This window comes from Mobula birostris, chromosome 15 (assembly GCF_030028105.1).
Source record: "Mobula birostris isolate sMobBir1 chromosome 15, sMobBir1.hap1, whole genome shotgun sequence".
Classification (NCBI taxonomy): domain Eukaryota; kingdom Metazoa; phylum Chordata; class Chondrichthyes; order Myliobatiformes; family Myliobatidae; genus Mobula; species Mobula birostris.
The window spans coordinates 66068938-66213116 of NC_092384.1; the positions used below are offsets into that span (position 1 = coordinate 66068938).

General features: G+C 42.6%; 3 protein-coding genes across 7 annotated transcripts in view; 1 reads left to right on the top strand and 2 right to left on the bottom strand.

The window, feature by feature from the left end:
• Positions 1-10158, bottom strand: part of atmin (ATM interactor) — a 27693-nt gene extending 17535 nt beyond the window's left edge. For both annotated transcript variants that reach the window (XM_072279940.1, XM_072279939.1), the window contains exons 1-2: positions 9895-10158; positions 2775-2903 (exon numbers count right to left, since the gene is read on the bottom strand). In XM_072279940.1, the coding sequence (XP_072136041.1) occupies positions 2775-2903; positions 9895-10152 (387 nt within the window). In that variant the 5' untranslated portion in view covers positions 10153-10158. The remainder of the gene's footprint in view (positions 1-2774; positions 2904-9894) is intronic.
• A 2223-nt stretch (positions 10159-12381) lies between these two features.
• On the bottom strand, positions 12382-34666 carry cenpn (centromere protein N). 4 transcript variants are annotated; one of them, XM_072279943.1, is made up of 12 exons: positions 34122-34191; positions 31268-31350; positions 30803-30979; positions 28083-28128; positions 27206-27262; positions 27024-27103; positions 24692-24862; positions 20732-20833; positions 19745-19802; positions 18956-19074; positions 15747-15873; positions 12382-15231 (listed from the first exon to the last, which is right to left on the bottom strand). In XM_072279943.1, the coding sequence occupies exons 3-12, from the start codon at positions 30968-30970 to the stop codon at positions 15119-15121; spliced, it is 1041 nt and encodes a 346-aa protein (XP_072136044.1). In that variant the 5' UTR covers positions 30971-30979; positions 31268-31350; positions 34122-34191; the 3' UTR covers positions 12382-15118. The 4 variants fall into 4 exon arrangements, with proteins under 4 accessions (XP_072136044.1, XP_072136045.1, XP_072136042.1 ...); XM_072279944.1 differs by having other exon boundaries at positions 31268-31347; positions 34122-34162; XM_072279941.1 differs by lacking the exons at positions 31268-31350; positions 34122-34191 and adding an exon at positions 34589-34666.
• A 1946-nt stretch (positions 34667-36612) lies between these two features.
• cmc2 (C-x(9)-C motif containing 2) lies at positions 36613-53277 on the top strand. Its single transcript, XM_072279196.1, has 4 exons — positions 36613-36657; positions 42096-42244; positions 47985-48056; positions 50544-53277. Exons 2-4 carry the CDS (start codon positions 42164-42166, stop codon positions 50616-50618), a joined length of 228 nt encoding a protein of 75 aa, XP_072135297.1. The 5' UTR covers positions 36613-36657; positions 42096-42163; the 3' UTR covers positions 50619-53277.
• The last annotated feature ends 90902 nt before the right edge of the window (positions 53278-144179 follow it).

The following is a 144179-nucleotide window of genomic DNA, read 5'->3' on the forward strand; positions in this document are numbered from 1 at the left end:
GAGTGAAGAATTTGCCAGCTTTGTAGAAACCCAAGAAATCAACGGCGTTCTGTGTGCCTTGAATGTGACTCACATTTGGTATGGTCAATACGGGTATTGTAACACACACTTTTGGTTAACCTCTGCATGGTCTTGGGTGTTGTGTGTTGACCTCCTCCTGCGAAAGGTCAGCTACTGTGAGAAATCTTATTCTTCGTGATTTCTTCGGGCAAGGCATTTCTTGGCTGGGGTCTGTGTCAGCAGTTTCATCCTTTCTTCATCGCTGGTTCGGGAAGTCTCTCCTTTCATTTATTTCCTAAATCACTTGGATTCTTTGAACTACCACCTTAAGACTGTGTTTGAGTAAGATCTGTTAAGAATTGTCTTTTCAGTTCGACTGTTTGATAACTATAGACGCATAACACTGTTAACTTCCGTTTCAGTTAGTCGCTTGTTTACTTTTCTCCGCTTTTGAGTAGAGGTGAATAAATTTCCTTGTTTATTTATAAAAACCTGACTCAATTTCATATCTATTGGTGCTGATGCGTAACACATTTCATATACAAACATAAAATTTCCACCTTCCCTCTCTATCTCCACTCTCACCAACACCACTGTATGAAAAGCAATGCAGACAAAAATAAACAAGAGAAAATCTGTAGATGCTGAAAATCTGAACCACACACACAAAATGCTGGAGGAGCTCAAAAGGCCAGGCAGCATCTAGGAGAAGAGTACAGTTGATATTTTGGGCCAAAACCTTTCGATAGAGAAAAATAATTAATTAAAAAGGTTAAAATCTATAGTTTATTAATAAGATTAAGTGTTCTTTTGAATAAAAAGGTGGCTTAATCTTTTTTGAGGGGGTACAGGTATACTGCTGACATGGATCTTAAAATCCATGGTCAAAAGTTGCATTACCCTGTCCAAAACGTTGACTGTACTTTTTTCCATTGATGCTGCCTGGCCTACTGAGTTCGTCCAGTATTTTGTGTGTATTGGTCAATACACTGTCCCGATTTACCCATTACAAACTGATATCTTAAAATAATCATTCATTTGTAAGGCCATTAAAAACACTGAGTGGTATCCAAAATCCAATGGAAATTATACCATAAGTTGGTGCTACAAGAACTTACTGAAATAGCAAAGTATCCACAGAACAGTTTTCTGCTATGGCCTCAGTGGTGTGGAAAGCATCCCAACAAAACTACAAACAGCAGCATCTGTTTATACCCAAGCACTATACAGAAAGTGCACGTGGCCAAGTGGTTAAGGCATTCGACTAGCGACATGAAGGTTGTGAGTCAAGCCCCAGCCGAGGCAGTGTGTTGTGTCCTTGAGCAAGGCACTTAACTACACAGTGCTCTGCGACAACACTGGTGCCAAGCTGTATCGGCCCTTGCCCTTCCCTTGGACAACATCGATGTCATGAAGAGGGGAGACTTGCAGCATGGGCAACTGCCGAGCTTCCATACAACCTTGCCCAGGCCTGCGCCCTGGAGAGTGAAGACTTTCCAGGCGCAGATCCATGGTCTCGCAAGACTAACGGATGCCTTATATATACAGAAAGAGTAAACATGGAGGTTGAAGAGACTCTGATAATAGCCATTTTTTGTTTTCTCTTCCCCCTCCCTCCCCCAGTCCTCCTCCTCTTTTTAAATTCCAATTCTAGTTACCTTCATACCATTTCTCTTCTCTCCTGCCCATCACCTCCCCCGGTACCCTTCTTCCTTCAATTTCTCCCAGGGTCCACTGTCCGCTCCTATCAGATTCTTTCTTCTTCAGCCCTTTACGTCTTCCACCTATCATCTCCCAGCTTCTTATTTCATCCCTCTCCTCCACCCACCCATCTTACCCCTCATCTGGTCTCGCCTATCATCTGCCAGCTTGAATTCCCTCCACCTTCTTATATTGGCTTCCTTTACAGTCCCGAGGAAGAGTTTCGACCCGAAAAGTCAACTTGTTTATTTAACTCTGTAGCTCCTGTCTGACTTGCTGAATTCTCCAGCATTTTGTGTGAGTTATCCTTCATTAAGTGTTTGCCATAAACCCAATGCTGTAAAGAAAATCTTCTACTTGTCACAAACATTTGTTACACTGAAGGGTTATCTATTTTAAAGAATTTACTCTAGTGAGAAAAGGTCCTGTAAAATCAATTCTACCTCCTTGTTGTCAGAAACCAAACAGTGGCAAATTGAATAATGAATGAAGCACTTTTTGGAAGCAAAGCCGCAGTTACAATGTGGGAAATATAGTAGGAAAACTGTAAGCAGCAACATGATAACTGATAGAGATATACAATATTATGAAGGGTACAGATGCAAGCAGGCTTTTTCCACAGAGGTTGGCTGAGACGAGAACTAGAGGTCATGGGTTAAGGGTGAAAGGTGAAATGTTTAAGGGGAACATGAGTGGAAACTTTTTCACTCAGAGGGTGACGAGAGTGTGGAACGAGCTACCAGTGGAAGCGATGGATGCAGGTTCCATTTCCAACATTTAAGGGAAATTTGGATTGGTACTTGGATGGGAGGGGTGTGGAGAGTTATGATCCAGATGCAGGTTTATGGGTCTAGGCAGATTAATAGTTCAGCAGGAACGAGACGGTCAAAGGGCTCATTTCTGTGTTGTAGTGTTCTATAACTCTATAACTATATTTTGCACGCTGGTTAAGACACAAAGACAAAATTGCTCATCTACACCTCCAACCTAGAAAGCTTAGTTCATTATTAAATGTCTGAGTGTAATTGCCGCATGATTCAGTTAACAGACAAGTAAAATTCTAGCTTGCTTACCTGCTTAACAAGGGCAAACTGAGAAAACGGTCTGTTTGGTCCTCTTGGGCAACCTTCAATGGGGCAGCAGTACAACTTCTGAACAGAAGATTTCAAGTCCTTCCTAACAGTTGGATTAATGCTGCAATCCTGGAAGAGTATAATAAAAAATAAAATCAACAGACTTCAGAACTACAAAAACAGAATAGCATGAGTGATAGAACTTTAAAACAGCATACACTGACCAGGTCGCACTTGTAGACTGGGAAATGACCTTTCATTACATCGGAATAAACTGGAGAAAGTGAAGGAGTCTGAAGATGTAACTAAAGGAGGAGGAAAGGTATGAAGGAGAAACAAGGATATTATGTGATATGGTAGAAGGCAGGACAATTAAATCACACAGGAAATCCAACATCTTCATTTAATTATTGAGATACAGCACGGAAAAGGCCCTTCCGGCCCTTCGAGCCGCACCACCCAGTGACTCCCCCCCTCCCCCCGAATCACAGGACAATTTACAATGACCAATTAGTCTACCAACTGTTCCGTCTTTGGACTGTGCTCAGAGGAAACCCACGTAGTCACAGGGAGAAAGTACAAACTCCTTATAGGCAATGGCAGGAATTGAACCTGGGTCACTATGCTACTGAATCTATCTGGGGAAATTGGACATGGTCTTCCCCACGCAACTTCAAGTTCAGGAAGTCGCACCAATCAACACAAATGGCCTTCCTGGATTCCACAAATTCCTTTGGCTCTGTCAACTTAGAGGGACTGTGGATTATATTAAAATTTTGCTGCTCTCAAACATTCTTTAAAATGTTCTACCGTTGCCATATGATGACATGCAAGTCATGATCTTAACCAATAGTTTAGAACAAATCCAAACTCAGTGCAGACTATCAGATAACACCATCATCCCAACACTTTACCCAGTCTTGCTTATCATACCTCCTGATATAATGAAGCTCATTTGCTGAATAAATGGCAGAGCTTTCATCCTATACTATAGGCCCTCCAAAACCAAGATCACTCCAACTGCACTTCAGAAGACAAAAGCTGTTTATATATTGTCATGTTCAGAGACCAACCTGGAGTTTATTTATTTTATTCAGAGATACAGAGCAGAGCGGGCACTTCTGGCTCAGTGAACTACACTGTCTGGCAACCCACTTATTTAACACTAGCTAATCAAAGAACGATTTACAATGACCAATTAGTCTACTAGCTGGCATTTCTTTGGACTGTGGGAGGAAACCAGAGCACTGGGAGGAAATCCATGTGCTCACGGGAAGGACAAACAGAATTCTTATAAACGATGTCAGAATTGAACTCTGAAGCTCCAAGCTGTAATAGCGTTGCTAACCACTATGCTAATGTGCAGCCCCAAAATTACTGATTAATTCAGCAAGATCTTCAGGTATATGGGCCTTAGGTTAAATGCCTGCACAGTGGAGGTCCTCTATAGAACAGTCTTGACTGCACAACACCACACTGCATCAATAAAACTCTGAAAAAAACCCTGGAAAATATGGATCACTTTCCAAATCTCAGGAATTCTCTACTCAACAAAGGCAGGCAGCAACAATGAAGTTCATCACTTCTGGTGCTGTAATATAGCTGCGGTCTTCCAATAAACAATTCCAATCACTGGTCTTTACCCTGAAACAACAATTCCATTTTAAGGCTAACGTTAACATCTTGACACTTTACGTAACCTTCTGAAGACTATTGTCTTCAAGATTATGCTTTTAATCCAAGCTTCTTTCAGAAGTCAGGAAAGAGGCACAAGACGTATTGTTTCACAATTGTTTTGTTAAGTGTTAATAGAACAAAGATAGTTGAAAAGACAGGGATAGAGGTCTCCATAGTGGAGGGAGATAGAAGCAAAACGACCAGCATGGCACCCCCTCGAAGTCAACTCCTTTATACCTCATAGATAAGAAAATTTCCACTCAAGTTCAGCCAATCAAAAACTTCCTATTTAAATAAAGTAGCAACAGAGAAGCTTCCAGAGCTTTCCAGAATCATACAAATATAACCACTAGGGGACACACATGAACAGCTGCATATACATACTGTGACCATTAGGTAATATACTAAACAATTAAACCATCAGATCCAACAGTTTTTTTTAAACATTTCCTGTTTTTGTGTCTAAGATCAAGACATTAAACCTGACACAAAGTTCATGCACTACTGAGACGTAACAGTATTTGGCTGCCTGTATGGTTCTGAAATATCGTCCAAATGGCCAGCTGAATGTAGTGATAGCTACCAGATCACTAATGAGAAAGTACCAATTTAGTAACTCATTTGAATGATATACAAATCATGTACACAAGGAGAGCTATTAAAGATTGAATCATTAAAATCTGAGGCAACAACGCAAGATTATTTTCCATCTTTTCCAGAAACCACAATTATTTGCAATTTTGGTGCAAAAATTGCTTCAATCAGAAAACTTCCAGAGAATACCAAATCTCTTAAGAATATGAAATATGTCAGATTGTTGAATTTTTGCTGGCTATTCATATAAAATATTTATTTGGAGAGATTAAAAAGTAATCATGACATATTAAAATGGTAAAATGGGTAAGTATAATCACATGCTAATCAAAGCTATTCTTTTAAATTATGGAATCAATTTCCTGTCAAGTCAGAACCATGTCCTTTCTTCGTCCCAGTTAAAATGCAAAGATAAACATATTGTCAAAGACCCCTCCCATCCTTCCCACAATACTTTTGACCACCTGCCATCAGGCAGAAGGTACTGCAGCATAAGAATCAGAACTATCAGGCTGGTTAACAGTTTTTACTCCTAGGCTGTTCAACTTCTTTCACACCCGGCTGCCACCTTACACACATCCATGCCCTGTCTGAATACCCTGCCCTCTCCCACACTCCCTAACTCACTGACAGTCTCATCCTGACTGGTCACTTTTCATCTAGATGTATGTACACAGCTGCTTCACACATTCATGCCACTGCTTGTGTTATTATAATAGTGCCAGTAACATTATGCTGTCTTACATAAACATACACCTTGCATTTGGTGTCAACCTGACAATTTTCAGGCTATGTCACTCAGGGATGTGCTAATATTGTTCTGTGACTGTACGTGCTGGAATCGTAACAATATATGCTGTGTGTGCCTACATATACAGTGAAATCTGGTTAATTGAGCAATTGGTTAATCGAAGCAAATACCTTTTTGGGACAACTCTTAAAGAACAAAAACTAATTGGAAAAAATTGCCAGAATTCCCTTTGTTTATTTGGGACACTACACTGCTTAATTGGGGCAAGAAACTGCTGCTGAACAGGTTTTAACTAGTGTCAGTTGTGCACGTTTTTTGTGACTGTTAGACACTACACTGTGCTTAAGAGCAAACAAATTTTAAATATCTTCACTTCTGTGTGTTTATGTTCAAAAAGCAATGATTTTTGTCACTGATAGTTGGCAAGAAGTAAGCATCAAGACAATTCAGAACTGTTTTGCTCACTGCGGTTTCAAGCTCTCAGGCTTGGAGATGTCAGAAAAAGCCGGGAGTAAAAATGAAACAATTTCATTATTTCAACAAGTTAGGAACTACGAAGAACTTGAAGGTATCAGCAGTCATCTTGAATGTTACAATGAAAATGAAGATTTAGAGAATGTAATTGTCCATTGCATCATATAAAGTTAGTCCATTATCTACAGTACATGTTCACATTGATTTTGTTTGTTGCATATACTACACGAGTTCCACTTTTGATCACTGTGAGGAACGAATGTACTATTTTATAGCACTGTAATACTGTTTGGAAGGTCTCAACCCGAAACGTCAACTGTACTCTTTTCCATAGATGCTGCCTGGCCTGCTGAGTTCCTCCAGCATTTCCTGTGTGTTATTATTGAAATGTTCTATTTTGTTCTGTAAATGCATAATTCTTTACTCAGATTGTCTGTTTTATACATTTTTAACTATTTCCACGAAACTTTGACTAATTGGGGCAGCCGTTTAATTGGGCCAAAATATACTGGTCCCAACGTGTCCCAATTAACCGGAATCCACTGTATTGCGTTTTGCACCTTGTCCCGGAGGAACGATGTTGCATTTAGCTGTAGAGATGTGTATACTTGAAAGATAATAAACAAACTTGAACTTGAAAGAACACTCTCTTCAGAACTGATTCTCAACAGCATAAAGAAATAATCTCTGTATTGATCAGCTTATGTAAATTTCATCAAGGTAATTTAGAGTACACTACATCTAGCGTTGCTTTAGTGACACAACAAACATGAAAGTTCCAGTGGAGCCCAAAAGTGTCTGAACTGAAGTTTAAAATCAACTTTGGCTATATGCTTTTCCAACCCACCTCTACCCTGATCACCAGCATGATGGCTTTGCCTAAGATAGCAATGGGCTTACTTTACACACCTTCAATACAGAAAATGCCTTCTATTATCTGATTCAGATCTAAATATCACAGCAGGACCTACTTCCACCTACCCAGTTAGATAATGCATTCCAGATCACTACAACTCTATTTATAAACAAAAAGTTCACATCTCTAGTTTCTTTACCAGTTACTTTAAATCAGTGTTTTAGTTACAGATCCTCCTCCTAGTGGAAAGTTGTTTTTTTTTTAACCTTACCAGTTCTTACCAACCTCAAAGAGGACCACAACGTTGTCATGGTTTGGAGGCTTGCGTGCCTCAGTGACCTGGAGAGTTATGTTGGCTGGAGTCAGGGCTTACCCATGCTAAACAGGTAGAAGCCAGACTAAGAGTGGTCCACTGGCCCTCCAGGTTTAGGGGTTCAGCTCAGGGCTAACAACTCTGACTGGTAAACAAAATTGCTACAGCAACAGCTTTGCCAAGAGTTGCCAAGGACAGACAGATGAAGGATCATTATTGTTGCCCTAAACGCCAGCAGGTGTAATGGGCGGAAAGTAAGGTTCAACCAAACATTTCTAGACATCCAACAAATTTCCACCCTAAGAAAAATTACATTTGCTGCAACACACAACTGAAAACCCTAGTTACTGCTAGCTGTCAGAAAAAATATTCAAAATTCAACGATGCCTTTGTGTAACTATGCAATCTATCATTGACGTTACTTGGATTTTTAGAAGGCCTGTGACAAGGTGCCGAACATAAGGCTACTTAACAAGATAAAAACCCATGGTATTACAGGAAAGATACTAGCATAGGTAGAAGATTGGCTGTTTGGTAAGATGCAAAGAGTGGGAATAAAGGGAGCCTTTTCTGGTTGGCTGCTAGTGACTAGTGTTCTGTGTTGGGGCCACTTCTTTTCATGTTATATGTCAATGATTTGGATGACAGAGTTGATAGCTTTGTGGCCAAGTTTGCAGACGACACGAAGATAGGTGAAGGGACAGGTAGTGTTGAGGAAGCAGGGAGTCTGCAGAAGTACTTAGACAGATGAGGAGAATGAGCAAAAAGATGGCAGATGGAATTTCGTTTCGAGAAGTATATGGTCACTACACGATAGAAGGAACAAGGCATTGATAAGACCACACTTGAAGTACTGTGAACAGTTTTGGGCCCCTTAGCTAAGAAATGGTGTGTTGGCTCCAAAGGAGGTTCATGAGACCGATTCTGGGAATGAAAGGATTAACATATGAGGAGCATATGAGGAGCTCTGGCCTGTACTCACTAGAGTTCAGAAGAATGAGGGAAGATCTCATTAAAGCCTATCAAATATTGAAAGACCTAGATAGGGTGGATGTGGACAGGATGCATCCTATGGTGGAGGAGTCCAAGACCAGAGGGCACAACTTCAGAATAGAAGGGCATCCATTTAGAACAGAGGTGAGAAGATATTTCTTTAGCCAGAGGGTGGCAAATCTGTGGAATTCATTGTCCTAGACAGCTGTGGAGTCCAGGTCATTGGGTACATTTAAAACTGTGGTGGATAGGTTCTTAGTTAGGCTGTCACAGATTATGGGCAGAAGACAGGAGAATAGGGTTGAGAGGAATAATAACTCAGCCAAAATTGAATGGTGGCACAGACTCGATGGGCCAAGTGGCCCAATTCTGCCCCCAGGTCCTGTGGAGATCCTGATGGTCCCAACCAATAAGACAAAATTTAAGGACATTTCACCTAACTTTAATATAATATAAAACACACATACAGTGATAAACATTTAGACAGTAGAAAACAATCCCCCTGCATTTACTTCCCCACTTTATAAATTTGAAAGGCCAAGTTTACAATTGCTAATGACCCAATAATTCACTAAAATGATCATTTATTTTAAAACTCCAAGCATGAACAACATAATCAGATAGGCTAGGAAGAATGAGAGGTACTGGGTCAACTGCAGACAAAGTTGGAGATCAATAGAATTTTCTTAAAGGTACATAGGGAAAATGTGATGCATTAGGTCACACATTAGTCATGACTTAATTAAATGATGAAACAATCTTAAAGCTCTGAATGCCCCCCTGCCCTTATGTTCATACATCTATACACACAATAAACAGGAGAATATCTGAAAATGGATTAAAACCACCATTAGTGCTAAGAAGGGAGAGCCTGGGGGTGAGATGAAATTGCTAGCAGAGACAGGATGGGCCAGGTTTTTTTTTTCACTTGCCAAATAATCAATCCACATTAGATCCAAATCTAATTATTGGGCCAACTGGTCAAATTCTATTCAAGAGGGACAAAAACAAATTACGGCATAAGCCAAATAACACACCACCCACAGGTTTCCCTCCAAATCAAGCAATATCGTGACTTTAAAACATACCAGCAGTCCTTTATTATTCCTGAATTTAAATCACGGAACATTGTTAAAAAATGTTGTGGCAATGCCTTCACCAGAAAATCTGCAGTGGATCAAGAAGACAACTCGTCATTGCATTCTCAAGTACAAATGAAATGGGCAATAAGGAGTGCTTCCAAAAAAAAATGCTCGTATCCCATTTTAAAATCTGAGAACATAATATAGTGGATGTATTGCAGAATTGGCCTTATGTCATTAACCTTTGATTTTCTGTTTCCGTTAATGTTGAGTTATTAGAGGAGAATATGGGGGGGCGGAAGAGATGGAAGAAGAGAGCATAGAGATGAAAAACGAGACCTGGAGGAGGGAGAGTTGTGACAAAACCTGCCTGCACTTACCTGCACCCTGTGAGATTTGACCAGGTGCATTCCCAGGGCCGGTGGGTTGGGAAGGATTTTACCGCAGCCTGTAACCGTACAAAGGATGTTGGTCCTCACCTCCCGGCTTAGCTCAGTGACCGACGGCCGAATGAGCTGACAGACTGGGATTCTTGCTGTTACTGCTGTCGCCACTGAATCCCCAGACCTTTCAACCCCCGCCTGCGGCTCTGACGAACTGTTGCCCTCCCGGCCTCCCCATGCACACGTCGCCGCCATCTTGCCGCGCATCCCCTCCCTCCTACCAGCCTTCAATCAGAACAGCCCTAATTCTCATTGGCTACTTTCCGATATCCGTCACACCCTCCAGGCCTCATATGGACTCCTGATTGGTTGAATGGTACGTCAAATACAGATTGCATAGTGACCGGCCCAGTCATGTTCACTTGACCTCGAAATATGTTAGATTCTAATACTGTATTACTCTTGAATTAAGCTCGTATTGATTAGTGGTTCATTTTATTCAGTAATGTTCATTTAACTATATACATTGAACTTAAACCAATGTTCCCTTTCACTTTTTACTTTAATATGTAAGCGGTCCCTAGCAACCTATAGTTTGGAACACAAAGGACCGTCTCCACAGGTAAGGACAAAAGCAATAAATGGAGCTAGCATGGGATCATAACAATTCGCACACTGGAAAAGGTAATTCATTCCATTATGTTCCCACATCAGACAAAATGGACCTTCATTAACTCATAGACAAGAGAAAACCTGCAGATGCTAGAAACAAGAGCAACACACACAAAATGCTGGAGATACTCAGCAGCCTAGGCAGCATCTATGGGGGGGGGGAGGGGGAAGAGTACAGTCGCAGTTTCAGTCCGATTTTTTTTTTCTCGACTCTCCTCTAAGCCTGTATCAATCAATTTAAATCTAATGGTCCATTGTCCACGCTGCGAGGAACTGGATCGATTCCACTCTCATTCTAATACATCTAATTATATCTCCCACCTACTTTCCCTCAGAATAAAAAGAATGGTCTAGAAATTCCTTTACTGCTTTATCTTTCATCTTAATGTTCTTTTTACTCAGAATACACAATCAGTGGAAAGGCATTGTCCTATATACCCCAAGCATATGGTTTGGTTTCCTTTCATAACTCCATTGAGTCATTTTCACAGCAGTGCAAGCCTTTTGATTCTTTACAAGTTCTTGCAACTCAAGGTGGCAGCATCCATCATTAAATAACCTTACGATGCAGGAAAGCAACATCTGCCTTATCTTGCATCTTCAACTTATTTCACCATACCTGATGAAGGGTTATTGAACTTTACACTCTTGCTCTACAATGCTGCTCTGCACACACTATTGGTTTTATTTTGGATTTCCATTATTCACTTTAGTTTTAAATTGAAACTATTGAAAGATATAAGTTCATTGTATACAAAAATATTCCATTCCTTAAGGCAAATTTCACCAAATGAATCTGATTACTTTGATCTTCTGATGAAATAACATCCACATTTCCTTTTCTACTTGCAAGATCATTTGTTATTTTACGGGAGGCACAGTAACATAGCAGTTAGCATGACATTAATTTAGTATCAGCAACCTGGATTGAATTCTGCTATCCATAAGGAATTTGTACACTCTCCCTGTGACTACGTGGGTTTCCTCCAAGTACTATGGTTTCATACCGCATGCCAAAGATACAGGTTAGTAGGTTAGGCACATGATGAAACTGGACAGCACAGGATCACTGCGCCAGAAGGGCCTGTTACTATTTATTTAAGAGATACAGTGCAGTAATTTTTTTTGTCCTCACTAGCACATGATCCCCAAACAACAGGCAAACTTAGCACTATGTCAAGTATAAGCCAAGATTGATTTTTCAAAGTCAGTTGTAAAAGGTGCTATCTACTTGGCAATCATGGCACTGAGGGCTCAAACGATAACTGTCCAAAATGTTAACTTTGTTGATGCATCTGAAGAACCAGAACTTCTCACTCCTAAATGGGTTGCACATTGCTTACTGTTCAACCGCAGCTCCTTCGTTAGTATTTTGAAGCATATCTGAGGGCATGTCAAAGTCCTGAGTTACCAAACAAATCTTGTTCGGAGATGACCATCCAGTGTATGAAATACACTTTGAAGGTGGATCTTTGACACCATCGTTACTCAGTTGGACAGAGTCAACAGGCACTCAATCATCTCTCCCTTCCCTCTGCCAACACTTACCCCCTCCCCCACAATCAATTGGTCAACCAATTTCCTCCACTAGGTTTGCCATTAATCAAGTGTGCAGGCAATTTCTCAAAGCTGGCCATCAGCACCTCTCCCCCCCCCCCCCCCACCACCACCAGCGTTACTCAAGCATAAGATATTCAACTTTCAACACTTAAAATACATCACACAAGGATTCAAGTAACCACAAAAAAATTCTTACACAAAAATTTTACAACATGCAAATATATTTCAATAATTTTACAGCACTTTATTGTACAATCAGAACAGATAAAATAAACTGGATTTCAATTTAATTTCAAAAGCAGATGAAAAATCTATTCCCATCCAATAAATTTGTTTCCAACCATATATAAAATTATCACTATGATGTTCTATTATTCATCAGTTAGATCTTCATCAACAGAGAATGCTTATCCAATATTATAACTGGTTTACACACAAAATAATGCATGCAGTGAACAAGAACCAGGTTAATTTCTTCAGCCTGCAGAGATAGTAATCTTTAGCTTGATTCAAGTCAAAAACAGAGTTTGAGTTCCATTTCAGATTGCTATGATAATGCAGGACCCAGCTTTACTCTTGTGGAAAATAATAGCACAAGTATTTACTGTCAAGATTAGAGTACAGAGATGGACACAGAACAAAACAAACTTAATATTTGCACAACTTCTCTGATGCAAACTGAACTTAATTCCAAGGCAGACAGAATCTTTCACAAGTTTGGCAACAGCAGATTTAAGTACTGATGACTTTGTAAATCTGCTTTTTGCACATTAAACTCAAATTAAGCAAAATACAATGACTCAGCTAATACTGTAGTAGTTATCAATATGGGCTAAAGGGAAAGTTTTGTTTTAATAAATGAATTTTAAGCCCAAAATTTATTAAAAGCATGGGACTGAACCACATTAGCAACCCAGTCTCTTTTTTCCCCATAAAATCTAACCCGTTATTTTTATTTTCTGCATAAACAGAATGTTCTGGTTTGCTTGCAGCTGAATGTGGATGTGCATTAATACACCAACAGATTACTGTTTTGCTTGGTAGAGGGAGTCTATTCAATTTTTCTCGGCCTGAAGTAGCCACCAGCTTTGAGGGTGAGGAAAAAAAAACCCGGCACGTACCGGCAAAATGATGTCCAAGGACAAATGATAACCGCATTTTTACTTAAATGATGCATAATTATGATTGATTTTCTTGGAAGGCAAGAACAATTCACCCCATTTCAAAAACAAAAATATCTGCAGCTGTAGTACAACACGAATAATCCAAAACCACGAAGATAATAGCTGTTCAGTGTGGGGGAGAACACTTCCTGAAACACACTTATTTTCTTCAACTGTCTTTCTTCCTGTCAAAAATTTGATAATTCACAAATGCAGGAGTTTGACAGAAGGCAGAATGGGAATGGTATGTAATCATTTTCTCCAAGCTAGTGATCTGAGCTTCTATGAGAGGAATATTCCATTGTAATACTTTGCTTCAAGGTGACATTCACCTATTACTGTTCAAATTTTTAAAATATAAATGGTCTAAATAATTAGTTAGATCAGTGGCAGAACTTTAAATTTCAGAAAGTTGAAAAAGATGTCAGAAAATTGGGGCAGGTGGAGAAGAGAAAAATTGGTTATTAATGGAAAATTCATGGGATAATTAGTTTTTGGTGCCACTATAAAATTAATAGTAGGATAAATAAAATTACATCATTGCAAGAGGAATAATAAAAAAAATGTTTTAAAACCAAGAATAGGAGACAAGTTTATTTTCTGCTAAGACAGTTAAATTTCCAGATTAACTAAAATAGTTTAAAATCAATGATATTGAAAACAGGACTTGCCCAGAGACCAGTGAAAGATGAATTTAAAACAAAAAGCACCTACAAAATATCACTATGGAAGTAGATGTCAGCTTAAGTACTGCAATTGCACCAATACTTCAATCTTTTGTTTGCCGAGATTAGAGGAGAGAGAATGTTTCATTATTTCAAGGGTGAATATTGATCGAAGACCAATTTAAAAAGAACAAATCCCAAGCAGGATCAAGTATCATAATTTTGGAGGGCTCGACTGGTGAGCAGAGCATCTGCAAATACTGAGACATTTTTAGAAAGAAACTTCCTGTATATCAAATTTATGTGAAACTACTGAATGGCTTTAATATGTCTGGAAGTGCACCGTAGCTAATGAGAAAAATGTTCAAATACAGAACAAGGACCAAAAGTTAAATACATATCTAGCAAAGCTCTAACATCAAAATCAAGATGTTCAGGAGATTATAAAATGCTGACAAAGGAAAGGCTACCGAGTACACTATGAACTATTCCTCACTGTTTCACAAAACAACAGCTATAGGATCTTTTCTGCTAACTGAGCACAAAGATAAATCTCATGCTTATAGTCTTATTTAAAAGAAAAAAAATCTCTGAAAATGCACAATGTCCTCAACACTGCACTGACATGTCAGCTCAGATTTTTCTTAAGGTCCTGGAGTGATTTAAAGTGCTGTAAACCACAATGCAATTACTTAACTGAAGTTTTGTCAGTATTTTTTTTTAAAAACTCCTTTGACATGGTTATGTTTCACATGATGATAGCCCCTAGATACTGGAACAAGTGCTGTAACACACCTACAAGTCCAAAGAGTTACTTCAATGAACTATTAACTACTAACCTCAGTTATCTCTCCCACCATACTCACAGAGAACCAAACCCACCTTCCAAAAGTGGGGGGGGCGGGGGGGGGGAATCACTGCTTGTAAATGATAAACAAGCATACCAAGAATCATCATGTCAATAAATCTGTCTGAGGTTTTGTCTGAATAATGGAATTCATTTCAAGATCTTCACAATGCCACACCATTCAGACTATGCAAAGTTTTGGTTAGCATATCAGGGGTATCCAAAAGGTACGTTATAAACACAGGAACAGAAAGATTTTTTCCATAGGAAACATACAAATATTTACAAAATACCCTTTGATTTGTACTACAGAGCTAAAGAGCTGATGTATTATGTCCAACAGTCCTTTTGTCTGTGATCTTGAAATAATTCTTCCCCTTTTCTGCGATACTGCTGAACATAGTTGAAATGGGGACATCAGCAATCCCTTGAAAAACAAACATAGAAAATTGCCATGCTTATTGACAGAATTATCCTGTTTTCAATCAAACCAAATTTTCAATTATTCTGTGAACATTTCCCACCCCATTTCAATCTGAACAAATCACAAAGGAAAGTGAAGCTTGAAATTTAATATTTAGCACCAACTTCAATGAATATTAACAATATGAACAGCACCTCTTTAGTTTTCCCACCCATCACCTCCCAGCTTGTACTCCTTCCCCTCCCCCAACCTCATTCTTCCTCATTCCTTTCCAGTCCTGATGAACGGTCTCAGCCCAATATATCGACTATTCCTTTCCACTGATGCTGCCTCACTTGCTGAGTTCCTCCAGTGTTTTGTGTTACAGCAGAAGAGTTTTGTATTAACTATAGTTGCAATCAATGAATTCGTGGCACTGGAATTTCTGTTCTAGTTCTGTTTTAGTGCTTATTGCGAGGCTGACAAAAACAAAACAGATAAGACACAAGGTAATGAATGCAAGGGCAACATAAACCTACCCAATTCTGGTAGTGCTCTCAACGATTCAAGAATATTCGGACTGGAAAATTTTGCCACACATCGAAATGGTTTATTTCTGTCTGATAAAATTCCCATGTTGCGTTCATCCTTAAAGACTGTTTGTAACTGACAAGACAACATGACTTATTAGTGGTGATGTAACAACAGGAAAAAATCAAGCAGTGCAGCATCTTTTACTTTCATGAAAACTCTTCTGTATTTGACACTGGAAGCAGTCAGGTTCCTGCTCCTAGTCAACAGCACCCTCCTGCTGATAAAATACTTGGACAACATTTGTTCCAGTGGGCAAGGACTTGTAACCAAGACTGGCACTGAAACATTCAGCAAAAGGCAAAATATTGTCACTGGGGCACAGGGAATTGAGTCAGATTGATATCGCACAGAAGCAGACCTCTTGGCCCATTATGTCTAGAACCATCCAATTATAATACATACCACTCAATCTTTCCAACCAATAGCTCAACCCATATAACCATATAAAAATTACAGCACGGAAAAAGGCCATCTCGGCCCTTCTAGTCCGTGCCGAACTCTTACTCTCACCTAGCCCCACCGACCTGCACTCAGCCTATAACCCCCCATTCCTTCCCTGTCCATATATCTATCCAATTTAACTTTAAACGACATCGAACCTGCCTCAACCACTTCTGTTGGAAGCTCGTTCCACACAGCTACCACTCTCTGAGTAAAGAAGTTCCCCCTCATGTTACCCCTAAACTTTTGCTCTTCAACTGTCAACTCATGTCCTCTTGTTTGAATCTCCCCCACCCTCAATGGAAAAAGCCTATCCACGTCAACTCTATCTATCCCCCTCATAATTTTTAAATACCTCTATCAAGTCCCCCCTCAACCTTCTACGTTCCAAAGAATAAAGACCCAACTTGTTCAACCTTTCTCTGTAATTTAGGTGATGAAACCCAGGTAACATTCTAGTAAACCTTCTCTATACCTCTCTATATTTTGTTGACATCTTTCCTATAATTCGGTGACCAAAACTGTACACAATACTCCAAATTTGGCCTCACCAATGCCTTGTACAATTTCAACATTACATCCCAACTCCTATACTCAATGCTCTGATTTAAAAAGGCCAGCATACCAAAAGCTTTCTTCACCACCCTATCCACATGAGATTCCAACTTCAGGAAACTATGCACCATTATTCCTAGGTCCCTCTGTTTTACGGCATTCTTCAATGCCCTACCATTTACCATGTATGTCCTATTTTGATTAGTCCTACCAAAATGTGGCACCTCATATTTATCAGCATTAAACTCCATCTGCCATCTTTCAGCCCACTCTTCTAACCGGCCTAAATCTCTCTGCAAGCTTTGAAAACCTACTTCATTATCCACAACTCCACCTATCTTAGTGTCATCTGCATACTTACTCATCCAATTTACCACCACATCATTAATGTATATGACAAATAACACTGGACCCAGTACAGATCCCTGAGGTACACCACAAGTCACTGACCTCCAACCTGACAAACAGTTATCCACCACCACTCTCTGGCGTATCCCATCCAGCCACTGCTGAATCCATTTTACTACTTCAATATTAATACCTAACGATTGAACCTTCCTAACCAACCTTCCGTGTGGGACCTTGTCAAAGGCCTTACTGAAGTCCATATAGACAACATCCACCGCTTTACTCTGATCAACTTCCCTAGTAACCTCTTCAAAAAATTCAGTAAGATTCGCCAAACATGACCTTCCACGCACAAATCCATGTTGACTGTTCCTAATCAGACCCTGTCTATCCAGATAATTATATATACCATCCCTAAGAATACTTTCCATCAATTTACCCACCACTGACATCAAACTCACAGGCCAGTAATTGCTAGGTTTACTCTTAGAACCCTTTTTAAACAATGGAACAACATGAGCAATATGCCAATCCTCTGGCACCATGCCCGTTTCTAATGACATTTGAAATATTTCTGTCAGAGCCCCTGCTATTTCCACACTAACTTCCCTCAAGGTCATAGGGAATATCCTGTCAGAACCAGGAGACTTATCCACTTTTATATTCCTTAAAAGCGCCAGTACTTCCATCTTCTTTAATCATCATAGTTTCCATAACCTCCCTACCTGTTTCCCTTATCTTACCCAATTCAATATCCTTCTCCTTAGTGAATACTGAAGAAAAGAAATTGTTCAGAATCTCCCCCATCTCTTTTGGCTCCACACATAGCTGTCCACTCTGATTCTCTAAGGGACCAATTTTATCCCTCACAATCCTTTTGCTATTAATATAACGGTAGAAACCTTTGGGATTTATTTTCACCTTACTTGCCAAAGCAAACTCATATCTCCTTTTAGCTTTTATAATTTCTTTCTTAAGATTCTTTTTACATTCTTTATATTCCTCGAGCACCTCATTCTCCATGCTGCCTATATTTATCGTAGATGTCTCTCTTTTTCCAAACCAAGTTTCCAATATCCCTTGAAAACCATGGCTCTCTCAAGCTTTTAACCTTTCCTTTCAACCTAACAGGAACATAAAGATGCTGTACTCTCAAAATTTCACCTTTAAATGACCTCCATTTCTCTATTCTTCCCATAAAACAAATTGTCTCCATCCACTCCTTCTAAATCCTTTCGCATCTCCTCAAAGTTAGCCTTTCACCAATCAAAAATATCAACCCTGGGTCTAGACCTATCCTTCTCCAATAGCTTCAGAAATTAATTACCAACTTATCCTCCATCTTGCTATCAGATACTACTCTAGATTATGATCCATGGAGAAAAATGAAAATTTCATCGCATATCTTCAGCAGTTATTTTAAAATCTTATCAAAAAACTAGCAAATTAATAAAATGGCAGCATTAGGTTAGGTACAACAAGACATTGAATGATTCATAAATCTTCTGAGTTGCACTAAGCTGATTTAGGTTCACTATGGTGAAATAAAATCTGTGGTCCAAGTAGAACACTTTCAAGATCACCTTGTATTGTGACATCAGTCTCAATTATCTATTAATTTCACCAGAGGTTAAATGATAATTCTATGCTGCATACAGGTTTGAAAAAAAAAATCATCTGAATTAGGGTGGCAAGCTCAGCAAATGCTATACACCATATTTTACAAAGCAGAAAGTTACACGCCTTTCCTGGAGACCCACAACCAAGTGTACACCACATCAGAGTACATCAAATGTCACTCAGTGCGTACCCTGTATTGAACTTCTTCCAGTTTTGGTAATGATCCTTCTCCAAATGCTACTGCTGTTAATTTTTTGGCCTCTTCTTTCTCTCTCAAATTTTCTACAGTGATCCTCTGATCTTGTGCTACTTGGGAGAGAAGGGGAAAGAAGTAAGTAAGTGAATGATTTTCAGCAGCTAGATTTTTTCCAAGAAAAAAGGTGAGCGAGAAAAATTCAAATCAAATTTTCAAGGGATCTTTTAGAGTCAATTAAGGATCATAATATTGGCCAGCTGATGCATTAAAAAAAAATCACATTGTGTTCTCAGCAAATTACTGGTGTGGAAAGATGCAGTAACATTTCACTGCTTTCTTTCCCCCAGCCTGTGTAATACATAACTGACCCAAATGCCATGATCATCATGGTGAATATTTAGCAATCTTCCAGAAAGATTAAAGTTCCCCCAATCATTGCGAACAAACCACAGTATTAAGTACAAATCTGTGCTGTATGCCTTGACTATGTAGTTTGCAGGACTAAATGCACTTGCCCATCCTCACTTCTAAGATATTCTTCCACAAGTAAAATAAAAGAAATAAAATTACAGTACTTACTGCAATATGGAATACCAGTATGATATTCTACACATTAACTTCCCTCCCACAGCATGTCAAAATCTAACACTGAGAAATGGCAAAATTTTACCTAGTATTTCTTGCTCAGGGCATCTCACCATGGGACTGTTCTACATTAGTCTTAAGCAAAACATAACTGTTAAAATGAAATTGTGTGCACTAAAACAAGAAATAAAACAATACCAGAATTCTGGTTGGAGTTCAGCTGTTGTAAAGGTCTTCTGTAATGTGCAGAAAGTGTCTGAAATGAAAATAGAACATAAATAGAATACCAATACCACACAAGTACACAGAACTTTAATACAGAATTACTTAAAATGCTCTGGAGGGCATTGCTTGGAAGAGTTGTTTAAGGGCTCTTGGGACAGCTAACAAAATGACAAACTTGGGATATTGAAGTGTAATTACAGTTTTATATGTTGAACAGAAACTCGTATGCAGGCAAAAGTAGCTTTTAAAGTAGTATTGAATGGGGGAAATGACAAGGTCTTGAGCACGTACACTATTGTTACTGCTATAGATCAAAAGTTAATGCGACCCTACAACACACGCAATCACTGTCTGGTATTGGTGGGGGTGTGGGGTTACTGGACAGGATCAAAAGAAAGTTGTAAACTCAGTCAGCTCCATCATGGGCACTAGCCCCACAGTATCCAGGACATCTTCAAGAAGCAATGCCTCAAAAGGGTGACATCCTTCACCAAGGACCAGATCACCCAGGACATGCCACCTTCTCATTGCCACTAACAGGGAGGTGGTACTGAAGCCTGAAGGCACACATTCAATGAGTCAAGAACAGCTTCCTCCCCTCTGCCATCAGATTTCTGAATTTACATTGAACACTACCTCACCACTTTTTCCCCCTCTTTTTGGACTACTTGTTTAAACTTTTTAAATACTGTATAAATACACACTTCATTGTAAATTACAGTTATTTTATTATGTACTGCTGCCATAAAATAACAAATTTCACGACATATACCGGCGATATTAAACCTGATTCTGATTCAATATTTGACTCACTACATCTAGATACTTTCTTTGGAGGGGCAAGGAGGAAAAAGAAGAAACACAAGGGTAGATTTAGGAAAAGCAAAAGACCAGGTGAAATAACCAATCCAGATCAAAATTATGGAACTTGCTACAGGAGAAAAGAATACTTTGGAATACCGGGTTATATCTTTTAAGAGCGATGTCTCGGAGGGAATTCAAGCAATGGCCTCGAAGATCCAGCTCCTTGAGCATGTTATGTTCAGTTGCAAGAACCAGAGCCTGTAAGTAAAATTGAGACATTTTAAGCATAAGCATTTTTCCTTAAGCTTGGGCCCCAAACATTTAACATTAACAAAAGTCTAAGCAGTGACAAAGATAAATTACAGTCCAAAGTCCATACCAAAAATAGAAAGGCAAGTAGAAAATGGTGATTCAATAGTATGAAAAATATTAACCTTTAAAGTAAACTGAAATCGCTTCAGCATGTTAATTGGAAAATAATTAAAATCATACTTATACAGAGGATTGCACATTAATCTAAAAAACCTGTTTGATAGGAATAAAGAATTGAAAGGAATAAAACATAGCCATATTTGCAACTAAAAAAATAATTTTCTCTAAAGGGTGGTGCCAAAAGGATGCATTTTATTATCTGTTAAATTATTTGTAACATTTCAAATGCTTTCTGCAAATTCAGTTCTTGCACTTATCGCATTACTTCCCTGACATTGCTTTTTGCTAGTCCATTATAAAGAGGACAGGTTTTAAAATTTGGAAATACATTAGTAGTAGAAACTAACTACAAGGATAAGCAGTTATCCAACTCAAAAATTAGAAAAACAAACTAGAAACACAATATATCTCTTGTTACATTCCCTGCAAGATACAATTAGAGGCCAGTGTATTAGACTTTATTAAAGCCTTAGATTTAAAATACTCAGTAAACAAATATTTGGCTATCAAACCATGTAATTGCAAAATAAACTGTTATGCTGCATTTCTAACTATCAAATAGAACTATTCATCAGCAAACGCCTTTCTTCAAGAGCATTTTAGACTGCCAAGGATGGTATCTCATGATTGACGGCCATTTGGCTTGTGTTTTCAGTGAGTCTCAAGTAGACACACTACACCAGATGTTTATTTTCCATGCTAGAAATTGAACGTTGTGAACTTCTAGCAAGAGATCAAGTCTAGTTCTGAACTCTCCACATCTTTAAGGTTCAGACATTTAGCTGATAAGCATACTATGCCACTGAATGAAAACAGATAATTCAACAGCACACATCAATCAACATGATACATCTTGCATCTTGGGGTATGGCAGTGATACAGCAGTTAACTTGTTGCATTTGTAATCCTCAATCAAGTTCAAATCCCAGTTGGGCATCTTTAGAATTTAAATTTAATTCATCATCTATAAAGAGAAAGCAAGCAGTCAACAGTAAAGTCAGTGGACCACAACATGTACATGCTGGAAATCTGAAAAAGAAACAAAGAAAAACTGGAAACGTATTGCAGATCAGGCCCATCCACAGAGGAAGTAGTACAAGGCCTTGTAAAATTATTCAGTTCACAACCCTTTGTTCATATAAATGAGTATAACAACCATGAATTTTGATCAATTTGACTGAGAATTTTTATTTGTGAATCACATGCTGCCCCACCCCACAGTTAAGCCTAGAAAACAGGGAAAACTGTAAAGCATATGCCAAAAATTCAAAAACTGAAGTGTCAGCAGTTCAAATGTATCATCCCTCTTTGTTCAGTATTTGGTTGAACCATTTTTCACAGCTATTACAGCCAGTAGTCTTTTTGGACAAGTCCCCATGAACTTTGCACAACATGATAGAGAAAGATTTGCTTATTCCCCCTTGCAAAATTGCGCAAGCTGTGCCAAGTTAGTTGCGGAGTGGTGGTGGACAACAATCTTGAGGCCTTGCCATTGATGTTTGAAAAGGTTAAGGTCAGTTCTCTGACTGGGCCACTCAAGGACACCAATTTTCTTCATTTGAAGCTATTCCATAGTTGCTCCGGAAGTGTGCTTTGGGTCATTGTCCTACTGAAAGAAGAATTTCCTCCCCAGTTTAAGCTTTCTGGCAGAGGCTAGCAGGCTTTTATCCAGGATCTCTATTTAGGAGCATCAATCCTGACCAGATTTCCAATCCCTGCTGCTGAAAAGCATCTGCAGAGCATCTTGCTACCTCCTCCATACTTTACAGTACGGATGGTGTTACCTGGCTGACGTGCAGCATTAGATTTATGCCACACATACCCAAAATGTTCCACTTTAGTCCTATCTAATCACAAGACCTCCTTCCACATCTTTACAATGTCTTCCAAGTGACATTTTGCGATCTTTACAGACAAGACAATGCTTTTTTTTTTAAAGCCAGGTCTGACTCCTTGCCATTCTTCCATAAATACCCTTTTGTGCAAGGCCTTAGAGAATGCAGAGCCATGAACTTCATCTCCAGTTGCACCCGCTGACTTCTGCAGCTCACTCAGTGACTGTTGGTGTCATAGTAGCCTCTCCAACAAGTGCTGTTCTTCTCTGGTGACTCAGTTTAGAGGGGCAGCCCGACCTAGGCGGTATGGCTGTTGTTTCATATCACCCTGCACCCGCACTTTTTCCATGAAGACTGCAATGAGCTCCAAGGTGTGTTCAGTGCCTTTGAAATGGTCCTGTACCCTTTCCCTGATTAGCACTTCTCTAACATTTCCCTTACTTGTCTTGAATGCTCTTTTCTCTTCATTTTGGTTTGATCTGTTGAAAATCTACCGTACTGTTAAGAGAGAGAGGGGCATTTATTCTAATGAATTCATTGAAACAGGTGATTCTCCAATTTTCTATATCAATAAATTGGGTGAATTAGTGAGGTAATACTGTATATTGCACCTGAGGAAAGTTAGCATAATTACAAAGGGGATGAATACTCTTTTTTAAAGCATCAACTTTAATTTTCAATTTTTATTAAATTGTTGACTGGTTTCAGAATTTTTCTTTTGATTTGACATGATGCACAATGTTTTGTACATTAATTCAAAAAATTCTACTTCAGGTTTTTAAATTTAGAAAATGAGACATTAATATGTGGAGGCTGAACACTAAAGTACTGAATATTAACATTTCAGGTTAATATTTTTGTTTCCAAACTCATGAACTGAAATGTTAACTTGTTTCTCTCAGCACAAATGTCACCAGACTTGCAGAATATTTCCATTTTAGATTTACCGCAGTATGTCTATTACTTATGGCCAATTGCTTGCTTATTCACTGATTTTCTAAGGTATGAACATTGGGGAAAGTTTAGGTTCAAACTTGGTCTCTTGGTGAGGGAATTGCTAGGACTGTTTGTGGGAGAGTTATTAATCTGCAATGGCAATTCTTTCTCTTTCTGCAGATGCTGCCAGACCTGCTGAGTATTTTCAGCACTTTCCATTTTTATCTTTTTTGAAAACCCATACGGTCGGGTATGACTTTCACTCAATAGTCCGCCTCAGGAAAAAGTTGGCATCCTTGCCCAGTCTGGTCATTGTGACATGAAATGGCTTCAAAAATAGCCCAGCAAACCACTCAGTTCAAGGCAATTGGGAATTAGAAAAAAATTGCCAGGCTTGCCAGCAAAGCCCAAATCCTGGAAAATGATCTTAAGGAAAAAGCTGTACAATTTGCACTTAATACTTTGATTCAGCACAAAGAAAGGCATGGACGCCTTGTAGAAAACAATGCAAAGATTGAACTTGGATTTATTATTCCACCCTCCCATACTCCCCCGCCTTCCCCTCTTTGTTAATGTATTGAGAGGCATGCATAGAAATGGTACTGAAAAAGGAAATAATGTTAATAGAAGTTAAAGTTTTTTTAAAATCACACGTACTTTAAAACATAGTGAAATGTGTCATTTGCATTAACCAACACACACCTGAGTGTGTGCGGGGGGGGGTGGGAGGTGGGAGGGAGGGAAAAACAGCCTGTAGGTGTTGCCATATCTCCTGGTGCCAAAATAGCATGCCCATAATGCTTGGCAAAATAATACAGAACACAAAAAGCAACAAAATGACAATAGCAAAACAAGCCTTTTCCTCACTGCCACGCACAAAAAACAAACTGGATAATAGGTAATTTCATTTTACCTGAGAAACATACACTCTGTACTGTGCAGCAAGGCTAGACATGAAAACATAAGGGGTCTGTGGGTAGTAGACTACGTATGAAGGTCTTTGCTGGTTAGGTGGGGAATGACGTTTACCCCAAGCAATTCTGATCCAGACAGCTTCCTTGTGTTCTAAGATGTTAATCATGACCTGAGGCAGGTAAAAACAAAATAAAATCAAGAACATTAAATAAAATGCTACAAAAATAGTAAATCAATTAGCCAATAGACTTAAAATGAAAATACAAGACTTCCCTCACTTAATTTCTTCTATCACACTTCCAATTAAGATGCAAATATATAATTAAGGCAACTTGGTTAAGAGAACCCTCGGAAGTCAGGAAGAGTAATTGAAATCCTATCCAAGATTTAACACAACAGACAAATCTGTTATATAGTTATCTCCCTGAAGTTCGGGATTATTAACCGAAGGGAGAACATCATTCATCAATCAGAAGCAATCAGGTCAGGTGACATCTCTGAAGAGAGAAATACAAGACCATAAGAAACAAGAGCAAAACTAAGCCATTCGGCCCATTGAGTCTGCTCCACCATTCTATCATGAGTGATTTATTATTCACCTCAACCCCATTTTCCTGCCTTCTCCCTGTAACCTTTGATTCTCTTAGTAATCAGGAACCTATCAACCTCCGTTTTAAATATACCTAATGAATTGGTCTCCATCGCCGTCCATGGCAACAAGTTCCACAGATTCACCGCCCTCCGGCTTAAAAAACTCCTCATCTCTGATCTACAGGGATGTCCTTGCATTCTGAGGCTGTGCCTCATATTTCCAGGTCAATGGTTTTCCTTTTGTCAACTAACTCAAATTTCAAGTCTCTACAGTATTTTGCTATATCAAATTTGAATTGGGACTCCATTATAAAAACAGCTACTTGTGCACATTGATTAGTCATTCACCTTTTGTCACTTGTGTACCATTGATGCTAAATTTGACTGCAGACAGAAATTGCAACTCAAAAATACATTGAAGGAAAAATACTGGCTTGGAAATCAGGAACTGCTCTTATTTGAAATAGCACTATGGGATCTTTCCTGTTGACCTAAAGGAACAGTTTAGCATCTCCAACAGCAAAATACTCCCTCAGTACCAGCCTGGACTGCATTTAAGTGCTGGTGCACAGAACTCAAACTTTCCAACATTAATGCTAATACTAACCCACAACCAAAGCTGATTTGCTTTTAATATGCAAGAACATAATTTTAAGAAAGTATATAAATTGAACTAAGAATAAATAACCATTTAAATGGGTGTCACAGTAGCATAGTGGTTTGCATGATGCTATTACAGCTTGGGGTGTCAGAATTTAGAGTTTAATTCCAACCCTATCTGCAAGAAGTTTGTACATTCTTCCCGTGAGCATGTGGGTTTCCTAGCACATTCCAAAGATGCACTGGTTAGTAGGTTAATTGTTCATTATATATTGTCCTATGATTAGGCAAGGGTTAAATAGGGGGGTTGCAGGGTGGTGCAGCTTTTTGGGCCAGAAGGGCCCATTTGTTTCATGCTTTATTGCTAAATAAAATTAGAGCTGTTAAGATCATAAATTTTGGATTCTGGTTGAGTGCAGAGCAGTTATTAATACACTAGCTCAAATTGCCAGCATGTGATAATAGGTTCCAGCATTAAACTGCCAGTAGTCCCTGCCACCTCCCGACATCATCCCATGACAATGATTCCAAGGATCCTATACCCTAAAGGGCTTTTCAAATTGTCAGTTGAGCACTGCAATGCAGGAAATTGCTAGTAATATTCAAAGTATAACAGAAATTCAACATTATTTCAGGAATTATGTTGGATAAAATCAGCCCAATAAAATTGAGACTGATTAGTCCAAGTACAACATCCTCCTACATTCGAATAGAGGAACAGTCAATGATAAAGGTAATTTCAATTTAATGAAGTTAGCTTTCATGTTTTTAATCATTTAAATTAATTTAAAAACCCAATTTTTAAAAATTACTTCCATTATCTGCAAATTGTTGGATTTTCATTTAAAAAATATTTAGTTGACTTTTAACTAATTTTGTTTCTCAATGTCATAAAGTATTCTGTTAGAAACGTTCAGAGTCCTTGACAGTTTGAATGCTGTGAGAAATTTGGGGATATGACAGAGTTGCAAAGAAAACCTGACAGCGGCGAGCATGCCCATCTGGCCAGTTCAAAACCATAACACAATGCTGTCAAGATCATGAGAATCTAGGCATGTCCCCAACTGGTATCAAAGCTAGCAGCTCACAACCTGCCACAAAACCTGGTTCCCGGTAGGTCAGTAAGCTTCTCTGCTTACATTTCTTATGAGCATTTCAAGGTTTCTTCCAAAGGTCTCTCTGAAGACTTGAAAGTCAAATAACTTCGCCTCTTCTGCATCTGAAAAGAGCACAAGTTTGTCTCAGAATACTGCAACAGATAGTTAACACCTAAATATAGTGAAAAGACACAGCCATAGCAAGACTAAGATTGTTATATCACCTTTTGAACTGAACATTTGGTAGGTACACCATCTTCTCTTAGGGAATGCACAATTACCTACAAGAAAAGCCATTCAGAAAATCATATTTTATGAAAATTGCAGTCTTATTTCAGTGGCTTGATTAAGTAAAGTTGTCCAGCACCCTTTTTCATTATATATTAAACCATAGAGAATGAATTCCAATATTTTTGTCTTATTTCTCAAATGGACATTCCGCTTGAGTATTATGGTTAACAATCTGCTAAAACAGTGACTAATGGTGGGTAACATTTTTTAAAAGTATATTCACACTGTAGCTGCACACTAAGGAGCACCTGAAGTGTAACTGTTCGAAGCTGTGAGCTACAAAATACTGGGCATTGATGACTTCACAATGTTATATTAATTGTTAGTGCAACTATTCACACAAAATCCCCTTCACCATTATGCAAACGCAAAATAACTTACACTGCTCCTTCCCATACAGTTCAAACTTCAAAACTTAGAATTTTATTAAATATCTTTCAAAAAGCAACCTTGATATTTAAATAGGAAGATAATGGTACAGGAACAGGCACCAGAACTAGGAAGACTGTTTCCCTATAGAAAAAAAGGCAACAAAAATCAGTGACTGAACTGTCTTCCATGCTCCTAAAATTAAGGTTGAGTGCAGGCATTGCAAACCAGATTGTGAAAAGACAACGGAGGAAAGATCCGTACTTATCAGTAACTTATCTTTCCATAGTACAAAACTTTATCTTGTAAACATTCAATTTTAACATTTGATACCATTTCAAGCAGAATGACTGAATCTGACAAGTGCAAACTGGAAAACATGCTTTGTGTAAATCTTAATTGCAAATCCTACTGTGCAATGATGAAGAAAATAGTACTTACAAATAATATCTAAATCTGCCACCTGCTGGAGGGTTACACCATTTTCCTAGAATAAATTTTAAGACATGAATTTTAAAAAAACAAGTTTTGGAAAACCTTTCGCAGCTCTAGAAACAAATGAGCATGCAATATAAATTACCATAAAACATTTACTTGTCCAAAAAGAAACAGCAGTCAAAATGTACAAATAGATAATTTCAGGATGACAATTCTCTATTATTTCAAATATATTCTTTACCAAAAGGGCAGTCACAGACCATTGAGAGGTTTCACTCACTGAAGAAAACAATCAATACCAAAGGTGCCATAAACTGATAAAGGTAACAAGCTCATTAACTCATTTTTGAATCTGTTCCAGCAGGACTCTACAGTAAGGAAACAGGATTATCAATTCGAAATGAGAACACCAATCTCAATTTTTCAGGTCCTCTTTTTCAGGAAGTCTAACACTGCTCTTACCTCACTACTTACAGGCAATTTACTCTTACTGATTAGAGATTAGATCTAGTACTCATCTCGTCTAAATAGAACAGCATCTCACTTGCAATTTTTTTCATACGTTTAATACCCCATTGATCAGTCATAGCAAATGTCAAAGCACAGTCTCTCTAATATGATCTGTAGTGCAGAGACGGTTTAATTTAATCTGGAGATACAGCACAGTAACAGACCCTTCTGGCACAATGAGTCCACGTCGGCCAATTACACCCAAGTGACCAATTCATCTACTAAAAACAAGTTCTCCACCACCACCACACTCCTCTGGCTAGTGGAACTTGTCTTCACTCTAAATTTCTCCTTTGGCACCTCCCACTTCCTTCAAACAAAAGGTGTAGTCATGGGCACTCACTTGGGTCTCAGCTATGTCTGTCTGTTTCTCAGCTACCTGGAACAGCCTACACTGGTGACCATTCCACACTTTTCCTACATTACGTTAACGAATGCATTGGTGCTGTTTCCTGCATCTAAGCTGAACTTGACTTCATTCACTTTGTCTCCGACTTCCATCATACCCTCAAATTTACCTGGTCCATTTCTGACACCTCCCTCCCCCTTCTCAATCTCTGGAAACAGCTCATCTACTGATGTCTATTACTAACCCACAGACTCTCACAGCTAACAACAGGAATTCTGCAGATGCTGGAAATTCAAGCAACACACATAAAAGTTGCTGGTGAACGCAGCAGGCCAGGCAGCATCTCTAGGAAGAGGTGCAGTCGACTTTTCAGGCCGAGACCCTTCGTCAGGACTCTCACAGCTACCTGGACTATACCTCCTCCCACCCTGTTACTTGTAAAAATGGCATCTCCTCCTTCAGTTCCTCTGCCGCATTTGCTCGCGGGACAAGGCTTTTCATTCCAGAATGAAGGAGCTGTCCTCCTCCTTCAAAGAAAAGGGCTTCCCTTCCTCTACCATCAACGCTGCCCTCAACCGCATCTCCTCCATTTCACGCACGTCTGCTCTCACCTCATCCTACCAAGGATACCTCTTGGCCTCAACTAACACCCCACCAGCAACCAGCACATAATTCTCCCCAACTTCTGCCATCTCCAACGGGATCCCACCACCAAGCACATCTTTCCCTCACCCCCCACTTTCTGCCTTCCACAGGGATTGCACTCCCTAGATGACTCTCTTGCCCATTCGTTCCTCCCCACTGAAAGTGGAACAAGTGCTACACCTTCCCCTACACTTCCTCCCTAACTACTATTCACGGCCCCAAGGTCCTTCCAGGTGAGGCGACACTTCACCTGCGAGTCTGTTGGCGCCATATACTGTGTCTGGTGCTCTCGGTGTGGCCTCTTGTATATCGGTGAGACCCAACGTAGACTGGGAGACCGCTTCACTGAGCACCCTCCCTCCAACTGCCAGATCTCCCAGTGGCCACCCATTTTAATTCCAATTCCCATTCCGATATGTCTATGCATGGTCTCGTCCACTGTCGTGACAAGGCCACACAAAGATCGGAAGAACAACACCTTATATTCTGTCTGGGTAGCCTCTAACCTGATGGCATGAACATTCATTTCTCGAACTTCCAGTAATGCCGCCCCCCCCCTCACCATTCTCCATCCCCTCCCCCCTTTTCTTTCTTCCATGGCCTTCTGTCCTCTTCTATCAAGACTCCCCCCTTCTCCAGCTCTGTATCTCTTTCACCAATCAACTTCCCAGCCCTTTACTTCATAATCCCCCCACTTCAGGTTTCACCTATCACCTTGTGTTTCTCTCCCCTCCTCCCATCTTTTAAATCTATTCCTCACTTTTTTTCTTCAGCCCTGCCAAAGGGTCGCGTCCCGAAACGTCAACTGTACTCTCTTCCATAGATGCTGCCTGGCCTTCTGAGTTCCTCTAGCATTTTCTGCGTGTCGCTTGAATTAATCTAGTAACCCACATGTCTTTGGAATGTGGAAGGAAACCAGGGAACCAGGAGGAGATCCACATGGTCACAGGGAGAACATACAATCTCCTCACAGACAGCCATGGGAACTGAACTCCCCAATAACTGGCACTGTAAAGTGATGTGCTATCTGCTACACTGTGCTGTCTCTTAGTTGAATTGCTCCCAATGACATAGAAGACATGCTGGAATCAAGTTTCTTTAACGTGAGAGACCACAGGGTTTAAAAATTCAGCCAACAGAAATGCTACTTGTCTTGTCGCCGAACTGAATGTCAATTCACCACTCACCCTCAAGTCACCTTATATACTTTGAACAATACCTCACAAAGTGCAGCTAACTGCAAAATCACATCTTTTTTTGTGCCGCCGTTGAAATCTACACTTTGAAGTTGTTCTTCGGACAGAAGATCCCAGGACTTCAACAACTCAGGGAAATCAACCATTCGAAACCTCGAAAGCACCTTAGTTATGTATTCTGCCCCATCCATCTCCAGAACCTACACGTGAAAACACACGCAAAAGATCAATAAAATGCACTGGTGATGGGCGCTGTAAGATGACGAACAGGCTTCAAAGAAACGCTTATAGTGGTTTAGCAAATGAGATGATGTGTACCAAAGTACTATATTGTAGGCATTTGAAAGATATTACTAATGCAGTCTCTGCAAGACTCTAAATTTAGACATAAAAAAAGCAATGTAGTGTAGTGTCCTCTCAAGGGAACATCCTAAGTGAGGCTCTAATTATACTCATCAGTTCACATCCCCATGGGCCACTTCACTCACGTGCCTGACACGCTATTCCAAGCTTTCATGGGATGATATCATCAGGGAGGCAGAGAAAGATCCAAAGATGTGTTGAAAGTCTCCTAGAAAAAAATATAACTCACAGACTCTTGGAAATCCTTGGCTTGTCATTATTCAAAGTGGAGAATGAATATTTGGGATGATTTTGAGAATCTCCAGCTCATACTGCAGGAGCACACAGAAACCTTGCATAGGCTGTGGAAGCCCACCACAGTAGCATTTCACCCATCTCACCGTGTGTCTCATGTCCCATTTGTAGGGGGAACTTGCAGTTCCCACATTAGCTCCATCTGTCAGCTTAGAACCCACACAACTAGAGTTATCCTCAAATCCAAGAATTGAGGAGCATTACTAGTGAACATGAAACACATACAGTGGCATGCAAACATTTGGGCACCCCGGTCAAAATTTCTATTACTGTGAATAGCTAAGCGAGTAAAAGAGGGCTTGATTTCCAAAATGCATAAAGTTAAAGATGACACATTTCTTTAATATTTTAAGCAAGATTACTTTTTTTATTTTCATCTTTTACAGTTTCAGAATAACAAAAAAAGGAAAAGGGGCTGAAGCAAAAGTTTGGACACCCTGCATGGTCAGTACTTAGTAACATCCCCTTTGGCAAGTATCACAGCTTTCTGTAGCCATCTAAGAGTCTTTCAATTCTTGTTTGGGGGATTTTCACCCATTCTTCCTTGCAAAAGCCTTCTAATTCTGTGAGATACTTGGGCTGTCTTGCATGCACTGCTCTTTTGAGGTCTACCCACAGATTTTTGATGATGTTTAGGTCGGGGGACTGTGAGGGCCATGGCAAAACCTTCAGCTTGTGCCTCTTGAGGTAGTCTATTGTGGATCTTGAGGTCTGTTTAGTTTCATTATCCTGTTGTAGAGGCCATCCTCTTTTCATCTTCAGCTTTTTTTTTATTATTAAACAGACGGTGTGATGTTTGCTTCCAGAATTTGCTGGTATTCAATTGAATTTATTCTTCCCTCTACCAGTGAAATGATCCCTGTGCCACTGGCTGCAACACAAGCCCAAAGCATGATCGATCCGCCCCCATGAAGTTCTATTTTAACTTCATCAGTCCACAGGACTGGTTTCCAAAATGCATCAGGCTTGTTTAGATGCTCCTTTGCAAACTTCTGATGCTGAATTTTGTGGTGAGGACGCAGGAAAGGTTTTCTTCTGATGACTCTTCCATGAAGGTCATATTTGTGCAGGTGTCACTGCACAGTAGAACAGTACACCACCACTCCAGAGTCTGCTAAATCTTCCTGAAGGTCTTCTGCAGTCAAACGGGGGTTTTGATTTGCCTTTCTAGCAATCCTACGAGCAGTTCTCTCAGAAAGTTTTCTTGGTCTTCCAGACCTCAACTTGACCTCCACCGTTCCTGTTAACTGCCATTTCTTAATTACATTACGAACTGAGAAAACGGCCACCTGAAAACACTTTGCTATCTTCTTATAGCCTTCTGCTTTGTGGGCATCATTTGTTTTAATTTTCAGAGTGCTCGGCAGCTGCTTAGAGGATCCCATGGCTGCTGATTGTTGGGACAAGGTTTGAGGAGTCAGGGTATTTATAAAGCTTTGAAATTTGCATCACCTGGCTGGCCTTTCCTAACTATGACTGTGAACAAGCCATGGCCCTAACAAGCTAATTAAAGTCTGAGACCTTGGTAAAAGTTAACTGAGAGCTCAAATCTATTGGGGTGCCCAAACTTTTGCATGGTGCTCCTTTCCTTTTCTCCATTCTATAAAATTGTACAAAACAAAAATAATCCACTAATCTTGCTTAAAATGTTGAAAAAAATGTTTAATTTTATGTTTTTTGGAAATCTTTTACTCGCTTAGCTATTCACAGTAACAGAAATTTTGACCAGGGGTGCCCAAACTTTTGCATGCCACTGTATGCACAGTTAACTACAGAGCACTGACAACGTGTTAAATGTAAACAAGGGCTCAAGCCAGCTTCCTGGATTAGTGACAGGGAACTTGCGTTAAGCAGACTACTTTTAGAAACATTTGGAAATAAGTTGCATAAGTACTTTCAGACACAATGCATTTTGCTTGAGAGGGGTAGGTGCCTTCAGACTAACGTTCACCATCACCGATATTTTCCTACTCGGGACATTCTGCATGGGTGCATTGCCGAAGTGGACCGATTGCCATGATGATTAGAACATTAGGCAGTTACCTAGGAAGCACATGGAAGATCAAGGTCGATAATATGAAATAGATACTGATATCAGGGTCTAGAATAGATGATCCTACCTCCACAGATAACGTTTGACCTGCTGGGTCCCTCCGGCACCGCGTTTCTCGCTCCAAATCTCAGCCTCTGAAGCCCCCTCCCACCATTTCCAGAAAAGCAGACATAACATTTCATGATGCCAAGAGTATAAGAACCTCTTGGTAGCAAGGACGGCAATTCTGGAACCTACTGCCCCCAATTAAACTAACTTGAAAAGAAAGCAACGCACTTTGGGTCGAGTCCCGTCCTGATGAAAGGCCGACTGTTTATTCCTCTCCGTAGATGCTGCCTGATCTACTGAGTTCCCCCAACATTTTGTGTGCGTTCAGGAAATCAACAGAGTCGTTTTATTAGGCGCGGCTTTAGATCAGATTTTCAAAACAAAACTGCCGAAGTTACCAATAAATCAGCGCAGATTGTTTAGCTGCAACCTCCGCTGGGTTTTGTAAGGAGAGGAAGCCCCGACTAGTTTACTCAGGACAAGTCCTGCACTCGACTATCTGCCTGTACATGTATCATTGACAGACCTCCACTCGCAACGCCTGCCCGGGTCTCCCCGGTCGCTCAACGCCGGACCAGGCTCACCTGCTCACCGCAATCCCCCTCACCAGAGGCCGGCCCGTGGTCCGCCAAACCCGCGGCTTTTCAAATGAGAGCAGCCAAAGGCCAGGGAGGCCGTTAGGCAAGATGGTCGCCCCGCCGTGCCGCTCTGCCTCTGCACCTCCCTCTACGGCGCCCCCCAGTCCCGGCGAGCGCATAACTACTGCACCTGTCCAAAACTCTTCAAACTGAGCTCTCCTGAGGTAAACTTAGAAACAATTGTGAAACTTCCAAATGGTGCAGGGTTTCGAGTCTAAAACCTGCATCTAAACTTTAAACTAAATAGATTCTTCCCCTCTACAAATACTATTCGACTCCCAAAGTTCCTCCAGCAGATGATTTCCCCTTGTACTATCTCAATGCTGATGTCATGAAATGATCTGTATAGATGGCAAGCAAAATAAAGTTTGTCACTGTAGCTCGGTACATGGGACAATGGTTAACCAACTTACCATTCTGCTGCATTGTGAAACGTTGTTGCCTTTATAAGCTTTCAAGCAACACACATCAAAGTTGCTGGTGAACGCAGCAGGCCAGGCAGCATCTATAGGAAGAGGTGCAGTCGACGTTTCAGGCCGAGACCCTTCGTCAGGACTAACTGAAGAAAGAGCTTTCTCCAGTCTTAGGTTGTTGGTGCAAGGATATCATTCCGAATTCAGATGACCACGAATGTTATTGACTGGTGGCAGCAGCTGTAGTGTTTGTTACAGTGCCTGGAGTGTACAAGTTTTAGCGTAGGAGGCAGAGGGGTGACTTTAGATAGATATAAAAATCATGAAGAGCATAATGGATGGAAGGTGGTCTCATTGATTAGTAAGGGGGAAGGCAGGAGAAAGGGGCTGATAGGGATAAAAAAATCAACTATGATGGAACGGCAGAGCAGATTCGATGGGCTGATTGGCCTATTTCTGTTCCTATGTCTTATAGTCTTCTTCCAAGAGGACCACAACCTTAACGTTGAATTTGGAGGCCTGTGTGCCTCAATGACCCAGGGAGCTATGGTGGCTGGAATCAGTGCCAAACAGGTTATAGGGTAGAGGCCGGACTAAGACTGGTCCACCGGTTCGGGGATTCAGCGCAGGGCTAACAACTCCCACTGGTAAAACAAAATAGCTACAGAAAGAGCAATGAAGAATCCTTCAACATCTGAGTATGATGGTATTCCTGAGTCTCCACCCAGGACTTTCATGACTGACAGTCGCAAAGACCAAGAGGAACCTATTGATATGATGACGGAAGCCCTGAATGCCACCAGAGATAAAGGACCTTCATTGCTGCCCTAAACACCAGTGGCGTCATGGGCAGTAATTAAGTCTTATGGTCTTATTTCATAATAAACGGGAAGTTAACCATTGATATCCCATTCTCCTCAGAATGAGGTACAGATTGATGACATTATTACTTACAGTTGGCTTGGATAAACCTCTCTAATTGTCATTCCCTGTAATGGACCAGACATCAAATTTGGGAATTCAGAAACCACTAATGACATTGTTAACACAATTGAAGATGACACAGAGACCAGTAAAATGGCCAAACACATGTTACACAAAACTTGGAGAAGAGAGAATGCACTCTAATGGAATTTGAAGGTGACGAGGGAACTTTCAATAACTAGTGCACCTCAGTCTGATGACAATGTTTATACAATGCACTTTAACTTGTTAAATTGGTTTACAGAGTCACAGATTATCAAATATTGGCATTATGCCATAAGAGGAGATATTTTAATACCTCTATAGTTAAATGCCAGGTTTTTTTTTATTCGATAGATTCCCCTGTGCAGTGAAAGGTACAGGAAATTCCAGAAAAATTGCAGAGAGCAGCAGTAATTACTGTACACGACTTTACTCAATCTCAGAAAACCCTTATCAGCTCAGAGGGTTTATGTAACAATCTCAAATTTGGCTGAACCCGAAAAAATAATTGATCAGCTTCTTCCATTTCCTCTGGATGACAAACAACAGATTCAGCACCCACTCAGTGCCAGTGCTAACTGGGATTAAGCAAGGAAGAGTCAATGCTCCAACTCTCTTCTCATAAGAATCAGATTTATCACTATTGTCTCATATAACGGGAAATTTGGCTGCTTCGCGGCACAAGTTCCAACTCTTCCACAACGGCAGATCTTGTAGATTCCGCATTGACCTACCCGTCATCCTGGACTCTACCTAAGGAGAAATAAAGGGCAGGAAAACAACCAGATAAGATTGTTACTTTACAAACTTCAATCCATTAATTAAAGGAAGAATCTAATCAAGAACAAAGGTTGCAAAAGCAAGCAGAAAATAGGGGGGGAAAAAGACCCAGGCTTTTATCGGATTCACTGCCCCTTTAATGCTCAAAGTCTCCACCTTTTCATTCTTTGATTGGTTCTTTTAAGGAAAACCCGCCTCCTACCCGTTTGTCTATTGGTGACCAGGTTTCGAAAACCCATGTCTGTTTGGTTAGATCCCTTGTCAATCAAAAGCAAAACGTTGCTTCCTGTCTTGCTGGGTCCCAGAGCAGTTTTTGATAGAAGGTGAGTTGAGGATTGTTAATACATTAAACATTGGGATTTGTCCCCCTTTAATTCGTCGGAATTATACATAATAATCAACTACGGCCGGAATAGAACGCCTGGAATCGTGTACAGATGTAGAAATTAATGCTTCCTCTTGTCCTCTGTGACCCTGAGCTCTGGATTACCTAACTCGATAATAACCGACGATAGTTCTTGCTGAAGTACTAAAGCTGAACGTTTCAGAGTTATTGAGCACTTCAGCTCAGAAACAGATCCTTCGGCCCATCTAGTCTGTGCTGAACTGATATTCTGTCTAGTCCCATTGACCTGCGCATGGACCAAAGCCTTCCATACCCTTCATGTATTTGTCCGAACTTCTCTTAACTTTGGAATCACACCCGCATCCATCATTTCCTCTGGTAACTTGTTTCACACTCGCATCACTCTGAAGCCTCTCGGATGAGTGGCAAAACATCTTCTACGCAACACAGCAAGTCCAGTTGCCTTGCTGAACTACTGCTTGATATACAATGACCTGAATGACGAGAACCTCATAGACATATTTCATAACCATAAGACTATAAGATATAGGAGCAGAAGTGGGCCATTTGGCCCATCGAGTCAGCTTCAATCATGGGCTGATCCAATTGTTCCAGTCATCCCCACTCTCCTGCCTTCACCCCATACCCTTTGATGCCCTGGCTAATCAAGAATCTATCTATCTCTGCCTTAAGTACACCCAATGCCTTAGTCTCCACAGCCGCTGGTGGCAACAAATTCCACAGATTTACCACCCTCTGACTAAGGTAATTTCTCTGCATCTCAGTTCTAAATGGATGTCCTTCAATTCTGAAGTCGTGCCCTCTTGTCCGAGACTCCCCTATCATGGGAAATAACTTTGCCATATCTAATCTGTTCAGGCCTTTAAATACTCCAGAGAATAAGTTTCTAATTGAGGTTGGAGGAACAACACCCTATATTCCTTCTGGGTAGCCTCCAACCTGATGGCATGAACATCGACTTCTCTAACTTCCACTAGGCCCCACCTCCCCCTCGTACCCCATCTGTTACTTATTTTTATGCACACATTCTTTCTCTCACTCTCCTTTTTCTCCCTCTGTCCCTCTGAATATACCTCTTGCCCATCCTCTGGGTCCCCCCCCCCCATCTTTCTTCCCGGACCTCCTGTCCCATGATCCTCTCGTATCCCCTTTTGCCTATCACCTGTCCAGCTCTTGGCTCTATCCCTCCCCCTCCTGTCTTCTCCTATCATTTTGGATCTCCCCCTCCCCCTCCAACTTTCAAATCCCTTACTCACTCTTCCTTCAGTTAGTCCTGATGAAGGGTCTCGGCCTGAAACGTCGACTGCACCTCTTCCTACAGATGCTGCTTGGCCTGCTGCGTTCACCAGCAACTTTGATGTGTGTTGCTTGAATTTCCAGCATCTGCAGAATTCCTGTTGTTTGCCTTAAATAATACTCCAAACTTGGTCTCACCAAAGTTTTATACAACTTCAACATTACGTTCCAATACCTGTACTCGGTACTTTGATTTATGAAGGCCAGTGTGTCAAAAGCTCTCTTTATGATCCAATCTACCGGATACATCAGGTTTAGTTGATGGCATCAGAAAGGATTTGGCAGGTGTGGATTGGGACAGATTGCTTTCTGGCAAAGGGATACTTGGTAGGTTGGAGGCCTTCAGAAGTCACATTTTGTGAGTACAGTGTTTATATATTCCTGTTAGAATGAAAAGCAAGGTTCGGGAACCCTGACTTTCAAGAGATATTGAGGCCTTGGTTAAGAAGAAGGAATTGGTGCATAAGTCCTGAGCTATAGTCAATGAACAGCATCCTGACATCGAAAAGCTACAGAACCTGGGCCTCTTTACCTCCCTCTGCAATTGGATCCTCGACTTCCTAACTGGAAGATCGCAATCTATGTGAATTGGAAGTAGCACCTCCACCTTGCTAACAATCAACACTGGTGCACCTCAGGGGTGTGTGCTTAGCCTACTGCTCACTCACTCTATACCCATGACTGTGTGGCTAGGCACAGCTCAAATGCCATCTATAAATTTGCTGATGGTACAACCATTGTTGGCAGAATACCAGAGGGAGGTAAGAGGGCGTACAGGAGTGAGATACACCAGCTAGTTGAGTGGTGTCGTAGCAACAACCTTGCACTCAATGTCAGTAAGACCAAAAAGTTGACTGTGGACTTCAGAAAGGGGTAAGACAGGGGAATTCAAACCAATCCGCATAGAGTAATCAGAAGTGGAGAGGGTGAACAATTTCAAGTTCCTGGCTGTTAAGATCTCTGAGGATCTAACCTGGTTCCAACATATCGATCCAGCTATAAAGAAGGCAAGACAGCAGCTACATTTCAGGAGGAGTTTGAGGAAACGTGGTTTGTCACCTAAAACACTTGAAAACTTCTACAGATGTACTGTGGAGAGCATTCTGACAGACTGCATCACTGTCTGGGATGGGGAGGAAGGGCTACTGCACAGGATTGAAATAAACTACAGAAACTAAATAAACCACAAATGGCACGCATGAGCTTTCTTCTTGTGAACAACTGATAGTGGATTTAGTACGGCATGAGGACAGTTGGCCATTCCTGAAGTTGGTAAACAAAGCTCAGGTTACTGATTACTATGACATTATTAAAAATCCAGTTGCCTTAAATATCATACGGCAGAAACTAAACAGATGTGAATTTAACTTCGCAGCGGATTTTATTGATGATGTGGAATTGATGTTTACAAAAAAAACTTGTAAAATTAGTCAGCTCCATCATGGGTACTAGCCTGAGTTGTATCGAAGACATCTTCACGGAGCGGTGCCTCAAAAAGGCGATGTCCATTACTAAGGACCGTCATCACCCAGGACATGCTGTTCTCATTGTTACCATCAGGTAGGAGGTGCGCATGCTCAGCAATTCAAGAATAGTTCCTTCCCCTCTGCCACCTGCTTTCTAAATGAACATTGAACCCAAGAACACTACCTCACTTTTCTTTTTTGGTTTTTTGCATTATTGTTTTTTCTGTATTATTATGTATGGCATTTTTACTGCTGCTAGTAATTTAACAAATTTCACGACATATGCTGGTGATATTAAACCTGATTCTGATTGAAGCCCTTCCTTTTCTTGCCACCACCTACCCCCCCAATTTCTTTCAAGCACCGTTGGCATAGGTAGGGCTGGTGTTTCTTGCACTTTCTCAGCCATTCCATGAGGTTATTAAGAGTCAACCATACTACTGTAGCTCTGCAGTCGCAAGGAGGCTAAATGCAAAGGAATATGAGATTTTCTACCCTAAAAGACTTAATGATCCAGACACAAGAGATTCTGCAGATGCAGCAAATCTTGAGCAACACACACTAAATGATGGAGCAAGTCTGCAGTTCAGGCAGCATCTATGGAGGGGAATAAACAATCAACGTTTCTGGCCGAGACCCTTCTGGCGAGAGTTTTTATTTTGTTTTAATTAGAGATACAACACAGTAACCAGCCAAGGTTCTCGGCCGAAATGTCAATTGTTCATTCCCCTCCATAGGTGCTGCCTGTTGTACTGAGTTCCTCCAGCATTTGCTCATAAGCCAGATTGTTTTTCATGATCAGATTTACTGATCCTAGTTTATCCATTTCTGCAATTTAACTAGATGAGTTTCCACTCCCCTGCTTGATGTGGAGGTGGGGAGTTTGTTAGACCATAAGACACAGGAGCAGAATTAGGTCATTTGGCCCAATGAATCTGTTCTGCCATTCCATTCCATAGATTATCCTCCTCAATCTCATTCTCCTACCTTGTCCTTGTTATGTTGGATGCATTACTAATTAACAACACATCAACCTCTGCTTTAAATATACCAATGATTTGCCTCCACGGCCGCCTGTGGCAACTAATTCCACAGATGCACCAGCCTCTGGCTAAAGAAATCCCTCATCATCTCTGTTCTAAAGGGATTCCATGTATTCTGACGCTGTGCCCTCTGGTCCTAGATTCCCCCACGAGAGGAAATGTCCTTTCCAAGTCCATTCTTCCAAAGGCCTTTCAATATTCAATAGGTTTCAGTTAGGTCACCACCACCCTCCACTTCATTCTTCTAAACTCCAGTGATGACAGGCCCAGATAGATAGATAGATATACTTTATTGATCCCAAGGGAAATTGGGTTTCGTTACAGCCGCACTAACCAAGAATAGAGCATGATAGCAATACAAAAACCACAAACAATCAAACAACAAAATGCAAACTATGCCAGATGGAAAATAAGTCCAGGACCAGCCTATTGGCTGAGGGTGTCTGACCCTCCACGGGAGGAGCTGCAGGTTCGATGGCCACAGGTAGGAACGACCTCCCGTGCCGCCCAGTGTTGTATCTCGGTGGAATATGGCCGAAGTCCAACAGTAGAAAGTTCAATATCCGGTCTACAAACACATTCCTCGATCGTAATATGACCCGGATTGCACCATCTGTTGTTAACCAGAACGGTAAGCACCCAACTCCTTTACACTTACCGCTCTCAGTGCACTTCCGGTCAGCCCGAATGGTCTGGAAGCCGTCCATGGAAAAGATTTTAATCGGGTATGTCCTCGTGCAGCCCCGTTCCAGTGAAAGACATCACACTGCACTCCCGAAATGTTCTCTGACGCCTGGCTAGCGCTGTGAACTCGTCTATTTTATTACCCACCAAACTCCTCTTCTCCATAAATCTCTGTTGTCTCGACCCGGTCCACTTTCCTCACCTTTGTGATCCCCCTCTGCATCCTCTGTGTGTTTTCCTCCAGATTTCAGCAGGGATGTCCGCCACTCTGCTCGCTAAACCGGCTGGCATAAGCTCAATCAGCTGGTCCCTGGAATACACAATGCTACCATGCTTCTGTCCCACTAATGAGACATGTCGGAATGTAACTATTTCCAGCGCTAAAAACCCAAATAAAACTCTCTCTACCAGCATGTCAGAGAGGGTGCAGCTTCGACGTGTTACCGTGCAAAAAAAAAATACAAAGCATAACGTAAGTTAAAAAGTAAGAAGAAAAAAGTAAGAATACTGGTCTGGAACGGCTGTAACAGGCTGCATGCACGACCGGCGCATACGCGCTAGATCTATCAAATGCTCCTCATATGTTAACTCATGAACCTGCTCTGAACCCTCTCCAATGTCAGCACATCCATTCTTAGATAAGGGGTTCAAAACTTCTTGCAATACTCTAAGTGCAGTCTGTTGGGGGTGTTTAACTTATTTCTCCAGGAATTTAGTCTTGACCTTTTTGTAAAGTTGAGTAACATAAATGTCATTCTCTGCACTCCCAACAAGAGGAATATTCTTGCCATTCTATTGTTAGCCGGCTCGCTCTCACCTGCAAGTGCAACTTGTTGATTGCAATGTCAGTAAAAATTTTGTTGATGGTGATGTTTATTGATCATGTGTGGATCTGACTTTTCCAGCAGGAAGATTTTTAACTCCTGGTATCGTTATAAAGGATCAACTTCCTGCCTTGCGACTGTAAACAGATATGCACCCTGACCTTTCACCACACCTGCATACAGATGAGTGTAACATTCTCATTCAACGCCTTCAGCAGTGCCATAAAGAAGTGAGTATACCTGGTGTGCTTTCATTTCTAAAGGTTTAAAGGCCTTTACTGCTCCTGTTTTGGGCAGGTTACAGTATATTCTTGTATACACTAATGCCCACCTTGCAGACTAACCCACTGTGCCTATCTGTTAATCTCACACACTTGCATGTTAACCCACTGTCCCTTCCTGTCCAGAAGATGTGAATGGTGGTGGGATCTCGTTGGGGCCAGTGGAAACTGTGAAAGAGTACGGCTGGTGGGGTGGAAGGTAAGTACCAGGGAACTCCATTTTTGTTCTGATCCTGGGACAGGGGTGAAAGCGGATGTGCAGGAAGAAGAGAAAATGCAGTTGAGAGCTCCAACCAGATGGCAAGCCTCATTTCAGGAGAAGAGAGGACATCTTATGGACATCAGAGTAGAGAATCTCATCACTGGACCAAATGTGATGAAGAAGAACAAACTGGGGGAGAAAACGAACAGAACATAGAAAACTACAACACAGTACAGGCCCTGCGGCCCACAACGTTGTGCCAACCTTTTCACCTATTCTTAAGATCAACCTAATCCTTCCCATCCACTTCTCTATTATCCATGTTCCTACCTAAGAGTTTTGTAAATAACCCTAATGTACCCACTACTCCGGCAGGTCATTCTGCACAACCATCGCTCTGTGAACAATAAATTACCTCTGACATCTCCCACCCATACTTTCCTTCAATTCCCTTAAAATTATGTGGTCTCATATGGTCATTTCCACCCTGGGAAAAAGTCTCTGGCTATCTCCTCAATCTATGCCTCTTATCATCTTGTATATCTCTATAAGTCACCTCACCCTCCTCCTCTCCAGTGAAAAGCCCAAGCTCACTTAACCTGTCCTCATAAGACATGCTGTCTAATCCAGGCAGAATCCTGGTAATTCTTTGTGTCCTCTCTAAGGCTTCTACGTCCTTCCTATAACAGGGCAACCAGAATGAACATAATGCTTTAAGTGGGGTTTTACAGTGGTATGCAAAAGTTTGGGCACCCCTGGTCAAAATTTCTGTTACTGTGAATAGTTAAATGAGTAGAAGATGAACTGATTTCCAAAAGTCATAAAGTTAAAAATGACACATTCCTTTCAACATTTTAAGCAAGATTAGTGTATTATTTTTGTTTTGTACAATTTTAGAGTGAAAAAAAGGAGAGGAGCACCATGCAAAAGTTTGGGCACCCCAAGAGGTTTGAGCCCTCAGATAACTTTTACCAAGTCTCAAACCTTAATTAGCTTGTTAGGGCTATGGCTTGTTCACAGTCAACATTAGGAAAGGCCAGGTGATGCAAATTTCAAAGCTTTATAAATACTCTGAATCCTCAAACCTTGTCCCAACAATCAGCAGCCATGGGCTCCTCTAAGCAGCTGCCTAGCACTCTGAAAATTAAAATAAATGATGCCCACAAAGCAGGAGATGGCTATAAGAAGATAGCAAAGCATTTTCAGGTACCCATTTCCTCAGTTCGTAATGTAATTAAGAAATGGCAGTTAACAGGAATGGTGGAGGTCAAGTTGAGGTCTGGAAGACCAAGAAAACTTTCTGAGAGAACTGCTCGTAGGATTGCTAGAAAGGCAAATCAAAACCCCCGCTTGACTGCAAAAGACCTTCAGGAAGATTTAGCAGACTCTGGAGTGGTGGTGCACTGTTCTACTGTGCAGCGACACCTGCACAGATATCACCTTCATGGAAGAGTCATCAGAAGAAAACCTTTCCTGCGTCCTCACCACAAAATTCAGCATCAGAAGTTTGCAAAGGAACATCTAAACAAGCCTGATGCATTTTGGAAACAAGTCCTGTGGACTGATGAAGTTAAAATAGAACTTTTTGGCCGCAATGAGCAAAGGTATATTTGGAGAAAAAAGGGTGCAGAATTTCATGAAAAGAACACCTCTCCAACTGTTAAGCACGAGGGTGGATCGATCATGCTTTGGGCTTGTGTTGCAGCCAGTGGCACAGGGAACATTTCACTGGTAGAGGGAAGAATGAATTCAATTAAATACCGGCAAATTCTGGAAGCAAATATCACACAGTCTGTAAAAAAGCTGAAGATGAAAAGAGGATGGCTTCTATAACAGGATAATGATCCTAAGCACACCTCAAAATCCACGATAGACTACCTCAAGAGGCGCAAGCTGAAGGTTTTGCCATGGCCCTCACAGTCCTCCGACCTAAACATCATCGAGAATCTGTGGATAGACCTCAAAAGAGCAGTGCATGCAAGACGGCCCAAGAATCTCATAGAACTAGAAGCCTTTTGCAAGGGAGAATGGGCGAAAATCCCCCAAACAAGAATTGAAAGACTCTTAGCTGGCTACAGAAAGCGTTTACAAGCTGTGAAATTTGCCAAAGGAGGTGTTACTAAGTACTGACCACGCAGGGTGCCCAAACTTTTGCTTCGGGCCCTTTTCCTTTTTTGTTATTTTGAAACTGTAAAAGATGGAAATAAAAAAGTAATCTTGCTTAAAATATTAAAGAAATGTGTCATATGACTTTTGGAGATCAGTTCTTCTTCTACTCACTTAAATATTCACAGTAACAGAAGTTTTGACCGGGGTGCCCAAACCTCTTCATGCCCTGTATATAGAGCTATAACATTACTTCACAGCTCTTGAACTCAATCCCCTGATTAATGATGGGCAACACACCATACACTTTTTTAATCACCCAGTCGACTTGTCCGGTACAAGTTGACATTGCCAGGTAGCTATGGACTTGCAAAAGATGTTGGTGGTTATTCTATCTCCTGCAAAGGAGACAGAGATCTAGAGAATGAAAAGAATTCTCAGATTGACCATGTAAATGAGAGTGGGGTGGAAACTGGCTGCTAATGTGGTGAAACTTTTGTTTTTTGGAGGTAGCAGGCACCAATGCATTCATCAGTTTATCAGAGAAAGAGTTGGGAGAACGGTCCTATGTAAGCTCAGAACAAGAACCATTCCATGTGTTCCACAAAGATGCAAGTGTAGCTAGAGCTGACAAGAGCTCCCATAGCAAACCTAGACAGTTCCCATAGCTACACCTACAGCTGACGACAGTCCCCATAGCTACACCTACAGCTGACGACAATTCCCATAGCTACACCTGCAGCTGATGACAATTCCCATAGCTACACCTGCAGCTGACGAGAGTTACCGTAACTACACCTAGAGGATATAAGTGGGAAGAGAATGGACCAGTTGTGTCGGGATGTAAATGGGAAGGGGATGGGGGCGTCGGGATGTAAGTGGGAAGGGGATGGGGAGGGCGTCGGGATGTAAGTGGGAAGGGGATGGGGGGGTGTCGGGATGTAAGTGGGAAGGGGATGGGGGGTGTGGGGAAGTAAATGGGAAGGGGATGGGCGTCGGGATGTAAATAAGAAGGGGATGGGGGGGTGTCAGGATGTAAGTGGGAAGGGAATGGACCAGTTGTGTCGGGAAGTAAGTGGGAAGGGGATGGGGGGGGGTGTCGGGATGTAAGTGGGAAGGGGATGGGTGTCGGGATGTAAATGAGAAGGGGATGGGGGGGGTGTTGGGATGTAAGTGGGAAGGGAATGGACCAGTTGTGTCAGGAAGTAAGTGGGAAGGGGATGGGGGGTGTCGGGATGTAAATGGGAAGGGGATGGGGGGTGTCAGGATGTAAGTGGGAAGGGGATGGGGGGTGTCAGGATGTAAGTGGGAAGGAGATGGGGGGTGTCGGGATGTAAATGGGAAGGGGATGGGGGGTGTCAGGATGTAAGTGGGAAGGGGATGGGGGGTGTCAGGATGTAAGTGGGAAGGAGATGGGGGGTGTCGGGATGTAAGTGGGAAGGGGATGGGGGTGTCGGGATGTAAATGAGAAGGGGATGGTGGGGTGTCAGGATGTAAGTGGGAAGGGAATGGACCAGTTGTGTCGGGAAGTAAGTGGGAAGGGGATGGGGGGGTGTCGGGATGTAAGTGGGAAGGGGATGGGGGTGGCGTCGGGATGTAAATGAGAAGGGGATGGGGGGGTGTCGGGATGTAAGTGGGAAAGGAATGGACCAGTTGTGTCGGGAAGTAAGTGGGAAGGGGATGGGGGGGTGTCGGGATGTAAATGGGAAGGGGATGGGGGCGTCAGGATGTAAGTGGGAAGGGGATGGGGGTGTCGGGATGTAAATGAGAAGGAGATGGGGGGTGTCAGGATGTAAGTGGGAAGGGGATGGGGGTGGGGTGTCGGGATGTAAGTGGGAGGGGGATGGGGGTTGTCGGGATGTAAATGAGAAGGGAATGGGGGGGTGTCAGGATGTAAGTGGGAAGGGAATGGACCAGTTGTGTCGGGAAGTAAGTGGGAAGGGGATGGGGGGGTGTCGGGATGTAAGTGGGAAGGGGATGGGGGGGGTGTCGGGATGTAAGTGGGAAAGGAATGGACCAGTTGTGTCGGGAAGTAAGTGGAAAGGGGATGGGGGGGTGTCGGTATGTAAATGGGAAGGGGATGGGGGTGTCAGGATGTAAGTGGGAAGGGGATGGGGGTGTCGGGATGTAAATGAGAAGGAGATGGGGGGTGTCAGGATGTAAGTGGGAAGGGGATGGGGGTGGGGTGTCGGGATGTAAGTGGGACGGGGTTGGGGGGTGTGGGGAAGTAAATGGGAAGGGGATGTGGGGCGTCGGGATGTAAGTGGGAAGGGGATGGGGGGTGTCGGGATGTAAATGGGAAGGGGATGGGGGGGTGTTGGGATGTAAGTGGGAAGGGGATGGGGGCGTCAGGATGTAAGTGGGAAGGGGATGGGGGTGTGGGGATGTAAGTGGGAAGGGGATGGGGGTGTCGGGATGTAAATGAGAAGGAGATGGGGGGTGTCAGGATGTAAGTGGGAAGGGGATGGGGGTGGGGTGTCGGGATGTAAGTGGGAGGGGGATGGGGGGTGTCGGGATGTAAATGAGAAGGGAATGGGGGGGTGTCTCAGGATGTAATTGGGAAGGGAATGGACCAGTTGTGTCGGGAAGTAAGTGGGAAGGGGATGGGGGAGTGTCGGGATGTAAGTGGGAAGGGGTTGGGGGGTGTGGGGAAGTAAATGGGAAGGGGATGTGGGGCGTCGGAATGTAAGTGGGAAGGGGATGTGGGGCGTCGGGATGTAAGTGGGAAGGGGATTGGGGTGTCGGGATGTAAGTGGGAAGGGGATGGGGGGGTGTTGGGATAGAAGTGGGAAAGGGATGGACCAGGGGTGTCGGGATATAAGTTAGAAGGGGATGGGGGGTGTTGGGATGTAAATGGGAAGGGAATGGACCAGGGGTGTTAGGATGTCTGAGAATTGTTCAGTGGTGCTGTTGGAACATCTCATTCTGAAGGGAACCTTTCACAACCCCTTCAAGAGGTGCTGATTCTCCCTTCTAAACACAATAACTTTTCAAGCCATTTACTGGTATGTTACCTGAACACAAACTCAGATACAAGATTCACTCATCTAACAGCTGGATGCTTCAACCAATTCTTATAGCAGGGCAGGTTATGCCTTAACGTCCAACTCATGAACACAAGAGATTCTGCAGATGCTGGAACTGCAGAGTAACACAAGATGCTGGAGGAACTCAATAGGTCGGGCAGTATGTAGGGAGAGGAATAGAGAGTTTACACTTTGGGCCAAGATCCTTCATCAGGACTGGTTTTGAAAGGAGAGAGACGCCAGAATCTTTCTCTAGCATTGTGTTCGTTACCAAACATTAGACCATTGTAATCATTTTGATAAGAAGTTATCAACAGTGTGCGAACATTTACTGAGCATCCCTTCTCTCCCACAGCACAGCTTCCTGAAGTTTCTGGGGAAATGTAATGACATAGACCGAGAGATGAGACATTGCTTAAGTGCAGAGGTAAGATGATCTTGTTGGTTCTAGACTTTTTGACATTTTTCCTTATGGAGAGAAAACAACACTTCATCAAAAAAAACCATTCTTTTTCAACATTTTATTCCTGTTTGTTTTATTCTTCCAAGTTCCTATGGCAATGGTGCTTTCTTGTTTTGTCCCCATCAATGCCTCATGGCCTGTTTGAAGACTTTTCCAAACATCAATCAGCTGCATCTGCCCATTTCATGTTTAATGATGGCCATGTTGGTCTTTTATGTTGCAACACTTTGCTGAATGATGGAAAGATCTTATTACCCTGACACCAGGGCTGGATTGGTGAAGCTGGCAACTTGTGAGCACTCTCCTGTACAGTTAGGATGTCAGGAAACTGAAAGTTAAACTTTCTTCATTAAGTTTCCATTATTCTCCAGATAAACCTGCAATTACTAGACATCTCTAATCACTACCTGAACTGAGGGACATGGGAAGCATTTTGGAGGTCAGCTGTGTCACTACATTGCTGGTCTGGTGTCACACGGAGTTCAGACTGGAGACAGGAGAGATTGCAGATGCTGAACCTGGAAACAGCAAACAGTCTGGCAGAGAACAGAGGAACTCAGTGGTTTAGACAGTATCTGTGGTGAGGGGGTGGGGGAGGAGGTGGAGGAAGGGAAGGAAGGAATTGGTAATATTTTGGGTTGAAACTCTGCATCAGGACTCAGTAATGCAGAATTATAATCTGAAATATCAACAATTTCTTTCCATTTCCAACCCTCCACTCCCCCAACTGGATGCTGCTGAGTTTGTCCGGTAGATTGTTTGTTGCTAGAAATCAGTCCAGGCTTTTTGACATTCAAAGCCTCAGCTGAGCTCTGCAGGAGCCAATTTTGGGAACATAGCACAGCACGGTACAGGCCCTTCAGCCTGCGATGTTGTGCCGACCTTCTAACCTACTCCAAGACCTAACCCTTCCCTCCCATGTAGCCCTCCATTTTTCTTTCATCTATGTGCCTGTCTAGGCGTCCCTAGTATATCCACCTATACCACCACTCCCCACTCCTGGCAGTGGGTTACAGACACCTGCCTCTGCCACCCCCCTAAATTGTCCTCCACTCACATTTAAAGGCTAGCCTCTGGGAAAATGCACTGGCTGTCCATTCAATGCTTCTTATAATCTTATACACAATTAATAAGCCACCTCATATCCTCCTTCGCTCCAAAGAGAAAAGCCCTAACTTGCTCAACTTTTCCTCATACGACACTCTCTAATCCAGGCAGCATCCTGGTTAATCTCCTCTGCACCTTAGCTGAGGCTTCCTCATCGTTCCAATAATGAAGTGACTAGAGCTGGACACAATACTCCAAGTGTGGTCTAACCTCCTCCTTATTCTGGCTTCTTCTGCCTTTTCTCTCCAGTCCTGATGAAGGGGCTTGGTCTGCAACATGAACTGTTTATTCCTCTCCATCGACACTGCCTGACCTGCTAACTTCTCCAGCATTTTGTGTGTGCTGGTGTAACCAAGGTTTTATAGGGCTGCTACATTACCTCACAGCTCTTGGACTCAATTGTCTAACTAAAGAAGATCAACAGCCTCTTACCCATCCTGTTCTTGACCAATTTTTGACACTTTCTTTTCCATGTAAGATTGGTTGTCAGACTGGGCCAGGATCCTTTCTATTCTGTGTATTCCAGCTCCCTGCCGGATATGGGAAAATCTGCAGATGCTGGAAATCCAGAGCAACACGCACAAAATGCCGGAAGCACTCAGCAGGCCAGGCAGCATCTGTGGAAAAGAGTAAACAGTCAACGTTTCGGACCAAGACCCTTCATCAGGACTGGAAATTAAGGGGAGAGGCCAGAGTAAGAAGGTGGTGGGAGGGGAGGAAGAAGTACAAGGTGGCAGGTGATAGGTGAAACTGGGAGGGGGGGGATGGGGGTGAAGTACTGTGGCAATGAGGCCACACTCAGATTGGAGGAGCAACACCTTATATTCCATCGAGGTAGCCTCCAACTTCATGCTATGAACATTGATTTCTCAAACTTCCAGTAATTACACCCGCCCTTCAACATTCCCCATTCCCATTTTCCTCTCTCACCTTCCCATCCCCTCCCTCTGGTGTTCCTTCCCCTTCCCTTTCTTCCGTGGTCTTCTTTCCTCTCCTGTCTGATTCCCTCTTCTCCACTGCTTTATCTCTTTCACCAAACAACTTCTCAGGTCTTTACTTCACCTCCACCCCCCTCTCCCAGTTTCACCTATCACCTACCACTTTCTACTTCTTCCTCCTCTCCCCACCTTCTTACTCTGACATCTCTTCCTTTCCGGTCCTGAAAAAGGGTCTTGGCCCAAAACATCAGCTGTTTACTCTTTTCCATAGATGCTGTCTGGCCTGCTGAGTTCCTCTAGCATTTTATGCCTGTTTCCCTGCCAGATAAACCAGTCTCCTTCAGGTTTGCTGTCCCTGCTTGGTGACCGTTCCTAAAGTATGTTGTTGTTTTCTCTCAACCTTCAGCTGCAAGCCAAGAGAGCCAAAAGCAGAGAGCACGCTGCAAGGATGCAAAAGCGGATTAGGGAGGCTTCTGAGTGACATTCCCCTTGGGATGTGCATCCAAAGCTGGATAGAGAACTGACTTCAAAACATACCTGAGCACTGGAGATTCACAGAAACTGTCGTCATGTTCTGTTCCTGTTTGCCAACTCATGGAATTACTCCAATTTTCATCATTTATACCCAACCTCATTGGCTTATTGTCACTGGATTGTTACAAGACTTGAGTGCTAAAGATGATTAAACTCTATAGACTTTATACTGTGTCAGTGAAATGTAAGATCACTTGTGTTTTAAGTCAAGAATTTTTGGTAAGGCACTGATCAACTCTCAGTAGTCCAGTTCTGCCACCTGCTGGAGAGTGTGTGTGTTACAGGAGAAAGATTCCTTATGTTTTAATTCTAGCGATTCTTGGACAGGAAACTACTCAACATTATTCAATTTGACAAATCTGATAATTTTAAAGGCCACTATGAATGTGCATTTTACTATGAATATCTACCTTGCCCAAAAAAACAAGCAATTTATTTATATTATTGTTCCTTTTTGTACCCTGTGCCACATTGGCAACATTTTGCTGTTTCTCGTAGTATTTCGTAGTAGTCTCATGCTGATGCCACTACACCACTGGCTGGCTATTTATATTACTATTCTATAATGAAATCTATAAATCTTGGGTGTGAAATTTTCATCATTTCATTGTCTTTTATAGAGAAAAGTTTTCTTGTGAAGCAGGGCTTCTTTTATGATGCTCCTTAAGCCTCGTTCTAATTTTAAGGATCTTACTCTGACCCGTCACACCGGAGAAATATAATTTCTCTCTCTACCTTCTGTGATTGCATCTAAACTTGCCAGACTCTGCATTACTCTCATAATCCCACTGCAGTTCCCTCTGAAGGTCCTACCCAATCACATAAACTGTTTACACTATCAAATACTTTATTTAAATGCCTCAATAAGGTAGATTGTCCTTTCTCCCTAAATTGTAGGGGTTCCCAGCCTGGGATTTACAGACCCTTGATTAATAGTAAGGCTCACTGGCGTCAAAAGGGTTGGGAACCTCGGCCCTAGAATGTACGTCGTTGATTTTAATCTGGGGCTGGATAAGAATTCTCCTTATGAGGATTAAAATCCACCTTGTAACATGATGTGTGTTTTCTTTCCACTTCTCCCACCTGTAGAAGAGTCTGTTGTCTCTACATTGGTCTCAAAAGCCATCTGAGAACCTACAAAGTACAGGTCATTCTCGATCACGATGAACTGCTGAAGATGAGAGGGTTGTTGTGGCTGTAGATACACCAAAGGTCAAAGTAAATGTCACCTTATACTACCCCGAGATTCATTTTCTTGCAGGTGTTCACAGGAGATCAATGTATCAAAGAAAAATTACACACAAAGACACAAACAATGAGCAAAAGACGACCAACTGGGCAAATATGAAAAAAAAATCAAATGATAATAACAATAAGTAGTAAATAAATAATATTGAGAATATGAGTTGAAGAGTTCCTGTGTTGGAGAGCTACAATGTCTCCTGTGACGCTATGCCATTGGTTGTGAAGTGACTCTGGGATCTTTAAAGAGTTCATTCCCATTTGACCCTCTGGCCCTCTGTGACAGGATTCCAGTCAGTCCCATTCCTCAGCTCCATCCCTGAAACTCAGCAAGGACATTCTCCCCCCTTCCCCTTGTGTTTTACTCACTACTTCTCTTTTGAAAGCAACAATTGAAGCTACAAGATGATAAAGAGGCATATTTGGAGTGGACAGCCAGCTACTTTTTCCCAGGACAGAAATGGGTAATACAAGAGGGCAAAAATATGTTGGTGATTGGAGAAGAGTATAGTGGGGATGACAGAAGCGAGTTCTTGACACAGAGAGTGGTGAGTGTTATGAATTCTTTAAACCGAGCATCACTCCCTGTGGGCACACCGTTAACCCACAACTGTGCTGAGAAAATTCAAGCAGTGGTCAATGCCCCAAGGCCAAAGGGAAGGTTACAGTTGCAGTTCTTTTTTAGGATTTGTCGATTATTATCACAGGTTCCTGCAAACCTGGCCACTGTGCTCCACGTCTTGAACTAAGTACTATAGACTGGAAAGAAATGGCAATTGACAAAACAGTGTAAGGTGTTTTCCAAAAGGAAATGGTGTCGTCAGACATTGTACTTACACATTTTGATCCACATTGTCCACTGAAGCTTGCCTGCGATGCCTTGCCCTATGGTATAGGTGCTGTCATGTCACATGTTATGAGTGATGGTAGTGAACACCCTGTAGCCTTTACCTCACATTCAGAATTACACACAGATCGACAGAGAGGCTTTGAGTCTGGTTTGCGGTTCAACTAGTACTTGTATGGGAGAGAGTTCACCTTCGTTACTGATCGTCAACTACTGGTGTCCATTTTCCTCTATCTAAGGATGTTCCTCTAACAGCAGTGGCATGAATGTTGAGATGGGCCTTGCTTCTTGGAGGACACAACTACAAGATCAAGTTCAAGAGATCTAATTATGGTAGAGGCAGTTACATTAGGGACATTTAAGAGACTCTTAGACAGAATCAGAATCAGGTTTAATATCACTAGCATGCGTTGGGAAATTTATTGTTTTGTGGCAGCAGTACATTGCAATACATAAACTGTAACTTACATTAAATATATATGTATGTGTATATAATACATTAAATAAAGAGTGTAAAAAGAGAAAAGAAAAAGTAGTGTTCTTGGATTCAATGTCCATTCTAAAATCAGATGGCAGAGGGAAAGAAGCTGTTCCTGAAACATTGAGTGTGTGCCGTCAGGCTTCTGTATCTCCTTCCCAATAGTGGCAATGAGAAGATGGCATGTCCTGGGTAATGGTGATCCCGAATGATGGATAGCGCCTTTTTGAGACATCGCTCCTTGAAGATGTCCAGGATGCTGGGGAGGCTGGTGCCCATGATGGAGCTGCCTGAGTTTACAACTTTCTGCAGCTTATTTCGGTCCTGGGCAGTGCCCACCCACTAACGCCAGATGGTGATACAGCTGGGCACATGGATAAAAGAAAAACGGAGGGCTGAGGGAAGGGTTAGATTAAAAGGTTGTGCAACATCATGGGATGAAGTGTTCTGTAGCGTACTTTATTCTATATTCACCGCCTGAAGTAGATTTAGTCCTCATGTCACTCCTGCTCCTTTTTTGCAATAACTTTAATTCAATGTCCTTTGGTTCTTGACTCTTATGCCAATGAGCAGTTGACGGTCTGAATCCTTCAGGACTTTGAGTATCTTCTCTAACGTCAACTCAAAAGAGCCCCTCCTGACCATCCACTTGACTGACGCCTCTCATCCTGGGAACCATTTCTGTTCATCTTGTAACCATTTCTGTTAAATCCTGTGACCATCCTCTGCCTTCACGGAACTGGATGCCATATTCTAACAGCTGTGGAACCAGTGGTACAAGGACATTTGCCAGCAGCTTTGTCCTAGGGCCACTGCAGGTGATATGTCAGCAGAATTTTACCTTATTTATACAATATAGAAACAACATTGAATTCTTTATTTACCTCAATGCAAAACTTGCCAACTCCACTTGGAACTTCCCAACAAGCTGCACAAACATATTGCACTGAACCAACTGCAGAATGTTATCCTACGCCTGTCAAGTGTACCAGGGACATCACTGTAAGTCGATCAGAGGAAAGTATGGCGGGGGGGGGTGGTGTGGGGTGTCGGAGATAAGGTTTCATACAGAAATTAGTGGGAGCATGCAACACACTGCCAGGGGAGGTGGTAGAGGAAGATACACATGGGACACCTAAGTGACTCTGAGGGAAGCATGTGAATGATAGAGAAATGGGGGGCTATGTAGGAGGGAAGGTTAGATTAGCCTTACTAAAGGTTAAATGGTCAGCACAATATTGTGGGCCGAAAGGCCTACTGTATACACTACTGTTACGTTCTTTCACTTTCATCTATTTCTTCAGGAAGATGATTTTTTCTTAATGATTAAGAAGTTTGAGATGTGCACCAATCCCAGATAATTTCTACAGGAGATCTTACCTGTAGCCCTGATCGTTGCCAAGTTATTCAGCCCTGGTGAGAATTCCCTCAGAGTGCTTCAGTCTCCTCTCACGTTTGAAAGATGCATGCACCTGCTAGTAATATTTTGGGCACACGATGTTGGTGCCAGAAGCCTGACAATGCTTGCGGGCCGCCCCCAGCTCATCCTTGGACTGTGTTGGTCATTTACGCAAACGGGGCATTTTACTCTAACTTTCAACATACATAGAACATAGAAACCTACAACACATTACAGACCCTTTGGCCCACAATGTTATGCCAACTATATAACCTACTCTAGAAACTGCCTGGAAATACCCTACCATATAGCCCTCTGTTTTTCTAAGCTCCATGTGCCTATCTAAGAGGCTCTTAGAAGACCCTGTTGTATCCGCCTGCACCACCGTCGCTGGCAGTGCATTTCATGCACCCATCACCCTGTGTGAAAAACCTACCCATGACATCCCCTCTGTAACGACTCCCAAGCACCTTGAAACTATGCCCCTCATGTTAGCCATTTCAGCCCTGGGAAAAAGCCTCTGGCTATCTACATGATCAACACCTCACGTCATTTTATAGACCTCTATCGGGTCACCTCTCATCCTCCATCACTCCAAGGAGAAAAGGCCAAGTTCACTCAACGTATTCTCATAAGGCATGCTCCCCAATCAGGCAACATCCTTGTAAATCTTCTCTGCATTCTCTCTATAGTATCCACATCCTTCCTGTAGTGAGGTGACCAGAACTGAACACAGTACTCCAAGTGGGGTCTGACCAAGGTCTTATACAGCTGTAACATTACCTCACAGCTCTTGAACTCAATCCCATGGTTGATGAATGCCAACACAACATACGCCTTCTTAACAACACCTGAGCAACAGCTTTGAGTGCCCTATGGACACGAATCCCAAGATCTCTCTGATCCTCCACACTGCCAAGAGTCTTACCATTAACATTGTATTCGGTCTTCAAATTTTGCCTACCAAAATGAACCACTTCACACTTATCTGGGTTTCTCTCCATCTGCCACTTCTCAGTCCAGTTCTGCATCCTATTGATGTCCTACTGTAACCTCTGACAACCCTCCAGACTATCCACAACACCCCCAACCTTTGTATCACCAGCAAATTTACTAACCTATCCTTCTACTTCTTCATCCAGGTCATTTATAAAGATCACAAAGAGGAGGGGTCCCAGAACAGAAACCCATGGAACACCAATGGTCACCGTCCTCCATGCAGAATACGAACCATCTACAACTGCCCTTTGCTTTCTGTGGGCAAGTCAATTCTGGATCCACAAAGCAAGGTCTCCTTACTTTCTGAATTAGACTTGCATGGGGAACCTTATCAAATGCCTTACTGAAATCTATATACACTAAATCCACTTCTCTACCTTCAATGTGTTTTGTTACATTCTCAAAGAATTCAATCATGTTCGTAAGGCACAACCTGCCTTTGACAAAGCAACGCTGACTATCCCTAATCAGATTATGTCTCTCCAAATGCTCATAAATCCTACCCCTCAGGATCTTCTCCAACAACCTGCTCACCACTGAAGTAAGGCTCACGGGTCTATAATTTCCTGGGTTATCTCTACTTCATTTCTTGAAATAGGGAACTGTCAGTACCTCCAGTAGAACTCTGTCTTTTTGTGTGTTTCCTCCTAACCGTCAATCTGTGGTTTTGTATTGCCATGTACTCTTGTTTGTTTTCATGCCCCATGTTCTCCTGTCCCCGCTTCTGCTCTACTCCGGTCCCTGTATTACTGAGTACTCTGTCTCTCACCCGTTTCTCATTATTACCTGTTTTGCTGCCACTTCTGTCTCATTGTGCTCCACCTATCATCTGCCTCTCTGTTTATTGCTCAGTGTATTTCAGTCCTGTGTTTTCACCTGTTTGTCGCCAGATTGTGCCAATGAGTTTTCCTGAGCCTTTCCAGCATTTGTATCTGAACTCTGTCCATCTGACTATTGACTCTGCCCGTTTCCTGATTCTGGCTTTTGGATTCCTCTGGAACTTTTGATCTCCGCCTGAACTTTGATGCCGACTTTGTTGCCTCTCTGAAATATCACAGTGTGCACAGTACTCGGTCTGCAATTGGATCCCTGCTTCAGTGTCTTGATAGGAACAACATTTGCAAACCTTCAGTCCTCAGGTACTTCTCCCATCCCTATTGATGATGCAGAGATCATCGTCAGAGGCTCAGCAATCTCCTCCCTCACCTCCCACAGTAGCCTGGGGTATATCTCGTCTGGTCCCAGTGACTTATCTAAAGCTTTTCAAAAGCTCCAGCACATCCTCTTTCTTAATGTCTATATGCGCAAGCATTTCAGTCTGTTATGTCATCCCAGTTGCCAAGGTCTTTTACCCTGTTGAATACTGAAGCAAAGTATTCATTCAATACCTCCTGTCCCATGATCCTCTCTTATACCTTTTGCCTATCAACTGTCCAGCTGTTGGCTCCATCTCTCCCCCTCCTGTCTTCTCCTATCATTTTGGATCTCCCCCTCCCCCTCCAACTTTCAAATCCCTTACTCACTCTTCCTTCAGTTAGTCCTGACGAAGGGTCTCAGCCTGAAATGTCGACTGCACCTCTTCCTAGAGATGCTGCCTGGCCTGCTGCCTTCACCAGCAACTTTGATGTGTGTTGCTTGAATTTCCAGCACCTGCAGAATTCCTGTTGTTTGTATTCATTAAATACCTCCGCTCCCTCTTCCGATTCCATGCACATGTTTCCACTGTCACTCCTGATTGGTCCTATTCTCACACAGCTCATCTTCTTGCTCTTCACATACCTGTAGAATGCCTGGGGGGGGGGGGGTTTCCTTAATCTTGCTCATCGCCTTCTCATGCACCCTCCTGGCTTTCCTAATTTCATTCTTAAACTTCTTCCTGACAACCATGTAATTTTCTAGAACTCTATCAGTACCTAATTTCTTGAACCTTTCATAAGCTTTTCTCTTCTTCCTAACTAGATTTTCCACATCATTTGTACGTCATGGTACTTTTACCCTACCATCCTTTCCCCGCCTGAATAGAGCATACTTATGCGGAGCGCCATGCAAATGTTCCCTGAACATTTACCACATTTCAGTTGTCCATTTCCCTGAGAACATCTGCTCCCAATTTATGTTCCCAAGTTCCTGCCTAATAGTATTATATTTCCCCCTACCCCAATTAAATGTCTTCCCAAATTGTCCGCTCCTATCCCTCTCCAGCGCAACGGTAAAGGAGATAGTGATCACAATTCTATCTCCAAAATACACTTCCTTTGAGAGATCTGACACCTGACCCGGTTCATTTCCCAATACCAGATCAAGTACAGCCTCTCCTCTTGTTGGCTTATCTACATATTGTGGCAAGAAACCTTCCTGAACGTGCCTAACAAATTCCACCCCATCTAAACCCCTTGCTCTAAGGAAATGCCGGTCAATATTAGAAAAGTTAAAATCTCCCATCACAACAACCGTATTATTTTTGCACCATTCCAGAATCTGCCTCCCTGTCTGCTCCTCGATGACCCAGTTACTATTGGGGGGGGGTCTATAAAAAACACCCAGTAGAGTTATTGCCTCCTTCCTGTTTCTGACTTCCACCCACACTGACTCAGTAGATAATCCCTCCATGACTTCCTCCTTTTCTGCAGTCGTGACACTATCACCTAGCAATGCCACACCCCCACATCTTTTGCCTCCCTCCCTGTCCTCTTGTACATGTGACAAACAAAACTATTCTTTAGCAGTTAACGTACTGGCATCCACTGTCCCTATTAGCCTGTTTTATCCAGTTGTTGGAAGCTACAAAAGTTAAGTCACTTAACATTACAGCTGCAACTCTGCTTTTAGACAATGCTCTGCACCCGAAGTTCACAGTTCAAAGTAAATTTATTATCTAAGTACATATATGTCACAATATACTACACTGCGGTCATTAACCATAGAAAAACTACAGCACAGAAACAGGCCTTTTGGCCCTTCTTGGCTGTGCTGAACCATTTTCTGCCTAGTTCCACTGACCTGCACACGGACCATATCCCTCCATACACCTCCCATCCATGTATCTGTCCAATTTATTCTTAAATGTTAAAAAAGAACCCACACTTACCACCTCGTCTGGCAGCTCATTCCATACTCCCACCACTCTCTGTGTGAAGAAGCCCCCACTAATGTTCCTTTTAAACTTTTCCCCCCTCACCCTTAACCCATGTCCTCTGGTTTTTTTTCTCCCCTTGCCTCAGTGGAAAAAGCCTGCTTGCATTCACTCTATCTATACCCATCATAATTTTATATACCTCTATCAAATCTCCCCTCATTCTTCTACCCTCCAGGGAATAAAGGCCTAACTTATTCAAACTTTCTCTGTAACCGAGTTTCTCAAGTCCCGGCAACAACCTTGTAAACCTTCTCTGCACTCTTTCAACCTTATTTATATCCTTCCTGTAATTTGGTGACCAAAACTGCACACAATACTCCAGATTCGGCCTCATCAATGCCTTATACAACCTCATCATAACATTCCAGCTCTTATACTCAACACTTTGATTAATAAAGGCCAATGTACCTGTAGATTGTTCACAGTAGAACAAAGAAATACAATATGATCAATGAAAAACTACACACAATCTGGCAAACAATCAATGGGCAAAAGAGGGCAAACTGTGGAAATATAATAAATAAATATGGATATTACTGAGAACACGAGTTGTAGGAAGTGCTCTAATAACAGCAGGTATTGTCAAAGAGGTACAGAGATGACATGAGGGGGTACATGGGCACCACAACGCTATTACAACTCAGGGCATCAGAGTTTGGCGTTCAGTTCCAGCGTCCTCTGTAAGGAGTTTCTGTGCGTCCTCCCCGAGGAATGCATGGGTTTTTTCTGGGTGCTCCAGTTTCTTTCCACAGTCCCAAGATGGACCAGGTAGGTTAGTTGGTGATTGTAAATTGTCCCATGATTAGGTTAGGATTAAATCGGGGTTGTTGGGGAGCCATGACTCGAAGGGCCAGAACTATAAATTTAAATCAGGGGTTCCCAACCTTGAGTCCATGCACCCCTTGGTTAATGGTAGGGATCCATGGCATAAAAACCTTGGGACCACTGGTCTAAATAAATAAATCAACAAGTAAGGGTAAATTGTTTCAGGCAGTGGTCGGCCATGATCTGGAATTCACAGAATGAACGAATGGTGAAAACTGTTTCACTGGCAACTTTCAAAATGATTAATGAAACATGACGGGTGTTCAGTTCTTCTCTGAAGAGGTAAAATTTAATAGTAGGTTTATTTTACCATGCATTTGACTTATGAACGTTGACCCAGAGATACACTTACCACTTTGGCCAAGTTTGAGATTTGTTTGTCACACTTACATGGAAATATACAGTGAAATGCATCGTTTGTGTCAATGGCTAAGGGTGCACTGAGGGCAACCTGCAAGTGTACCAGCATGCCAGCACCAACATAGCATGTCCACTGTGCTCAACAGAGCGACGCAGAACACAACAGAACATACCAAGTGACAAAGCAACAACAGGAAAACAAGCCCATTCCTCCCACCCACCTAGTCCTCTAACCCCATCTTTCTCGGTCTGCACACTGATGGAATCGCACTCTTTGGGTCCGTGACTTCCACAACTGATTCACAGACATTTGTAGACACATGGCTCCCACCATTAGGCTTTGACTTCTGGACATCTCAGTTCTTTTTTTCAACCATACATGAATACAGCCGAACAAAACAGTGTACCTCTGGGGCCAAGGTGCAAAACATACACTGAGCTTCCTTTTCTGGTGTCCCGTTGGAACGAAATGAGGCACAATGGAGTAGATGTCCGGGGTAGACGTTAGCAGGTAGGTATGCAGTGTATTCAACTCCTCAGTTCAGATAGTTGGGAAATGCCCCTGAACTGAGTTGCAGTTCCTTCTGCAGATGCACACTATTTTGTACAGATACAGGGGATAACAAGGCCCAGGCACCCGAGTGTTATCCACCAAATGTGCGGGGCCAAAGAGAACAGGTATGATCTCAATTTAATACACCAACTGGACAGGAGAGCTCCATCAGTGTGCCAGACCTCAGTCTCTGGGTCCAGACTCAGTCACACCATCTGACACAGAAACAAGAATTTAGTGCATTGGACCACAGCTGGCAACACAAAGTTAGCCACAGCTTTTAGAAACCCAACTTTGTAAACTTCCGCATTTTCTTTCCTACAGTTTAAACACAGTTTGAACAAACTTCACCACCTGGGGGAAAAGCGCGGTTTAGTTACAAGCAATGTCCATGGAAATCCGACAGAGTGAAATCAATCAGATTTGACCAATGTGATAATATCACAAAAATGGTTTGGGATTCAAATGCATTACTATTAAAGATGGGGCCATGTTCTAATCCATTTTTAATTGTCACTTTCTGAATTACACCCATTTTTCCCAATATTTGGCCATGCTTCTGCATATAAAGTGATTCAGAACAATATCCCCATTGCTGTACACTCCAGATGTCCACAAGTAAACTCAGCAGTATGTTCACTAAACCTGTTTTTCTGCTGTGCAAACAAAGACACAAAAATGTATTGCCATGATCTTGAGATTCCTTTCTCATTTCAGAACATTTTATTTTGACTGCAGTCATGAATTTGGACCTGGCTTCTCTCTGTCTGCCTTTAACCCTTTGTGAACAGGTTGGAGGTGGTGACAGATTTTCTACTGGGGACGTTTTAAGGGAAATCTAACTTCTTCTGCTTTGTTGTGAAATGTTTCAGAGCTGGGTTTTTTTTTGGGGGAAGGTTAGTTCCTCAGCCAGTTTAAGGGGGAAGACACCAGAATAAACAGGTGGGGTGGGGGGGGGGGTGGTGGAGGGGAAGGAGGATAACTGGAAGGTGATAGGTGAAGCCAGGTGGGTGGGAAAGGTGAAGGGCTGGAGAGGAATGAATCTGATAGGAGAGGAGAGTGGACCATAGGAGAAGGGGAAAGAGGAGGGGACCCAGGGGAAAGTGATAGGCAGGAGACAAGAGGTAAGAGGCCAAAGTGGAAATAAAATTGGTAGAATTGAACCTGTATCATTGACAGTTTAAAGTGTTATGCTAACTGCAACTTGATGAATAAGTCTTTTACACAGAAGGAGACTGATATCTGGAATTGCTCATGAGGTGGTGGTGGAATCAGATGTCATTAAAGACATTTTAACAGCCAGTTTACAGGCAAGATTTGGAAAGATAATACAGTCTAAGAGAATTAACGTAAATCGGCAAAAGAGCAAACAGCTCTACGACTCTGAATTAAGAACATGATCATAGTGAAACAAAGTGTAGGGGGTATTCGTACTTCTAAAACTGGGAAGACATTGCACTCAGATACACCTGGAAGAAATCTGTTCAACAAGGACTTGTGCTACATGAGATTAGCCTCTCCTGTGCCACAGAGAACAAGTGGCAGCTATGAAAGCAAAGACTGGAAATCCAAAAGACCCAGGCACTAACCACAGCCTGGACTTACTCTTGCCTACACTGTACCAGAGTATGTGGATCCCGGGTCAGCCTCTACAGGTGCCTGAGGACCCACCAATGGACAATCCCTTAAGAGGACATTGTACTCAACTCAAGTGATCACACTACCACCAATAGAGGAGATTCTTTCAAATGTTTGGAGGCTTACTTCATGGATGGAGGCTATAAGGCACATTGTTACTGATCTCATCAGACACATTTGATCTCAGTTCACATCCCCAATCCTTGAGCCCATGTTGGAGGCTGACCCTTCTACGTAATAATTGTCCAGTCACAGCTGAGTGGTAGAAACTGGAGAAAGTTAATGAGAATATGGGATTAGTATAGGATTGGTTAATTGTGTGTTTGATAGCACAGATTTGGTGGGCTGAAGGGTCAGTCTTTGTGCTTTATCTCCCTATGGCTCTCTATAACTCTATTTGTCCTTCCTTCTGTGGATTACAATGACATAGACTGAGAATCAGGTTTCATATCACTGACATATGTCATGAAATTTGTTCTTTTGGGGCAGCAGTATATTGCAATACATAATAATAAAACAATAGGAAATATATATGTACACACACACACACACACACACACACACACACACACACACACACACACACACACACACACACACACACACACACACACACACAACCTTGCCCAGGCCTGCGCTCTGGAGAATGAAGACTTTCCAGGCGCAGATCCATGGACTCACAAGACTAACGGATGCCTTTATTTATTTTTATAAATATAAAAAATAAGTAGTGCAAAAAGAGAGAAAAAACACTGAGGTATTCGTGGGTTCATTGTCCATTCAGGAATCTGATGGCAAAGGGGAAAGAGCTGTTCCTAAAGCACTGAGTGTGTGTCTTCAGGCTTTTGTACCTCCTTCCTATAGTCATAGTCATACTTTCTTGATCCCAGGGGAAATTGGTTTTCGTTACAGTTGCACCATAAATAATAAATAGTAATATGTAAATTATGCCAGTAAATTATGAAATAAGTCCAGGACCAGCCTATTGGCTCAGGGTGTCTGACCCTCCAAGGGAGGAGTTGTAAAGTTTGATGGCCACAGGCAGGAATGACTTCCTATGACGCTCTGTGCTGCATCTCGGTGGAATGAGTCTCTGGCTGAATGTACTCCTGTGCCCACCCAGTACATTATGTAGTGGATGGGAGACATTGACCAAGATGGCATGAAACTTGGACAGCATCCTCTTTTCAGACACCACCGTGAGAGAGTCCAGTTCCATCCCCACAACATCACTGGCCTTACGAATGAGTTTGTTGATTCTGTTGGTGTCTGCTACCCTCAGCCTGCTGCCCCAGCACACAACAGCAAACATGATCGCACTGGCCACCACAGACTCGTAGAACATCCTCAGCATCGTCCGGCAGATGTTAAAGGACCTCAGTCTCCTCAGGAAATAGAGACGGCTCTGACCCTTCTTGCAGACAGCCTCAGTGTTGTTAGACCAGTCCTGATGGTGGTAATGAGAAGAGGGCAGGTCCTGGGCGAGGGGGTCCTTAGTGATGGACACCACCTTTTTGAGGCATTGCTTTCTGAAAGTGTCCTGGTTGCTGGGGAGGCTAGTGCCCATGATGGAGCTGGCAGAGTTCACAACTTTCTGCAACTGTTTCCAACCCTGCGCGGTGGTACCTCCATGCCAGATGGGGCACTTGGCACATATCACCCTACCAGGGGTTCCCAACCTTTCTAATGTCATGGACCAATACCATTAAGCAAGGTGTCTGTGGACCCCAGGTTGGGCGCACCTGCCCTAGATAGTGGAGTTAATGGGGCAGGGTGTATTTGTTTGGTGGGGGGGGGAGCGATGAGATGGAGGGGGAGGGGGAAAAAGACCTTGCCTTTTGCTTCCACCTTGTTCCATTATCATCCCTCTTTGCCTTGCACCATCATCTAATATATTTCCCCCACCATCACAGTCCTTTCATTTCACTCTTTCCTCCGGTTCTGACCCCAACTTAATTTTAAATCTTGGTTTATCTCTTGGCCAGTAGCATCAATTTACTCCCAACTGCAGATATTGTCTGACTTGCTGAGTCCCTCCAGCATTTTATGTGGTTGCCCTTGATTTATCTCGTCCAGTTTTCATGGATGATCACAGGCCTGAATCTCTCTCATGTTGCCAGAAGCTGCTGAATGCATCTGTGTCTACACCATGACACTAATTTGTATAAGCAGTTGTGATTTAAATAGTAAACAGAGGAATCACAGTAGTGTCGTGGGTAGTGCAACATCTTACCATGTCAGCAATCACTGACTGGGGTTCAACTCCCGCCACTGGTAAGGAGTTTTTTCATTCTCCCTGTGACCGCATGGGTTTCCTCCAGGTGCTCCAGTTTCCTCCAGTGTCTTCCCACATTCCAAAGACATAAAGATCAGTGTTAGTCAGTTAAGCATCTTATGATGGCGCCAGAAGTGTGTGGCACTTGTGGGACGCTCAGCCAATGCTCACTGATTTGATTCGATGCAAGTAATGCATGTCATTGTATGTTTTGATGTTGCCATGTGCATATGACAAATTAAGTTAATCTTGTTTTTAATCGTTTTTGTTCTGGAGTTTCTTCTTTGAAAAATTCTTAAATCCTTTGAAAATGAGTTTAGTTAACCTTTTTGGTACTGTATCTAATCTGCATAATTGTTACCCTCTGCAGCCAAGTTGCACCACATTCTCTCATAGCCAATGGCATGATACTTCTTCTTTACCCTATTCCTCGATTACACCATGCAGTCTATCCTTGCTGGCTACTCACCACACTCAATATCTTGGAAAGCTTGTTGTCTCAAAGTACAATGATGTTATCAATGAGTTCCTGATTCTCCAAATAACTTGGAGGACATTGCACTTTTGGAGGTGCCTGCTTTAGCATGAGATGTATGAAAACGCATAAGACCATAAAATATAGGAGCAGTATTAGGCCACTAGGCCCATCAAGTCTATTCCTCCATTCCATCACGGCTGATTTAGTATTCCTCTAAACCCTATTCTCCTGCCTTCTCACTGTAACCTTTGACACCATGGCTAACCAACAACCTATCAACCTCTGTGTTAAATATACCCAATGACTTGGCCTCCATTGGTGTCCATAGGAATGAATAACACAGTTACACCACCATCTAGCTAAATAAATTCCTTCTTGGGAACATCCCTCTACCATGAGGCTATGCTTTCAGGTCCTAGATTCTCCTACTATAGAAAACATCATCTCCAGAACCACTCTTTCTAGGTCTTTTAATATTTGTTAAATTTCAATGAGATCCTCCTCAATGAAAAGAAAGAAGGGGAAGTCATTTCAGCATATGTGGCTGAATTGAAAAGATTGTCTAAGCATTGTCAGTCTGGTGATGAGTTTAATCATGCACTAAGAGATGGTTGAGTTTGAGGAATCTTTAAAGAAAACATTCAAAAAATGGTTCCTAACTGAAGGACAACCTACATTCAAAAGAGCAATTGAAATTTCTGTTTCAATGGAAACCACAAACAGATGCAATTGAGTTGAATTCAGGAAAGAGAGTGAGTGTGAACAAAATTGCAATGTCTAATCAGAAACTGGCCTGGCCAAACAAATTGTGTTCCCATTGTGGCAGGGGCTCACGTGCACTAAATGAATGCCGATTTAAAGGCAAACCTTACAGAAAATGCAATGAAGCAGGACACATACAAGAGAGCATGTTGGAAGGACATAAATAACTGGACTGCACAGGGAAGAGTATAGGTGGCCGGTAATGTAGTGGCAATAGCTCCAGACCTCAAGGTGCACGGTCTTGGGTTCAAATCTGGCTGGCTCCTTGCATGCTTTCCATCCATGCTGGGTTAAGTGCCAAGCTAGCAAATCGGCCTCATGATAAACTAGGCAAAATGCTGAAGAAACGGCAAGGTTGTTGCATGGTGCGCCACAAGGTGCCGGGAGGAGTAACATGGAAAAGGGAAAAGTCAAGTTGCAGTTTCAAAAAAAGCAGTAACCTGTGTTACACATCTCGTGATGGGCGTGATGTAATTGTCTTGTGACCGTGAGGTGGTGTTATGTCATGTGATGGCATATTCCAAACGGTACTTAAACAAAGCCCGCCACTAGTTCTCATTTCTATGCAACGTTGTTGCTGCCGGTCAGATGTTTGCAGACCCCACCAGTTTTGTTTGTTCGCGTTTATTTTTCCCGTACAGTCCAGTATCGGAGAGTGAAGGCATTACCAGAGTTATCCGAGTTCAAAGGATTGGGTAAAGTTAATGTCGTTCAGCGTCTTGGGAATGATCAAACTTTTTAAAATCTTTGTTCAGGAATTGTGGCATGCACATTTGAGTTAAACCCCTGCAAGGTCGGGAAGGTTTGTGCAGTGACCACCCTCCAGTCAAAAGGTCAGTTCCTTTATTTCTTTGTGATTCCTTCGGACAAGGCATCTCTTGGCTGTGATTGGCAGATTCGTCATTACTTTTAAGGAATCGTTGTTTCAGGGAAGTCTCCTTAATGACTGTATAAATCACATGGACTTTTGAATTCACCACAAAGTCTGTGCTTGGATGAAAACCCATTAAGAACAGTTTATAGGTTTGACTGTTTGTTCAATATAGTCGCTTAACTGTTAACTTCTGGTTAAGTTAGTCGTTCGTTTACTTTTCGATGTTTTGAGCAGAGGTTAATAAATCTTGTGGTTTGTTTATAAACTCTGTCTCAGTTTCATATCTGTTGCTGCTGGTTCATAACATCTGCAAGCTATTAATGCAAAATCTGATATTGATGAGAGTGACACAGGATTGAGAATTACAATATGAAAATTAGCAATGGACAAGCAACACACAAAAAATGCTGGTGAAGGCAGCAGGCCAGGCAGCATCTCTAGGAAGAGGTACAGTCAATGTTTCGGGGTGAGACCCTTTGTCAGGACTAACTGAAGGAAGAGTGAGTAAGGGTTTTGAAAGTGGGAGGGGGAGGGGGAGATCCGAAATGATAGGAGAAGACAGGAGGGGGAGGGATGGAGCCAAGAGCTGGACAGGTGATTGGCAAAAGGGATACCAGGCTGGAGAAGGGAGAGGATCATGGGATGGGAGGCCTAGGTAGAAAGAAAGGGGGAGGGGAGCCCAGAGGATGGGCAAGGAGTTAGTTGGGGGGGGGGAAGAAGAGAGAGGGAGAAAATAAATAAATAAATAAAAGGGATGGGGTACAAAGGGGAGGTGGGGCATTAACGGAAGTTAGAGAAGTCAATGTTCATGCCATCAGGTTGGAGGCTACCCAGACGGAATATAAGGTATTGTTCCTCCAACCTGAGTGTGGCTTCATCCTGACAATAGAGGAGGCCGTGGACAGACATATCAGAATGGGAATGGGATGTGGAATTAAAATGTATGGCCACTGGGAGATCCTGCTTTCTCTGGCAGACAGAGCATAGGTGTTCAGTGCAACGGTCTCCCAGTCTGCATCGGGTCTCACCAATATATAGAAGGTCACATCGGGAGCACCGGACGCAGTATATCACCCCAGCTGACTCACAGGTGAAGTGTCGCCTCACCTGGAAGGACTGTTTGGGGCCCTGAATGGTGGTAAGGGAGGAAGTGTAAGGGCATGTGTAGCACTTGTTCCGCTTACAAGGATAAATGCCAGGAGGGAGATCAGTGGGAAGGGATGGGAGGGGGGGGAGGGACGAATGGATAAGGGAGTCCTGTAGGGAGCAATCCCTGTGGAAAGCAGAAAGGGGGGCGGGGGGAGAACGTGCTTAGTGGTGAGATCCCATTGGAGGTGGTGGAAGTTACAGAGAATTATATGTTGGACCTGGAGGCTGGTGAGGTGAGGACCAGGAGAACCCTATTCTGAGTGGGGTGGCGGGAGGATGGAGGTGAGAGCAGATGTGCGTGAAATGGGGGAGATGCGTTTGAGAGCAGAGTTGATAGTGGAGGAAGGGAAGCCCCTTTCTTCAAAAAAAAAAAGGACACCTCCTTCATCCTGGAATGAAAAGCCTCATCCTGAGAACAGATGTGGCGGAGACGGAGGAATTGCGAGAAGGGGATGGCATTTTTGCAAGAGACAGGGTGAGAAGAGGAATAGTCCAGGTAGCTGTGAGAGTCTGTAGGCTTATAGTAGACATCAGTAGATAAGCTGTCTCCAGAGATAGAGACAGAAAGATCAAGAAAGGGGAGGGAGGTGTCGGAATCTCCCCCGCCCCCTCTCAAATCTCTTACTATCTCTTCTTTCAGTTAGTCCTGATGAAGGGTCTCAGCCCGAAACATCGACTGTACCTCTTCCTATTGATGCTGCCTGGCCTGCTGCATTCACCAGCATTTTTTGTGTTGCTTGAATTTCCAGCATCTGCAGATTTCCTCGTGTTTGCGCTTTTAAATGGACAAGCAATATGGCTTATGTCTGAAGCAAACTGGAAATGAATTAAAATGTAGTTAGACTCCAGCTGTTTCAGTCATTCCACAAAATAGGTTTGAACATCATTTTAAAGAAACTAAACTAAAACGTGCCGATATCCAACTAAGAGCCTATACTGGAGAAAAGATAACTTCTGTGGAAATGACGTTCGTGACTGTGAAATACAACAACAAACAAGCCACATTGAACGTATGTGGTAAGAACAGAAGGACCAGCATTCTTGGGACATGATTGGCTGAGACAACTACAACTTGATTGGAGACATCCACCAGCTGCATGCTACGTCCCCTGCAAGAAAGTCAACTGAAACTATATTAGGAGGGGTACTGGATGACGCACAACTTCCTCCAGGCTGAATGCCATGAGCCATTGCCCAACAGAGGACAAATGGGCATTGGTGCCAAACTCTGTGCCAATGATGGCAAGGAAGGACCATGCTGCTCAGAGGTCTGAAAATGATGAGAGCAGTGGTCTGCAACCGAAAAGGCTTCTGGTATCTAAATCAGGTAGTTACTTACAACAAATGGCTTGGTTTTAAGCTGGAAGAGAGTTCAGCAAGCTTCAGGAAAGTTGCAAGCATTCAGCTTTTGAGATATGAAGAACCAGAATCTACTCTACAGGCATTAATGTTATTGCATGAGCTTCAGGTGGGAGACAAAAAGCTGCTTGTAAAAGTAGATGCAAAGACCAAAGCCCAGCTGGATAGATGGAATGCGAGGAGTCAATGGAGATACAAAAAGAGCAGAGGATTCGTCAGATGATGTTGTGTATGCCGAAACCATGAGGAGGGACCAGATCATAAAGGGAGCAATAGAAGGATTATTTAGAGAATATTCTAGTGAACTAAATGCACCTTCCCAAGATCAAGATGCACAATCTAGAAAAAGTAAAAAGGAAAAGGAGGGTGGCTGCTTCTGTCAGACCACTTCCTGCAGTCTCAGAGTCAACTCCTACCACCACCAGTGGGGAGGCTCCAGACCCTGACGTTGTCAGGAAGACTGGTCCTCCTTGTCAGGAAAGACGTCCTCCACAGGGATTAAATCTTTAAGCCAGAATGAGACAATTTAGAAATTTACTATGCTCTGGATGTATGTATATAGTGGTTGTATTATATAATGTACTGTGTATATAGTGGAAATGCATTCCCTATTAAGTTGGAGTTTGTAGCTAAACAGGGAGGTGTGTTTTGTATTTAATATTGCAATAATATTTGAGTGGTATTATATATATATATATATATATATATTAAGCATTCTTGTTCATTTAAATAATTAATTATGGGTTATATGTAAAAATATGTTAATTGCATATGTCATCACACTACTTTTTGACACAAAGTAACCTGCATTCCTGGACCCCTGTGTCTTCTTTGGATTAGTTTAATGTTTTGAAGTCATAAAACATAACAACAATCTCTTCATCTATCTCTTTCAAAACCCTGGGGTGTAGTCCATCTGGTCCAGGTGACTTACCTACCTTCAGACCTTTCAGCCTCCCAAGCACCTTCTCCTTAGTACGCTTACTTCTGCTCCCTGACACTCTCAAACTCCTAGCATATTGCTAGTGTCTTCTATAGTGAAGATTAATGCAAAATACTTAAGTTCATTTGTCATTTTCCAGCAGTCCAATAACTACTCTTGCCTCTCTTTTACTCTTTATACATCTGAAAAACTTTTGGTATTATCTTTGATATTTTTGGCTAGGTTATCTTCATATGTATCTTTTCTCTCCTTACTTTTTTTTTTAAGTTGCCTTCTTTTCCTTTTTAAAGTTTTCCAAATCCTTTCGATTCCCTCTAATTTTTGCTCTCTTACATGCCCTGTTTTTATGTTGTCTTTGACTTCCCTTCTCGCTCACTGTTGCCTCATCCTTCCTTTAGAATACTTCATCTTTGGGATGTACCTATCCTGCGCCTTCTGAATTGCCCCAGAAACTCCAGTCACTGCTGCTCTGCCATAATCCCCGCTAGTGTCTCTTTGCAATCAACTTTGGCCAGCTCCCCTCTCATGCCTCTATAATGTCCTTTACTTCACTGTATTACTGATACATCTGACTTTATATTCTCCTCCTCAAACTGCAGGGTGAATTCTATCATATTATGTTCACTGCCTCCCAAGGGTTCCTTTACCTTTACCTTGAGCGCAGTGGATGGGGGCGGGGGCGAGGGGGGGGCAGGGAAACAGATAGACATTATTTACTTGCATTTCCAGAAGACTTTCAACAAGATGCTGCATAAAAGACTTATCCATAAGATACAGATACGCAGCATTGGGGGTAATGTATAAGCATGGATAGAGGCTGGTTAACTAAAAGAAAGCAGAGAGTTGGGATACATGAATGTTACTCTGGTTGGCAATCAGTGTTGAGAGGTGAGCCGCAGGGCCCACAAATGTTCACGATATATAGTAACGATCTGGAGGAGGGGACCAAGTATTGTATCTAAGTATGCTGATAATACTAAATTGAGTGGAAAAGCAAATGGTGCAGAAGCTACAGAGAATGTTCAGAGTGATATAGATAGGTTAAATGAGTGGGCACGGGTCTGGCAGATGGAATACAATGTTGGTAAATGCAAGGTCAGCCACTTTGGAAGGGAAAATGAAAGATCAGATTATTATTTAAATGGTTAAAAATGCAGCATGCTGCTGTGTAGAGGGACTTGGGAGTGCTTGTGCATGAATCACAAAAGGTTGGTTTGCAGGTGCAGCAGGCTATCAAGAAGGCAAATGGCATGTTGGCTTTCATTGCTAGAGGGATTGAATTTAAGGGCAGGGAGGTTATGCTGCAACTGTACATGGTCCTGGTGAGGCTGCACTTGTAGAGCTCTGTGCAGTTCTGGTCTCCTTACTTGAGGCGGTGAAGAGGAGGTTCACCAGGTTGGTTTCAGAGATGAGGGGGCTAGGCTATGAGGAGAGAGGGAGTCATTTGGGACTGTACTTGCTGGAATTCAGAAGAATGAGAGGAGATCTTATAGAAAAATACAAAATTATGAAAGGTAGAGATAAGACAGAGGCAGGAAAGTTGTTTCCACTGGTAGGCGAGATGAGAACTAGGGGACATAGCCTCAAGATCCGGGGGAGTAGCTTTAGGATGGAGGTGAGGAGGAACTGCTTTTCCCAGAGAGTGGTGAATCTGTGGAATTCTCTGCCCAGTGAAGCAGTGGAAGCTACCTCAATTTAAGACAAGGTTAGATAGATTTTTGCATTGTAGGGGAATTAAGGGTTATGGAGAAAAAGGCATTTAGATGGAGATGAGTCCATGGCCAGATCAGCCATGATCTTATTGAATGGCAGAGCAGGCTCGATGGGCTGAATGGCCTACTCCTGCTCCTATTTCTTATGTTCTTAAGCTCTCTAGTCAAATATGGTTCATAGCACAAAACCCAAACCAGAATTGTCTTTCCCCTAATAGGCTCAACCATAAGCTGCTCTAAAAATCCATCTTGTAGGTCTTCTACAAATTCACTCCTTTGGGATCTAGCACCAACCTAATTTTCCTAAATTATCTGCATTTTGAAATCCCCGTGATTATTGTAATCCCCTTATTACATGACTTTTCTATTTCACATTGAAATTTATATCCAACATCCTGGCTACTGTTTGGAGGCCTGTATGCAACTCCCATCAGGGTCTTTTTACCAATGCAGTTTCTTAACCCTACCCACAAGGATTCTACATCTCCTGATCCTTTGCCACTCTTTCTGAGGATCTGATTTCAATTTTTACCAACAGAGCCACTCCACCCCCTCTACAAACCTGCCTGTCCTTTCGATAAGCTCCCAACTATAATCTTCATTCAGTCATGTCTCAGTGACGCCCACAATATCATAACTGCTTTTCTCTAAGTGCCTGCAAGATCATCTACCTTATTCCATATACTGCGCGCATTCAAACACAACACCGTCAGTCCTGTATTCAGCACCCTTTTTGATTTTGCCCCCACATTGCACTTCGCCTCATCTCACTGACTGCAATTTTCCCTATCATCTGCCTGTCCATGTTACACCCAGGACCCAGTTACACTGTTTAGCTATACTCGGTGCCCTGACTGACATCACCTCTTAATCAACATCCCTAAAACAGACTATCATTCCACTGATGTTTGTGACAGCTTGCTGCACATAACTTAGCTCCCGCTTCTTGCTTCAAGTGGTGGCTTACTCTTCAAATGATTTCTCTTGCATCCAAATGAATTGACCAGTCTTCTCAAAGCTGTCTGAGTACTCAACATTTTTTTTTATGGTAAGTGGCCATCGAACCCAATCCAGACTTCTGACTCAGATCTTCACTGTATGAATTAGGACAAAAGAGAAAGAAAAAGGCCATTTGTCCTCTCAAGCATGCTCCACCAGTCAACAAAATGGAGTTGGGAGGGAAGATACCCAAGTCAGCCGTGACCTAATTCTGCATAGATCACAGCTAATCTGTTTAATACCATTTTCTCTCCTCTTCTCGGATCCCTTGATTTCTCTAATTTTCAAAAATCTGATAATCTCAATTTTGAATTCACTCAGTGATTGATGCTCCACAGCCCCATGAACACAGAGGATTCATCACTCTCACAGTGAAGAAATTGCTTCTCGTTTTGGTCCAAAATGATCTGTGTGGATGGCATGCTAAACAATGCTATCCACAGTACCTTGTGAATTTATTATCAGAATACATACATGTATGTTACCACTAAGATTCATTTTCTTGCAGGTATTTACAGGAAAAACAAACTACAACAGAATGTATGAAAAACTATACATAAAGACCGACAAACAAACAATGTACAAAAAAAAAGACAAATTGTGCACATAAAAAAAACACTACTAACTGTCTCTGAAAGTGAGCCTGAAGGTTGTAGAATCATCTCAGAGCTGAGGTGGGTGAAGTTATCTATAATGATTCAGGAGCCTGTTGTTTGTAGGGTATTAACTGTTCCTGAAACTAATGATGTGGGATCCAAGACTCCTGTACAATGGTAATAATGAGAAGAGAGCATTGCCTGGATGATGGGGATCCCTATTAATGGATGCTGCTTTCTTGTGGCAGTGCTTCATGTAAATGTGCTGGATGTTGGAGAGGGCTTTGTCTGTAATGGATTGGCTTGTATTCACTACTCTCTGTAGACGTTTCCATAGCTGGGAATTAGTATTTTCATGCTAGGCTGCAATGCAACCAGTTGAGATACTCTCCACCGTACGTCTATAAAAAGTTTGTCAAAAGTTTGGTGACATGCCGACAAGGATATCAAGATCCTTTTGAACATCAACAGCTCCCAATCTGTTACCATTTAAAAATACTCAGCACTTACACAGAGGTTGTTGTCTATTTCCATAGCACTAAAATACATCTATAAATAACGCAGCATTTCGCAAAAGTTTCAGATTATCTATTAACTCAGTGTACGTATACTATTGGATATATGTCTTTGATAGAATTGTCTCAAGTAAAGTGAGTCATTCTTCTGGGAGCAGGCCGTGTCCAACGTTACAAGGAGGGAGTATTAGCTAAAATTATTATCATCAAACTAATATTTGCCAACTGCAGTTTAGTCATACAGTGTATCGGTTTATCATTGTTTTCTATAAAAACACCACATGAAAGTACAAATAAAAGCACAATCCAGTTGAACTACTGAAAAGATGTTAGGATAAATGTGTAGACTGGGGAAAAGTACACACTCAGGGCAACAAATACTTTTTCAGGTTTTAATTCCTTTATCGGTTTTCGATGTTTAAGTGCCAGAAGAGGGTCGCGAAACAAAACGAACGAATTTACAACCAGTTCTTGCCGTTACAATGTCAGTTTAACTTCTGATTCACACCCTTGTGTATGGACAGAATTGTGTATGCAGTATAAAAATACCAGAAATAATACGGTACTAATACGTTACAAATACGGTAGTGGCAATCATACTTGGATGCTGAGGAACTTAGTATAAGCCATGCTACCTAGCATTGATTTCTTCACTCGTGGAAATCTTTCCTCACCATGCCCAGCACACTCTGGGAAGAACCCAATTCCAACACCTTACCACATCTTCAGCAGAAAGCAAAATGGTCTCCCCACTATCCTGCGCATGCGTAATGACATCACCATCTCCCTTAAAGGCACAGACAACTATTCTAGCATTACCCAGATGGATGCCTAAGTACACTTTTAACAATACTGAATAAGATCCGACGGTCACCCAGTTACAAATGTCTATTGTTGACATTGAAGTCTAGTCATGACACTATGTCACTAAGCTCTCCATCTGCTTCCAGGACATACTCCTCCCTCATCCCTTTGTATGATCTGAAGCTACAGAGTGTATTGAGTTACCACTGCCTTCTGCTATGTTTGGCATCGGTCCAGTTTGGCTTCATCCTCACTGTGTTCCAGTCTCAGTAATGGTAGAGTTTGACACTCTGTGCCCATCTTCAGTTAGCCATTTTCACCATCTGCAGCTTTTCCCATGTGATCTGTTGATCTTTGCTAATCCTGAGTGTGATATCTTTCCCATCCACTCCAATGAAATCTATTGATAGCTCCCCTGTTACTATGTTTTGGGGAGAATACCCTGCTAACACAGAATAATCTTGTACATTGATAGCACATGACTTGGTTTTAAATGCTCTATCTTGAAATTCTTGGTTTGCTTTTGGATGCTGTTCCCAAGTCAAGATAAAATATTGCTGATTCGTTCATACCAATATCTTGGTACAGATACACATAGTGGGTGTTCTTTTCACAGGGTTGATTTCCTTCGGCACCAATGTATTTTGTTCGCCTGATACTCTAAATCTGATCTTGTGTACTTCATGCACTTTTGCTGTTTTCTTCACTTTTTACTTAATTAGTTTTCTAACCCATGTTGTCCACTGTCCATCCCATTCAAAGCTAAATTCATCATCAGGTTTTCATGTTGCTGTCCATAATATTCATAATATCTGAACCTGATCTGCTTTTGTCCATTCAAAAATTCCAGGATGGCTTTAGCTATCAATTGCAAGCTCAATTTCAATGTTTAAGAGAAGTTTGGCTACGTACATGGATGGTAGGGGTATAGAGGGAGAAGGTCCCAGTACAGGTCGATGGGAGTAGGCAGTTTAAATGGTTTGGCATGGACTAGATGGGCTGAAGGGCCTGTTTCTGTGCTGTACTTTTCTATGACTCTATGACTCTGTACATATCAGTACACACCTTTGCAGTATTCACTCTGTCTAACCTGGCAGCCAATCTCTCAGCCCGTGTCTCTGGATTCCCCAGTCTGATCAATGTTGAACACATACTTCAAAATCTGTGAAAATGCAGATACCTGTCAGCAATCATAAAGCATCAAAGGATTCTTCCTGCTCCAGAATGTGAGGAAGCATTCAACACGTCCATTTTTCGAGGCGTCTTACAACGTGGCTGTTCGAGCATCTAAAGCAGGGGTTCCCAAGTTTTTTTTATGTCATGGACCCCCACCATTATCCTGATCTAAATCATTTTTCAGATACTTTTGGCAGCTTTATGGATATTACAGTTCCCTGCTCTTGAATCACAGTGACATAGTTTCATCTCCCCCTCCCCTCCCCTATCCCACTCTGCCCCCTCCCCCAGCTATTCCCTCCCCCTCCCTTCCCCTATCCCTATGTCACTCTGCCACCCTCCCCCAGCTGCCTACCACCTCCCTCATGGTTCCGCCTCCTTCTACTACCCATTGTGTTTTCCCCTATTCTTTCTTCACCTTTCCTGCCTATCACCTCCCTGCCTCCCTTCCGCCACCCCTTTATCTTTCCCCTTACTGGTTTTTCACCTGGAACCTACCAGCCTTCTCCTTCCCACCCTCCTCCCATCTTCTTTATAGGGCCTCTGCCCCTTCCCTCTACAGTTCTGATGAGGGTTCCGGCCCGAAACGTCAACCGATCGTTTCCACGGATGTTGCCCGACCTGCTGAGTCCCTCCAGCGTGTTGTGAGTGTTGCTTTGACCCCAGAATCTGCAGATTATTTTGTGTTTACAGTTTCATCTCTTCTATCTTGCAGAGCCTGCTCAGAATATACGGCAAAGTTTTCCTTAGACAAGACATTTCCCTGAAAATCTAGCAACCAAGCCAATCTTTATTTGTTACATTTTTCACTGCATCAAATCTAATGAATCTCTTAGGGCAATCCCATTAATTCCATCCTCACAGTCAGCTTCTATAACCTCTTCTCCATCACATGCATGTCCATTCATCCATGATTTCCCTACTAACCACAGGGGCCAAATAACTCACCAATCAACGTGGCTTATGGATGTGGGAAGTGTTGGCCAGAAGAAACTACAGTCTAATCAAGGACAGGGGAAGCAGACAAACCAGTTGTCTTTGTCTCTTCCCCCATTTTGTGGATTCTGAACTGAATCTCACTCCGGGATAATCTAATCAAAGCAATTGAGTGTGGACACAAGAAGCCTCAGGTAATGACCTGCTAAACCTGAGACCATTCTCAGATGAGTAGCTACTTATTATGCATTACGAAAGAAGCAATCTGTAACTCGTTTCCATAGATGTATCACTGTCTGGTATGGGGGGGGGGGGGGGAGCTACTGCGGAGGACCGAAAGAAGCTGCAGAGGGTTGTAAGTTTAGTCGGCTCCATCTTGGGTACTAGCCTACAAAGTACCCAGGACGTCTTTAGGAAGCGGTGTCTCAGAAAGGCAGTGTCCATTATTAAGGACCCCCAACATACCCAGGGCATGCCCTTTTCTCACTGTTACCATCAGGTAGGAGGTACAGAAGCTTGAAGGCACACACTCAGCGATTCAGGAACAGCTTCTTCCCCTCTGCCATCTGATTCCTAAATGGACATTGAACCCTTCGACACTACCTCACTTTTTAAAATATATAGTATTTCTTTTTTTTTGCACTATTTTTAATCTATTCAATATACGTATACTGTACTGTAATTGTTTATTATTATTGCTATTTCATTTTGCTTTTTTTCTTCTATATTATGTATTACATTGAACTGCTGCTAAGTTAACAAATTTCACGTCACATGCCAGTGATAATAAACCTGATTCTGATTTATTTGTAATGTGCTCATCCAAATCGTTAATGTAAATTAGAAACAGCAACAGCCCTAAAACCGATCCTTGCAGAACAGCATTTTTAACATCTTCCAGGTGTGAAAATGATCATCTCACCATAACTTGCTGTTTTCTGCTTTTGCACCCATTTATGCACATTACCCTGAATCCCTACCCCCTGTGATTTGATTAACAACCTCCTGTGGGGTACCTTGTCAAAAGCCTTCTGAAAGTCCCAGTAAATAATATCAACGACTCTCTTGTTATCATAAATTGTAGTTGCCTCTTCATAGAACCCCAGCATATTAGTAAAACATGATTTCCCTTTTCTGAACCCATGCTGGCTTTCTGCTAACATTCCTGTTCTTATCAGCTGCCTTTCCAGCTCATTTTTTATTAATGTTTCCATTATCTTACCTATGATACACATTAAGCTTACTGGTCTATAGTTACCAGGTTCAGTGTCGTCACCCTTCTTACGTACCGGAACAACATTAGCCCACTTCCAGTCCTTAGGGAGTTCACCAGTCTTCAACGACTTGAGAACACTGAAATAGCAGAAGAGATTAAGAAACAAAATTGAAACTTTAAGAGCAGAAATAGCCCACCTAATGGAATATAAAATGGATAACCCAAGCAAGAAAGTTAAGAGAAAACCCAAGGAAATACTGTATAAGGTCCGTACAAGATACCACCAACCTAACAAAAGCATTGTAGCATTTATGGATTCTCTAAAACAAAAACTTGGTGCATACAAAACCAAACTAAATAGATATATGAAATCTGCCAGATGAAGAAAACAGAATTATCAATTTAGAAACAATGAAAAAGGTTTACACAGGACATTGAAACTAAATTCAACATGCCAAAATGTCACCAATCCTAGCAAAGACTTTCCAACAAACATGGAGATCATGAACTTTTGGTCTAATTTCTGGTCAAACAGGGTGACACACAATCAAGAAGCAAGCAGGATTAGGGAGGAAAAACAAAGCATTCACACTATTGAAGAAATGCAGCTACCTGAAGTTACGATGAAAGTGGTTATAAAACATACCCACAACTGGCAAAGTTCCGGCAGTGATAATATTCATAATCATTGGTATAAAAATTGCCTTCATCTATGCCTATTAATACACATCAACAATTTACTTATTAATCTTGAAAAAGTGCCCGAATTTTTGACTGAAAGTAAAATGTATCTCTTACCTAAAGGAGATATCACAAATGAGCCATCAAAATATCATTCTATTTCCTGGTTACAAACTATATATAAAATTGCAACATCATGCATCTTGCAACTAATCAATACTCTCTTAGATAATCACAATATACTTACAGAAGAGCAGAAAGAATGCCGTCAGGGTATGAAAGGATGTAAAGAACAACTGACAATAGATTCTATAATTCTCAATCAAGCCTCATCAAAAGCAGAAATCTTTCACATTGCTATATTGACTACCAAAAGGCATTTGACTCTGTCCCACACTCATGGTGAATGGAAGTTCTTAATATATATATAAACTGCACCCAATACTTGTGAAATTCCTGCAACATCTGATGACACATTGGCATGCTATAATCACCTTATTAATTAACAACCAAAAAAAACCACAACCACCATTATCAAAATAAACAGAAGCATTTTCCAAGGCAACTCTCTGAGCTCACAATGGTTTTCTCTAGCTTTAAACCTGCTCTCTAATTTACTGAATCAGACAATAATTGGGTATCAAATCAGAAATGACCATACAAGTTATAACTTGACACACCCTGGACAATTGGACAATTTGAAATTATACACTCCTTCATCAGTAAAGCAAAAACAATTAATTCAAATCAGAGAACTATTTTCTAAAGATATAAACGTGGACTAGATAAGTGCAGAACATCAAACATAAATAAAGGTGTGATAGAGCTTGTAGCAGCAGGATACAATACAACTGATAGATGGATATGAAGGATATAAGTATCTGGGATATGAACAAGCAAAGAAAATAGATCAGTGTGCGATAAAAGGAGAACTTTCGACATTATTTCCTTCAAGGCTTGAGAAAATCTGCCAAACAGAGCTCACTAGTAAAAATATAACAAAGGCAATAAACACTTACACTATACCCATATTAAAGTATTAATTTGGCATAATATATTGGTCTGAAACCAATTTGGAAAATTTATAAAAAAAATAACTGTAATGATACTTTTTAGAAAACATTCTGTACACTGGAACACACTTAGATTAACACCTCCTAGGACAAAAGGAGGAAGGGGAATAGCAGATATTAAAAATTTACACAACAGTCAGATAAAGCTTCTAAGGATATATTTTCATCAATGAAAACTGGATTCAGCACTCCATGTGAGCATTTGCACTTCTGATAAGAAGTTTACACCACTAAACTTAAGTGGAAGCATAATCCATTTTCACTATTGAAGAAAAAGTTAAACAATGGAAGTGCAAGACCCTCCATAGAAGACATCCCCATGACCTGGGCAGACTGGATGTCGGCAAAGAAGTGTTGAACACCTGGCTCAGCGTTGTAGACCTCTTCCCAGAAACAGAAGGGTTCTTTGAATTGAATTGAATTGAATTGACTTTATCTCTTACATCCTTCACATACATGAAGAGTAAAAATCTTTACGTTACGTCTCCATCTAAATGTGCAATGTGCAATCATAGTAATTTATAAAATTTATAATAAATAGAACAGTTAACATAATATAGAGTACACACAAATCAGTGTGAGTTCATCAGTCTGATGGCCTGGTGGAAGAAGCTGTCCCGGAGCCTGTTTGTCCTGGCTTTTACGCTGTAGTACTGCTTCCCGGATGGTAGCAGCTGGAATAGATTGTGGTTGGGATGGCTTGGGTCCCCAATGATCCTACGGGCCCTTTTTACACACCTGTCCTTGTAAATGTCCTGAATCATGGGAAGTTCACAACTACAGATGCGCTGGGCTGTCTGCACCACTCTGTGCAGAGTCCTACGATTGAGGGAGGTACAGTTCCTATACCAGGCAGTGAAGCACCCAGTCAGGATGTTCTCAATTGTGCCAGATTTGGGGACCTATACTAAACTTCCTCAACTGTCTGAGGTGAAAGAGGCACTGTTGTGCCTTTTTCACCACACAGCTGGTGTGCACAGATCATGTGAGGTCCTCGGTGAGGTGGATGCCGCGGAACTTGAAACTATTTACCCTCTCAGCCCTAGATCCATCAATGTCAATAGGGGTTACCCCATCTCCGTTCCTCCTGTAATCCACAACCGACTCCTTTATTCTTGTGACATTGAGGAAGTGGTTGTTTTCTTGACACCACTGCTTTAGAGAGATAACCGTTAATTCAGTACGATAAATGCAGAAAATGCAAAGAGAAACCAAAATCAATCCAACACATTACAAGATCCTGCAGCAGTTTAACTCAATCTGATTACTTACACAGGCACAATCAAGTGGCAAAAATCATTCAACAAAATCTTGATTTAAAATGCAAACTCATAAAAGAAACCATACATTACTATAAATACAAACTTGATACACTTTTAGAGTCAGAATCCCACAAATTATATTACAACTACTCCATTATTACAGAAAAAACAATCCATAATAACCATTCAGAAATAATATTGCAGGACAAAGAAGCAAGAACAACTTACTTAACAGATAGCCGTTCCAAACATACATGACATACAGAAATTAATAAGTGAAAAGCACCAGAAATATGTTGAATTAAAAGAGGAAATTGGAAGACTATGGAACGTGAACAGGGTATACATTGTCCCAGTAGTGACATCTACAACTGATATGATCTCAAAGTCACTACACAATGCCGTTAAACAATTAGGTCTACACAGCAATATTTATGTACTGTAAATGTCCAGAAAACCACAATACTAAGTATCACAAGAATAGTTCCAAAGTTCCTAGCAATTAGAGAAATGAGCGTGCTTGTCTATGCCTGTATCTCAGGTTTTACTAGCTCGAGCTGAGATAAATAAATAAACAAACAAAAAGATAGATGGATAAATAAATAAATAAACATCGAGACCATGAAATGAAGAGTCCTTGAAAGTCAGTCAATAGGTTTTGGGAATATTTCAGTGATAGGCAAGTGAAATTGAGTGAAGTTATCTCCTTTGGTTCAAGAGCCTGATGGTTGACAACTGTTCCTGAATCTGATGGTGTGAGTCCTGAGGCTCCTGTACCTTCTTCCTGATAGCAGCAATGAGAAGAAAGCAGGAATTTGTTGATCTTCCCATCACTTCCCTACTTTCCATAGTCATTAATTATGAAATTGTGAGATTCACCAAATTTGGCATATTCCCTATTGACCCTAAACATTTTTCTATTGATGTGCGTGGAAAGGATCCTATTTAACTGTATCACAAAGTTCAAAAAAAATGTTCAAAGTAAAATTAGTATCAAATTACGTACATAACACCAGATACTACCTTAAGATTTATTTTCTTGAAGGCATTTACAGGAAAAATTTTTAAAAATCAGAATTTATGGAAAACTATACGAATACTGGCACACATCTAATATGCAAAAGAGAATAAAATGTGCCAATGATAATTTTTAAAAAAGTAAATAAATAATACTGAGAACATGAGTTTGATGAGGCAACTGCTCTACTCAAGACTGAAAGAAACTGGGGAGTCAGCACATCACGGAAACCAGCCTCCCCTCCATGGACTCTGTCTACACATCTTGCTGCTTTGGGGTATCAGGGGGTATCTACGTGGCATTCTGCATAGGTACGTTCCAATGAGACAGGGAAAGGATGGTAGGGTACAGGAAACCATGGTGTACAAAGGCTATTGAAAATCTAGTCAAGAAGAAAAGAAAAGCTTACAAAAGGTTCAAAAAACTAGGTAATGATAGAGATCTAGAAGATTATAAGGCTAGCAGGAAGGAGCTTAAGAATGAAATTAGGAGAGCCAGAAGGAGTCATGAGAAGGTCTTGGCAGATAGGATTAAGAAAAACCCCAAGGCATTCTACAAGTATGTGAAGCAACAGGATAAGATGTGAGAGAATAGGACCAATCATGTGTGACAATGGAAAAGTGTGTATGGAACTAGAGGAGATAGCAGAGGTACTTAATGAATACTTTGCTTCAGTATTCACTACGGAAAAGGATCTTGGCAATGGTAGGGATTATTTACAGTGGATTCAAAAGCTTGAGCATATAGTCATTAAGAAAGAGGATGAGCTGGATCTTTTCAAAAGCATCAAGTTGGATAAACCTCCAGGACCGGACGAGATGTACCCCAGGCTACTGTGGGAGGTGAGGGAGGAATTTGCTGAGCTTCTGGCAATGATCTTTGCCTCATCAATGGGGACAGGAGAGGTTCTGGAGGATTGGGGGCTTGCAGATGTTGTTCCCTTATTCAAGAAAGAGAGTACAGATAGCCCAGGAAATTATAGACCAATGAGTCTTACTTCAGTGGTTGGTAAGTTGATGGAGAAGATCCTGAGAGGCAGGATTTATGAATATTTGGAGAGGTATAATATGATTAGGAATAGACAGCATGGCTTTGTCAAAGGCAGGTCGTGCCTTATGAGCCTGATTGAATTTTTTGAGGATGTGACTAAACATGTTGATGAAGGAAGGGCAGTAGATGTAGTGTATATGGATTTCAGCAAGGCATTTGATAAGGTACCCCATGCAAGGCTTATTGAGAAAGTAAGGAGGCATGGAATACAAGGGGACATTGTTTTGTGGATTCAGAGTTGGCTTGCCCACAGAATGCAAAGAGTGGCTGTGGTTGGATCATATTCTGCATGGACTTCTTGCGTTCTCAACTTCATACATTTTCTAAATGTCCAGATAAGAATTTAATTGATACAATTTTTACTTTGAAACCATTTCATAATGGATCTATTTCTAATATTTATAATATGTTGCTGGCATTGAGAAACATTCCGTTAGACAAAATTAAAAACCTCTGGGAACATGACCTACAGGTTTCAATTGATGAGGATACTTGGAATGAAATTTTTAAACTTGTTCACACCTCTTCGTTATGTGCGCGTCACTCTCTTTTACAATTTAAAATGGTTTATAGGGCCTATATGACTAAAGATAAGCTCTCTCGTTTTTACTCAGATTTTTCTCCATACTCTAATAGGTGTAATGTCGAAGAGGCCTCTCTAATTCATATATTTTCTTAGAGATAGGATCTATAGGCATTTAGAGAATCATGGTCTGGTCAGGGACAGTCAGCATGGCTTTGTGAAGGGCAGATCGTGTCTAACAAGCCTGATAGAGTTCTTTGAGGAGGTGACCAGGCATATAGATGAGGGTAGTGCAGTGGATGTGATCTATATGGATTTTAGTAAGGCATTTGACGAGGTTCCACAGGGTAGGCTTATTCAGAAAGTTAGAAGGCATGGGATCCAGGGAAGTTTGGCCAGGTGGATTCAGAATTGGCTTGCCTGCAGAAGGCAGAGGGTGGTGGTGGAGGGAGTACATTCAGATTGGAGGCTTGTGACTAGTGGTGTCCCACAAGGGTCTGTTCTGGGATCTCTATTTTTCGTGATTTTTAATAATGACCTGGATGTGGGGGGTAGAAGGGTGGGTTGGCAAGTTTGCAGACGACACAAAGGTTGGTGGTGTTGTAGATAGTGTAGAGGATTGTCAAAGATTGCAGAGAGACATTGATAGGATGCAGGAGTGGGCTGAGAAGTGGCAGATGGAGTTCAACCCAGAGAAGTGTGAGGTGGTACACTTTGGAAGGACAAACTCCAAGGCAGAGTACAAAGTAAATGGCAGGATACTTGGTAGTGTGGAGGAGCAGAGGGATCTCGGGGTACATGTCCACAGATCCCTGAAAGTTGCCTCACAGGTGGATAGGGTAGTTAAGAAAGCTTATGGGGTGTTAGCTTTCATGAGTCAAGGGATAGAGTTTAAGAGTCGCAATGTAATGATGCAGCTCTATAAAACTCTGGTTAGGCCACACTTGGAGTACTGTGTCCAGTTCTGGTCACCTCACTATAGGAAGGATGTGGAAACATTGGAAAGGGTACAGAGGAGATTTACCAGGATGCTGCCTGGTTTGGAGAGTATGCATTCTGATCAGAGATTAAGGGAGCTAGGACTTTACTCTTTGGAGAGAAGGAGGATGAGAGGAGATATGATAGAGGTGTACAAGATAATAAGAGGAATAGATAGAGTGGATAGCCAGTGCCTCTTCCCCAGGGCACCACGGCTCAATACAAGAGGACATGGCTTTAAGGTAAGGGGTGGGAAGTTCAAGGGGGATATTAGAGGAAGATTTTTCACTCAAAGAGTGGTTGGTGCGTGGAATGCACTGCCTGACTCAGTGGTGGAGGCAGATACACTAGTGAAGTTTAAGAGGAATATGGAGGAATTTAAGGTGGGGGCTTATATGGGAGGCAGGGTTTGAGGGTCGGCACAACATTGTGGGCCGAAAGGCCTGTACTATTCTATGTTCTATGTTCTACATCATTTCAACTATCATTAATAGCAGATCAACCCCTTGGCCGAGCTCCACCAACTATAGTTGATTGGAAAGAGGCTCTTTTTCTCTTTGTATTGATAGGAAAAAGAGTAATTTAGTGAGACAATGAACGAGATGAAACATATTTCCAAACCTCCCAAATGATTGCTCTCCTCCCCTGTTAACGTTTGTCACTTCCAAAATAAGATATTTTTTATTCCTATAGATATGATGATAACTTATGTAAAGATTCAAGCTTCTTTAACTTTTATATATTTAAAAACTAAACAGGATCTGTATTGGTCTAACCATGTAATGCCCGACGTGTGAGGATATTGTGAGTACCGACACTCACAGGTATACTTCCTGTCCAACCATTTCTGCGAGAGAAACAGAACGAGGAAGAGTTGCCAACCTACAGTTTTTGATTCTAATATTCAGCAATATTCGTGGCTTTAGCAATAGTTCATTAGACCTTTTTTCGTACCTGGTTCGTAATTGGTTCCAATTTAGGTGGCTAAAAGTGTAAAAAGCTTATTTGCTTTATTTCTATTATTTTTATACCTGCTTAGGAACACTGCTAAGCGCTGCGGGCCCTGCTGTCTGCTCTGACTCAGTTGTATCAGTAAGGCTACATCTGTGGTGGTCCATGGATTACTCGCTAATACAAAAGTAAATTTTTCTCACTAACAACCCTATGGCTTCTAAGCAAACAATGTTAACTTCTTTCTTTCGTAAACAAGCTCAGGATGGAACAAGAAAGTGACAAAAGCTGTGTTTCGCCTGCTTCAAGTTCAAATTTTCTAAACGGGTCCAAATGCAATTCTGAAAGTAATGGCCCTTCGAAGTCAGACTTGTATCCCTGTTCGGATGTTTGGACTGAAGAAATGTGGAAGAAAAAGAAGGAAACATCCCTGGTTAGACTTCAAGGATGATAAACTTGGGTGTAAAGTATGTGCAACTGCAAAGAGAAGCAATCTGACACTTTTCACTTCTAAGGGTTTGAGGCTGTCAAATGAATGGCAGATGTATCAGGTATCCTATGATGGAGCCGATCGAAGTACACGCTTGAAGTCTCTCAGAAAAAAATTGTTGATCACAAACTTTCAAAAGCTCACTCATGCTACTCTAAGTGTTAAAAATATAGCTAGTGAAGATGCTCTTGGAAAATTACGTGACACCACAAATGCTTCACATCTAAAGGCAACTTGTTCAATTTTTCGTTCTGCATATTATTTAGCTCAGAATGACAGACCATACTCTGATCACTTTGGCCTATTGGAACTTCAAAAAATTAATGGTATTGACATTGGAATTGGACTACATTCCTGCACTAGTGCTACAGAGATAATTAATCACATAGCCATTAATATGAAGAAGAAAATTTGCCAGCATATCAAGCAGATAAGTGGCAAATTTTCTGTTCTCATTGATGAATCAACAAGCCTGAGCATTAAGACCATCCTAATAGTTTATTTGAAATGTGAAAGTGATAAGGAAGATGATTCCCATTTTATGTTTTTAGACCTAATTGAACTGGCTGATCAGAAAGCCGCAACTATTGCTAAGCATCTATTGAACTATCTTAATAACCATGGGTTTGATGACTCTTACTTGAAACAGAACCTTGCAGCATTTGCTAGTGATGGGGCAAGTGTAATGCTTGGTGTCAAATCTGGTGTTGCTACAATCTTCAAGGAACATTACCCTGATGTGATAATTTGGCACTGGCTTAATCACAGATTTGAACTTGCAGTAGGTGATTTGGTGAGAGAAGTTCATGAAATAAATCATTTTCAATCATTTACAATCATTTATAGACAAATTGTACTCTGTTTACAGTAGATCACCTCTAAATCAAAAGGAACTGCCTGAATGTGCCTCTCAACTAGAACAACAAATTTGCAAAATAGGCCGTGTTCTGGACACCAGGTGGGTAGCTAGCTCGTTTTGAACAGTTTCAGCAGTGTGGCAAAGTTATGAAGTACTGTGTTTTCATTTTGAAAAAGCAATGAAGGATGAAACAAGATCTGGGAGTGACAGAAAAACCTATGAAGGTCTGTTGAAAAGACCCTCTTCCTAAGTTCCTATTGGACTTAGCTCTAATGTATGACACGTTGCATGAACTTGGTTTACTGTCAGAGTGCTTACAGAAACGCACTACTACGATTGTTAATGCAGACAAACTGATCCAACGGAGCATGAGATCACTGCATGGACTGAAAGAGCAACCTGGTACAAAAACTCTAGAAGCTCAAGAGGCAGTTGAAAAGGGGAAGTTTGGAGAAATTACCTTAACATGCAAAAACAAAATTGTCTCCATTAATTATCTACAGTTTCTTACTAGTCTTATTAACAATTTGCAGCATTGTATGTTCACGGCAACATCCTTGAAAGGTTCTCAAACTTCTAAACTTCAAAGTATGTATAAATCCCTGCTAAATGAAATGTGTGTCCTTGATAAAGATAACTGGCCTGCTGAAATACCGCCTAATTATGGAGAAGCTGCAATATCATCTCTCTGTAAGAGGTTTAAGCTTTCTTCTTCCTCTGTAATAAATGCCTTCAGAGATTATGTGGAGGATCGTGGACGCCATATCCCCCAAGATTTACGCCCATTACTGAGCTGTTCACAAGTTATTCCTATTAGTACTGCTAAGTGTGAGAGAGGATTCAGTCACATGATAATGACAACACACTCAAGGATTCTCATAGATAATGTATCATCACTCATGTTTGTTAAACTACATGGACCTCCTCAAGTTCAGTGGAATCCTGAGCCGTATGTCACATCATGGCTGTGGTATCGCAGATCAGCAGATGATACCAGGACAAGAGTTGCTTCAGACCCCCGAACACAGATTACGCCTGAACCTTTGTGGAAATTATTGTGAGACTTCTCATTTGTGGCATTTGGTAAGTAGGTAATTATTTTTAAATGGGTAAAATACATGTTTACCATCTTTTTCTTTACTTGCTTGATAATTATATTTTATGATAATTAGTGAGTGCAACCGTGCAATACTTTGTCATATTATTAAATTAAGTATTATATGTTTTATTGTACCAGTTGGTATACACTGAACTGTAGTGATAGGCTATAATCTTGTTAATGTCTTAACTACCACTATATTTGTGTGGCGCTCTATTCATATATTTCTTTCACCTTGGTTTTGTGGTTGACATTATAAGATGCCCTATTCATATATATTTATGTCACACCCAATATGTGTACCTGCTCATTACATGAATAGGGCAAGGAAGGGGGCTATCTATTTGGAATCTAAGGAGAATATGAAGATTGGCTGTGTAATTAGCTCAGCTGGAACAAATGAGATATGGGTAAGGAAGACAAGCGATAGCACAAAGATGCGTATATATCTAGGACAGCTGCACAGAGACGTCTTCATTATACGGAGGCGATCTGCTGCCAAGAACTCTTAGCAAGTTGGAGGTGCACATCTTCTTAACTCCCTATGCTCGGAGGTCAACTTTTCATGACTTTTATATGGAAATCTGTATTAAAACAAACAAGTTTATTGACAGATGTTACCCAGAGAGGCCCCCAGAGAAGACCCCCCAGAGACTTGAGTTATAAATGGGTCTTAGACCAAAGTTTAAAAAAAATGCTTGCTATAATTTGATATTATTACGTTACTTTGTTATAATTTGATATCATTAAGTTACTAAGTAAACAAATGGTAGGTGTTTGTATGTTAAGGGTAAACATATTTGTTTAGCACAGTGCCCCAGTAAAAAAAAACAGTTGATGCACTATTGAAATAAGAGGGAAGGAGTGTACTGTATAGCCCAGTGGTCCCCAACCTCCGGGCTGTGGACCGATACTGGGCCGCGAAGAATGCAGGGGTGCAGCAGTAGCCGGAACGCGCCCAGCACATCTTTAAGAAAAAAGCCGAAATAAACAAGCTAATTAATCAGGTGCCACCCAGCACATAAATGTCGGCCCAGATCAGAGGCGACTGCCGATTTCACTCGCTCTACGCGATGTTCGCTCCTCTTTCCAGGGCGCTGGAGCCTTTAGCTGTTCCATTGTTTGGTCAATTTAAACACCAGCCCAGCCAGACTGAAAAGACAGGGCTGTCAGGATTGAGGTGACATGTTGAATCTACACAAATTTCTAATAAAGTATAGTCACTGCCGTGCTTTCTGTGTAATGACAGTTACGCGCTGGTGCCAGGACAGATCCTCTGATACTTTTCAGAGAGAGAAATGTCGATCCTTAATGCCAAAGAATTTAAAGTTATTGACCCTCTCCACCTCAGTTCCTCTAATGAAGACTGGCTTCTGGATGGCAGCTAATTAATTAGCTTGTTTATTTTGGCTTTTTTTCTTAAAGATGTGCTGGGTGGGCTCCCGCTACCGCTGCACTGCTGCATGCTTCACGGCCCGGTACTGGTCCGCGGCCTGGAGGTTGGGGACCACTGATATAGCCTACAGTATAATATGGGACTACTTTATCTTTTAGTAACTTGTCCTTGAATGTGCTATTAGGTGCGTATTGACCTGTATGTGTGTGTCGAGTTTGATTCTGCCAGTAAAGAACCATGAAACTTAGCTCCTGTCTCCAGCGTTTTTATTAAAGGCATTGTTGTGTAACCAGGCCACAGATTTACAAGGATGTTGCCTGGATTGGGAAACGTGCCTTATGAGAATAAGTTGAGTGAACACGGCCTTTTCTCCTTGGAGCGGCAGAGGATGGGAGGTGACCTGATAGAGGTATATAAGATGATGAAAGGCATTGATCGTGTAGATAGTCAGAGGCTTCTTCCTAGGGCTGAAATGGCTAACACGAGAGGGCACAGTTTTAAGGTGCTTGGAAGTAGGTACAGAGGAGATATCACTAAGTTTTTTTTAATGCAGAGAGTAGTGAGTATGTGGAATGGGCTGCTGGTGATGGTAGGGAGGCGGATATGATAGGGTCTTTTAAGAGACTCCTGGATAGGTACATGGAGCTTAGAAAAGTAGAGGGCTATGAGTAACCCTAGGTAATTTCTAAAGTAAGTACATGTTTGGCACAGCATTGTCGGCCGAAGGGCCTGTATTGTGCTGTAAGTTTTCTATGTTTCTAAGTAATGTGTTGGCGTGTGGTCAAGTGGTTAAGGCGTTTGTCTAGTGATTTGAAGGTCGCTAGTTTGAGCCTTGGCTGAGGCAGTGTGTGTGTCCTTGAGCAAGGTACTTAACCACACATTGCTCTGCGACAACACCGGTGCCAAGCTGTATGGCTCCTAATGCCCTTCTCTTGGACAATATTGGTGGTGTGGAGAGGGGAGACTTGCGGCATGGGCAACTGCTGGTCTTCCATGCAACCTTGCCCAGGCCTGTGCCCTGGAAACTTCCCAAGGCGCAAATCCATGGTTTCATGAGACTAACGAATGCCTATTAAAGTATCAATTTCCATAGCAGATGTCTCGGAGGATGCTCAACGTGGGTGTGAGCAACACGCAATTCCTCTGTCTCCTTACATAACCCATGGTGGCATCCCGGGAGATTGAAGAAGTTAACATAGCAACAGGAGTCAATGAAGGTAGTCTTAAGGTAGCCTTGGCTTTACTAACATTAAGCACATCAGCAAGTTGCCACATACAAATCAAATAATGGCACAGTCACTGACCTGAAATGTTGTCTATTTCTCTTTCCACAGATTCTGGCTGACTTGTAGAACTTTTCCAGCATTTTATAGTTCAGGTTTCTAGCGTCCACCATTTTTCTTTTTGCTTCTTACATTGTGGTTGGGTTCCAAGAGGATCATAACCTCGTCACAGGGTTTGGAAGCTTGTATGCCTCAATAACACAGGGAGCTATGTTGGCTGGAGTCAAGGACTTGTTCTTTGATTCTTGGTAAGGTCACTCATGTCAAACAGGTCAAAGGGTAGAGGCCAGACTAAGTGTGGTCCACCGGTTCTCCAGGTTTGGGGGTTCAGCTCAGGGCTAAAAAGCTTGACTGGTCAAAAAAAAATTGTTATCGAATCAGCAATGAAGAATCCTATACCTGTGTGCAACAGTATTCCTGGGATTTGCATGACTGACAGTAGTGAAAACTGAGAGGAAGCTACTGGCATGATGATGAAAGCCCCGAACACTGCCAAGACCAAGATCAAAATTGTTTTCTGGAATGTATGGACCATGTACAACACCGGCAAGCCAGCACAAATAACTGCAGAAATGTGTCATTATAACCTACATATTCTGGGTGTCAGTGAAAGCAGATGGATGGGGTCTGGCAGACTAAAGGCAGCAACTGGTGAAACAGTTTTATACTCAGGAAGGGAAGATGGTCAGCATCATGATGGTGTAGCTGTCATTTTGATGAAAGGCTTTGAGAAGGGCTTGCTGGAGTGGAAACCAATCAACAGTCGGTGATGACGGTCAGACTGAAAGGGAAGCAAGTGAACATGACTGTGATCCTGTGCTATGCTCCAACTAACAATAGCAACATTGAAGAAAAGGACATCCACGAACAGCTTCAATCAGAAGTAGAGTTAACACCACACCATGACATAATCATCATCATGGGAGATCTAAATGCCAAAGTGGGAAATAGTAACTCCCACTTCACTAGCGTCATGGGTACACATAGATGTGGAACGATGAATAACAATAGTAAAAGACTGGTGGAATTCTGTGCCGTGAACAATCTGGTCATAGGAGGGAACTCTTTCCACACCATGAAATCTACAAACTGACATGGTGCTTACCAATGGATGTGACAAGAACCAAATTGACCACTTGGTGATCAATGATACGTGGTGACAATCCTTGCCGGAGGTAAAGGTGAAGGGATGTGCAGATACAGGAAGTGATCACCACCTTGTTGTAGCAGTGAGGAAACTCAAGCTGAGATGCACTGGGATCAGGACAAATGTACAAAGACGTTTTGATGTTAAGAAGCTCAAAATCGCCAGTGTGAAATTTGCTTTCACCATTCAGCTAATGAATAAATTTCAGGCCTTGCAAGACCTGAATAAGGATATATCTGTAGATAAGCTTGACACAATGTGAAAATGGATTGCTTCAGTCTTCAAGGAGAGCATTGAGGCTTGGCTAGGATACAGAGTCAGAAAGAAGAAACACAGAAAACCTACAACACAGTACAGGCCCTTTGGCCTACAAAGCTGTGCTGAGCATGTCCTTACCTGAGAAATTATCCAGGGTTACCCATAGCCCTGTATTTTTCTAAGCTCCATGTTACCTATCCAGGAGTTTCTTAAAAGACCCTATCATCTCTGCCTCCACCTCCGCCACCGGCAGCCCATTCCATGCACTCACCACTCTGAGTAAAAAACTTACCCCTGACATCTCCTCTGTACCTACTTCCAAGCACCTTAAAACTATGCCGTCTTGTGCTAGCCATTTCAGCCCTGGGAAAAAGCCTCTGACTATCCAAACCATCAATGCCTCTCATTATCTTATACACCTCTATCAGGTCACCTCTCATCCTCCGTCGCTCCAAGGAGAAAAGGCTGAGTTCACTCAACCTATTCTCATAAGGCATGCTCCCCAATCCAGGCAACATCTTTGTAAGTCTCTCTGCACCCTTTCTATGATTTCCACATCCTTCCTGTAGTGAGGCGACCACAATTGAGCACAGTACTCCAAGTGGGTTCTGACCAGGGTCCTATATAGCTGCAACATTACCTCTAGGCTCTTAAACTCAATTCCATGATTGATGAAGGCCAATGCATTGTATGCCTTCTTAACCACAGAGTCAACCTGTGCAGTAGCTTTGAGTGTCCTATGGACTTGGACCCCAAGTTCCCTCTGATCCTCCACACTGCCAAGAGTCTGACCATTAATGCTATATTCTACCATCATATTTGACCTACCAAAATGAACCACCTCACACTTATCTGGGTTGAACTCCATCTGCCACTTCTCAGCCCAGTTTTGCATCCTATCAATGTCCCCTGTAACCTCTGACAGCCCTCCACATGATCCACAACACCCCCAACCCCCAAAAAGAACAAAAGAATGGAGACATCAGGAAACATACACAGCCTTAGAAGAAAGACTGAAAATTAAGAAGAAAGTGCTAGATGCAAAGTCAACAGGACTTGTGATGAAGTTTCAATTAACATACACTGAAGCTAACAGGAAAGAGAAGAGGCTTATAAGAAAGGATAGGAGAGTCTACATGGAAGACCTTGCAGAGGAGGCTGAAGCAGCAGTCAATCAAGGTGATCACGGAAATTTCAAAATTGGTATGCAGAAAGTTCCAGGCTAGATTCAGTGATCTCATGAGAGATAAGGGTCTGCTTTTGACAACTGAGAAAGAGCAGGAAGCACGATGCATGAAGTATTTCAGAGAATTACTGAATACTCCGTGACAAAATGAAAAGTATAACGTACAAAAGGCCGCAGAGGACCTCGACATCAACATAGATCCACCCAAGAAAGAAAAGATTGTTGTTGCGATTAAATCACTAGAGAATAGCGAAGCTCCAGGACACGACTATATGAATGTGAGACTGTTAAAGCTGAGCCAAAATTTGCAGCAGCCATCCTGAAACCACTGCTTACTATAATCTGGGAATGGGGACAAGTACCCACGAATTGGACATTGGAAGTTATTGTTAGGATCCCTGAGAAAGGATCACTAGGTGATTGCAACAACTAGTGTGGCATCACACTTCTGTCAGTGCCCAGCAAGAATCTTGCTGGTCATTGTCCAATGGATTACGGATGCTGGTCGATGTGTGCTTGAGCAAGGAGCAAGCTGGCTTCAGCAAGAACAGGGACTGTGCCGATCAGATCTTCACGCTGCGTAACATCATAGAACAGTGCACAGAGTGGCAAAGACAACTGTATGTGAATCTCGTGAACTTCAAAAAGGCTTTTGATAGCATCCACACGGACAGCCTCCGGCAAATTCTCCAATCATCCAGCTTATCTGGAGTTTCTATGCTAATTTCACCTGAACAGTTGGGGACTGGAATTTGAACTTTGAGGCAAGGCTGAGTGATGTTGGCAATATTATTTAACCTGGTGATTGCCTGGGTTATGAGGCAAACAATGAAAGATATGCAGAGAGGCATGAGGTGGAGTCTAGTCTCTACTTAGAAGACCTCCACTTTTTGAATGACCTTGCATTACTGTCACGTGCAGAGAAAACTCACTGGCTGTGTACCTTTGGTGGAAAGGTTGTACTCAGAGTCAGTCACAGAAAGACCGGGACCATGACCCTCGATGTGGAGTCTCCTCCTCTTCAAAGCATGTGGCATCAACTTCCCCAGCACCTGCAGATTCACCTACCTGACCAGCATCATTTGGCAGGATGGTGAGACCAGCACAACATCCAGTACAGTCTCAGCAAGGCTAGAAATATCTTCAGATCAATCAGCAACATATGGGGATCAACCAGGTACAGTGTCCACACCAAGGTGAAGCTCTACCAGAGCAGTGTTCCGTCCACACTCTTGTATGGGTCAGGATGCCGACACACGACAGAGAACAACCTTGTCAAGCTGTGATCATTCCACACCATGAGCCTCCAGAAGATCCTTTGTACTTTCTGGCCAAAAAAAGATCTTCAACCACACCCTACCCCTTCAGTGTCACCAAGAGGACATGGCCCCAATCATCATGAGGAAATGTTGGAGATGGATTGAACACGTGATGAGAAGAGAGGCCAACTCCATCATCAAGACAGCACTTCATCGGACCCCTGAAGGGCAGAGGAAACACAGGAGACTAAAGACATCTTGGCGCTGTACCATAGAGGCAGTAGTGAGGACATTGAACCACACCTGGGACACAATAGAGAAGATGGCCAAGGACAGACAGAGACGGAGGATCTTCATTGCTGCACTGAACACTAGCGGCACAACAGACAGCTCCTGATTGAGGTTGACATGGCAATAACCTTTGATCCAATGGAGGAAGCAAAGAGATCTATTCATAGTCAATATTGTTGACAGACCCAGAACTGATGGCAAAGACCTTAACACTCTAAAAACACACGCCAGTAGCTGGAAGTGGGGCACACCAAGAGAGCACATTTCAAACATTCTAGCATTAACTACTTATAAATCTTGCAGCACACTCCGCCAGACCAGGACTGGCCTCCTTAGCTCTCTTTAAACTTACAGATCAAATACACCTTGGGGCACCATTGTCTTCAACTGCAAACGGCAGACAACAAATTATGAGGGGCATAGATACCGTATTGCCAGTATCCTTTTCGCAGGGTCAAAGTGTCTAGTACTAGAGGGCATTCAGTTTAGTTGACGGAGGGAAATTCAAAGGAGACCTGCAGGCAATACTTCCTTTTACACAGTTGTGGATGCCTGGAAAGCACTTCCAGCGGTAGTGGTGAAGGTAGGTACAGGTAGGTGTTTAAGAGGCTCTTGGACAGGCACAGGAATGTGAAAAAAAAATGAAGGCAAATGGACCATATGCGGACAGAACAAAGTACTTTAATTAACCATCATTAGCTTAGTGTCACAGTGGCGGGGGCTTTGGGAGCAAGGGTGGATCCAAATGCAAGACACATCTAGTGAGGTTACTTAGGTTTAGTTTATTGTTCGATACCAGGAGAGCAAGACAGAAGCAGGAATAGCGAACAGGATAAGGACTCAGGACTATGACTAGGCTGGGACCAAGGGTCTGGGCTAGGACTCGGAATCGGCTCCCAGAACTAGAGGAGACATGAAGAGGCTAGGGTATGGACTCCAAGCCCGAGACTAGGCAAGGACCCAGTACATGGGTCTTGCCTCAGGCTCAGACCCCAGAACCAGGCATGGACATGACATGGGCTAGGGAGAGGAGGAACACGGGAACACAGAGCCTTGGTCTTGGGAGAGCAGGTTAATGGAACCATGGACACATACACAGAACACAGAGATGGGACCCCTCCTTGGGTACAGGACATAGGGCCAGGACTCGTGACCCTCCGCGGGGCAATGGCAAGACGGCCTGACTTACCCCATTGAGGCCAGGACAAGACAAGACAAGACCAACACGAATGAACACCAGACAGTACCTATCTAGCTCCGGTGATGAAACTAGACCGAAGTGCAGGCGGGGGCTGCAGATGAGGACTAGAGGCGAGAGGGGCAGAGAAGGGATTCAGACAAGGGGGTAGGACAGGAATCACAGACCTCCAGGGCCAGGACTAGACTCAGAACTGGGAAGCCGTCAGGGCCAGGACTTGACGTGGTACTTGGACGCCGCCAGGACCAGGACTTGGCCGTGGTACTTGGATGCCGCCGGAGACTGGACGTGGAGCTTGGAACCTCCGGGTAGTGCTGAGCTCTCGACTCAGCCCGGGAACAGTAGACAGCAGCTCCTGATTCTCTCCGGTGGGTTAACTGACGGACCCACCTTGATGAGGAAACTTTGCAGGGTCGCTTCGGCGAGGTAACTGGACAGGGTTGCTCCAGTGAGGAAAGGCAAATTACTGGCACTCGCTTCGGGCAGAGACAAGGCTTGCTCCAGCCAGATGACATTGGCACGCCGTGACTTTGCAGACGCTCTCGCACCGGACGGCTGAAAGCCGGAGACTATAAGTTACCAGTTCAGCCGAGTGTTAATTGCCTCTAATCACCAAAGTCGAGGGACATGGGAAAACAGGGAATCAATGGTCTGGATTGTAACATAAACAAGATAAATTTAAAGGGACCCCGATCCGGACCATGACACTTAGTTAGCCAGCACAACATTGTGAGCCGAAGGGCATGTTCCTGTGTTGTACTTAACTACTTTTCTATTGTTGTTCCTTTTAATTACACCTGCAAAATATCGGGAGATTGGAACATCGAGACAACGGATGCAGCTGTCGGAGGTCTCCGCACTTGAGCGATCGCACTCTCTTTCTCGATGGTGACAAAGAGATTGCTGATTGTCGAGTTGGGGGAGCTCGAAGTAAGCGATGCTGCGGACTGTAACATCAAAACGGTGAGATGTTGGCCTCCCCTCTCGCTGTGCAATATCTCTCTCTCCCTCGTTAGCGAGATAGAGGGTTTGCTGAGATGTCGAGGTCTTAGGATGGACTGCAGTTTTTGATGGTCTATAGATCATGGTCTCTGGGGCCTTTTATTCCTAGGTGAGTGGTGGGGAGGGAGGAGGGGCTGATGCTTTCCACTGGAGTGACTGGGCAGAGGGAGCGAGCTGATGCTTGTGTGTGGGAGGGGAGGTGGGGCTTTGGGGTTCTAACGATTTTCTGTCATTCATTCTTTGGGGTTTTTTCCACTCAGGTTTGTGGATGTCTGCGAGTAATGATTTCATGTTGCATACTGCATACATTCTCTGACATTGAATTGAACCATTCTATTGTGATCTGTTTATGCATTTTAATAATTGACACATTAATAGCTGTATAAACCTGAGGATCCAAAACATTTTAATGTTATTCACTGAAGGTAGCATTGCTTTGTCCTCCTGCATCCCTCCCCAACCTTGAGAGTAAAAACTATTCCCTCTTAGGAAGAAAAACATCTTGAGTCAATATATCATTGACAAAAAGACAGTATGAATTTTCTCTGTTCTAAATGATCAGGCTCCATCCTTCCAGGTGATATTTCATTGAAGGATTAAAGACCCCCTTTACTTGTCACATGTACACTATATCCAAACATTGATACATACTGTGTAATCGGTTATTAGCAACAAAGCAAATCAGCGAGGGCTTTGCTGGTGCCAACATAGCTTTCCCACAACTCACTAACCCTAACCTGAACACCTTTTGGAATGTGGGAGGAAACCAGAGCACCCGGAGGAAACCCAGTGGTGGTGGGGGTATATATTATATGGAGAGAAGTCAAGGTATATGGTTATGGGTTTACTGAAGATGCCCAAGTGAGTGGTGTTTGGGAAGCTACTGACAATCACACAAAGCCTGTGATTTGACCAGTCTGAACAGACCCAGTGTCATGGCAGCACACACACACTGAGGAACTCAGTGGGTCAGGCAGCATCTGTGTGAAAGAATAAACAGTCAACGTTTTGGACCGAGACCCTTCCTCGGAACCTAGTGCCATGAAAGCTACCTCTCAGGGGAAAACCGTTGTACATAATTTGTGACGAAGATGTCAAGTTTAGTGCTAGTTGCTGCAAATCCCCGTTCAGAAAATGAGCAGGCTCTGCCTTAACAAATCCCCATCATCACGTCCACGGTTCCAGGCTCTGCCTAACAAATCCCCATCAACACGTCCACGGTTCCAGGATCTTTCCTCTGAAAAGCAGGCAACAAGTAGAACTTCCAGCAGTGATGTGGTGCTGAGTGTCAGATTCAGATTTATTGGGGCCTTAGGCAAACAGGAAATTAGAACACAGGGACAGGTCATGAATAGAACATTCTGTGTCAAGAAATTAGTAACTAAATAACTAATTAGATCAGTTAAACTTCTACACAATGCTCTAACAATATGGCAGAACATGCAGTGTTGAAATGAACTAGCCAGTTTTGCCACACAGAATTGAATGACAAGATGCATGACCTTCTTTAACTACCCATTTTACATTGCGCCCAGCACATGGTTAGGCACCACAAGAAAAATACTCTACAGGCTAATCTATTAGGATTCACGCTAGACTAAGAATGATCTTGGTGATTCCTGCAGTAAGGTTGTATATTTTGCTTTGTCATTTCTGAAAGACCAAAGATGTGTTGAATCTTCTCTTTGGCGAGTGTTCAGTGAGACCGTCTCTCACTACTCCCCCTCTGTGATCTCTGCAACCTCTGAAACTTCACACTTTCTTGTTCAGGCACCTAACCCCCTCCTTTCCAGTCCTTGGCCCAAAACACTGACTGTTTATTCCTCTCCGTAGATGCTGCCTGACCTGCCGAGTTCCTCCAGCATTTTGTGTGTGTTGCTCTGGATTTCCAGCATCTGCAGGATCCCTTGTGTTTAAGATAAGTGTTGTTCTTTTCTATACCCATATCCTACATTTTAATGCTACTTTCACAGAATTGTATAATCAAAATGTGAAAGATTACAAACATAAAATCTCATGAGAATATAAACTCAGCAATCACGTTATTAGGTTTACCTGTACACCTGCTTGCTATTGCACACATAGTATCTAACCGGCAACTCAGTGCATAAAACGATGTAGACATGGTCAAGATGTTCAGACCAAACACCAGAATGGGGAAAAATGTGATTTGGGTGGCTGTGACCATGCAATGATTGTTGGTGACAGGTGGGATGATTTGAGAGAATCAGAAACTGCTGATCTCCTGGGACTTTCATGCATGAAAGTCTCTGGAGTTTACAGAGAATGGTGCAAAAAACAAAAAGCACCCAATGAGCAGCAGTCCTGTGGGTGAAAACACCTTGTTATTGAGAGAGCTCAGAGGAAAATGGCTAGACAAGTTCAAACTGACAGGAAGGAGACAGTAACTCAAACAACCACACATTTCAACAGTGGTGTGCAAAAGAGCATCCCTGAATGCATAACATGTTGAAACTTGAAGTGGACGGTCTACAGCAGCAGAAGACTACGACCACGTACTCAGTGGCAACGTTATTACATACAGGTGGTGCCTAGTAATGAGTGTATTTCTTAACTTTCAGGTTTCATTTGTTTCTGAGCTTCAAGAGATAGAAAATGTTTTTGAGGCTGGTTTCAGGCTTTCAGGCTTTTGTATCTTCTGCTTGATGGGAGGAGGGAAAAGAGAGAACGTCTGGTGTGCGAGGGTTTTTTTTTGATTAAGCTGGTTGCTTTATCAAGGCAGTGTGAATTGCAGACAGTGCCCATGGAGAGAAGGCTGATTTTCATGGCGTGCTGAACTGGGATCTGTAGTTTCTTGCAGTCGCACGCAGAGCAGTTGTCGTGATGCCTCCAGGAGAATTCTTTCTATCGTGTAGTGTAGCAATAAAAATTGGTGAGGGTCAAAGGGGACCTGCGAGATACCTTTAACCCTCCTGAGGAGGTAGAAATGTTGCTGCTCTTGCTTTGTCTTGACATCTATGTGGTTGGACCACAACAGGCTTTTGGTGACGTTTACACCTAGAAATTTAAAGATCTCCACCATTTCAACCTCAGCACCGTTGATTTAAAATGGAACCTGTGGATTGCCCTGCTTCCTGAAGTCACGGACCAGCTCTTTTGTTCTGCCTTCATTGAGGGGAAGGTTGTTGTGATGACACCATGTTACTGGACTCACTTCTTGTACTCTGACTCAATTTGAAATTTGGCTTAATATAGTGGTGTTCATCTGCATACTTGTAGATGGACGTCCATTCAGAATGGAGATGAGGAGGAATTTCTTCAGCCAGAGAGTGGCGAATCTGTGAAATTCATTGCCACAGGCAACTATGGAGGCCAAGTCGTCAAGTATATTTAAGGCTCAGGTTGATTGGACAGGGCATGAAGGGATAGGGGGAGAAGGCAGGAGAATGGGGCCGAGAGGAAAATAGATCAGCCATGATGAAATGGCGGAACAGACTCGATGGGCCAAATGGCCTCATTCTGCTCCTATACATTATGGTCTTATGGAGTTAGAGCGGTACCTGGCTATGCAATCATAGAACATAGAACAGTACAGCATGGTACGGGCCCTTCGGCTCACAATATTATGCCATCCTTTTAACCTACTCTAAGATCAATCTAGCCCTACCCTCCTACATAGTCTTCTATTTTCCTATCATCTGTGTGCCTATCTAAGAGTTTCTTAAATCTCCCTAATGTATCTACGTCACCCACCACCCTAGCAGAGCGTTCCACACAATGACCACTCCCTGTGTAAAAAATCTACCTCTGATATCCCGACTTCGATCACCTTTAAACTATACTCCCTTTTGTATTAGCTATTTCCACGGTGGGAAATAGTCTCTGTCTGTGCACTCAGTCTATGTCTCCTATCATCCTGTACACCTCTATCAAGTTGCCTCTTCTCCTCATTCAGGAAAGAGCCCTAACTCACTCAGCCTGTCGTCATAAATTACGCTCTCTAATCCAGGCCACAGTTGTGAGTACACAGGACATAGCGTAGGGGTCTGAAGATGCAGCGTGTGGGGCACCAGTGTTGAGGACAATTCTGACAGACGCATTACTGCTGATCCTGAACTGACTGCAGTCTGTTCTGCATGCCGGGGTGTCCACTGGGCCGTGAACACAAACTGGACAATTACAATGTGGAAGATTTCAGTGCTAAACTCTTGGCTCCCCTCCTAAATCTTGGCTTCTCCCAGTGTTTGTTTTTCAGATGCAAGTCAGATTATTTTCATAATTTTGTGGAACAGCCTTGCCTGTGTCTTTTGTATCATTCTCAAAATTCTGGAACTGATCACCTAGGGACTCCACAAATATTTCAAGTGATTGCAATAATGGAACTCCTGTATGCTTCACTTTCCCAAAAGCTGCAAGATGATCACTTTAAACTGCTGAAGAACATTATCCTAAAATTGTGCCATATAGTTTCCATTTGGTTTATCAGGCCCTGAAAGGAAACAACATACTGTTGGCGTCAGGTGACAGGTTCACATCTTTCAACAGACCTTCTGCAGCTTACAGAGTTGTGTTGAATTTTGGACACGCCTTTCATGGGATCTGTCCGGCCACATCGTTATTTGTTTGTCAAGAGCGTGCTCATTACAGGAAACCTGACGATCATTGTATCAGCCTGACATACTGGATCAGAACCAAGTTTATTTTCACAGACATAGGCCATTAAATTTGCTGTTTTGTAGCAGCTGTACTGTGCAATGTGTAAAAAATACTATAAGTTACAATTAGAAATATGAAAAGTAAATAAATTCAGTGAGTTCTGATTAATTGGGCCATCGGTTAATTGTGGCAGCCACTTACTTGGGACAAATGCCCTTAGACACTTAGAATCATAGAGTCACAGAAAACTACAGCACAGAAACAGGCCCTTTGGCCCATCTAGTCCAAGCCGAACCTTTTAAACTGACTAGTCCTGCACCCAGACCATAGCTCTCCTCTAGTTATAGTCTCACCCAACCTCACCGGAAAAAAGCCTGCTTGCATTTACCCTATCTATATTCCTCATAATTTTGTGTACCTCTATCAAACCTCCCTTCAATCTTCCACATCCTAGGGAATGAAGTTCTAACCTATTCAATTCTTCCTTCTAATCCATGTCCTTCTGTCCTGGCAACATCCTTGTAAATTCTCTCTGTACGCCTTCAATCTTACTTACATCTTTCCTCTAGATAGGTGACCAAAACTGCACATTACTCCAAATTAGGCCTCACCAACATCTTATACAATGTCAACATAACATCCAAGCTCCTGTACTCAATACTTTGAACTATGAAACCCTATGTGTCAAAAGCTTTCTTTACAGCCCTACCTACCTCTGATGCCGCTTTCGTTGAATAATGGACCTGTATCCCGAGATACCTTTGTTCTACCATACACCTCTGTGCCCCACCACTTACTGTGCAAGACCTACCCTGGTTGGTCCTCACAAAGTTCAACATCTCACACATGTCTGTATTAAATTCCATCTGCCATTCTACAGCACATTTTTCCAGCTGGTCCAAGTACCGCTGCAAGCTTTGTTAGTATTCCTTGCTGTCCACTACACCCCCAATCCTGGTGTCATCCGTAAATTTGCTGATCCAGTTAATCACATTATCATCCAGATCGTTGATGTAGATGACAAACAACAATGGACCCAGCTCTGCACAAGTTACAGGCCTCCTGTCAATGAGGAACCATCTACTACCACTTTCGGGCTTCTGCAAAGCCAATATCTAATCCAATTTACTACCTCATCTTGAATGCCAAGTGACTGAAACTTCTCAACCAACCTCCTATGCGAACCTTGGCAAATGCCTTGCTGAAATCTACGTAGACAACGTCCACTGCCTTCAACTTTCCTGGTACCTTCCTTGAAAAACCCTATAAGATTGGTTAGACATGACCTACCATGTGCAAAGTCATGCTGGCTTTGTCTACCCTTGTCTATCCCAATCAATCCTCGTCTATCCAAATACTCAGATATCTGGTCCCTTAGAATACCTTCCAATAACTTTCCCACTACTGATGTCAGGCTCACCAGCCCATAATTTCCTGGTTTATTTTTAGATTATTTCTTAAACAACAGAGCAACATTGGCAATCCTCCAATCTTCCAGTACCTCACCTGTCACCAAGGGCGATTTACGTATCTCTGCTAAGACCCCTGCAATGTCTGCACTTGCCTCCCAAAGTGTCTGAGGGGACACCTTGTCAGGCCCTAGGGATTTGTCCACCTTATTTTGTCTCAAGACAGCAAACACCTCCTCATCTGTAATCTGTACAGGGCCCATGACCTTTCTGCTGCTTTGCCTCACTCTCCTTAGTAAACACAGGTGCATCCATTTAAGATCTCCCCATCTCTTTAACATATGTGTAGAAACCCTTAAGGTTGATTTATACTTGTGCATCAAATGTACGCTGTAGGGTGACGTGCAACTCCCCAAAAATGTAACTCACACGTTGCGGCGATGCAGACCGCAACAACTGTGATTGGTCCGCCTGGTAGCATCGCACTTCCTCATACACATTTCCGGTTGCTTTTGTCTGTACACTGATGCGAAATAAATGGTTGGAGACAATGAACCAAATCGCCAAATCTAGCTGCCGACATCCGAAAATATAGGTTTCCCCCGCCAACCGAAGGTAGAGCGTTCCTATGAAATGGTTCGTAAGCCGGAATGTCGTAAAGCGAAGAGACAATTACCATTAATTTATATGGGAAAAACTTGAGAGCGTTCGCAGACCCAAAAATAACCTACCAAATCACGCCAAATAACACGTAAAACCTAAAATAACAGTAACATATAGTAAAAGCAGGAGTGATATGATAAATACACAGTCTATATAAAGTAGAAATACTTTTCCATAATAATCGCCTGCACTGTTCTCGGTAGCGAAAATCTCACGCAAGCGCTCTCCGCAGAGACACAGCACAAGCGCTCTCCAGTAACCTTTAAGCTATGAAGCTGCCAAATCATACCAAATAACACGTAAAAATACACAGCCGATATAAAGTAGAAATAATGTATGTGCAGTGTAGTTTCACTTATCGGAATTGAGACAGCATTGAGCACACTGATGATGGTGTTTTAGGCTGAGTTGTCTGAGGTAGGGGTGATGCAGTGGCCCCCACCCTCTGGGCAGCGAATGGATACCGATACGCGAAGCATGCAGGGGTACAGCGGTACCCAGGACGCACCCAGCACATCTTTAAGAAAAAAGCCGAAACAAACTAATTAATTAATTAGGTGCCGCCGGTCACGTAAATGTTGGCCCAGATCAGAGGCGACGCAATCAGCAATCGCCTCTGATTTGGGCTGACATTTACGTGCCGGGCGGCACCTAATTAATTAGCTTGTTTATTTCGGCTTTTTTCTTAAAGGTATGCTGGGTGCGTCCCAGCTACCGCTGCATTCTCTGCGAATTGGTATCTGTCTGCAGCCTGGGGGTTGGGGTGGTGGGACACGAGGGTGTCATCTCATCGTCAATCTGGGCAGGCAGCTCATCTTCTTCTATTTCTGCCTGCCTTGATGTCGAAGGTCGAGGTTCGTCGTCTGCTGTGACTATGTGGAAGGATTGCTTGTCTGCTTAGCCTCGCGCATTTTTAGATCATACAGTTCTTTGTAAGCACTCAAACCATCCTGCAAATATGCCCTAAACCGATGTACCCTTTCAAGATTAAAGTCGTACTTTATCATTGCAGCGAAAATCTCACGCGATTGCTTCACGTTCAGTTCCTGGACGACTTCACTTTCGGTCCGTTCGCTACTGTATTCAGTTTCAATTGTTATCCTTTCCTCTTCCAATTGCATCAGCTCTTCATCTATCAGTTCTTGGTGATGGGATGCCAAAACCTCTTCAACATCATCTCTGTCAGCTTCCACAAGCCAAACTCACTTTGTCCTTACTTCGTTCACCGTGATCGAAACGCTTAATTATGTCTAGTTTTACGCTAAGTGTAACACCCTTACGAGCTCGTTCAGGCTTTTTCGATACCTTAGAACTCACCTTGCTAATGGCTGCTCAAAATAAATCAACATAAAGCACAGATGCTCAGAGGCATGTGTTTAAGTAATGCCGGTGAGAATGCAGTTCCGAATCCCGGGAAGAAGCGGCTGCTCGGGGCGCGCGCTGATTTTTTTTTGGCGCGCTGTCTTTTTTTGTAACAGTGAAAACAACTTCTGTTAGCGAAAACAGGGAACTAATGTAGGTCTTTCGTAACAGTGAGGTTTCGTAAAGCGAACGTTCGAAAAGCGGGGGACACCAGTATTTGAAATGCATTTCCTCGTCGATGTCTCTCATGAAAAAACTCACAGTGGCATAGAAATCCCATCGCCAACCAGCGTTTTAGCGGTGAATTGCAGAACGATGCAGACACAACTACACATGCTCGTTACAGCGTAGGACTACGCAGAAGTATAAATCAGGCCTATGGCATAGGGTACGGTGTAGCCCATACGCACAAGCATAAATCAGCCTTCAGGATTCTTCCTTACATTGTCTGCTAGAGCAACCTCATGCCTTCTTTTAGCCCTCCTGATTTATTTTGAGTTTTATTTGCAAGTCAAGTCAAGTTTATTGTCATTTCGATCATAAGCTGCTGGTATAGTACACAGTAAAAACGAAACAACGTTCCTCCAGGATCTTGGTGCTACATGAAACAACACAAAACTACACTAGACTATATGAGACAACACAAGGCTACACTAGACTACGTACAGCAAACATAAAAACTACACTAGATTACAGACCTGCACAGGACTACATAAAGTGCACAAAACAGTGCAGGGCAGTACAATAGTTAATAAACGGGGCAATAGGCACAGTAGAGGACAAATTACAATATAATAATAAATGATGTCAGTCTAGACTCTCTGTATTGAGGAGTCTGATGACTTGGGGGAAGAAACTGTTGCACAGTCTGGTCGTGAGAGCCCGAATGCTTTGGTACCTTTTGCCAGATGGCAGGAGGGAGAAGAGTTTTGTGAAGGGTGCGTAGGGTCCTTTAAGATACTGTTGGCTTTGCGGGTGCAGTGTGTGGTGTAAATGTCTGTAATAGCGGGAAGAGAGACCCCAATGATCTTCTCAGCTGACCTCACTATCCGCTGCAGGGTCTTGTGATCCGACACGGTGCAATTTCCGAACCAGGCAGTGATGCAGCTGCTCAGGATGCTCTTGATACATCCTCTGTAGAATGTTGGGAGGATGGTGGGGGGGTGGTGGGAGATGGACTTTTCTCAGCCTTCGCAGAAAGTAGAGATGCTGCTGGGCTTTCTCGGCTATGGAGCTGGTGTTGAGGGACCAGCTGAACACCAAGAAATTTGGTGCTCTTGAAGATCTCAACAGAGGAGCCATCAGTGGTTGCTCCATGCTCTCCTGAAGTCAACAACCATCTCTTTTCTTTTGTTCACATTCAGAGACAGGTTGTCGGTGTCATAGAGGGGCAATGGGAGGTGGACCCAAATGCAAGACACAGACACTGAAGTACAAGGAACAGCACTAAGTTAGTCAAGGAAGCAAGGGAAGTGGGGAAGAAAGGACACTGGACATGACACAGGCCCTGGACGAGACAAGGATACAGGGCCTGGGCTAGGACTTGACTAGAATAGCGGAACCAGGACATGGAACTTGGAACTAGGAGCCTGGGCTTGGACTCTGAGCCAGAGTCTGGACAAGGACCCGAAACCTGGGTCTTGACTTGGGCTCGGACCTTGGATCTGGGCGAAGACATGACGAGGCTTGTGTTCTTCAAGGCGAGGACATGACAAGGCTTGGGTATGGACTCCGAGCCAGAGACTAGGCAAGGACCCAGCACCTGGGACTTGACTCAGGCTCAGACTCCAGAACTAGGCGAAGACAAGACGTGGCTACAGTACGAGGAGAGGAAACAGGACTGGACGTGAAATTCCTGGACAGGACGAGGAAACCCCAGCACTGGGCTGGGCAAGGTACTCCTGGGCTGAGCGAGACACATGGACAAGACGAGAATACAAATCCATGGCTCGGACAGGACAAGGTTCTTGAATCGTGGCTAGGACTGGACGAGACCCCAAAGCCTTGACTAGGTCGAGGAAGAGACAAGAACGCAGAGCCTTGGTTGAGGGAGAGACAGGAACATGGAACAGAGCCGGGACCCCTCCTTGGAAACAGGACATAGGGCCCGGACTAATACACAGAACACAGAGCCGGGACCCCTCCTTGGGTACAGAACGTAGGGCCGGGACTCATTACACAGAATGCAGAATATGACGAGACAGTTCCCAACACAAGGTAGCAGCAGACTGCCGGGCCTGCCTAGCAAACGCATGGACGCAGACGGTTCTCGACACGAGGTAGTGGCAAACGGCCGGACCTACCTAGCAAAGGCATGGATACAGACGATTTCCAACACTAGGTAGCGGCAAACGACTGGACCTACCTAGTGAAGGCATGGACACAGAGACAGCTCAAAACAACAATAGACAGTTCCTTATCTTGCTCCAGCGATTGAATTTGACAGCGGTGCAGGCAAGGCGACAGAAGGAAGGGGGAGGGAAGGGATTCAGACAGGGCGTATGGACAGGAACAACCTAGCAGCCAGAGGCTTCTTCTCCTTCTTCTTTTTTGTTTAATGGTGGTTGGCAACCAGTTTTTCAGTGCATTACCGTCACCTGCTAGACTTGTGGTGTTCCAACCAAATATGTCCTGGAGTTCTGTACTTTAGACAATCTAGTTCAGCCTGCAGTTCTCTATTAGCATCACTCTGTAGTTGCAATTCCTCGTGAATGCTTAATGCGCTCATTAGATAATGCCGCAAACTGTTATTCTTCCCTAATTTTGTCACGTTTTCATGTAGTTACATTACCTCAATTACATTGATTTTATCTACATCACTTGTAAGACTAAAATCGTCTTGTTAAAGAATAGTAATTATCGCACATTATACTTTTAAAATTGCTGTTTTTCCAAGTTTATCTGCTTTTTCAGGTTTTCCTTTTTTTGGATCATAGCCTGCAGTTGTTTACTGAGACCTCGGAGTTCTTCTTCATTTGCTTCCATGTTTTCATTTTATAATCTGAATGTAGATAATTCACTTGGCAACAAATTCCTTTTCCTTTTGTATCCTTGTAATAATTTCCTCCATTTTCCAATCTCTTTCCAACTCACAGTTGTTCTTGTCGGGTATTTCTATTTGTTGTTGAGAGTTCTGCACATTTACCCTGGGCTTCAACCATAAAATCTGAGGATTTTCCTTAAGTTCTGAAACATTTCTTAAATTCTTGACAATTTGCGATAAACATACTGCCATTAAGATTCCATCTCCCCTGCCTGTGAACTGTTGGATCCTCCATTCAGTGTTTCTTTGACTTCTTCCCACCTAATCCCTTTAATAGCAAGATACTTTTCTGCAGACTTGACTGTAATTTTAATTTTCTCAGTTCTTTTACCTATTTGTGCTGAGCAATTAATTGCATCCACCATAAAAAGTACGAATTCCTTTTTCCTCATTAATAATGTATCCTTATTTTTCATATTACAGCCCTCACAATTCACCAGCTTATTATTCCCTGTATTTGTTTGCTTGACAGCCTTTTTTTCAGCAAATTCTTTCACTGCCTCTGTATAACTGATTCCTTGAGTTACTTTTACATATTGTATCTCAGCTGCCTTCTTGCTATAAATGCACCCTCGATTAGCTGTGCCGTGTTCCTCACCACAATTGCAGCATTTCAGCCTAGCTCCCGCCTCACATTTCCTATATTCATGTTCTCCAGCCCATCTCCCACATCTTTGTTTTCCTCTGCAGACTGCCACAATGTGCCCGAATTTCTGACATTTATATCATCTTAAAGGCTGTGGTATATATATTCCAACCACATAACACATATACCCTAAGTAAATGTTAGTTGGCAATCTCTCTTCATCAAAGATAATCATTACCGATAAACTATCACACTTTTTCCAGTTTCTGGTAACTTGCAAACATTTGGCCTCAATAAGTTTTGCTCCTTTTATGTTCTGTTTAATCTCATCCATAGTAACTTCTGTTGGTATCCCCGAAATAACTCCTCTAGTCCACTTTCTATTGTTGGGTATTGAGCATTGTACTTCTTTGCCATCTATTTTACTTAATCTTATCACTTTGCCTTGCTGAGCACTATCCTAGCAAATCACTAATAGCGATCCACTTCATAAAATCTTTGCTCTTTTAATCTCACCTATAATTTTTTGAGCATCTTCGTCAAATGAATCAGGTTCCAATCACCAAAAGACGCCCCGTCTTCGCTTAGTTTTATAATTGCTTTAATCTCATCTTCTTTCCATTGTTTTGCTGTCCTGGTTTGGTCATCCACTGACTCCTCAGAGTTTGATATCCCGTACCTCTGCTTTCTTTTCTTCCTCTTTCCATTCCATTGCTCTTTCCCACCAACCTCCATCTCTAGTTCACTTCCACTCTCGCCAAAAACTTCCTTCAACAGCTTGGCTCTTTCCTTGATGTTCTCTCTCTCTGTCATTTTCCAGTCAGCTCTCTCGACCCACTGCTTCCAACACACACTCAATCTCCTCTTCGCAAAACTCCTGAGCCACCAGCCCGCAGCCAGAGGCTGAATCCTGAAGCTATTTATGAAGCCAGTCCAAACGAGAATCAGCTGCCTCAACAGAAACTGGGGAAAACTGGAAAACCTGGAATAAGGAACTTGGACCGGACTGTGAACCTGAATGCAGATTTCACGGACCGGACATGACAGTTGGCTCTGCACCATACTGTTAGCCGCTGCACCTCCTCTCTGTATGCTGACTCATCGTTCTTGCTGATGAGACCCACCACAGTCGTGTCATCGGCAAACTTCATGATGTGATTCGAGCTGTGTATTGCTGCACAGTCGTGGGTCAGCTGAGTGAACAGCACTTCTCAAGTACCTCATTTGTTCCTACCTGCCTATACCTGCTATGCACCTCCTTTTTTTTTTAACCAGGGTCTCAATTTCTCTTGAAAACCAAGGTTACCTAAACATGTTAACCTTGCATTTTATTCTGACAGACACACACGAGCTTTGTACTCTTAAAGTTTCACTTTTGACATCCTCCCACTTACCAAACCCACCTTTGCCAGTAAACAGCCTGTCCCAGTCCACACTTGCCAGATCCCTTCTGATACCATCCTTTCTCCAACTTAGGATCCCAACTCGAGGACCAGAACTATACTTTTCCATAATTACTTTGAAACTAATGGCATTATGATCGCTAGATATAAGGTGTTCTCCTACACAATCTTCTGTCACCTGCCCTGTCTCATTCCCCAATAGTAGATCAAGTATCACACACTCTCTCATTGGGAGTTTTATGTACTGATGAAGAACGCTTTCCTGAACACACTTCACAAACTCTATCCCATCTAGTCCTTTTACAGGATCGGAGTCCCAGTCATTATGTGGGAAGCTAAAATTACGTACTATAACAACCTTTAGCTTCTTGCAACAGTTTGCGATCTTTCTACAAATGCATCCTCTAAATCTTTTAAAATATATGCAACTCAGAACATTAGTCCCACTATGCTCAACCTCCAGGTTCCTGATTTTGTTGGAGTTCTTAACAACATCTGTTTACACAATAACTCCACTATCCGTTCTGGTACTCTGGTTCCCATTCCCCTGCAACTCTAGCTTAACTCCACCCCCCACACCCCGTGCAATGCTAGCAAACCTTCCCGCTAGGATATTAGTCCCCCTCCATTTTGGGTGCAAACCATCTCTTCTGTACAGGTTTCACCTTCCCCTGAAAGAGAGCCAAAAGTCTAAAGGCCTCTCTCCTACACCAACTCCTTAGTCAAATGGTAAGCTGTATGATCTTCCTACTTCTGGCCTCACTAGCACGTGGCAAGGGTAGCAATGCCAAACTGTTTCTTATTGGCGTCAGTCGTGTGCACTTGCGTGGCCATTAGACACTACATTGTGCTTCGAGTGAACAGTTTTTCAATAGCATCAAGTATGAGTGTTTGTGTTCAAAAAGCAGCGATTTTTGTCACTGATAGCTGATGGGAAACAAGCAGTAGGACAATTCAGAATTGTTTGCACACTGTGGTTTCAATAATTCAGGCTTGGAGATGCCAGAAATGGCCGAGAGTGAAAATGAAATGATTTCACAACTTCAACAAGTTAGGTACTATGAAGAATTTGAAAGTATCGATGGTCATCTTGAATGCTACAATGAAAATGAAGATTTGGAGAAGGCAATCGTTAAAAGCATTGTATGAAGGCAGTCCATTATCTGCGCTGGGTGTCTGCGGTGACTTTGTTCATTTGCAGTCAAACAAAAGAACGTGGCAGAGTACACTGGATGAATTCCTTTGTCAATAACTACTAGGAACTAATGTTCAGTTTTATAGTACTGTAATAGTGATGGCGGTGTTCTAATTTGTTCTGTATTTCATTTAAATACATAATTTGTTACTCAGTTAAACTGTAGTTTGTCCTTTTCATAGCTTTTTAACTATTTCCATGAAACTTTGCCCAATCGGTTCAGCCACTTAATTAGGCCAACATGAGTGGGTCCTGTTCCATCCCAATTAACTGGAAAGCACTGCAGTGCAAAAGAGAGCAGAACTGTGAGGTAGTCTTCATGGATTGTTCAGAAATCTGATGGCGGAGGGACAAACTGCTCCTAAAACGTTGAATGTGTGTCTTCAGGTTCCTGTACCTCCTCCCTGATGGCAGCAATGAGAGGAGGGCATGTCCTGGGTGGTGGGGAGGCTAGTGCCCATGATGGACCTGGCTGATTTTACAACCCTCTGCAGCTTTTTTTGATTGTGTGCATTGGCACCTCCATACCAGAAGGTAATGCAACCAGTTAGAACGCTCTCCACAGTACGTTTGTTCTTGATAAAGACAGCCAGTGTGGGCAAAAATGCTGGCGAATATTTAATTACTGAGTATGGCTTCAGCTCAACAAGAGCACATGCAACCACCACCTCACCAATATCACTTCTGGTTCCAGGTGAACTACCTACATTTCCCACTGGGAACTGCGGTTGTTTATTATGCACACACATAATTACACATCTACCCCCTTTAAAGAAAAACCAAACACAATACTATGTTCTCATAAATCTACAAGAAACAACAATGCTTTCCAACAAAGATATTTACATTTAACTTGAATGGCAATGAGCATCTCTCCCTGCTGCTGTCCTAATCTTCTCTGTGCTATCAGGAGATATTGGAATGGAAGTGACAACATAGGTCTGCACTGACTACAGCTTAGCATTTAATACCACCATCCCCTCAAACTAATCAGTAATCTCCAGGACCTGGGCCTCAATACCCTCTTGTGCAATTGGATCCTGGATTTCCTCACTTGTAGACCCCAGTCAGTTCGGACTGGCAAAAATGTCTCCCCCACAATCTCCATCAGCATAGGAGTGCCGCAAGGATCTGTGTTTAGCTCCCTGCTCTACTCGCTTTACACCTATGACTGTGCGGCTAAGTACAGCTCCAACACCATATACAATTTTGCTGATGACACCACTCTTCTGGGTTATATCAAAGGTGGTGATGAACCAGCATACAGAAGGGAGGTTAAAAATTTGGATCATTGGTATAATAACAACAACCTCTCACTCAATGTCAATAAGACCAAGGAACTGTGGTAGACGTCAGAAGAGGGAAACCAAAGCTCTATGAGCCAGCACTCATTGGAGGATCGGAGGTGGAGAGGGTCATTAACTTTGAATACCTGGGTGCCACTATCTCAGAGGAACTATCTTGGACCCATCATATAAATATAATTGCAAAGGAAGCATGACAGTGCCTCTCCTTCCTCAGAAGTCTGCGGACATTCGGCACGTCATTGAAAACCTTGTCAAACTTCTATACATGTGTGGTGAAAATTATGCTTACTGGCTGCATCATGTCCCGGTAAGGGAACACCAATGCCTTTGAGTGGGAAATCCTACAAAAGGATTCAGCCCAGTACATCATGGGTAAAAGTCTCCCAACCACTGAGCACATCGACATGGAATGTTGCCATAGGAAAGCAGCATCCATCATCAAAGATCCTCACCACCCAGGCCATGCTGTTTTCTCGCTGCTGCCATCAGGACTCTCACCACCAGGCTCTTGAAAAAAAGGGGATAACTACGCTCATTCTATTTCTGGTGTTCCCACAACCGATGGTCTCACTTTAAGGACTCTATCTTGTTATTTCATACTCGTTATTTATTGCTATTTATTTATATTTGCATTTGCACAGCTTGTTGTTCATTGATCCTGTTTACAGTTACTGTTCTATAGATTTGCTAAGTATGCCCACAGGAAAAAGAATCTCGGGGATGTATGTGGTGACATTACTTGGATAGTTTTGCTTTGAACTTTGCATATTGGCATTGATCGCTTAGTCACTCATTTCTTTCTTGTTGACTGCTTGAGACAACTCATCAGAGGCAAATATATATTTTTTTGGTGTGTAGGTCATCTTCACATTATACTTCTGCAGCCTTATCAACATGCACTGATTCCTCATGGGACAGTCATTCAGTGATTTGGACATAATTGAGACCGATGGTTTATGGTCTGTCTCTGCTTCAAAAGCTTGTCCATATATATATATATAGATTGAACTTTTCGCATGTATATGTGCTAGCAAGAAACTCTTCCCCTATCTGTGCAAAGTTGGCTTCCATGCTTGTTAGAGCACGTGCATAGGCCACGGGTTGCTACGTGTCTTCATGCTGCTGCAGTCATACTGCTCCAAGGCCAACCAGGACACATCAGCCAAAATCCTTGCACACCATTCTGGATCATAAAATTCAGCATGGGCTCTTCAGCCTCTGGCAATCATTCTTCTTGCTCATGAGACTAAATCCAACTCATTTCATTGCCCAAGGAGTGACCTAACTGTGCCGACACATGTCAAAGGATGAATTTAGCCAGGTGTGTCACTATTCCCAGGAAACATCTCATCTCTTTTTTGTTTTGGGGTCTCTCCATGTTCTCAATGGCTTTCTTGGATCTGGCTTCCCTCCCTCTTCTGATATGATATTTCCTATGAAAGTCAGTGCCTTAACACCAAACTCTCATTTCTCTTTATTTAATTTCAAATTGACCTTCCGCGACATATCTTGCACTTGGCCCCGTCGCGCATCATGTTCATCCTTGGTGGATACCCAGATGATGATGTCATACATCATGGACTTGACACCAGGTATGACCTCAAGGATCATGTGCATAGTTTTATGGTAGACTTCTGGTGTGGACAGGATCCCATACAGTAACCAAAGAAAGCAATATCTTCCCTCTGTTGTGTTAAAGGTACACAGTCACAAACTTGCCTCGTCAAACTTCATCTGCCAAAACCCAGATAATACATTAAGTTTGCAAAATCACTTGGTAACTGTAAACCCAGACATGATCTCCTCCCATGTTGGCAATTTAAAATGCTCTCTCTTGATGGCATTATTGAGGTCTCTTGGGTCTAGACGTATTTGCAATATTCCATTTTTCTTTTGCACAATGACCGGTGAGCTCACTCAGTCTGCTGGTTCTTCAGTTTTCTGTGTGGCATTCATCCATTCCATGTCTGCTAGTTCTTGTTTGAGTTTGTCTCTAATTGCAAATGGAACTTTCCTGTATGCATAGACAACAGGCGCCACTGTCACAACTATATGAATTTTGTGTACACCAGATAAGCATCCATGGCCCTTAAAGACATCTGTGTACTCCTCCATAAATGAAGTGTGGTCATCTTTGGTCTGTGAAGCTACTACGAAAACTCTTTTCACCAGGTTGAGTTTTCACATGCACTCAGACCTAATACTGGCTGTGGTTTCTTTTCTAAAATCAGTAGCTGTGCCTTTAGGTGCTGCCCCTTGTGCTCGAAGGTCACTATGCAGCCTCCTTTTACTAGAATATTCTCTCTAGTGTACCTGTCATTTTTAACAATGATTCACCTGGGCTCTGGTATCAAGCTTGAATTGAATTACTGTCTCATTCACAGTCATTGGAATAATATATTCCATTTTACTAGCACTAGCAGTCAGTAGAGAATCTACAGAGTCATCTTCCACTTCCTCACCAACCATATGCACCTTTCTCTTGGTAGCCCCATCTTTGCAGCGCTTTGCAAAATGATTCTTCTTCCCATAGTTAGTGCAGGACTTTCCATAAGCAGGATACATCTTTGGAATGTGCTTACCTCCTCATTTGCTACATTTGCAGTTTGAGCCTACCTTTTTGCTTTGCTGTTGCTCTGCCCCTCAGTTTTCACAGCATGCATTGTTGTTTCTGCTTTGTGCAGCGCCTTAGCTTGTGCTGATGTGTACTCCACTGCCCTGCACATATCCACAGCCTTTACAAGCGTGATATCTTTTTCATGTAATCTTTCTCTGAGAACAATATCTGGAATTCCAAAAACTATTTTGTCTCTAACTAGTGAGCCTCTCAAATCTCCAAACTCACAGGACTTACTCAGTGTGTGAAGTTCAGCTAAGTATGGGTCAAAGCTCACGCTTTGTTTCTGGTCGCAGGAAAAGAACTTATATCTTTCTAAGGTGATTTTTTACTTGGGTCAAAATACTCCTCATCAGACTGTCCAATGACAAGGCTGTCTCATCAATTTAAAAGCCATTATAGATGACCAAAGCATCTTCACCAATTACGTGTAGAAAGATAGTTGCTTTCAATTTTTCGTCCACTGGTCACTAATTATATATTGAATTGCTATTTGAAGCGTTTCCACTTATCTGTTAGATTGCTGGCAAACTGCCGAGGTGTGGGAGGACTTAGGTTATCCATTATGGGGATTTTTGGTATCTCTCACCTTAATTTCTTGGTGACTCCCGTGAATAATGGCAGCTTCAGGGCACAACATTCTCTCTGGCTGGCAGCTTCCCTCCTTTGGAACCTAATGTCTCTTTCTTGATTGCTGTACTTCTCGCCTGATGGTAGTAATGAGAAGAGGGCATATCCTGCGTGGTGGGGAGGATATTGCCATGATAGAGCTGGCTGACTTTACAACCTTCTGCAGCCTTTTTTGATTGTGTGCATTGGCACCTCCATACCAGATGGTGATGCGACCAGTTAGAATGCTCTCCACAGTATGTCTGTAGAAATTTGCTACAGTATTTGCTCAAAACTACTCAAACTCCTAACGACAAATAGCTGCTTATGTGCCTTCTTCATAATAGCAACAATATGTTGGGTCAAAGATAGATCTTTAGAGACTTTGGAACTTGAGACTGCTGACCCCTCAATGAGGACTGGTGTGTGATCCTTCGACTTCCCCTTCCCGAAGTCTTACTGAAGTTGAGTGCGAGGTTATTGTTGTGTCACCATTCAACCAGCCAAACTACCTTACTCTTGTTATCCGCCTTGTCATCACCTGAGCGTTGTCATATGATAATCCACATCAACTGGACACATCCTAAGCAGGTTATTTATCATTGTAAGTGCATAGTCTTGAACCTGTTTAATTCTTATGTGGCTACAATCGGAAGGAAATGTTCTATAGTTCCTCCCACTAATTTAATGTTTCTGAATCCATTTTTTTTTACTTTAGGCATCCGTTAGTCTCGTGAGACCATGGATTTGCGCCTTGGAAGGTTTCCAGGGCGCAGGCCTGGGCAAGGTTGTATGGAAGACCAGCAGTTGCCCATGCTGCAAGTCTCCCCTCTCCATGCCACCACTGTTGTCCAACGGAAGGGCACTAGGGCTGATACAGCTTGGCACCGGTGTCGTCGCAGAGCAATGTGTGGTTAAATGCCTTGCTCAAGGACACAACACGCTGCCTCAGCTGAGGCTGGAACTAGCAACCTTCAGATCACTAGACCAACGCCTTAACCACTTGGCCTTGTGCCAACACACTCCTGAATCCATATGCCAAAGCAATCTGCTATAAATCAGTGTCAAATGCACAAAAATGGAAAAATGTTTGGATTAGTTGTAGTTTTGCCATTACTATTTTTTCTAATTAAAGATACAGCACAGTAATAAGGCTTTCTGGCCAAATGATGCCACACTGCCCAATTACACCCATGTGACCAATTAACTTACTAACCTGTATGTCTTTGGAGCGTGGGAGGAAACTGGAGCACCCGGAGGAAACCCATGCGGTCATGGGGCAAATGTACAAACTCCTTACAGACAGCAACAGAATGAATCTGGTTACCTGGCATTGTAATAGTCTTATGCTAATCACTACGTTACAGCGCCTCCTCTAATTATATTTTTAATTTTAATTTCAGTCACTGAATTCTTTACAAATACTTGATAACAAATATGAAGAATTGTTGAGATTTAGCCAAAAAGTCTGCCAAAGGTGGATGGGGTTGTGTAATAGTCATGCCAAAAGAATGTGTTCAGACACAGCAAATAGACTTGACTAATGGAAATAAAGGTTTAGTCACAAGTTGGCACACTTGTTAATCGTATGATGAGCGACTCTGCTCTAGGTGCAGCCCGAATAAATGTGAAGCTGCCAACAGTCATCTCTCCGTTATGCCACAACAGCTGATCTGATTTGCAGATGAGCCAGGCCACCCCAAACCCTTCTTCCATTCCACAAGTTGCCACCTCACCCTCCATGGCACCCTGCAGGGAGATGTCTGTCCTGATGACGAGTCTCGGCCCGACACATTGACTGTTTACTCTTATCCACAGATGCTGCCTGGGCTGCTGAGTTCCTCCAGCGCTTTTGTGCGAGCTGTCATTAATGGAGGCCAAGGGAGTGTTGTCACCGTCCTGGCTGGAACCCAGGGTGGACTTCCCAATGTGCCCAAATTGGTCCCCCACCCTCTTGGCTGGAGTAACCCATCAATCTTCTGGGGAAAGGACTCTGAAGCGAGTGTTGGGGGGGGGGGTGAGAGTAGTGTTTGATTACCCCAGGCTTATAGATACTCTCCTGGCTGGAACTCAGGCTCAGACCTCTGAGATGCCATTATTGTGGCCAAACCAGGGTTACTTACAGATCTGACTTGGCCTTTATATCAGTCTCTATGGAGAAATCTTCTTGAATTGGATGCATAAACAACAAACTATAAAGGCAATATTGTGTGGATTTTAATGTGTTTTAGTCTTTTTTTTCATCCATTGAACTATGCATGCTTTCACATTATCCATGGAGACATTCCCTTCCATTGCCTGGGATAATTGAAAGTCTACTGTCCATTGTTTGGATAGCTGCCACCTCACATGACTAATGTCCAAGGGGTTCACGGTTTACAATGTACACACAGATACAGAGGGAAGAAAAACAGGATGCTCTGTGCTTAAAGATATATTGCAGAAATCGACTCAAAAATCATCAGACATTTTCCATTCTATGGCGAATCTAACAGTTTATTGCAACCAGGGAATGCAGTTCTGCATTCAACACTGAACATAGAACAGCAGAGAACAGGAACAGGTCCTTCGGCTCACAATATTGTGCTAAGCTAATTAAACTATTGATTTAATGTCCGACTAAAGTGATTCCTACTCCCTACACAAGGTCCATATCCCTCCATTCTCTGCACATCCATGTGCCCATCTAAGAGCCTCTTAAATACCTTGTTGTCTCCACTATTAACCATAGCAGAGCTACCAAATTTTCTAGGGGACTTGAAACTCTACTTATTTAAGTATTCTCTGATTGAACTTGGTTGAAGATTTGCATCTACCTGAGTCAATGTATGTGGGTGACATCACGAGGTTAACTTCTCAAGTTCCCTGCCTTGAGCTATTGCTCCTGCCTGACAGGTGAGAAGCCCCCACTGCCCAAAGCCCGCATTCGTTGCATTTCATGTAGAACTGTTGCTCACTGTGTTAGCAAAGTCAGCATACTGCTGAATGGTTCAGGGCCTAGAGCTGTACAGGTAGACAGGAGCCTTTGGCATGGCAGCAATATGGACAAGTTCCCCAAAGTCCTACAGTACTGTGCAAAGGTCTTAGGCATGTGTATATATAGCTCGGGTGCCTCAGACCCCTGCACAGCACTGTATATTGGTTAAAATAGGAAAGTGGTTGGGAAACAGAAATAAGAGTACAGATTTCCCCCGCTATCTGAAGGTAGAGCGTTCCTATGAAACTGTTTGTAAGCCGGAATGTCATAAAGTGAATAAGCAATTACCATTTATTAATATGGGAAAAATTTTTGAGCTTTCCCAGACCCAAAAAAACCTACAAAATCATACGAAATAACACATAAAACCTGAAATAACAGTAACATGTAGTAAAAGCAGGAATGATATGATAAATACACAGCCTATATAAAGTAGAAATACTTTTCTGCAATCATTGCAGCACTGTCTAGCGCAGCAAAAATCTCACACAAGTGCTCTCTGCAGCCCCCTTGGCAGAAACATGGCACAAGCGCTCTCAGAAGGAACACTGTCTCCAGTAACCTTTAAGCTATGAAGCTATCAAATCATACCAAATAACACATAAAAATACACAGCCTATATAAAGTAGAAATGATAGATGTACAGTGTAGTTTCTCTTACTGGAATCGGGAAGACAGTGAGCACACTGATGATGGTGTGTTAGGCTGACTCATCGGAGGCTGGGGTGGTGGGAGGTAGAGGAGACTGGGGTGTCATTTCATCGTCATCTGTTTCCATCAGGGCAGGCAGGTCATCTTCTTCTATGTCTGCCTGCCTCGATGTCGAAAGTCAAGGTCCGTCATCTGCTGTGGCTGATGTGGAAGGCTTGCTTGACTGCTTAGCCTCGTGCATTTTTCTATCATACAGTTCTTTGTAAGCACTCAGACCATCCTGCAAATATGCCCTAAAGCTACGTACCCTTTCAAAATTAAAGTCTTTCTTTTCTGCAATCATTGCAGCACTGTCAATTGCAGTGAAAATCTCACGCAATTGCTTCACATTCAGTTCCTGGACGACTTCACTTTCGGGCCATTCGCTACTCCATTCAGTTTCGATTGTTATCCTTTCCTTTTGCAATTGCATCAGCTCTTCATCTGTCAGTTCTTGGTCATGGGATGCCAAAACCTCTTCAATATCATCTTCGTCAACTTCCACAAACCCAGCCTCCTTAGCCAAACTCACTATTGCCATATCATCTGAAGCACTCTCTCCGGTAAACGTTAAACTATGAAGCTGCCCTCACCTCAGAAACCGATCAAACCACCCATGACTACCTTTAAATTCCACTTTTGCAACACTTTCATCACCATCGTCCAGTGCTTTCTGTTTCAGCTTATTAAAAAGACTGACTGATTTCTCCTCAAGTATGTGAAAACTTAACGGAACACCACGCTTTGCACACCCATCAATCTACTCAAGCAATAGACTTTCCATTTTATCCATTATTGGATGCTGACTAAGAGAAACCACTTTGCTACGAGCAGAACCAACAGTAACATCGGCAGCTTTCAAGATTCCTTCTCTCTGCGTATAAATAGTGTGAATAGTGGACACAGGCAAGTTCAACACGCGGACAATGTCCTTACTTCGTTCACCACGATCAAAATGCTTAATTATGTCTAGGTTTACGCTAGGTGTAACACCCTTACGAGCTTGTTTAGGCTTTTCCAATACCTTAGAACTCATCTTGCTAACGGATACACAAAATAAATCGAGATAAAGCACGTGTTTAAGCAATGGCGGCTAGAATACAGTTCCGGGGGAGAAGCTTGGCTGCTTGGGCGCGCGCTGCCTTTTCTCGTAACAGTGAAAACACCTTCTGTTAGTGAAAACAGGTAACTAATGTAGGTCTTTCATAACAGCGAGGTGTCGTAAAGCAAATGTTCGGAAAATGGGGGCCACCTGTACTTAGCTTTGTATTAGCTCAGTAGTATTAAGTGTTATTTGATAACTGGAAACTATAACATAAGGCACTCTGCAAAAGTCTTAGGCACCCTAGCTATATGTACGTACTGAAGACTTTCGCACAGTACAGTATATGTACATGATTTCTACAGGTAACTTCCCCAAGTATTGTCACCTTGATGTGGCGGAGATGCCTGTGTGTTTCTGAGATCCATGGTTCCATTTGGGGTTTAGCTCCTGGTAGGGTCACCCATAGTGATGAGGTCAAGGGGGGAGTTTCCATATAAAGAGCGATCCAACCAAGACCTCAACAGTGGAGCTGGCGGAAGATGATGACACATCACAATGGCACAGAAGGTGGAGGAAGTCTGCTGCAGTGACGGTCTTATTTCATTTTGCTTTCCACGCCACTGGACCTTGACCCCAATCTGTCAAGGCCGTGTATCAGTCTCCCCACGTTAAACAAAGTCAACCACAGGTATTCTCCATTAAGGGAATCCACCCCAACATCCTGATTATGTGGATCCCAAATCAGCCTCTACAGCCACCCGAGGACCCACCAATAGACAGCCCTTTGGAGAACATCATACTCGACTCGAGTGATCGCACTAATGCTGTTGCCACTACTACAGATAAACTTTTGAAAGTGTCCTCACTGGTTGCCTTATGGGTCTGGTATAGTAATTGGAATCCACAGGTACGCAAGAAGCTGCAGAGAGTAGTGAGCTCTGCCCTGCACATCATTGGTACATCCCTCCCCAACGTGGGTAGTATCTACAAGAGGTGCTGCCTCAAGAAAGCAACATCCGTCTTCAAAGACCCCCACCATTTGGGACGTGTGATTTTTATTTGCAGCTACCATTGGGTATGAGGTTCAGAAGCCTGAAGCCCCCACACTAAGAGGATCAAGAACAGTTACTTCCCTTCAGCCATTCAATTCTTGAACTGACTCGCAGAACCCTAATCACCAGAGTTTAGGAACACTAAAGTGATCACCTTGCACAAAAATGGACTTTGAATTTTGCTCTAATCATGCTATTTCTTGTAAAAATTATGTATGATTTATACTTACTGTAGAGTTTTCTTGTGAATGCTGCTTAAATGAACACATGCTCAAAATTTCTTCCCCCAGGCAGCTAATTTGATTAGCCATTCTAGTTAGACTCCCCCACCTCGTCTATTAACCCCGTCACTGCACTGCAAATACTTTAAATCAATTTTTATATTGCTGACTACATTGTAACTACATGTTGACATTTATGTATTTATGTAAAAATTATTCCTTATCTATACTTTGACCTGTAACTTTAAAGGCATCCATTAGTCTTGCGAGACCATGGATCTGCGCCTGGAAAGTCTTCACCCTCCAGGGCGCAGGCCTAGGCAAGGTTGTATGGAAGACCAGCAGTTGCCCATGCTGCAAGTCTCCCCTCTCCATGACACCAATGTCGTCCAAGGGAAGGGCATTAGGACCCATACAGCTTGGCACCAGTGTCGTCACAGAGCAATGTGTGATTAAGTGCCTTGGTCAAGGACACAACACGTTCCCTTGGCTGGGGCTCAAACTCACGACCTTCAAGTAGCTAGTCCAATGCCTTAACCACTTGGCCACCTGCCCACACCCACTAACTTTATTTTTTATATAAATCTATATTACTGTTGAATGTTGTTGTTTCTTGTTGCATGTCACACCAACACATCAGAACAATTTCCTCATACATGTAAATGTATATGGCGAATAAAATTAATCCTCGTCTCTTATTTGATGCTACATGCCTGTCACACTGTTGCAAGTGTCTTTCACTGCATGTGTGCACACATGTACTTGTGCAGATGAACATAAATCCCAACAATGTTGGGCCGACCATATAACCTACTCTGGAAACTGCCTAGAATTACCCTGCTGCATGGCCCTCTATTTTTCTAAGCTCCATGTACCTATCTAAGAGTCTCTTAAAAGACCCTGTTGTATCCACCTCGACTACTGTTGCCAGCAGTGCACTCCACGCACCCACCACTCCGTGTGTGAAAAACTCACCCCTGCCATCCCCTCCATACTTACTTCCAAGCACCTTAAAACTATGCCCCTCATGTTAACCATTTCAGCCCTGGGAAAAAGCCTCTGGCTATCCATGCAATCAATGCCTCTCATCATCTTATACACCTCTATCAGGTCACCTCTCATCCTCTGCCGCTCCAAGGAGAAAAGGCCGAGTTCACTCAACCTATTCTCATAAAGTACACTCTCCAATCCAGGCAACATCCTTGTAAATCTCCTCTGCACTCTCTCTCTATAGTGTCCACATCCTTCCAGTAGTGAGGTGACCAGAACTGAACACAGTACTCCAATTGGGGTCTGACCAAGGTCTTATACAGCTGTAACATTACCTCACAGCTCTTGAACTCAATCCCATGGTTGATGAAGGCCAACACACCATACACCTTCTTAACAACACTGTCAGCCTGCTCAGCAGCTTTGAGTGTCCTATGGACTCGGACCCCAAGATCTCTCTGATCCTCCACACTGCTAAGGGTCTTACCATTATACTATATTCTATCTTCAAATTTGACCTACCAGTGACAATTAACTTGACATGGTACACCTGGTACTTCAATCAGAATCAGAATCAGAATCAGGTTTAATATCACTGGCAGAAGTCATGAAATTTGTTGTTTTGCAATAAAATAATAAAATACTATAAAATTACAATAAGAAATATATATATATAGAAATTGTATATAATTTATATACAAAATTAAATTAAATAAGTAGTGTAAAAAAAGAGCAAAAAAGAGCTTTTGGTACATTGGCCTTTATTAATCGAAGTATTGAGTATAAGAGCTGGAATGTTATGATGAGGTTGTATAAGGCATTGGTGAGGCCGAATCTGGAGTATTGTGTTCAGTTTTGGTCACCAAATTACAGGAAGGATATAAATAAGGTTGAAAGAGTGCAGAGAAGGTTTACAAGGTTGTTGCCGGGACTTGAGAAACTCAGTTACAGAGAAAGGTTGAATAGGTTAGGACTTTATTCCCTGGAGCGTAGAAGAATGAGGGGAGATTTGATAGAGGTATATAAAATTATGATGGGTATAGATAGAGCGAATGCAAGCAGGCTTTTTCCACTGAGGCAAGGGGAGAAAAAAACCAGAGGACATGGGTTAAGGGTGAGGGGGGAAAAGTTTAAAGGGAACATTAGAGGGGGGCTTCTTCACACAGAGAGTGGTGGGAGTATGGAATGAGCTGCCAGACGAGGTGGTAAATGCGGGTTCTTTTTTAACATTTAAGAATAAATTGGACAGATACATGGATGGGAGGTACATGGAGGGATATGGTCCGTGTGCAGGTCAGTGGGACTAGGCAGAAAATGGTTCGGCACAGCCAAGAAGGGCCAAAGGGCCTGTTTCTGTGCTGTAGCTTCTATGGTTTAATAATGAGAAAGCATTGTAGTGTCACAACTTCCTTAGGAGTTTGCGAAGGTTCAGCATGCCATCTATAACTTCTTTTGATGTGTGGTGGAGAGTATAGTCATAGTCATACTTTATTGATCCTGAGGGAAATATTGACTGGCTACATCATAGCCTGGTATGGAAACACCAATGTTGTTGAATGGAAAATCCTACAAAAAGTTGGGGATATGGCCCAGTCCATCACAGGTAAATCCACTCCTGCACCTCGCACCTGAAGAGACCGAGACTGGTCAAACACAGGCAGACGGCTGTACCACTGAGCACATCTACGGGGAGTGTTGTCACAGGAAAACAGCATCCATCATCAGGGACCCCCACCACCCAGGCCATGCTCTCTTCTCACTGCTGCCATCAGGAAGAGGGTACAAGGGCCACAGGTTCAGGAACAGTTATTACCCCTCAACCATTGGACTCTCGAACCAGAAGGATTAACTTCACTTGCCTCACTGAACTATTCCCCCAACTTAAGGAATCATTTTCAAGGATGTTACATCTCATGTTCTCGATAATTATTGCTCATTCATTTATTAATTATTATTATCTCTTTTTTTTCTCTTTGCATTTGCACTGTTTGTTGTTTTTTCACATTGATTGTCCATCCTGTTGGTGTGGTCTTTCAATGATTCTATTATGGTTACTGGATTTATTGAGTATGCCCACAAGAAAATGAATCTCAGGGCTGTATTTGGTGACATATATGTACTTTGATAATAAGTTTACTTTGAACTTTGAACGTCATGGGTTGGTTCACTCTCTATTGGCAGAGGGGAAGAAGCAGTTCCTAAATTTTTTAAAAATGTTGTTTGCATTGTAAATACATGCCTGTATTTATGCATATGTCAGTCCATGAAATGGAATGTGTATCTTCAGGCTCCTTCTTGATGGTAACAATGAAAAGAGGGATGTCTTCGGTGATGGGGGTTCTTGATGATGGAGGCATCACCTTTTGAAGATGCCTCAGTGGTAGGGAGGTTAGTGCTCATGATGGAGCTGGCTGAGCTTGCACCCTCTGCAGCTCTTTCCGCTCCTCTGCATCAGACCTTGTCTCAACCAGTTAAGAGTTCTCTCTGTGTACACCTGTATAAATTTGCTAGTCTTTGGTAACATTTCCCATGGTAAGGGAATCCAGGACAAGAATGCACAACTTCAGGATTGAAGGACGTCCATTTCGTACAGAGATATGGAGAAATTACTTTAGTCAGAGGGTGGTAAGTCTGTGGAATTTGTTGCCCTGAGCGGCTGTGGAGGCCAAGTCATTGGGTGCATTAGACAGGTTCTTGATTATCTGGGGCATCAAAGGGTATGGGGAGAAGGCAGGGGAGTGGGGATGACTGAAGTAATTGGATCAGCCCATGATTGAAAGGTGGAGCAGACCCAATGGGCCAAATGGCCTACTTCTGCTCCTATATCTTATGGTTTTACGGTCTTATTTCAGATCACCTAATGGAATATAGCTGCTGATGTGCCTTCGTTGTAATTGTATTAATACTTTGTGCCCAGGATACCACAGATCCTCAAAGATGTTTACAGTGAGGAACTTGAAACTGCTCATCCTTTCCACTGCTGTTCTCTTAATGAAAACTGATGTGTGTTCCTTCGACCTTCCCTTCCTGAAGTCCACAATCAATTCTTTTGTCTTACTGGCATTCCGTACAAGATTGTTGTTGCCACAACACTCAACCTATCTCACTCCTGTATGTCTCTCCTCATCACCATCTGAAATTCGGCCAACAACAGCTGTAACATCAGCAAATTTATAGTTGGCCTTTGAGCTGTGCCTAGCCTCATAGTCATGGGTGTAGAGAGAATAGATCAGTGGGCTCAGCACACATCCTTGAGGTGCGCCAGCGAAGATTGTCAGCAAGGAGGAGATGTTGTTTCCTATCCTCACTGTCTGTGGTCACCTGACAAGGAAGTCAAGGATCCATTTGCAGAGGGAGTTACAGAGAGCCAAGCTTTGCAGCTTGTTGATTAGTACTGAGGGTACTATGGTATTAAACACTGAGCTGTAATCAATAAACAGCAGCCTGATGCAGGTATTGCTGTAGTCTAAGACCACATGGAGAGTTAATGAGATTGCATCCACCACAGACCTGTTGTGGTGGTAGACAAATTGGAGTGGATCCAGGTTCCTGTTTAGACAGGAGTTGATTCTGGCCATGACAAACCTTCAAAGGACTTTGTGCCAATGATGTGAGTGCAACTGGGTGATAGTCCAGTTGATGTAAACAAGATCCTTCTGATTCAAAGGCATCATTGCATGAAATATTTGTAAATACAATACAAGGACTTAAGTAAAGGCAGATGAACGTTAAAAATCTGAACTTCTCTTGCATGGTGTTGTTGGTGTGCAAGTTATTAATAGAGATGTATAATTGTCTGTGCAACTCTCAGCTGTACAAACAAGGATGTTCCCAGGTTTGATCTCCAGTCCCCGCTGTGTCTGTTATCCTGAGCTAGGGTGATGATTCCGATAAGAACAGAGAAAACAAATGATCAAAGATGCCTCCTCCTGCTTGGTGACCCGTTCAAGAAAGGGTTGTTCCTACGCCATCCTGCCCATCACTTTCTCGAGGGCTGTTAGCGGATGGGGAATGAATTTATGGTCTTGACAAGCAATTCTCACATCCTAAAAACAATATTTATATAAAGTCATGCAATGAAAGAGCAGGATGCAATTGGGCTTGTGGCCTGATGTTACAAAATAAACAAAATACCATCAATATTGGAAACCTGAAATAAAGCAGAACATGCTGAAACTATTCAATTGGTCAAAGTAAAATTGCTGCTGGCTTATTATTGTCACATGCTCTGAGATATAGTAAAACACTTGCCTTGCATACTGTTCATACAGATCAGGTCATTACACAGTGCATTGAGGTGGAACAAAATAAAGCAGTAACAATGCAGAATAAAGTGTACAAGTTACAGAGAAAGTGAAATGCAAGGAAACAATGAAGTGCAAGATCATGACCAGGCAGATTATGAGTTCAAGAACCCATTTACAAGCCCTTATATCAAGCCCAATATAAAGTAGAACATCCTATCTTCCATTTTGTCGCTTTTGTGAGGTCAGTCCGTTGTATCGTACAAGAGGACTGTTCATTGAGGAAATGAAAGGTCATTCTGCTGCAATTTCTTTGGCCTGTTCCTGCACCAATCCCTCGTCTTAGGAATGGTCACTTGGCTTTTGTGTCAGGGAGATGGTGATGTTGATATAACTCAGTGCAAGACAATACTCCAAGCTCAAAGTTCAAATTTATTACCAAAGTACACATACCATAAACAACCCTGGAATGAACATCAATTCTCGAACTTCCAGTACCCTCCCTTTCTCCTTCACCATTCCCCAATTCCCATTCTCGCCTCAGCTCCTTACCTACCCACCCCTCCCTCTGGTACTTCTCCTCCTTCCCTTTCTTCCATGGCCTTCTGTCCTCTCCTATCAGACTCGCCCTTCCCCAGCCCTTTATCTTTCACCAATTGACCTCCCAGCAATTTACTTCACCCTTCCCCTGTTCCCGGCTTCACTCATCTTCTAGTACTTCTTCCCCACCCCAGCCCCACCTTCCTATTCTGATTTCTCATCTTCCTTTCCTGTTCCGATGAAAGGTCTCAAACCAAATCATCGACTGTACTCTTTTCCATAGATACTTCCTGGCCTGCTGAGTTGCTCTGGCATTTTGTGTGTGTTACTTTGATTTCCAGCATCTGCAGATTTCCTTTTGTTAGTAACCCCCAGATTCATCTCCTTGCAGGCACTCGCAAAACAAGAAAAGACAATAGAATTCACAAAAAAAAAACAACACAACAAAGCCCACCACATGTCCGATGTGCAAAGGGGGACAGATCGCGCAACTAGTGAAAAAAAGTAAACAAATAGCCCATGGAACGTGAACTTGCGGAGACCCTGAAAGTGAGTCCACTGCTGCGGAGTACTTCGGTACAGAGGTGAGTGGAGCCATTCCCGGAGGCTGGTGGCTGTGGGTAACAATTGCTCCCAAACCCGGTGGTGTGGGGCCCGAGGCTCCTGCACCTCACGCCTGAAGAGAGCGAGACTGGTCAAACACAGGCAGATGGCACTGAACACCTGCTCCCGGCCTCCATCTTGCTCGACGCTTTAACCAGCCTGGAGTAATTTAGCCAAGTATGGTCTTCCACTACCCGTCTCGACGCAGCGACCACTCCCAGCAATGCATGTACCTACACTCGAGATTCTGGTTCACTGGATCTCCCAGGAGATCGCAAAAATCCCAGTTTGAAGAAGGTATCAAAGAGACTGAGGGCTTCTGATTTACAAATCCTATAAGCAGGAAAATAAGTTTAAGAAGACTTCAAAGATTAACTTTTACATCCTCAATGAGCTAAAGCTCTTCACAACTGTGATGTCTGTATGTTTCTGATTAGCAAGGCAAACAACAAAACAGAGTTGTCCATGAGGTGGCAGCAACTTAATCCCCTCAATTTAATGTTGACATTGTCATACCACATGATTCACTCAATCCTCAGGCATGATGGAATGGCGGAACAGACTTGATGGGCTGAATGGCCTAATTCTGCTCCCATTTTTTATAATTATAATGGTACTCTTACACCAGATACATGACAACAATCAACAAAAGAAGCAGCAGGATTTATATTTTCATCTTTTGAAACAATTCCTGTGGAAGGACTATCAGAGAAACTGCTGCCAAAGACCCTCATTGTTATAGAGTACCTTATGATTTAAGTAAATTGGCATTTTTGGCTGCTCTGTCATCTCCCAGTCATTCTCCTTGTACTTATATCCTCCTGCACCTTGGCCAGTCCATTGTTTCCTAATCCTCTCATTAATAGATTTGTCCTCCTTAATAGCTCAAAGTCAATTCTCCAATCCCTTCATCAATCCCTATCCAGTCTTCCATCTCTGAGTCAGGTATTTTGACCTTTTGTTGCTCCTTGGGAAATGTTCGGCTAACTCCTGGCATTCCACTGCTCTCCACGTCTTCACACCTTGCTTCCCTGCCAGTTCTGTTCACCTGGAATTTGGTTTCATATACACTCATTGGCCATTTTATAAGGTACCTCCTGTACACCTGCTTGTTAATGTGAATATCTAATCAGCCAATCATGTGGCAGCAACCCCCTGCATAAAAACATGCGGACGTGTTCAAGAGGTTTCAGTTGTTCTTTAGACCAGTCATCAGAATGGAGAAGAAATGTGATCGTGGAAGATTGTTAGTAAATTGTTAGTGCCAGACGGTGTGGTTTGAGTATCTCAGAAACTGCTGGCCTCCAGGGTTTTCCATGTACATTAGTCTCTAGAGTTTACAGAGAATGGTGCAATGAACAAAAAAAAAAGTCCAGTGAGCAGCAGTTCTGTGGGCGAAAATGTCTTGTTAATGAGAATGGTCAGGGGAGAGTGGCCAGATCTGTTCAAGCTGAGGTAGAATATGGTCACCATGAATACAATGGGGGAATTTCTGGGAACAGTGGTCCCTCCAAGGGATAGACTGTTTTGTAGGCAGTAATAATTTTATTTCAATTTGAATTTGTTCACTGTCTGGTAAATACTTAGATGTTTGTCTTTTGAGTATTTTTGTGTGAATAAACTTTTGTAATAGAAAAAAGCTGACAGGAAGGTGACAGTAACTTGAATAACCACACATTACAACAGAGGTGTGCAGAAAAGCATCCCTGAATGTACAACATATTGAACCTTGAAGTGGATGGGCAGAACACAATGAACATATACTCAGTGGCCACTTTATTAGATTTTCCACCTTAAAAACCCAACCAGTTTTATTCTCCCCACTGTTCAGTTCTGTAACTTCAACACTTAAACTAACTCAAAGGAAGGGATGGGAGTCCGGGAATGCGGGTCTAAATTCGTGTTTACTTTAAGCGAAGAGCACACGTATCATGTACTAATGTGGTGATGTAGGCAATTCATGTATTTATACATATAACTCATAATGAATTATTTCAATGAACAAGAATCCTTAATTAAACAATATACAGTGCCTGTAAAATGTATTCCCCCCTTCCCAGAAGTTTTCATGTTTTATTGTTTTACAGCATTGAATCACAATGGATTTGATTTAGTGTTTTTTTGACACTGATCAACAGAAAAAGACTCTTCCATGTCAAAGTGAAAACAGATCTCGACAAACTAATCTAAGTTACAAATGTAACCCTCAGCCTCGGCCAGCACATGCTCATCTAGGGGAAGAAAGCTTCTGGCTCCGCCATACTGAGAAATCTCATTTGTGTGGATGTTGCGTGATGTGTTGCCAGGTTACAAATCCGAACCGCAAAATATCAGACAGTACACCGTTGCAATTAAACGATTGAACTTTATAAATCTTAATCTGAGTATAGGGTTAGTAAAGAAAATAAAAAGAAAAAGGGCCCATTTTAAGGAAAAAGTGAAATGAGCACATTGGAGCTCACTGATACAGCCATTTGTCCACCATCGACCTCCTCTGAGCATCGCTAACCTTCAGACCCTCGCTCCCCGTCCACTCCATCCAGTGGTCTACCAGTCTCTCCACACACATCTTCCCTCTTCACTTCTCGCCGACAAAAGATCATGAAATCCCTGCTTCCAGATCCACAAGAAAGAACAACATCCCACTCATTGGCTAACATACATCCAAAGGACCCGTTATCTCTAGTCATAACCCAAACATTGCTGCTACAGAGAAACCATTACCTTAGCAGTGGAACATTACAGTGCGGCCATTACATTAGCAGTGAAACCTTACAGCGCGTTACACAAATATAAACACAATATAATTGATTGAATAAGTATTCACTCCTTTTAATATGACACACCAAATCATCACTGGTGCAGCTATTTGGTTTTATAAGTCACATAATCAGTTAAATGGAGATCACCAGTGTGCAGTAAAGGTGTTTCAATTGATTGCAGTAAAAATACACCTGTATCTGTATGGTCCAACTGCTGGTGAGTCAGTATCCTGGCAAAAACGACACCATGAAGACAAAAAAACATTCCAAGCAACTCCACAAAAAGGTTATTGAAAAGCACAAGTCAGGAGATGGATACAAGAAAGTTTCCAGGTCACTGAATATCCCTTGGAGTGTTGGTCAATCATCAAGAAATGAAAACACATGGCACAGCTGTAAATCTGCCCAGAGCAGGCCATCCTCAAAAAGAGAGACCATGCAAGAAAGGGAGGCCACCAAGATACCAGTGACAGCTCTGGAGGAGAAACAAGCTTCAGTGGCTGAGATGGGAGAGACTGCACATACAACGACTGCTGCCCGGGTGCTTCACCAGTTGCAGCTGGATGGGAGGCTGGCAAAGGAAAAGCCACTGTTGAAGAAAACTCTCTTGAAATCTCGGCTAGAGTCTGCCAGAAGGCATGTGGGAGACTCTGAAGTCAGCTGGAAAAAGGTTCTATGAATCTATGGTCTAATGAAATAAAAATTGAGCTTTTTGGCCATCAGACTAAATGTTAGGGCCAAACAATGCACATCATCAAAACACTCCATCCCTACCATGAAGCATGGTGGTGGCTCCATCATGCTGTGGGATGCTTCACTGCAGCAGGCTCTGGAAGGCTTGTGTTGGTAGGGGGTAAAATGAATGCAGCAAAATACAGGGAAATCCTGGAGCTAAACCTAACGCAGTCTGCAAGGGAACTGCAACTTGGGAGAAGATTTGTTTTCCAGCAAGACAATGACCCCAAGCATAAAGCCAAAGTTACACAGGAGTGGCTTAAAAACAACAAATTTAATGTCCTGCAGTGGCCAAGTCAGAGTTCAGAGTCCAGACCACAATCCAAATGAGAATTTGTGGCTGGACTTGAAAAGGGCTGTTTACTCACGATTCACATGCAATCTGACAGAGCTTGAGTAGTTTTGTAAAGAAGAATGGGGAAAATTTGCAGAGTCCAGATGTGCAAAGCTGATAGAGACCTATCCACACAGACTCAAGGCAGTAATTGCTGCCAAAGGTGCATCTACTAAGTACTGACCCGAAGGGGGATGAGTATTGTATTTTATATTCATAATTACTTTAGATCACTTTGTAGAGATCTATTTTCACTTTTTTCTGTTGATCAGTGTAAAAAAAAGCTTCATCTATATCTATGACATAAACATCAAGCCACTTGATGACCAAGTTGTTTCTCACCATACTGCTGCATCAAGGATTTCTTGTAAAAGTCCCTCATTACACTGTAATTTGGCTTATTTCCAAAGCATATTAAAGAAGTAGAATCCCATCCATTAAAAAAAATCCATGAATGAAAGTTGGAACCTGTCAATGGTTCACAATGACACATTTAGTGTAACGAATGGGGGAGAAATGTCAGTTAAAATGGAGTTTTCAAATTCTCCCTGTGACCACGTGGGTTTCCTCTGAATGCCCTGGTGTCCTTTCATATCCTGAAAATATCCTTACAGTTTTGTTCCAAACTTGGTGAGCACGGTGCGTCCATTAGTGATTACATTGAGGCACCGACAAACCTTTCATCCCAATGTAACTTGCAACATTTCAGGAAATTGCAAAAGGAATTTTTTTTCCCCATTGTAAACTTACTGTTTGTAAAGGGCTCACAATGCAGCCCTTAACGGGAGGTGTTACATGAGCGCAAGTTGAAAATTTTTCATTAACACTACCACTAGTGTCAAGGTACATTGGTTAAAGCATCATGCATTTGGGAAAATGTTAAACAACCACACTTGAAACCCCCATTGGAGTGCATTTCACAGCTGATCCGTCTGCGATAAAGTTTGCTTCAAATTCATAGAACATAGAACAGTACAGCAGAGGACCAGGTCATTGTTGTGCCGAACCAGAAAAAAAGCACATCAAAACACCCAAACACTAATCTATCTGACCTACACAATGTCCGTATCCCTCCATCTTCCTTACATCCATGTGCCTATCCAAATGTCTTTTAAAAGCCTCTAATGTATTTGCCTCTTCTACCATACCAGGCAGCGGATTCCAGGCATTCACCGCCCTGAGTAAAGAAACTTCCCCCTCGCGTCCCCTTTGAACCTACCCCCGCTCACCTTCAATGCATACCCTCTGGCATTAGCCATTACAACCCTGGGAAACAGATACTCCATCTATGCCTCTCATAATTTTGTAAACCTCTATCAGACCTCCCCTCAGCTGGTAAAACCGCTAGCTCTAGCAATGGGATCCACCCCTCCGGCTCTACTCGCCGCTAAATATACATTGAATCGCTGGATCAGTTCGAATGCCGGTAAACTGCATAGGTGCGGGAGGACTGAGGTTATCCATGCGGGCTCTCATCTAGATTTCCCTTGGTGAATTTGGTGAACTTCTGAACACAATGTGCTCAGTTGTCTCACGGGCCGATGACCTCACTTGCTATGTCTTTCTTTAAATGCTCATCGGAACTAACGTCTCTTTCTCGCCAGTGCGCGGTATTCATTTTCGCTGCGCGGTTAGACCTCACGCCGACTTCTGACGCCGTTTTCCTTTTGTTCTGAATAAAGACAAAATAGTGTGGGTAAAAAGTCTAGCACATGTTTATTTACAGGACTCTCTAGCAGTGACTCCAGCTCGACATCAGCGGGTGCAACCAGTTCCCCGACGTCACTTCGGGTTTTAGGTGAACGCCCGCATTGACACAGGGAACTCAATCTGATCCTCAACGTGCCTCCCACCACTATTTGAAAGGACAATTTTGGCACTAAAAGGTGACACCGCACAGGCCTTGAATAAAGACCTTTTAGTGAAGCTCCCCGCATAATCTGAAAAAAATATTAATCAGTTGACCGTGGTATAATTTACACATAATTTGATAACTGTACTTCGAACTTTGAGATGATGAAGGGTCTCAGTCTGAAGTTTGACTCTTTATTTGCTACCTAAGCTCCTGAGTTCCTCCAGTGTTACACCAGAATTCCAGCATCTGCAGAATCTCTTGTTGACAAGGTTGTACGTTTTCCTGTTGAACTTTTAAACCCTCTATCGCCACATGGCGTGTGACATCTGCAGGCAGAAATTGCCGAGGAGGAACCTCTCACTGCGGTTAACAGGTACCTGGACGAGCTTTTGAACTGTCTTAACCTGCAGGCTCTGGACTCTGAACCAGAGAGCTGCACTGGTCTCAGTATCTCTTTCTTGGCCTGTCTGGGTGTGACCATCAGATAGCTTCCATCCAGACTGCAAACGTCTATGATTTGGCATCCTACAAATAGCACAACTTTAAACAGAATATCATTGCCACTTTACACTCTGGGTTGTTTTTGCCCCAGAACCATCTCACAGTGACCTTAACTGAGGTAAATCTACTCTTGACACTGCTTGCAAAGTGTTGATCAAAAGCGTGGTTAACATGGACATTGAACAAAAGTGAAACCTGTTGTGCTGAAATACATCAACCAGCATATAGATTCTATAGGACATTGAACAGCACAATACAGTACATGCTATTCAGCCAACAATGCTGTGCCAACCTTTTAACCTTTCCAAGATCAGTCTAAACCTTCCCTCCCACAAAGACCTCCATAGTGTGACCATGGAATTAATTTTACCAGAACACTAAGCTTGCTCAACTGGAAACAGGATCAGTCAATGCTTAAAAACCTATTGTAGGGTCAAGGAAAGCCCAGAACAAAAAGGTAAAAGATAAAATTTCAGCTTCAGCCTTTAGCCAAATTTGTTTTATCAAAATAATGTATATAACACGTGGATGTGGAAGCATTGGGAAGGGTACAGAGGAGATTTACCAGGATGCTGCCTGGTTTAGAGAGTGTGCATTATGATCAGAGATTAAGGGAGCTAGGGCTTTACTCTTTGGAGAGAAGGAGGATGAGAGGAGACATGATAGAGGTGTACAAAATAATAAGAGAAATAGATAGAGTGGATAGCTAGCGCCTCTTCCCCAGGGCACCACTGCTCAATACAAGAGGACATGGCTTTAAGGTAAGGGGTGGGAAGTTCAAGGGGGATATTAGAGGAAGGTTTTTTACTCAGAGAGTGTTTGGTGCGTGGAATGCACTGCCTGAGTCAGTGGTGGAGGCAGATACACTAGTGAAGTTTAAGAGACTACTAGACAGGTATATGGAGGAATTTAAGGTGGGGGGTTATATGGGAGGCAGGGTTTGAGGGTCGGCACAACATTGTGCGCTGTACGATTCTATGTTCTATGTTCTTAACACACCGAATATGTTGAAGTATGTGCTTAGAAGTGAAGAATTTGAAGAATTGTCAATTCTTGTCGACATTGTTGGAATGTTTCAAGATTCTAGTGCTGACTGTAAACGTGGGTGCACTCTTATGAATTCAATCAAATGTAAATCCAGAAACAGAATAGAAGTGGAACATCTGGATGATCCAATGAGGATTAAGACATATCTTTCACCTGGACAGTGTTTATAGTCAATGGATTTGTAATAAGGACAGACAAGAAAATGTTTACAAAATGTGAAAGTTTTTTTTGTTGTACTGTATCTCATTGTATCCTTCAATTAATAAAAATGTGATTTTTCAAATTTCATTCTAAATATTCATAGTATGAATATTACAAGAAGAAGCATTTAAAGTGCCGCGCAGTTTTCAGGCCGTGTAAAATTTGCCTGGGCAGAGCAATGGTTGGTCTACATTGCCGTAAAACAATTAGAAAGGACTCTACTTTTCACTACTCCAAAATCATTCTAACTATTCCTTCCTACTTAGCCCTCCATTTTTCCTTCATCCATGTGCCTATCTATATTTATAGGCATCCGTTAGTCTCATGAGACTATGGATTTGCGCCTTGGAAGGTTTCCAGGGCGCAGGCCTGGGCAAGGTTGTATGGAAGACCAGCAGTTGCCCATGCTGCAAGTCTCCCCTCTCCACGCCACCGATGTTGTCCAAGGGAAGGGCATTAGGACCCATACAGCTTGGCACCGGTGTCGTCGCAGAGCAATGTGTGGTTAAGTGCCTTGCTCAAGGACACACACGCTGCCTCAGCTAAGGCTCGAACTAGCGACCTTCAAATCACTAGACGAACGCCTTAACCACTTGGCCACATGCCAACACACGTGCCTATCTAAGAGTTTCTTAAATGTCCCAAATGTACAGTATCTACCTCTCCTATCAGCCCTGGCAGTGTGTTCTATCCACTCACCATCCTGTGTGTATTTAAAAAAAACCTACCTCTGCCTTCAATCCTATACTTTCCTCCAATCACCACAGAATTATACACTCTCATATTAGCCATTGCCAACCTGGGAAAAATGCTGGCTATTTACCATATTGGAGTGGAAAGAGAAAACTGTTTCTATGAATTAGCCTGGAATACAGATGATTTTTAAAATTTGTATCTGAATGGTTATGACATCCCCAGTAGGACTGGCAGCACATGGGAGGTCGGGGGTCCGTGCTTGAGCTGTATGCCTCTGTGGTTCTCTATCCTCTACCAATGGCCTGCACTCAAAGTACGTGATTGGAATAAGCAGCCAGAGGAAGTAGTTGAGCCATGTAAAATAGTCTCATTAAAGAAGAACTTGGATAGGTACGTGGGGGTAGGGGGGGTGAGGCAGAGTTTAGAAGGCAGGAAATTGGGACTAGCTGGGTGGGCAACTTGGTTGCCATGAGAAACGCATTAGCTGGCATAGTGCTTTACAGCGCCAGCGATTGGGTTCAGACTTTGCTGCCTTCTCTAAGGAGTTTGTATGTTCTCCCTGATACTGTGTGAGTTTCCTCTGTTCCCTCCCACATTCCAAAGACATATGAGTTAGTGAGTTGTGGGCATGCTATGTTGGCGCTAGAAGCAGGTTGGCACTTGTGAGCTGCCCCCAGCACATGCTCAGACTGTGTTGGTCATTAATTCCTAAATGGACATTGAATCTTTGGGTCCTACCTCACTTTTTTTTAAAATATACAGCATTTCTGATTTTGCATGTTTTTTAAAATCTGTTTAATATACATAATTGAATCGCTAAACAAACACTTAGACAGTCACTTTGAATGGAATACACCACAAGGTAGGAAGTACAGAAGCCTGAAGGCACACACTCAGCGATTCAGGAACAGCTTCTTCCCCTCTGCTATCCAATTCCAAAATGGATATTGAAGCTTTGGACACTATCTCACTTCTATTTTAATATACAATATTTCTGTTGTTGCATGTTTTTTTCTAATCTATTCAATATATGTAATTGATTTACTTGTTTATTTATTATTATTATGATTTATTTTATTTCTTTTTTTCTCTCTGCTAGATTATGTATTCCGTTGAACTGCTGCTGCTAAGTTAACGAATTTCTTGTCACATCCCGGTGATAATAAACCTGATTCTGATTCTGAAACAAAGCACTTCACTGCACGGTTCAATGTTTCAATGTACGTGTGACAAATAAAGCGAATCCAGTTGGATTGGAGGACCTTTACTGGTGCAGTATTCCTATGAGTGTATGACTCCAAGTGCCATTTTGAAAAAAAAAAACTCCTTTTGTCTGCTGTCCATGTACTTTTCTAGGAACTTGTTTACACAGAGAATGGAACTTGTTACCCCTGGGAGTGGTTGTGACGTTGGCCTGACTCTTGTATGGGAGAGCTAAAGGGAGAATTTGATAGGCTGTGCCGATAAAGGGAAGGTGGGTGGAGCATTCACAGTTGAGCTGAATGCTCGTTATCTGTGCCACCACATTGTTATGCAAGATATTTACTGTGGAGTAGATCCAAACTACAGAAATAATACAAATATGATGGCTACATTCCCAAAGAAAGTTGGACAAATTTGAAGGACAAATTTGTGAGGAATTGACAACAGCGTTGATTGGTGGCTTTCTTTTAATTGTTCCCGGGTGTCAACATCTCTGAGGATCTATTCTGGACCCAATATATCGCTGTAACTACAAAGGCGGCACAACAGTGGCTATAGCTTTGACCAGCGGCCAATCCAGACATCGGGATGGAGAGGAGCAGACTTCAGCCAGGTCCACTGCCCAAGGATAAAAAACAGGAGCGATTCGTGGCAGCGTAATAGAGCTTTGACCAGCAGCCAATCAGCATTTAGGACTGATTAGTGAGAGCAAATTAAAGGAAGACAGGGGCAAGTATAGCGGCCATTGTCTGAGTGGACATGGTCAGAGTGGTGACCTTAAGGCTTTAGAACTTCGAGGTTCCACTCAGAGAAAGCAAAGGAAAGATTTTTCCTTCTCTTCTTTATATCTGCTCAGCTAGGACAGTAGAGAGGCCAGGCAGGATAGTCCAATCCTTCTCTTACAGGATGTGGGGAGGCAAGGATACTTCCAGTATCCCTGACCACCACAACAGCGAAAGGTGCAACCAGCCACAGCTTCTAACAAATTGCACTAAGGCAGTGGTCCCCAACCACCGGGCCGCAAAGCATGCACTACCAGGCTGCGAGGAAACAATATGATTTGGCAATATGAAATGAGATGAGTCAGCTGCACCTTTCCTCATTCCCTGTCACGCCCACTGTTGAACTTGAACGCACGTGAGGTCATTACCCACGTGAGGTCATTACCCACGCAAGGTCATCAGTGACCCAAGATGTGCAAAGGAATGGGTCCGTGACCCATTTGTGAATGTCTCCAGTGAATCATCCATGTCAGCGCGGGAAAAAGATCAACTCCTCGAGCTTGCAAATGATGGTGGGCTGAAAAGTATGTTTGACATAACATCTCTGCCGGCATTCTGGATAAAAGTCGAGGCTGAATATCCTGAGACAGCCACGAAAACACTGAAAATGTTGCTTCCATTTCCAACATCATCTCGCCGCGAAACAGAGTTTTCTGCGATTAATGCAATGAAAACCAAGTTGTGGAATAGACTGGACATAAGGAACCCCCTTCGAGTATCGCTGTCTCCCATCACCCCTCGATGGCACCGTCTTGTTGCAGGAAAACAAGCCCAGAGCTCCCACTGATTCAGCAATATTAGTGTGTTGCAATGATTTTATATGTTCATACGGAGAAAATATGCACTGTGTGTTTAACTTCCAAAAGTCACTTAAAATGTTATGATGCTATTGACTTATAAGTGACTTATAATTGACTTATCACTATATTCATGCGAGGAAAATATGCGCTGTGTGTTTAATATTAAATTTGTTAGGTAAACCCTTTTAGAAACAAAATTGAGTGTATTAGCCACTTATAAGTGACTTATAGTTGACTTATCACCTATATTCCAGTCGTGATTAACAACCCCCCCCCCCCACCCCGTCCGCTGGTCCGCAAGAATATTGTTAATATTAAACTGGTCCGTGTTGCAAAAAAGTTTGCAGACCCCTGCGCTAAGGAGTTGGAGCTGGAATGACTTCAGATCATTCTGGAAACAAAGGGGGTGATAGATAGGACATATAAAGAGGTAGTTACACCCAAGGTGCAGGACACAGGAAACTGGGTGACAGGAAGGGGAAAGGAGTTAAGGAGCCCATGCAGAGTACCCCTGTGGCCTTCCCCTTCAACAACTGATATATCACTTAGGATTCTGTCAGGAAGGGATGACCTAACAGAGGAAAGTCACAGTGGTCAGGTCTCTGGCACTGAGTCTGCCTGTGTGACTTAGATGGGAAGGGGAAGAAGAGGCACATTGTGGTAATAGGGGATTTGTTAGTTAAGTGAATGGACAGGAGGTTCTGTAGGCGAGAATGAGATTCCCGGATGGTGTGTTTCCTCCCCCATGCCAGGGATGCATGGATGTCAGGGATATCAATAGATATCTCACATTAAGCCCTCAGCATTCTTAAGTGGGAGGGTGAACAGCCAGAAGTCGTGGTCCATGTAGGTACCAATGACATGTGTAGGATGAGTGATGAAGTTCAGGATATGGAGTTCAGGGAGTTAGGTGCTAAGTTAAAGGGCAGGACCTCCAGGGTTGTGATCTCAGGATTCCTACCCATGCCACATGCTAATGAGGCTGGAACTAGGAAGATTATACAGTTTAATACATGGCTAAGGAGTTGGTGTAAGAGGGAGGGCATAAGGTTTTTGGATCACTGGTCTCTTTTCCAGGGAAGGTGGGACCTGTGCAGAAAGATGGTTTACACCTGAACTGGAGGGTGATTAATATCCTAGCGGGAAGGTTTGTTAATGCTGTATGGTGGGGGGTATACTAGAGCTGTATGGACTTGTATTTCATTAGGAGTTTGAGGACACTTGCAAATTTCTATAGACGCACTGTGGACAGCATTGTTACTGGCTGCATCACTCTCTGGTATGGCGGGGTACATGGTGACTAAACAGGATCGAAATAAGCTGCAGAAAGTTGTAAACTCAATCAGCTCCATCATGGGCACTAACCTCCCCAACATCCAGGATGTCTTCAAGGAGCGATGCCTCAAAAAGGCAGCATCTATCATTAAGGACCCCCATCAACTGGGACGTGCTCTCGACTCATTGTTACCATCAGGGAGGAGGTACAGAAGCCTGAAGGTACACACTCAGTGATTCAGGAACAGCTTCTTCCCCTCTGCCATCTGATTTCTCAATAGGCATTAAACCCATAAACATTACCTCACTACTTTTTATTTCTATTTTTGCACTGCTTATTTCATTGAACTATTTAATATTCACTGCCTATAAACAGTATTCACCCCCCCCCCCTTTGGAATTTTTCACGTTTTATTGTTTTACAACATCGAATCACAGTGGATTTAATTTAGCTTTTTTTTTGACACTGATCAACAGAAAAAACCTTTCATGCCAAAGTTAACACAGATCTCTACAAAGTGATCTAAATAAATTACAAATATAGAACACAAGATAATTGATTGCGTAAGTCTTCACTCCATTCAAGTCAGTACTTAGTAGATTAACCTCTGGCAGCAATTAGTCTTGGGTCTGTGCACATCAGCTTTGTACATCTGGACACTGCAATTTTTCCCTATTTTTCTTTATAAAACTGAGCAAGCTCTGTCAGATTGCATGGGGATCATGAGTGAACAGGTTTTGTCGAGTCCAGCCACAAATTCTCAATTGGATTGAGGTCTGGACTCTGACTTGGCCACTCCAGGACATTAACTTTGTCGTTTTTAAGCCATTCCTGTGTAGTTTTGGCTTTATGCTTGGGGTCATTTTCTTGCTGGAAAACAATTCTTCTCCCAAGTCACAGTTCTTTTGCAGACTGCGTCAGATTTTCCTCCAGGATTTCCCTGTATTTTGCTGCATTCATTTTACCCTCTACCAACACAAGCCTTCCAGATCCTGCTGCAGTGAAGCACCCCCACAGCATGATGCAGCTACCACCGTGCAGCCCGCAAGGTCTCCACACCAACCATACCCACATTGCTTGGCAGAACAACACACAACACAAAATGCTAGTGGAGCTCAGCAGGTCAGGCAGTATCTATGGAAATGACTAAACAGTCAACGTTCAGGCTAAGACCTTTCATCAGGACTGGAAAGGAAGCAGAAAGATGCCAGAATAAAAAGGAGGATGGAGGGGAAGGAGGATAGCTGGATGATAATAGGTGAAGCCAGGTGTGTGGAAAAGGTAAAGAGCTGGAGAGGAAGCAATCTGATCAGAGAGGAGAGTGGACCATAGGAGAAGGAGATCCAGGGGTAAGAGATAGGTAGGTGAGAAGAGGTAAAAGGCTAGAGTGGGGAATAGAAGAGGAGTGGAGGGGGAGGGAGGGGGTACTTTTTTTAATCGAAAGGAGAAATCAATATTCAGGTCATCAGGTTGGAGGCTACCCAGACAGAATATAAGGTGTTTCTCCTCTGCCCTAAGGGTAGCCTTATCGTGGCACAAGAGAAGAGCATGGACCAACACAATAGAATGCAAGAAACACAGCAACAGGAGAAGTACCTTTCTGTTAAGGATGCGGCCTGAACACTGGGTCAAAGGGCCTCTGCTGGTAGCTCTGGATCACAACAGTCTTTAATTTCTGTTTTCTTTCACCTGGCCATGTAGGTTCTGGCCCAGCCCCTTTCCTTTTTGGACTTCCTCCAATTACCTGCCTGTCTCCTCATTTGCACCCACCTGTTTCTAATTTTCACTCATTACCCTGTCCATTTAAACCCTGCCTTGACAAGCATTCTCTGCCAGTTTGTCCCAGTTCTGACTTGTGTTATTCTAGCCTGTCATTGCAACTTCTGCTAACTGATTCTGCCTGATTCTGTGTTTTGGATTTTGCATGTTCTTGGACCTTTGAACCTGATTTTTGCCTGTGCGCTCTGGATTGTCTGCTCTCACCTGACTGCCTTTCCTGGTAAGACCTCTGCCTGCCATTTCAGATTTGTGCCTGCCTTCTGTTTTTGAAAGACTGTTGCCTTTGTGCTCCCTAATAATCCTGGTGAAATAGTATTCATTGGTCTGCACTTGAGTCCCACTGAAACCCAACAGAACCTGACACTTTTGTCTCAACAGAGAACAGTGGAGCTCAGTACAGGCCCCATGCCCTATGATGTTGTGCCAACCTTGTAATCTTAGGTTAGAGATCAATCTAACCCTTCCCTCCCACATAGGCCTCCATTATTCTTTCATCCATGTGTCTATCCAGAAGTCTCCTAAATGTCCCTATTGTACAGTATAGAGATTCATTATTTGTTACATGTACTGTACATCAAAACAGAACCATACAGTGAAATGCTTTGTTTGCTTCAACAACCACTGTCTGAGGATGTTCTGGGGGCAGTCACAATGCCATGAAACCTCTGTAGCTAACGTAGCAGACTTACAATTTACTAACCCAACCCTGAAGTCCTTGGAAAGTGGATGGAAATGAGAGCATCTGGAGGAAATCCACCCCGTTACAGGAAGAAGGTACAAATTCCTTAAAGAGAGCTGAGGGAATTAAATGCAGGTTGCTTACATTGTAAAGTGTTATGCTGATTGCTATGCAAGTGGTGTAGTGGGTTGAGTACAGATGATATAGGAGTACCTGCAGCAATGTAGGTCCCTCATCATTATTAAAAATAAATTGAATTCTGAAGATCTGAAATAAATGTAAAATGGTGCAAAATTCTCAACTGTCTAGTCAGATTTCAAAGAGAAAGTTTACCTCCTGCACAGGACAAGAAGTCTTTCAAATAATGTTTCTACTTGTATCTACCAGAACTTTTAAATTACTTTCAAAGGAGGATATGGCTATTATGTTACAGTGCCTATAAAAAGTATTCACCCCTCTTGGAAGTTTTCATGTTTTATTGTTTTACAATGTTGAATCACAATGGATTTAATTTGGCTTTTTTGACAATAATCAATTGATTACAATATTACCCACCCCCTTCAAGCCAGCATTGAGTAGATGCACCTTTGGCAGCAATTACAGCCTTGAGTCTGTGTGGATAGGTCTCCAGCAGCTTTGCACATCTGGACTCTGCAATTTTCCCCACTCTTCACAAAACTGCTCAAACTCTGTCAGATTGCACGTGGATCGTGAGTGAACAGCCCTTTTCAAGTCTAGTCAAATTCTCAATTGGATTGAGGCCTGAACTCCAGGACATTAACTTTGTTGTTTAAGTTATTCCTTTGCAGCTTTGGCTTTATGCTTGGGGTCACTATCTTACTGGAAAACAAACCACCTCCCAAGTCACAATTACCTTGCAGACTAGATTCGGTCTTCCTCAAGGATTTCCCTGTATTCTGCTGCATTTATTTTACCCTCTACCTTCACAAGCCTTCAAGAGCCTGTTTCAGTGAAGCATCCCTACAGCATGATGCAGTCACTGCTATGCTTCACAGTGGGGATGATGTGTTTTTGATGATATGCGGTGTTTGGCTTATGCAAACATAGCATTCAGTCTGATCACCAAAAAGCTCAATTTTGATTTCTTCAGACCATAGAACCTTCTTCCAGCTGACTTCAGAGTCTCCCACATGCCTTCTGGCAAACTCTAGCCAAGTGAGTTTTCTTTTTCACAGTGTGTTTCACTTTGCCACTCTCCCATAAAGCTGCAACTGGTGAAGCCCCCAGGCAACAGTTGTATGCGCAGTCTCTCCCATCTCAGCCACTGAAGCTTGTAATTCCTCCAGAGTATCATAGGTCAGTTAGTGGCCTCCCTCACTGGTCCCCTCTTGCACAGTCACTCAGTTTTTGAGGACAGCCTGTCCTAGGTAGATTTACAGGTGTGCCATA

What these genes read in the sequence shown, in the direction of transcription:
- cenpn (XM_072279941.1), bottom strand. An exon ending in GGCAGATTTAGATATTATTT is followed by an intron (nt 27,263 to 28,082) that starts GTAAGTACTATT and finishes CTTTTCTTGTAG; the next exon opens with GTAATTGTGCATTCCCTAAG. An exon ending in GAACTCCAACCAGAATTCTG is followed by an intron (nt 19,075 to 19,744) that starts GTATTGTTTTAT and finishes TTCTCTCCCAAG; the next exon opens with TAGCACAAGATCAGAGGATC.
- cmc2 (XM_072279196.1), top strand. Translation starts at nt 42,164, where the DNA reads ATGCACCCTGACCTTTCACCACACCTGCATACAGATGAGTGTAACATT. An exon ending in TTCAGCAGTGCCATAAAGAA is followed by an intron (nt 42,245 to 47,984) that starts GTGAGTATACCT and finishes TCTCTCCCACAG; the next exon opens with CACAGCTTCCTGAAGTTTCT. An exon ending in GACATTGCTTAAGTGCAGAG is followed by an intron (nt 48,057 to 50,543) that starts GTAAGATGATCT and finishes CTCAACCTTCAG; the next exon opens with CTGCAAGCCAAGAGAGCCAA.